This window comes from Hordeum vulgare, chromosome 6H, assembly GCF_904849725.1.
Source record: "Hordeum vulgare subsp. vulgare chromosome 6H, MorexV3_pseudomolecules_assembly, whole genome shotgun sequence".
In the NCBI taxonomy this organism is placed as follows: Eukaryota; Viridiplantae; Streptophyta; class Magnoliopsida; order Poales; family Poaceae; genus Hordeum; species Hordeum vulgare.
This window is the reverse complement of record NC_058523.1, coordinates 521,771,572-521,915,750: the sequence shown is the minus strand read 5'-3', so window position 1 is coordinate 521,915,750 and position 144,179 is coordinate 521,771,572.

The window sequence follows — 144,179 nt, the reverse complement described above, 5'->3', positions numbered from 1 at the left end:
GCGCTCCACCGACATGGACCTCGAGCGGCAGCGCACCCCCCGACCTCAACCTCGAACAACGGAGCCCACCATGACTAGCCACATCGTCCGCCACCGCCGCCGCCGAATTCAGTATCTCCATGTGCACTGCGGTCCAACATGGTCGTCGCCCTTCTGCACTTGCTCAGCGCTGGCTACATGTGCAATTCGTGTTTCCCCCTTACGCAATTTATATACTTCAGGCCAAAACACAGAAATCCCACAAGACATGGCTGCATGACATAATCACTTGTATGTTAGGAACTAGAATATCTCTGCTACGTGAGAGCTTTGACATACAGAACTCCCCGACACTAATCATAGATACAATCGACTCAATCATGCGAGTTCCATAGTATGTGTACAATTTTTTTCCTACTTGTCATAGGAATTCCAAATATACTCGCATGTCTCTTACTTTTATGTGTGATGGAATTGTATGTTGGTGATAAATTTTTAATTGATTGTTTCTCTTTTACAAAATTGAGCAGAAAGGAAAGAACAGAGATTTTGGTTTAGTTTAACAGAGAGGTTGGAACATGGAATACATCAGTTCGATCAAAGGAATGGATGCCAAGTGTTCTGTGCATTTACCTCTGTGGGGAAACCACATCAAGAAAATTCAAGAATCAGTTGTGTAAATGTTTACCAAACATCTAAGCCGTTTCTTGTATTTTCTATGTATTCATTGCCCATTTTTGTTTTCTCTCTTCATCTCTTGAAATTAGTACAAAAACCAAACATCTTTCACGATTTTTGTGCAGAAATTACATTCAAAGCTGGCATGGACAACGAAGGATAGTTATATTCTTCAAGAAGTCATCCAATACCATATTAATTCCTCAAGAATTAGTTGTCTAACAATGTTGACTAAACATCGATGCATTTATCTTATTTATTTTATGTATTAATTGCTCATTTTAATTTCTATTTTCATCTCTTGAAATTTGTACCAAAATCAAACATCTTTTCAAACTGTATTGCATAAAGTATATTCGAGCTGGCATGCACGGTAATTTACTTCTTTAAGTCATCCAACTCACATTAATTCCTTTCTTGGCAGCTTCTGATATAAGACGAATTCACAATTTCAGAAGGATGTGAGCCTCCTCATGTTTACCTAGATTCTTCAGCGGGGAATCTGCAAAATCATCTGCATTTTTTCTTTCTTTTCCCACGAGTAATTTGGTCTTAGTTTACATGCAGATTGCACAAATTCATGTTCTTAGTGATTGGGCGGGCAACTAAATACTATTATTTAGTTTCAGATAGAAATTGAATCATGCTCAGGTTTTGTCTTCCTTGCAAATTCATACCAAACTAAGCTTGCCATTTTAAAGGATGGAGTTCGAGCAATTTTTGACCATCTTATTGAGAATTTTACTACAAACCTTGCTCTGTTTTTAGAAAAGGCAAGCACACTGACTTGAATTGGTAAGCGTGGGGGAAGGTTTAAAAGATCGCAAACCTGAATGTGCTATTGTCTTATGAAATTGCTATCTTTGCCTGAATTATTTATCCTGTATTGTACCATAGATCTTCATTGTTCAACATAACCCAATTGTATGTTGGTTATAGTTTTTAATTGATTCTCTATTTTGCAAAATTGAGCAGAAAGAAAGAACATAGCTTTTGGTTCAAGCCTTTTACTTGATTTTTCTTCACTCTTTATCCATAGATTATGTTCACACTGCAGTTTAGAATGTACTTTGGACAACATGCTGACATTTTCCTTTTGGCTCTTTGTTTAACCATGGTTATGTTTTGATGAAGCGCTATATAGAGTAACCTTATATCAAGTTTTGATCGCGTATACCCATGCTATAAGAAGGTATATTCTCGTAAGTTGTAATTTGCTATCCACTATTATGATTTACATTCTACATTTTGTTCTTATATTTATTCATCGATGTGACTCCTTAAGCAATCTTTCAGTCTGCCAAGCCAATATCTGGAAAATAGTGACAAGATGCATTGTTTAGTAGTTGGGTCATGATATTTTGTTTTTGGTTGCTAACAAAGGAGCACAATATCAATTTATGGAGAGAATACTTTTTATTACGATTTTTTAATGCCCAACTGATGATGTGTTGAAGTGGTACATCTGGAAGATAAATCTCCATATGCAGTAATGTTCGTACAGAAAATAACAAAATCTTGGGTGTTGGAGGGAATTATTGTCATATAATATGACATACTCCAATTGCAGTGGTACATCTAGAATACACCATATATTTTCCACAATTTTGTGATAGTTGCTTCACCTTGGAAGGCATAGTATCCAACTGCAACATGGTTTAGCGTGTATTGAATCTCAGTGTTGTTTGGCACAAATGTTTGTGAAACAACACCTCGGTCCCAAAAAGCCGAGCAGGTGATCTCAAGCAAGAAATTCAACATAGCTGAATTATAGCTTTTTTTACAGCCTATTAGCCTTTTCTTCTACAGGAAGACCTGAATAACCACCACTTATACTCATGTATTATGATATAACAGTCTCCTATGTACTCCCACTTTGTGTTCTTGTATAATTAATTACCAGATTATCACGAAAACTATATTATGCTCTATATATCTGAGGGACATATCTCCACACAGCTGAATTGTCCAAAGTTATGGCAATGCATGTTTACGCTCACCCAGTTTTATTATGTGTATGTGATATGTCCATTTTGCATCATGCTTCCATGTTGATATTTATCGCTTTATGGGCTGTTATTACACTTCACGGTACAATACTTATGCCTTTTCTCTCTTATTTTACAAGGTTTACATGAAGAGGGAGAATGCCGGCAGCTGGAATTCTGGCCTAAAAAAGGAGCAAGTTTGAGATACCTATTATGCGCAACTCCAAAAGCCGTGAAAATCAACGAGGATTTATTTTGGAATTTATAAAAAATACTGGGCCAGAGAAGTACCAGAGGGGGGCGAGCAGGAGGACACAAGCCTGCTAGGCGCGGCCTACCCCCTGGTCGCGCCTAGGGGGCTTGTGGGCTGCCTGTTGGCCCTTTGGATCCCCTCTTTTGCTATAAGGAGAGTTTTGTTCCAGAAAATATCGAGAGGAGGCTTTCGGGAGGAATCGCCGCCGCCACGAGGCGGAACTTGAGCATAACCAATCTAGAGCTCCGGCGGGGTTGTCCTGTCGGGGAAACAACCCTCCCGGAGGGGGAAATCGTCGCCATCATCATCACAAACACTCCTCTCATCGGAGGGGACTCATCACCATCAACATCTTCATCAGCACCATCTCATCTCCAAACCCTAGTTCATCTCTTGTAATCAATCTCCGTCTCGCGACTCCGATTGGTACGTGTAAGGTTGTTAGTAGTGTTAATTACTCTTTGTAGTTGATGCTAGTTGTATTACTTGGTGGAAGATTATATGTTCAGATCCTTGATGCTATTCAATACCTCTATGGTCATGAATATTATTACACTTTCTGAGTAGTTACTTTTGTTCCTGAGGACATGGGATAAGTAATGCTATAAGTAGTCATGTGAATTTGGTATTCGTTCGATATTTTGATGCGTTGTATGTTGTTTTTCCTCTAGTGGTGTTATGTGAACGTCGACTACATAACACTTCACCATTATTTGGGCCTAGAGGAAGGCATTGGGAAGTAGTAAGTAGATGATCGGTTGCTAGAGTGACAGAAGCTTAAACCCTTGTTTATGCGTTGCTTCGTAAGGGGCTGATTTGGATCCACTAGTTTAATGCTATGGTTAGAATTTGTCTTAATTCTTCTTTTGTAGCTGCAGATGCTTGCGATAGGGGTTAATCATAAGTGGGAGGTTTGTCCAAGTAAGCGTAGCACTCAAGCTCGGTCCGCCCACATATCAAACTATCAAAGTAGCGAACGCGAATCATATGAACATGATGAAAACTAGCTTGACAGAAATTCCCATGTGTCCTCGAGAGCGCTTTACCTCCTATAAGATCTTGTACAAGCTTGTCCCTTGCTACAAAAGGGATTGGCCCACTTTGCTGCATCTTTGTTACTATTGCTACTTGTTACTTGCTACTTGCTACGAATCATCTTATCACACAATTATCTGTTATCGATAATTTGAGTGCTTGCAGAGAATACCTTGCTGAAAACCACTTGTCGGTTCCTTCTGCTCCTCGTTGGGTTCGACACTCTTACTTATCGAAAGGACTACGATAGATCTCCTACACTTGTGGGTCATCTAGACTCTTTTCTGGCGCCGTTGCCGGGGAGTGAAGCGCCTTTGGTAAGTGGAATTTGGTAAGGAAATATTTATATAGTGTGCTGAAATTTATTGTCACTTGTCAGTGTGGAAACTAATCCTTTGAGGAGCTTGTTCGGGGTATCTTCTCCTCGAACGGAAGCAAAAGGAGTTGCTCCTCAACCTTCTACACCTACTGAAAATATTTGCTATGAATTTCCTTCGGGTATGCTTGAGAAACTGCTGGCTAATCCTTTTACAGGAGATGGAACATCACATCCCGACTTGCATCTAATCTATGTAGATGAAGTTTGTGGTTTATTTAAGCTTGCAGGTTTGCCCGAGGATGAGGTCAAGAAGAAGGTGTTTCCCTTATCTTTGAGGGATACAACATTGACATGGTATAGGCTATGTGATGATACTGGATCATGGAACTACAACCGGCTGAAATTGGAATTTGATCAAAAGTTTTATCCTATGCATCTAGTACATCGTGATCGGAATTATATTTATAATTTCTGGCCTCGTGACAGAGAAAGCATCGCTCAAGCTTGGGGGAGGCTTAAATCAATGTTATATTCGTGCCCCAACCATGAGCTCTCGAGAGAAATTATCATTCAGAACTTCTATGCTCGGCTTTCTCATGATGATCGCACCATGCTTGACACTTCTTGTATCGGTTCTTTTTATGAAGAGAGATATTGACTTCAAATGGAATTCATTGGAAAGAATTAAACGCAACTCTGAATATTGGGAGTTTGATGAAGGTAAGGAGTCAGGTATGAATTTCAAGTTTGATTGCGTTAAATCCTTTGTCGAAACAAATACTTTTGGTGATTTTAGCGCTAAATATGGACTTGACTCTGAGATAGTAGCTTCATTGTGTGAATATTTGCTGTTCATATTGATCTCCCTAAAGAGAAGTGGTTTAAATATCATCCTCCCTTAGAAGTCAATGTAGTTAAACCCAATCCAGTTGAAGAGAAAGTCATTGCTTATAATGATCCTATTGTTCCCAGTGCTTACATTGAGAAACCAACTTTCCCTGTTAGGATAAAGGATCATTCTAAAGTTTCAATTGTGATACGTAGGGTTACATTAGAACACCTACGCCCCCTGAGCAAATTAGAGTTGAACCTAGCATTGCTATTATCAAAGATCTCCTGTCCGACAATGTTGATGGCCATGATATTCACTTCTGTTAGTGTTAGTGCAATACCTCAATCTCTATATGATGAAATTAAGGACGATATTGCACCTTTTGAGATAGAACCTATTGATGTCAATATTCAGCTTGCCAATAGAGATACTATCTGCCCTTTGGGAATTGTTAGGGATGTTGAAGTCTTGTGTGGTAAAAGGAAGTATCCTGCTGATTTTCCAATTCTTGCTACCACACGAGATAGCTTTTGTCCCATCATATTTGGCAGACCTTTCCTCAATACTGTCAATGCTCATATTGACTGTGAGAAGCAAACTGTCACTGTTGGCTTTGAAGGTGTGTCACATGAGTTCAATTTCTCCAAGTTTGGTAGACAACCTCAAGAAAAAGATTTGCCTAGTAAGGATGAAATTATTGCCCTAGCTTCTATTGTTGTGCCTCCTACTGGTCCTTTAGAGCAATACTTGCTTGAGCATGAAAATAATATGCATATGGATGAAAGGTATGAGATAGATAGAGTTATCTTTGAACAACATCCTATCCTTAAGAATAATTTGCCAGGTGAACTGCTTGGAGATCCACCCCCACCAAAGGGTGATCCTCTGTTCGAGCTTAAACAGTTGCCCGGTACTCTCAACTATGCTTATCTTGATGAAAAAGAGATATATCATGTTATTATTAGTGCTAGCCACTCAGAGCATGAATAAAAGTAGTTACTAAAAACTGTGAGGAAGCACCGTGCTGCTATTGGATATACTCTTGATGATCTTAAGGGCATTAGTCCCACTCTATGCCAGCACAAAATTAAAACCGATCCTGATTTCAAACCAGTTACTGATCATCAAAGGAGATTAAATCCTAAGATGAAAGAGGTAGTAAGAAAAGAAATACTAAAGCTCCTGGAAACAGGTATTATCTATCCTGTTGCTCATAGTGATTGGCTAAGTCCGGTGCATTGCGTCCTAAGAAGGGAGGTATTACCGTTGTCCCTAATGATAAGGAAGAATTGACCCCTCAGAGGATTATTACTGGCTATAGGATGGTGATCGATTTTACGAAATTGAATAAAGCCACTAGGAAAGATCATTACCATGTCCCTTTTATCGACCAAATGCTAGAAAGACTCTGAACACACACACTTCTGCTTTCTAGATGGTTATTCTGTTTTCTCCCAAATACCTGTTGCACAATCTGATAAGGAGAAAACCACTTTCACCTGCCCTTTCGGTACCTTTGCTTACAGGCGTATGCCTTTTGGCTTATGTAATGCACCGGCTACCTTTCAAAGATGTATGATGGCTATATTCTCTGACTTTTGTGAAAAGATTGTTGAGGTTTTCATGGATGACTTCTCCGTTTACGGGTCTTCTTTTGATGATTGCCTCAGCAACCTTGATCGAGTCTTGCCGAGATGTAAAGATACCAATCTTGTCTTGAATTGGGAGAAGTGCCACTTTATGGTTAATGAAGGCATCGTCTTAGGACATAAAATTTCTGAAAGAGGTACTGAAGTCGATAAGGCTAAGGTTGATGCCATCGAAAATATGCCATGCCCTACAGAGATCAAAGGTATAAGAAGTTTCCTTGGTCATGCTGGTTTCTATAGAAGGTTCATTAAGGACTTTTCTAAGATTTCTAGGCTTCTTACCAATATCTTGCAAAAGGATATTCCTTCTGTTTTTGACAATGATTGTGAGAAAGCCTTCTAAATACTTAAAAAGGCCTTGATAACTCCACCTATTGTTCAACCACCTAATTGGAACTTACCTTTTGAAATCATGTGTGGTGCTAGTGATTATGCTGTTGGCGCAGTTCTAGGACAAAGAGTTGATAAGAAGTTGAATGATATTCACTATGCTAGTAAAACTCTAGACAGTGCCCAAAGAAACTATGCTACTACTGAAAAGGAATTTTAGCAGTCGTGTTTGCATGTGAAAAGTTCATATCTTACATAGTTGATTCCAAAGTCACTATTCACACTGATCACGCTGCTATTAAGTATCTCATGGAAAAGAAAGACGCTAAGCCTAGACTTATCAAATGGGTTCTCTTGCTACAAGAATTTGATTTGCATGTTGTCGATAAGAAGGGTGCTGAGAACCCCGTAGCAGATAACTTGTCTAGGTTGGAGAATGTTCTTGATGACGCACAACCTATTGATGATTGCTTTCCTGATGAGCAATTGAATGTCATCAATACTTCACGTAGTACACCATGGTATGTTGATTATGCAAATTATATCGTTGCCAACTATATACCACCCAGTTTCACATACCAGCAGAAGAAGAAATTCTTCTTTGATTTGAGACATTACTTCTGGGATGATCCTCATCTTTATAAGGAAGGAGTAGATGGTGTTATTAGACGTTGTGTACCTGAACATGAACAGGGACAGATCCTACAGAAGTGTCACTCCGAGGCCTACGGAGGAAACCATGCGGGAGATAGAACTGCACACAAGGTATTGGAATTAGGTTCATATTGGTCCACTGTCTTCAAGGATGCCCGTAAGTTTGTCTTATCTTGTGATGAATGTCAAAGAATAGGTAATATCAGTAAACGTCAGGAAATGCCTATGAATTATTCACTTGTCATTGAACCATTTGATGTTTGGGGTTTTGATTATATGGGACCTTTTCCAAAATCCAACGGGTATACTCATATCCTAGTTGCTGTTGATTACGTTACTAAGTGGGTAGAAGCTATCCCAACTAGTAGTGCTGATCATAACACCTCTATCAGGATGCTTAAAGAAGTTATTTTCCCTATATTTGGAGTCCCTAGATATCTAATGACTGATGGTGGTTCACATTTCATTCATGGTGCTTTCCGTAAAACGCTTGCTAAGTACGATGTCAATCATAGAATTGCATCTCCCTATCATCCTCAGTCCAGCGGTCAAGTAGAGCTAAGTAATAGAGAGATTAAACTAATTCTGCAAAAGACTGTCAATAGGTCTAGAAAGAATTGGTCTAAGAAGCTCAATGATGCACTGTGGGCTTATAGAACTGCCTATAAGAATCCCATGGGCATGTCCCCGTACAAAATGGCTTATGGTAAAGCATGCCATTTACCTCTTGAGCTAGAGCATAAGGCTTATTGGCAATCAAAGAGCTCAACTTTGATTTCAAACTTGCTGGTGAGAAGAGGTTATTTGATATTATCTCACTTGATGAGTGGAGAACTCAGGCATATGAAAATGCCAAGTTGTTCAAAGAAAAGGTTAAGAGGTTGCATGATAAAAGGATACAAAAACATAAGTTCAATGTAGGTTATTATGTCTTGCTATATAATTCTCGTTTAATATTTTTTGCACGCAAGCTTCTCTCTAAATGGGAAGGTCCTTGCATTGTTGAGGAAGTATATCGTTCCGGTGCCATCAAGATCAACAACACGGAAGGTAATTTTCCGAGAGTGGTAAATGGGAAAAGAATTAAGCATTATATCTCAGGTACTCCGATAAATGTTGAAAGCAATATTATCAATACCATAACTCCGGAGGAGTACGTAAGGGATATTTATCAGCCTGTCTCACACTTTCGAAAACGAAGAGGTATGTGATTCGGTAAGTAAACCGACTCCAAAACTTTTCCAATAGGATTTTTTAGAAAATTAGAAAATTTAAAGTAGTTCGGAAAGCGCACGAGGAGGCGACAAGCCTCCCAGGCGCGGGCCACCCCCCTCGCCGCGCCTAGGGGGCTTGTGACCACCTCGTGTACCTCCCGGACTCCGTTTTCTTGCGAAGTACTCCTTCTGGTCGGAAAAAATCATTATATATTCTCCCGAAAGGTCTGACCCTCGTATCACGCAAAATTTCCTCTGTTTTCGTTTTGAGCTGTTGTGCAAACAGATCTAGATCGCTATGGCGTCCCCAAAAGCTCTGAAGGATAAGTTCTTCGAGAAGGTCATCAATCCCTACCTCATGGGAGTGCTGCAACACCCTCAATCTATCGAGATGCGTGAGGGGGTGCTGCACATCCGTGATGTTGAGGGGCCCAAGAAGACCGCAAGCATGGAGGCGAGGCTCGAAGCAATGGAGCAACAAGTCTTCAAGTGCCAAGGGATGGTGGAATGCGGACTCAACGCCAACCACATGATGATCACGGAGTTCACCAACAAGCACAAGATCGATGCCAATGACATCGGGAAACACCTCTCCAGGCTCTATGACAGAATTGATCACCTCCAAGCCCAGATCTATGACCCACAAAACCAAAACTGTCAGTATGAGTACAGATTTAAATCAATACGGTTGCCTGCATATTTGAGGATTCTGGAGACTCGATTATCTTTCCATGATGGAGCACCTATGCCTTGGAAGACGGAGGATCAAACCCAGGTTGCAACAACTCCACCACCATCAACTCCAAAGGAAGACAACTAAGCACGTGTATGGGTAACCCCTTGGCTTGTGCCAAGCTTGGGGGAATTGGCCCGGTATCGTATCACCATCACATCTTTTGCCTTTACCTTTGCTTAGTTCGATCCTTTTTGGTTTTATCTTTCTCTAGTAGAATAAAGTTCTTAGTGTTTTAGTCTTGAGTTTTGCTTTGTGTCACCCCCGATGTATTCGAGCTCATGAGTCATATAATAAAGAGTGTTTTAGTTAAGGGTCTTGCTTCATGCCATGACCTGAAAGAAAAGAATGATAAAAGAACAAAATCATGAAAGATCATGTAATGATCTTATGGGAAGTGATGACTTCACATATAAAAAGAATATTGATTGAAACTTGTTAAGGGTGGACAAACGTAGACCTTGGTCATTGTTGCAATTAATAGGAAGTGATAAAGAAGGAGAGGTTCACATATAAATATATCATCTTTGACACCATCTATGATTGTGAACACTCACTAAACTATTACATGCTTAGAAGTAGATGTTGAACAAGGAAGACAACATAATGAATTATGCTTGCTTGGTTCCGAACAATGATTATATGACTAGAGATCCCTTAGCATGTGACGATTGCTTCCACCCCATATCAGAAAAAACTCCCGCACCAAGTAGAGATACTACTTGTGCATCCATAAACCTTCAACCCAGTTTTGAGTCCACCATACCTACCTATGGATTGAATAAGATCCCTCAAGTAAGTTGTCATCGGTGCAAGCAATAAAAATTTCTCCCTAAATATGTATGATCTATTAGTGTGTGGAAAATAAGCTTTGTACGAACCTGTGACGAGGAAGACATAAAAGCGACAGACTTCATAATAAAGTTCTTTATCACACGAGGCAATATAAAGTGACGTTCCTTCACACTAAGAGGACACACATCCAAACCTCAAAAGCGCATGACAACCTTTGCTTCCCTCTGCGAAGGTCCTATCTTGTACCTTTACTTTTTGCCCTTGAAAGAGTCATGGTGATCTACTCCAATTCCTTATTCCGCCTTTTTCTTGGCTAACGTCATATGCTAGGGAAAGATCTATATTCATATGTCAACTTGGAGGTAAGTATTCATGAATTATTATTGTTGACATTACCCTTGAGGTAAATGGTTGGGAGGCGAAACTATAAGCCCCTATCTTTCTTTGTGTCCGACTGAAACTTTGATCTCATGAGTTCCACGTGAGTTGTAGCAATTGTAGAAGACAAAAGGATGATTGAGTATGTGGCTTTGCTTTACAAGCTCTTATTTGACTCTTTACGATGTTATGATAAATTGCAATTACTTCAATGACTAAAGGCTATTGGTTGTTAATTCTCAATAAGGTTCTTGATCCATACTTTACCCTGTGAAGGAATTGTCACTTTAGCATGAGAGATTATATGATGATATTGATGTTCTGACTATGATCATGATGCCTGCATGTCCATAACTTGTTTTGTTGACACTTCTCTCTCTCAACATGTGGGCATATTTATTGATCTCGGCTTTCGCTTGAGGACAAGCGAGGTCTAAACTTGGGGGAGTTGATATGTCAATTTTGCATAATGCTTTCATGTTGATATTTATCGCTTTATGGGCTATTATTAGAGTTCACCGTTCAATACTCATGTATTTTCTCTCTTATTTTGCAAGGTTTACATGAAGAGGGAGAATGCCGACAGCTGGAATTCTGGCCTGAAAAAGGAGCAAGTTTGAGATACCTATTATGCACAACTCCAAAAGCCATGAAAATCAACTAGGATTTATTTTGGAATTTATAAAAAATACTGGGCCGAAGAAGTACTAGAGGGGAGCCAAGAGGAGGCCACAAGCCTGCTAGGCGCGGCCTACCCCCTGTCCGCGCCTAGGGGGCTGGTGGGCTCCCTGTTGGCCCTCTGGCTCCCCTCTTTTGCTATAAGGAGGGTTTTGTTCCAGAAGAAATCGAGAGGAGGCTTTCGGGAGGAATCGCCGCCGCCACGAGGCGGAACTTGAGCAGAACCAATCTAGAGCTCCGGCAGGGTCGTCGTGCCGGGGAAACTTCCCTCCCGGAAGGGGAAATCGTCGCCATCGTCATCACCAACACTCCTGTCATCGGAGGGGACTCATCACCATCAACATATTCATCAGCACCATCTCATCTCCAAACCCTAGTTCATATCTTGTAACCAATCTCCGTCTCGCGACTCCGATTGGTACCTGTAAGGTTGCTAGTAGTGTTAGTTACTCTTTGTAGTTGATGCTAGTTGGATTACTTGGTGGAAGATTATATGTTCAAATCCTTGATGCTATTCAATACCTCTCTGGTCATGAATATTATTACGCTTTGTGAGTAGTTACTTTTGTTCCTAAGGACATGGGATAAGTCATGCTATAAGTAGTCATGTGAATTTGGTATTCGTTCGATATTTTGATGCGTTGTATGTTGGTTTTCCTCTAGTGGTGTTATGTGAACGTCGACTACATAACACCTCACCATTATTTAGGCCTAGAGGAAGGCATTGGTAAGTAGTAAGTAGATGATGGGTTGCTAGAGTGACAGAAGCTGAAACCCTAGTTTATGCGTTGCTTCGTAAGGGGCTGATTTGGATCCACTAGTTTAATGCTATGGTTAGACTTTGTCTTAATTCTTCTTTCGTAGTTGCGGATGCTTGCGAGAGGGGTTAGTCATAAGTGGGAGGTTTGTCCAAGTAAGGACAGCACCCAAGCACCGATCCACCCACATATCAAACTATCAAAGTAGCGAAAGTGAATCATATGAACATGATGAAAACTAGCTTGACAGAAATTCCCATGTGTCCTCGGGAGCGCTTTACCTCCTATAAGAGTTTGTCCAGGCTTGTCCCTTGCTACAAAAGGGATTGGGCCACTTTGCTGCACCCTTGTTACTATTGCTACTTGTTACTTGCTACTTGCTACGAATCATCTTATCACACAACTATCTCTTACCGATAATTTCAGTGCTTGCAGAGAATACCTTGCTCAAAACCACTTGTCAGATCCATCTGCTCCTCGTTGGGTTCGACACTCTTACTTATCGAAAGGACAACGATAGCTCCCCTACACTTGTGGGTCATCAGTATGCTTTGTGCCATCAAAAATGGAACTTCTTACAATATTAGGGGAAATCGTCTATGATGCTGCCATGATTATGAACAATTACAAAAAAAAAGAATATCCAGCAAAGTTTCAAATTCTTGATTCAAACCTCTCACGTGTAAGACCTAAAGGTGAAGAAAATTTTAGTTACGAGTTTAAAAAAGGGGTCTCTCCTACCACTGCCCTACTTGTTCATTTCTATTGCAGCCATATATATACAGTTTATACAAATGTAATGTCAATGCTTCTCTGGCACTATGTTTGCTACAACATTTTTTATCACTATTTATAAAAATCCAACCATTGAATTACAAAAATAGACGGGTGCGGCAACGCGCGCCATCAAAGTTCTATTATACCTCAAAATCTGAGCGGAAACACTCAATGGGAGTGGAGTCCCAATAAACACCAACGGCAGGTTGAGTGCAAACCGTAACCCTGAATCGTACTCTTACTCGTCGTAGAAAATATATGCAACATAAGACGTTGCAGTCGTGTAGGTCAGCATATTGAATATGCCGGCAAGTCACAAAAGAGAGGGTGAAAATATCATCTATACTATATGCATATATGGCAGGTGGGTTGTAGTTTAAGTTTTGCGTAAAGAAAGATTTTCCTACAACAAGAGAGAGGTAAAAGCAAAATTTACTACATTGCTGGTTGTTAATGACAAGGTTCCACAAACCATTTGTCATACCCGAGCTATTGATAGGTCTCCGTCGTATCTACTTTTCTGAACTCTTTTGCCCTTGTTTTGGACTCTAATTTGCATGATTTGAATGGAACTAACCCGGACTGACCCTGTTTTCAGCAGAATTGCCATGGTCTTGTTTTTGTGCAGAAATAAAAGTTCTCGAAATGTCCTGAAAATTTACGAAGATTTTGTCTGGAATAAAAGAAAAATACTTGCGCAAAGATCCACGGAAGGGGGCGTGCTAGTGGGCCACAAGCCCACAGGCCGCGGCCACCCCCTAGGCCGCGCTGTGCAGGCTTGTGGGGCCCACGTGGCACCACCGCCCCCAAACTCAGCTCTATATCTTCTGTTTCGCTTGAAAAAAAATCAGAGAGAAGGTTTCATCGCGTTTTATGATACGGAGGCGCCGCCACCTCCTGTTCTTCATCTGGAGGGCAGATCTGGAGTCCGTTCGGGGCTCCGGAGAGGGGAAATCATCGCCATCGTCATCATCATCCTTCCTCCATCGACAATTCCATGATGCTCTTCATCGTTCGTGAGTAATATCATCGTAGGCTTGCTGGACGGTGATGAGTTGGATGAGATATATCATGTAATCGAGTTAGTTCTTGACGGGGATTGATCCCTAGTATCCACTATGTTCTAGATTGATGTTGCTACTACTTGGCTATGCTTAATGCTTGTCACTAGGGCCCGAGTGCCATGATTTCAGATCTGAACCAATTATGTTGTCGCAAATATATGTGTGTTTTAGATCCTATCTTGCGAGTTGTAGTCACCTACTATGTGTTATGACCCGGCAACCCCGGAGTGACAATAGCTGGAATCACTCCCGGAGATGACCATAGTATGAGGAGTTCATGTATTCACCGCGTGTTAATGCGTTGGTCCGGTTCTTTATTAAAAGGAGAACCTTAATATCCCGTAGTTTCCATTAGGACCCCGCTGCCACGGGAGGGATGGACAATAGATGTCACGCAAGTATTTTCCCTAAGCACGTATGACACATACGGAATACATGCCTACATTAGATTGATGAACGGGAGCTAGTTACATATCTTTCCATGTCATAGCTGTTACATGATGAATCACATCCGTCCTACTCATCCATCACCGATCCACTGTCTACGAGTCTTTTACTACTGGTCCTCGCTATGTTACTTTGTCTAGGCTTGTCCCTTGCTACAAAAGGGATTGTGCCACTTTGTTGCTACTCTTGCTACTGCTGCCACTTTGCTGCTACTGTTGCTACTGTTGTTACTTTGCTGCTGCTACTACTGTTGTTCCTTTCTACTCCGCTACTTAGTGCAAGACCTTTTCTGGAGCAGTTGCTGGGGAACAATAGTCCCCCGTCAACGTGCATTTTACTGGCGCTATTGATACAACAGTTAAGAATAGTCTGCCGTCAACAGATCGTTTCTGACACCGTTGCTATCATACTACTTTGCTACTGATACTTTGCTTGCAGACACTAATCTTTCAGGTGTGGTTGAATCTAACACACTCAGCTGCTAATACTCGAGAATATTCTTTCGCTTCCCTTGTGTGAACCAACAAATTTGGGTTGAATACTCTACCCTCGAAAACTGCTGCGATCCCATACGCTTGTGGGTTGTCAAGGCTTTTTCTGGCGCCGTTGTCGGGGAGGCACAGCTATATTCCCTGAGTCACTTGGGATTGACGTCTGCTGATCACTATGAGGAATCCGAAAGATCCAAGAATGAAAATCCTGCCTTCCACTACGATGAGAGGTAAGGAACTGCCATCTAGCTCTGCACTTGATTGACCTTCAGTTATGAGTAAGTTTGCGACTTCACCTCCTGCTAGAAATCTTGATATGTCACCTGTGGTTGATGGTGCTACTTCTACTGCCCATGATGCTATGCTAGATACTATGCCTGATGATGCTATGCTAGATACTATGTCTGATGATGCTATGCTAGATACTATGCCTGATGATGCTATGCCTGATACTGCTTTGCTACTTGGTGCCCTTGATGCACAACTTGCTAGAATTGCTGCTAGATGTGATGATACTTCTGAGACTGCTGATACTATTGAAGTAGAACCTGCTACTATGCATGAATTGCCTGTTATGCCTGATACGTGCTATGTTATGGAGGGAGAGATAGTTGAGGATTTTCTTGCGTGTAAGGATAGCTATGATGTTGAGAAATTACTGCGCAAGTGGAAAGAAAAATCTCTGAACGCTAGGATTAAATACGACCCGAAGTTTGCCACTTCACCTATCTTTGTGACCGATAAGGATTATGAATTCTGTGTCGACCCTGAGTTAATCACTCTGGTCGAATCTGATCCCTTTCACGGTTACGAGTCTGAAATGGTTGTAGCCCATCTTACCAAACTGCACGATATAGCCACCCGATTCACTAGTGAGGAAAAGATCTGCCACTACTATATGCTCAAGTTGTTTCCTTTCTTGCTAAAGGATGATGCCAAGACTTGGTTCACTTCTCTTGGTACTAGTTGTGTGCATAGCCCCCAGGATATGGTCTACTACTTCTCTGAAAAATATTTCCCTGCCCATAAGAAGCAAGCTGCCTTGCAGGAAATATACAACTTTGCTCAAGCTGAAGAAGAGAGTCTCCCACAAGCTTGGGGGAGGCTTATCCATCTACTGAATGCTTTGCCTGATCACCCTCTTGAGAAGAACGAAATACTTGATATCTTCTATAATAGACTTGTCGATGCTTCCAAAGACCACCTAGATAGTTGTGTCGGTAGTGTTTTTAGGGAACGAACCGTAGAACAAGCTGAGATTCTGTTGAACAACATCTTGTGCAATGAGAATGCTTGGACTATTCCCGAACCACCTCCTAAGACAACTCCGAAGAAAAGAGGTATTCTATTCCTCAGTCCTGAAGATATGCAAGAAGCCAAAAAATCTATGCGAGAGAAATGCATTAAATCTGAAGATGTCAAAAATCTACCACCTATCGAAGAGATCCATGGTCTCGATAACCCGATACACGTAGTAGAAGTAAATTCTCTGCGTAGGTTTGATGAGAGTGATATTCGTTTTGATAAACCTGCTAGCTTATGCATGGATGAATTTGATAACTTCGTTGTCAAACAACAGAGTTTCAATGATTATGTTAGCAGACAATTGGAAAAGAATGCTCGTATACTATCACGCCCAAGATGCAACCCTATCCTCAATTTGGCACGAAGGCCTCGTTAGGGATAGAAGCGCATCTCGTCGTTTCGCAAGAATGGATTTCGTTACAAGTACATGTACTGAAAAGAAGGGATATATATACAGAGTTGCCTTACACTCGCCACAAGCTACATTAGAGTCACATGAGTACATTACATAATCATCAAGAGTAAGAGCAGGGTCCGACTACGGATGAAAACAAACGAGAAAAGAAGAACGACGTCCATCCTTGCTATCCCAGGCTGCCGGCCTAGAACCCATCCTAGATCGATGAAGAAGAAGAAGACGAAGCAACTCCAAATGAACAATCAACACGCTCGCGTCAAGTAACCTTTACATGTACCTGCAACTGGTGTTGTAGTAATCTGTGAGCCACAGGGGACTCAGCAATTTCATTCCCAAAGGTATCAAGACTAGCAAAGCTTAATGGGTGAGGCATGGCTAAGAGGTGAGGTTGCAACAGCGGCTAAGCATATATTTGGTGGCTAACTTATGAGTACAAGAAACAGGGGGAAGATCTACGCATAACGGATGTGACTACTGATGATCACATGATGATCCTGAACATCTATCTACGTCAGACATAACCCCACCGTGTCCTCGATCGGAGAAAGAACTCACGAAAGAGACAGTTATGGTTACGCACACAGTTGGCATATTTTAATTAAGTTAACGTCAAGTTATCTAGAACCAGTGTTAAACAAAGTTTCCATGTTGCCACATAACCACGGGCACGGCTTTCCGGAAAGATTTAACCCTGTAGGGGTGCTCCAACTAGTCCATCACAAATTACCAGAAGCCGCATAGAAATCCTCAATCACGAAGCTCGCAATCTCGTCGGATTCCCTAGTGGAAAACCTCAACTCTGAGATTACCCAAAGCATCACCGGAATCCCGATGCACAAGATATCTTGTCAAAGGTAAAACTAATCCAGCAAGGCCGCCCGGCGTGTCGACGATCCCGATAGAAGCCGCGTATCTCGTTCTCAGGACACGACGGATAAGCTACGCGTACGAGTGCCAAACCTCGAGTTTCCTCGCGGTGGCCCCGCACAGTGTTTTGTTTTGGACCAGCACCATCAGCACTGGCCCTACCTGTTTATGTAAAATTACTCCTCGGGTAGCGCTAACTCCCTATGCATTTCAACATTATCAAGTTATTATGTTGGGCAAATAATACCAAAGTTGGGCCTTGCCAGACCAGCTTTAATCTAAAACGAATTATCAAGGGGGTCCCCATAACAACCCAGATCGTGTTAGGAGCGCTCAATTATGGAACATAACACCGGTAGCCGAAACTAAGGCGGCAAAGGTGGAACAAAACACCAGGCTAGAAAGGTCGAGCCTTCCACCTTTTACCAACTATATAAGTGCATTAAATTAAATAGCATTAATATGGTGATATGACAAGGAACCCATGCTTTCACATGGAAGCAATGCACCTGCAACTAGCAACGCTAACACAGGGTTAAACAAGCAGTAACATAGCCAATCAGTGGTTTGCTAGGTTAAACAGGTTGAAGGTTTTCATGGCATTGTTGAGAGGCTGATATTTAACATGTGGTAGGCAACGAGACATAATTGATAGAAACGGTAAAACTAGCATGGCAATGATAGTAATGGTATCTGGGGAAATGGTCATCTTGCCTGAGATCCCGCTTGGAAGAAGAATGCCTCCGTGAAGCAGACGAACCGATGTAGTCGAACGGGTCCTCACAATCCGACACGCTTGCGGAACTCTAACGAGACGAAGCAAACCGGAAACAAGAATCAACACACGATATTCATCACACGATGCACAACACATATGATGCATGAGCAGCTGAATACATGCAAGTCACGGCATGACAATTCACACAATCAAACACTACACATTAAGTGAAGTTCAATATGCAATGAGTTGCATATTGACGAAACTCCACGATTATTTATTTAGTTCTATCCTGATTAGATACACGGCAATATTAAATGTTATTAATCATGGCAAGAGGTGAAGCGTAATTAATCTACCTAAGTAGGAATTTTTAAATGAGGTCGGAAATGACATGTAGCACCTCAGAGACCTCACATGTGAATTTACAATTCCATCCAGATCTGAACTAACACATTTAATTACTTGTTAAACAGCAAAAAAAATAGGTTCACGTGATTCTACGCGTTGAGACAAGCAATTTACACATAGAGACCATCTCCAACGGAGCTATGGATCAAAAGTTACAAGCACCGCAAGATATGATGGCATGAATGCAATATGTGTTCAACGACAGTCACGAGCACTTCAAAACATGCAACCAGTAAGATAAAATGAAACTGCATGACATTCTATGCAAGTTTCATATAGGACACGATCAAATCGGAGCTACGGTTCAACAACTACGAGCAAAACAAGAAATCACTACGATCTGCCAAAATCAGCGACATAGCATTTTCTACACCCCGCAACTACGGGCTACACAACTCAAGCAAGGCATGGCACGAAAGAGGGCAAGAAGCACTACTACAAACAACTAACAACAACTAGCATGGTATCATGGATCACTAGGGAAAGAAGACACAAAATGGCATCTCACACACAATTTCAGACTTAGTGAAAATTACACCTCATGAAAGTGCAGTTTTCGGTCTAAAACCATATTGACAGCAGCAAAACCTATAGCTACAGGACTCCAAATGGCATGAAAACTCACAGCATGCTAGAGAAACACAAGGGCTACAACTAACTCCATTGGACCAACCTTAAAAGAGCTACAAATCAAAAGATACAAGAAAGACAAAACAAACACAAAATATAACAGATTCCAGACTTAGAAATATTTCAGCACGTCCAAATCAGCACTATTTCTAGCAACTTGAGAGCAAGCAAACCACACCTAAACATGCATTTCTATTGCAACCAAAAATACCAGGGGCTAGACAAAACATCCAAGATCAACTCTCTAGTTTGCAACTTAATCGAACGGAGCACGGAATAAATCCTACAAAATAAACAAAAGGGCATCACGGCAAAATATCGCGCGAACTAACTTGCTCTAAAGCTAAAACTAATTGCACAGAAAAATCCTATGGATTTTTCTACCCCGGAAACACATAAAATATGTGGGGTTGCAACACACAAATAATGCCACACATAAATGCGAGATAATAACCTATACACGGGAAAATAAACTACCGACAAACCCTACACGCAAAAATACCAATGACCGCTCTAAAAAGCATGGAAAAATGGTTACTAAAACATGGGAATTTATACTACGGCATCCGAGCAATCCGGACTTGCGCGAGAACTAAATACGGGACGTATCCTATTAAAACAGCACGTTATTCTAGGCATCCGGCACGCTAAACGACGTCAAACAATTATGCAAGTTGGATAATCGTATTCTACGCGAAATTCTACGCCAAAACCATATACAATACATCGTGATCCGATACACGGTTAATTAACTACGGCCGTTTTAATATACGTATATCTACTAGAATTTATTATAACTCCGAAAATCCTACTAACCTATTGGGCCGAAACCTTAGGCGCAACCTAACAAAAACTAAAAAAAATGCACACGCGGGGGATAGGCTCGGGGCTTACCTTGGGCTCGGCCCAGCTTGGAGGGGAGGCAGAGGGGCCACGAGGCCTGGCTCGGGCACCACCTGGGCCGCGTGGGGAGGCAGCGCTGGGGCCGCTGCGGCACGGATGCTGGGCCGGCGCGGGGCCCACAGGGCGGCACGAGCTCGCTCGTTCCCAACCCTGATCCAGATCGGGATTGCGGGGAAGGAGCAGAGGCGGCGTGATCCGGCGGCCGGCGCGGGTACAGACCACGGTGGGACACCGACGCGCGGCGAGGGGCACAAGAGGTGGGAACTGCTCGAGGAGGAGGCGGAGCTTGGCTGCGGGGCTCCCTAGCAGTGCCCGGCGCGAGGCTCCTTCCGGCGGCGGGGCTACTCCGGCCGATGGCGGCGACCTGCACCGGCGACAGGGCACCACGATGACGGGAGCGCGAGGTGGAGCTCGGCGACAGGAGGGGTGTCGGCCTGTGGTGGTCTCCGGCGAGGCACGACTGCTACGGGGCTCGGGAGCAGGCGATGCAGGCAGCCAAGGGAGCTGGCAAGCGGCGGCGGCGCTGCTTCGGGCCCAGATGGGCTCGGGCGGGCCTCTCTCGGGCCCGAGCGGGCCTGGCTCGAGGAGGGAGGAGGAACAGGCTCAGGTGGCGGCTGTCTGTTAGGGTGGAACGGAAAACAATGCAGTGGCTAGGTTTTCCCTTAGGGGCAGTTTACCGGTGTTTAAATAGGGAAGATGGGCTAGGTTAGAGGGTATCTGGGGGTTTTTCGACCCTCCGATCGCGATCGTGCGGTCCGATCGGAGAGGCGGGCTAGGGTTAGCTGTGTAGATGGCGTTGGCTAAGATGAGAGGGAAGTGGTGCGACGCGGCAACGATTTTAAAACACCAACAAACGTCCGCTGGTAGACCGAATACGGTGCCGCTACGATCGACCGTTCGGTTACCAGACGAACTCCGATCGCGACGAAATTCGACAGGTGGCCTGGCTATAACTAATCATGACCGCATGCCAAGTTTCACCCCGATCAGAGAAAGTTTTACGCACACTTTTGAAAACAAGATTTAAACGATGCCGCGGGCGCGTGCGTTTGCGGTCGGGCTCAGAACGAACAATGAGGAGAACCGGCAACTAACAACTGATGCAAGTTTTGAAAACTGGCGGCAACGGAGATGCCAATGCAATCCAGATGATGCGCACGATGCGATGATGATGCGACAAAATAAAATAGACACACGACGAAAACGGAAAGGAAAGGTTATCTTCTGGAACGTCGGCATCGGGCTGTCACAACTCTCCTACAATACAAGAGGATCTCGCCCCGAGATCCAAGAATGAAAGGGGGAGAGGATGAGAAAGAACAAGTGGTAAAAACTTAGTCGCTTCTTTGACAAACGTGTGAAACCAACGATCCTTGAAGGTTGCAAGGCGATGAGAAATGATATGGGAAAGACGCAAGAATTCACGGAAAATTTCGGCAGCACTTCGATAGGAAAATGGGAGAAAAAAATTCGATAAGATGGAAGAAATAGACAATATTCACAACAAACAAGCAAATAGAGCAAGGGAAAACCATGATCTTGATAGAACAACAAGATTGACCCAAAGATCAACAACAGAATGCCTCCGGAACAATAGAATTGGAACTAGCTCATACGAAAGAAGACAATGAAGAAAAGAATGACAACTACTAACTCCAATGAACTTGGCAAGCATCCTTGCAAGAAGAATTGGACGAAGTTGTTGGAAAAACAACAACGAAAAGAACAAGATAGTAGTAAGCTTATGAAAATCATCTCACATTTATGAGGTGACAACCACCCACTAAAAACATAAGGATAGGTTAGGAGAAACAAGATATGAACAATTTCTTACACCAAGAGGATACAATGAGAACTTGGATTAATGACAAGCACCATGATAGCAGAATCCATAGGAAAAGCTTTAGATGAAGACCAAACCAAGATAGCTCAATGAAGAAATCATGGGTTGAAAATATCTCATGATCATAGAATTGGTGGGTTTAATTATCTCATTCTTGAAGGAAAAACTCTTCGAGGCTCCTACACTAAAAAGAATGCTATAATACCACCTCAAAGGATAAGGAAGAACAAATGCACTTGGAGATGCAAGAGAAGAAAACTTGAGGTTCTCCAATAAGAATCTTGAAGAACTCTTTGAGAATGAATTGAAACCTTGATGAACCACCATGAAGGACCACCGTATACAAAAGAATGATGCAAAGGTAAGAAGGTAGAAAAGAATAAGATTATGACCTTGCCAAGATTTAGATGAAGCAACATGAAAAGATACTTGAGAAAACTTGAAACTCCGGAAAAGAAAGATAAGCACTTGCGAAAAGAATTGATATCATGACTCACTCCGGGAGAAGAATTCAGATTACTATGAACAAGAATAAGAATTATGTTATGCTAATCCTTCATCAAGTTAGATTGATGACAAGCAACGGATTTAGGATACAACTAACTCTTCTTGAAAAGATTAAGGAGAGATATGAGCACAAACTAGAAGAAGTCTTGAAGGAGACACCGGTGAGAATTGAAATAATGAGGCAACCATGAATGAATGGAGATACATGCGAATGAAGAGATCATGAGCCACCTGAGAGAAAACTAGAACAAGGCACCGGATAATCGAGAGACGAACGAAGAGACAACAATGGAGAAGAATTAGAGAACGAAAGATGAAAGCTGAGAACGAAAAAGTCTTTTGAAATGATGGCCTTCGGAGGAACAAGAATGAAAACAACTCAGAAAACCACCGGATAGCACGAAAGGGATTACTCATGATTGACAACAAATGAGAGGATACACGAAGCTGAGATGACAGTCTTCACAAGAATGGAACAAGACTGAGAGAAACACTCCTTCGAATTTGCAAGCTGAGAATGATGACGAGGAACAACACCACGAATAACTGAGACACTCCGGAATAAAGAAGAATGCAAGGTTGAGCCAAATATGAGAATTAACTCAAATTGATTTTTGAAGAAGGAATAAGACTGATGAAATTCATACTTACGTCATAGTTGAAAGAATTAGAGATCTCCGGGAAAGAATTAAAAGAGCCAGGAAAGATCCTAGGAAAGAACCTGTGGGTTATGGGCCCACTCAAAGAAACCATCATTGAAAAGATTGCTAGAAAGAGAGATATTGCACCGGTATAAATGAAAACTAGATGAGGTTGAGCAGCTCGAAATAATTACAGAATTGAAAACGAGAAACTACTGAAATATCTTTAACACTCCGGATAGAAAAGAGAGGAATGAATAACAAGAAGACTGATAAGAATTTCCAACATGGGAAAGAATTTAATGGTTGAAAAGGATACGATGACCATGGATAACTGAACTGAATTCACCGGTAAGGATGACAAGAATGAACAAAGATGAACATGAAGCTCCTGAGAATCTTCACAACGAATCACCGGTTAGAAAAGGAAAAAGAGATAGTGGAAGAATCACTGAATATGAAGGCACTTGGATGAAAATTGAATCACTGAAGAAAAAGGGCGGGAGGGTGGGGAAAAACAAAGACAACTTGAGCTAGATGAGATGAACTCCAGAATAAAATGAGAGAATGATCTTGCAAAAATTGGAGAGGATTGAATCCACTTGGAGAGAAACACACCGGTTGAATGGAATTGATACGATGACTCCAGTTGAAAGGAATTGATCAGACAATTGATAGAGCAAAAGAATTAATACTCTCATAAAAATATGAGAGCACCACTTAGGAAAGATCTGAAATCACCACTTGACATCGAAGCAACATAAATTACCATATTCCAAGAAAACAAAGGGTGAAGCTTATGAAACAAGCCAGAACAAACTCATGAGAAAGATTTCGTCCAACATTTTCGTGGACAGGAATCCACTAGATGTCGAACCCCAACCTAACATCATGTATTTGTTGGAAGATTGTCCTATAAGTAACTACTTGAATTCCCACCTAAGAATTCCCGAAATATCTGGTCATGCAATCTGGTGCACGGATACAAGGCGTAATATCACACAACTCCTATACTAACCCGTCACCTGTATCACATCCGTCAACACACAACCAGAATCTGGGACCTTCATCTACTACAGACCCTCGTGATCACAACGATACAAAGTATGGCAGTACTCCCGAACAATATGCACCAGTACTGGGGACATCGGGGTTATCTCGCCACTACCAGTATTGAAGCAATTACGAACATCCTTCGTACTGAGATACTAAGAAATCTGAATGATAACGATGTGCTCGAGAATCCTCTGGAGCTCAACTCCCCTGAGACTTAGAGCAGATAGGAGGCACGAAGACAGAACTCCGTCACATCGGCATCATATAGATCTCAAAAATATCCGCGTGATCCTAAAAAAATTTGAGTGAGAAGAGGAGTAGAATAAATTATTACATCAAGATTCCTCACCAGAGCATATAAGAGGAGAAAAAAATCCTACTCTCCGTTATATAACTAGACTCAAAGCAATTTTTTCACTAGACTCGACTCGGCCAAGTTCGATCAATCAAGGGGGCTCCTAGGTCGGTACTGCTCTGATACCAACTTGTCACACCCAAGATGCGACCCTATCCTCAATTTGGCACGAAGGCGTCGTCAGGGATAGAAGCGCATCTCGTCGTGTCGCAGGAATGGATATCGTTACAAGTACATGTACTAAAAAGAAGGGATATATATAGAGTTGGCTTACACTCGCCACAAGCTACATCAGAGTCACATCAGTACATTACATAGTCATCAAGATTAAGAGTAGGGTCCGACTACGGATGAAAACAAACGAGAAAAGAAGAACGACGTCCATCCTTGCTATCCCAGGCTGCCGGCCTGGAACCCATCCTAGATCGATGAAGAAGAAGAAGACGAAGCAACTCCAAATGAACAATCAACGCGCTCGCGTCAAGTAACCTTTACCTGTACCTGCAACTGGTGTTGTAGTGATCTGTGAGCCACAGGGGACTCAACAATCTCATTTCCAAAGGTATCAAGACTAGCAAAGCTTAATGGGTGAGGCATGGTTAAGTGGTGAGGTTGCAGCAGCGGCTAAGCATATATTTGGTGGCTAACTTACGAGTACAGGAAATAAGAGGGGGAAGATCTACGCATAACGGAAGTGACTACTGATGATCAGATGAATGATCCTGAATACCTATCTACGTCATACATAACCCCACCGTGTCCTCGATCGGAGAAAGAACTCACGAAAGAGACAGTCACGGTTACGCACACAGTTGGCATATTTTAATTAAGTTAACTTCAAGTTATCTAGAACCAGTGTTAAACAAAGTTTCCACGTTGCCACATAACCGCGGGCACAGCTTTCTGAAAAGATTTAACCCTGCAGGGGTGCTCCAACTAGTCCATCACAAATTACCACAAGCCGCATAGAAATCCTCAATCACGAAGCTCGCGATCTCGTCGGATTCCCTAGTGGAAAACCTCAACTCTGAGATTACCCAAAGCATCACCGGACTCCCGATGCACAACATATCTCGTCAAAGGTAAAACTAATCCAGCAAGGCCGCCCAGCGTGTCGACGATCCCGATAGGAGCCTCGTAGCTCGTTCTCAGGACACGACGGATAAGCTACGCGTACGAGTGCCAAACCTCGAGTTTCCTCGCGGTGGCCCCGCACAGTGTTTTGTTTTGGACCAGCACCATCAGCACTGGCCCTACCCGTTTATGTAAAATTACTCCTCGGGTACCGCTAACTCCCTATGCATTTCAATATTATCAAGTTATTATGTTGGGCAAATAGTACCAATGTTGGGCCTTGCCAGACCAGCTTTAATCTAAAACGAATTATCAAGGGGGTCCCCATAACAACCCCGATTGTGTTAGGAGCGCTCAATTATGGAACATAACACCGGTAGCCGAAACTAAGGGGGCAAAGGTGGAACAAAACACCAGGCTAGGAAGGCCGAGCCTTCCACCTTTTACCAAGTATATAAGTGCATTAAATTAAATAGCATTAATATGGTGATATGACAAGGAACCCATGCTTTCACATGGAAGCAATGCACCTGCAACTAGCAACGCTAAAACAGGGTTAAGCAAGCAATAACATAGCCAATCAATGGTTTGCTAGGTTGAACAGGTTGAAGGTTTTCATGGCATTGTTGAGAGGCTGATATTTAACATGTGGTAGGCAACGAGACATAATCGATAGAAACGGTAAAACTAGCATGGCAATGATAGTAATGGTATCTGGGGAAATGGTCATCTTGCCTGAGATCCCGCTTGGAAGAAGAATGCCTCCGTGAAGCAGACGAACCGATGTAGTCGAACGGGTCCTCACAATCCGACACACTTGCGAAACTCTAACGAGACGAAGCAAACCGGAAACAAGAATCAACACACGATATTCATCACACGATGCACAACACATATGATTCATGAGCAGCTGAATACATGCAAGTCACGGCATGACAATTCACACAATCAAACACTACACATTAAGTGAAGTTCAATATGCAACGACTTGCATATTGACGAAACTCCACGTTTACTTATTTAGTTCTATCCCGATTAGATACACGGCAATATTAAATGTTATTAATCATGGCAAGAGGTGAAGCGTAATTAATCTGCCTAACTAGGCATTTTAAATGAGGTCGGAAATGACATGTAGCACCTCCGAAACGACCTCACATGTTAATTTACAATTCCGTCCATATCTGAACTAACACATTTAATTACTTGTTAAACAGTAAAACAAATAGGCTCACGTGATTCTACTCGTTGAGTCAAGCAATTTACACATAGAGACCATCTCCAGCGGAGCTACGGATCAAAAGTTACAAGCACCGCAAGATATGATGGCATGAATGCAATATGTGTGCAACGACGGTCACGAGCACTTCGAAACATGCACCCAGCAAGATAAAATTAAACTACACGAGATTCTAAGCAAGTTTCATATAGGACACGATCAAATCGGAGCTACGGTTCAATAACTACGAGCAAAACAAGAAATCACTAGGATCTGCCAAAATCAGCCACATAGCATTTTCTACACCCCGCAACTACGGGCTACACAACTCCGATAAACTCAAGCAAGGCATGGCGCGAAAGAGGGCAAGAAGCACTACTACAAACAACTAACAACAACTAGCATGGCAGCATGGATCACTAGGGAAAGAAGACACAAAATGGGATCTCACACACTATTTCAGACTTAGTGAAAATTACACCTCATGAAAGTGCAGTTTTCGATCTGAAGCCATATTGAAAGCGGCAAAACCTATAGCTACAGGACTCCAAATGGCATGAAAAGTCACAGCATGCTAGAGAAACACAAGGGCTACAACTAACTCCATTGGACCAACCTCAAAAGAGCTACAAATCAAAAGATACAAGCAAGACAAGACAACAACAAAATATAACAGATTCCAGACTTAAAAATATTTCAGCACGTCAAAATCTACACTATTTCTAACAACTTGAGAGCAAGCAAACCACACCTAAACATGCATTTCTATTGGAACCAAAAATACAGGGGCTAGACAAAACATCCAAGATCAAATCTCTAGTTGGCAACTTAATGGAACGGAGCACGGAATAAATCCTACAAAATAAACAAAAGGGCATCACGGCAAAATACCACGCGAACTAACTTGCATAAAGCTAAAACTAATTGCACAGAAAAATCCTACGGATTTTTCTACCCCGGAAACATATAAAATATGTGGGGTTGCAACACACAAATAATGCCAAACATAAATGCGAGATAATAACCTATACACGGGAAAATAAACTACCAGCAAACCCTACACGCAAAAATACCAATGACCGCTCTAAAAAGCATGGAAAAATGGGTCCTAAAACATGGGCATTTATACTACGGCATCCGAGCAATCCGGACTTGCGCGAGAACTAAATACGGCACGTATCCTATTAAAACAGCACGTTATTCTAGGCATCCGGCACGCTAAACGACGTCAAACAATTATGCAAGTTGGATAATCGTATTCCACGTGAAATTCTACGCCAAAACCATATACAATACATCGCGATCCGATACAGGGTTAATTAACTACGGCCGTTTTAATATACGTATATCTATTGGAATTTATTATAACTTCGAAAATCCTACTAACCTATTGGGCCGAAACGTGAGGCGCAACCTAACAAAAACTAAAAAAAATGCACAGGCGGGGGATAGGCTCGGGGCTTACCTTGGGCTCGGCCCAGCTTGGAGGGGAGGCAGATGGGCCACGAGGCCTGGCTCGGGCGCCATCTAGGCCGCGTGGGGAGGTAGCGCTGGGGCCGCTACGGCGCGGATGCTGGGCCGGCTTGGGGCCCACGAGGCGGCGCGAGCTCGCTCGTTCCCTACCCCGATCCAGATCAGGGTCGCGGGGAAGGAGCAGAGGCGTGATCCGGCGGCTGGCGCGGGCACAGACCACGGTGGGACACTGACGCGCGGCGAGGGGCACAGGAGGTGGGAACCGCTCGTGGCAGTGGCTTGGCTGTGGGGCTCCCTGGGAGTGGCCGGCGTCGAGGCTCCTTCCGACGGCGTTGCTACTCCGGCCGATGGCGGCGACCTGCACCGCCGCCACTGCACCACGGCGACGGGAGCGCGCGGTGGAGCTCAACAACAGGAGGGGCGCCGGCCTATGGTGGTCTCCGGCGAGGCACGGCTGCTGCCGGGCTCGGGAGCAGGCGAGGCAGGCAGCCATGGGAGCTGGGCAAGCGGCGGCGGCGCTGCTTCGGGCCCAGATGGGCTCGGGCGGGCCTGGCTCGAGGAGGGAGGAGGAACAGGCTCAGGTGTCGGCTGTCTGTTATGGTTGCACAAAAAACAATGCACTGGCTAGGGTTTCCCTTAGGGGTAGTTTAATAGGGAAGATGGGCTCGGTTAGAGGGTATCTGGGGGTTTTTCGACCCTCCGATCGCAATCAAGCGGTCCGATCGGAGAGGCGGCCTAGGTTTAGCTGTGTAGATGGCGTTGGCTACGATTAGAGGGAAGTGGTGCGACGCGGCAACGATTTTAAAACACCGACAGACGTCCGACGGTAGACCGAATACGGTGCCGCTACGGTCGACCGTTCGGTTACCAGACGAACTCCGATCGTGATGAAATTCGACAGGCGGCCTGACTATAACTAATCACGACCGCATGCCAAGTTTCACCCCGATCAGAGAAAGTTTTATGCACACTTTTGAAAACTAGATTTAAACGATGCCCCGGGCGCGTGCGTGTGCGGTCGGGCTCAGAACGAACAACGACGAGAACCGACAACTAACAACGGATGCAAGTTTTGAAAACTGGCGGCAACGGAGATGCCGATGCAATGCAGATGATGCGCATGATGCGATGATGATGCGACAAAATAAAATAGACACACGACGAAAACGGAACGGAAAGGGAATCTTCTGGAACGTCGGCATCGGGTTGTCACATATACTTAGTCATTTAAGTGCTTGTGTGGACAGAAACGTCAATGATCTTAAACTTCTGAGTAAACATGCCTCTATGGTTACTACTCAGGTAGAACAAGTACTTAAAGCTCAAAATGACTTGCTGAATGAGTTGAATGACAATTCCGTCAGAGTCGTCACTAGAGGCGGTAGAATGACCCAGGAACCTTTGTATCATGAGGGTCATCCAAAGAGAATTGAACAAGATTCTCAAGGAGTTAGCACAGATGCACCTAGTCATCCTAGAAAGAAGAAGAAAGATGATAGGAACCTGCACGCTAGCAACCCTATTGCTGTTACACCTGAGAGTCCAAACGACGTCTCTGTCTCTGATGCTGAAACACAATCTGGTGATGAACCTGAGCCTAATGATAATATCAATAGTGATGTTCATGAAGATGCTCAACCTAGCAATGAAAAGGATGTGGAGATTGAACCTAGTGTTGATCTTGATAACCCATAACCTAAGAATAGAAGATACGATAAGAATGACTTCACTGCTAGGAAGCACGGTAAAGAAAGGGAACCATGGGTTCAGAAACCCATTCCCTTTCCTCCCAAACCATCCAAGAAAAAGGATGATGAGGATTTTGAGCGATTCGTTGAAATGATTAGACCTGTCTTTCTGCAGATGCGTTTGACAGGTATGCTCAAGATGTCTCCGTATGCTAAGTACATGAAATATATTGTGACTAATAAGAGGAGGATACTTGATCTTGAGATCTCCGCCATGCTTGCCAATTACACTTTCAAAGGTGGAACTCCTAAGAAATAGGTGATCCCGGTGTGCCCACTATACCTTGCTCCATTAAAGGCAACTACGTTAGAACTGCGTTATGCGACCTTGGAGCCGGTGTTAGTGTTATGCCTCTCTCTCTTTATTGTAGACTTGAATTGGATAAGTTGACACCCACTGAAATCTCTTTGCAAATGGCTGACAAATCAACTGCTTTCCCTATCGACATTTGCGAGAGGATGTGCCTGTTGTGGTTGCTAACACCACTATCTTAACATACTTTGTTATCTTGGATATTCCTGAGGACGATGCCATGGCAGTCTTCCTCGGAAGACCATTTTTAAACACTACAGGGGATGTTATGGATTGCAACAAAGGCAATGTCACTTTCCATGTCAACGGTAATGAGCATACGGTGCACTTTCAGAAGAAACAGTATCGAGTACATTGCATCAATGCTATCGAAAAGACTTCATCGATTCTTATTGAGAGCATTGAATGCCCTATTCCTCGTGTCAAGATGAAGTATGATTTGCTTGTTGGGGAGATTCACATCCCCGTTGAGGTGACCTAGTGACTATTCGAAAATTCTCCGTTCTCTTTTGCAATTCGAGAAAGTTTTGTCGAGGGGATTTGATCAACCCCATTGACGGATTTGTTTCGATGACCATGAGATGGATGAATCAAGGAGTCACAAACCTCTGTTCCAAGCTTTCACTTTAGGTTGCTTAGAAGAAAAATGATAGCTTTAGTTTAGTTTTCCCTGTTTTCTCCTTTTAGCGTCCCGTCGAAAAGTACCCCGAAAATAAAAGTTCTCTGAACGCTGTGAAAATCAAGTATGATTTTTTCTGGATTTTTCGAAAAATACTGGGACAAAGAGTCTGTCTGGGGGCCACACCAGTGGGCCACAAGCCCTAGTGGCACAAGCACCCCCCTGACCACGCCACAAAGTCTTGTGGGGCCCACAGGCACCCCCTTCACTCATTCTTGCTCTCATCCGCTTCTCCTATCTCCAGAAAAAAATCGTTTCGCAGCTCAAACCCGTGTTCTTGCTCCTCTTGCTGGGATTTTCGATCTCTTCGCTCAAATCACCATTCTCCAAACTCTTTTGGGGAAATTACTCCTTGGTAAGTGAATCCTCCATTGGTCCAATTAGTTTTTGCTCTAGTGCCTTATACTTCGTTTTGCTGCCTTGGTGACCAGGTTCTTGAGCTTTGCATGCTGATTTTATCTGGTCCCAAGTAGTTTTGATGCGTAATATGGTCTCTAGGCACTGGTGGGAGTAGTTGCTACTAGTTTAGTTGAACCTTGTTGACATTTCCTATGGGTCACTGAAAATTTCAGAAAAGGAAGATGTTCACGAGAAACTTTCATGGTGGTTCCTCAAGCAAGAGAGGTCCCCATCTTGCGATTCGGGAGCCTGATCCTTACCAACCTAGGCATGCACGGGTAAAACCATGTGAATGGCCTTCTGATAGATTTATGACTGAGGCAGGCTTCAAAGATGAGTTTGATGCACTTGTTCACAATGTCGGACTCGAAGAATTCATCTCCGATAAATGTGAACAGTATGTTGCTCTCACTCCCTCTTTTGTTCGTAGATTCAAATTTTCAGCTGGCCGTGAAACATCGGTACTGTTTGATCTCTATGATAAATCTTATACCATGGATTTAGAGGATTTCAATTGAATTTGCAAAACACCTATTTGGGGTAGCCTCAATGATCCTCCTAAATCTTCGATTACGCAAGCTACCATGGGGAGTATTCATTTTCCTGCCTTGCATTATTTTGCCCTCTTCATAGGCAGATGCATTAATGGCAAGATTGAGCATTCTCACCTCTGCGCACCCGACCTTAGTATCCTTAAGAGCGCAGTGACAGGTGACAAAAGCTTCAACATGGGAGCTATTATAGCAAGGAGGCTGAATAAAATGCTATTAAAGGGGATTTCTTTGGTGGGATCTATGCCACTCGCATAGCAAATTTTCTTTGAGTACCCATCCGCAAAGGAGATCCCCCGCTCCATACAGCTTTCCTTGACCGCGCCGCTTTGACCCGCTACCAGTTCCTTGAGAGGGATGATGAATCCCTCCTGTACTATCTGATATTTAACCGGCAGCGTGTTTTCCATATTACCCTTCCTGCTCCTGCTCTCTTTGACTTTCAGGTAAAATGGAGATATTACATAACCAGAGGAGAGGTAGAGGAGTATGAGAGGGAGGCAAAGGCTGCTCATCTCCGTGAGGCAGCTATTCAGGCAGTGGCTACAGCGCTCCCGTATAACCCCCATTATAATTTTGGGTTTCGCTAGGACCATCCATGGGAGTAGACCAAGTTACGCCAAAATCCTAAGCTTGGGGGAGTACGTGTTCTCACCGACTTTACATTCTTGCTTATGCTTTCACTTTGTTAGCCGGTGTTCACACTTTGCCATTGTATCATCCATGCTACTTTATTTTCTTTTTCTCGTTTTCTTTTCATGTGTCTGTCAAGTTAGAAAAAAACCCAACAAGATTTTCTTTTTCTTCTTTTGCTTGTTTGGAGCTTTCCCGTGTAAATAGTTTTCTTTTTCTTTGGGTCAAGGTAGAAGATAATGCCTACACTGTCTAGTGGCTCTTGCATGCATACATCTTTAGCTTTCAAAGAGCCATATTACTTTGTCTTCTCCTTTGTGTTTGCCTGTAGATTCGAGGTTTAGTCCAATGCACGAGCACGTTTATTATTGTTCACATCGTTCGATCATGCAAGTCAAAGGCAATAATTACGATATATGATGAAGTGACTGAGCCTAGAAAAGCTGGTATGAACTCGATCTATTTTGTTTTTGTAAATATGACTTGCTCATCATGCCTGATTCAGCTTTGTTGTGAGAGAAATATGTTTGCAATGACAACTTAGAGATCATAGTTGCTTATGCCATGCTTATTTAGCTAGGAGCTTATAATGGTTTGTCTTGGTTGCCAACATGAATGTTGACATGACTATGATGTAGTATGATAGGATGGTATCCTCCTTTGAATGTTTCAATCAGCTTGACTTGGCGCATGTTCACGCATGTAGTTGAAACAAAATCAACATAGCCTCTATGATGTTCATGTTCATGGTGATTTATGTCCTACTCATGCTTGCACTCAATGTTATTTACTCTCAATGCATTTTGATGACTGTTGTCGCTCTCTAGTTGGTCGCTTCCCAATCTTTTGCTAGCCTTCACTTGTACTAAGCGGGAATACTGCTTGTGCATCCATCTCCATAAACCCAAAGTTGTTCCATATGAGTCCACCATACCTACTTGTTTGGGATATTATCTGTTGGATAACCCGCCCTAGTTGGGCCGGGTCACCAAAGCCGGCGACTCATCTAAATGGGGTTCGGGCCTTAGCCTGGTAAGGCCGAAAGTCGTATGGCGGTTTCAAACTTTCGGAAGGAGTCCATAGTAGAGAAGGTCTCCAAGCCTTGGGAAGATGGCGACTTAGAGATCGCGAGAGTCACAATTTGTGTAAAGGAACGGACCCTTGTAAACCCTAAGGACTCGACCTGTATATAAAGGCGAGTCCCAGGGAAGAAGATGGCAGGTTAGAAATCGTCGAGTGCTAGGTCAGGCGAGTTGCGCCCTCCTTATAATCGAAACTCCATCAATACAACGCAAAGTAGGACGTAGGCTTTTACCTCCTCACGAGGGGCCGAACCTGGGTAAATCTCTGTCTCGCTCCCGTTCAACCCCTTTGAGTCGCCACCAAGGTGCGATGGCTCCAACACTAAGTCCTTTCACGAGGACATCTGCCGTGACAAAACCACGACAGTTGGCGCCCACCGTGGGGCCTGCGCACGGTGGAGTTGAGTTCTCAAAGGGAGCCCTACCAGGGTTTGGGAGCTACGCGACGAGGCTCATGACCCGGAGCCGCCGCGGGAAGTACTACATCAACAACTTGCTATGGGGGCCCGAGGCGGATTCGATCGAATCTGGTTACAGGGTCCCCTTCGGCAAGATCAGCGTCTTCATTGGCATGATTGGATCGCCCGTGCCTGAGCCGGACACCTCCTCCGACATCGTCGAGCCGGCCAGGTACGTCCTCCCGGTCGTGACGCCAAACCTAACCCGCCCGGTCTTTGTTGGATTCACGCAAGGATCTGAGGAACTAGAACACTCGGTGACCCAGGAACCCACGCCGGTCAACACTGATGACGAATCGTCCATGGGCGATTCAGATTCAATCCAGTCTCTACACGGGGGCTGTCTTGGGGACTTGTCACTAGCCATGGACCCCAAAGTTCTTGACCGGACTCGCCGTCAGATCGCCGTTTACATGGCAGGGGCGACTCAACCCTCGCCAAACCCGGCAGGCGGAGATGGAACTGGCAAGACGTCTAGAAGCCCGGTCGCGATTTTGGTGGAGTTAGCAGCGGAAATAACAAGGCTCATGGCGACCCCCATCACACCGGAAAACCAGGAGGTGGTAAACACGGAATTGACGAAGCTAAGAGAAGGGGTGGCAAAGGCTCAGCGGGATGTCGAGGTGGAGTCCGCCAGGATCGAGACCCGGCAAGCTCAAATTACCGCTGAGATAGCTCGCTTGAATACCGACAACTCGCGGCTCAAAAGTTACCAGCGCGCATCTGACATCGTCCATCAGCGGAGGGACCAGGGTCACCTTCCCCCTGATCTCAACCCAACCCGCCTGTTCGACACTCCGCGAACTCCCGGGGCGGGAGCCGCCCTAGGGGGAGGGCCAGGCCAGCCACCGAACCCGCTGTTTCAGCCAGCTGTGGATCGCGTTCCCCGATTCCAGACACCTCAAGGTCACTTTTCCAACCCGGTGGACAACGTCCTTGCCGCAACTCGCCATTTGGAATCCCTTCCGATTCACGGCAACACACCTGCCGAGATAGAGGCGAGGAACGCCATTGAGATGTTGAAGACAGCGGTGGTTCAAAACGCCCAGTTCTCACACAGCCTAGATAGGCTGCATTCCACTCCCCAAGAAAGCCGCACCAGGAGTCGGCCAGAGGACCAGCCCTCTATAACCAGCGGACCGCGGCCCTTCCCCCAGGACAACTCACCTGATCATCGAGACCCGCCAGGTCGGGATCACCCGGACACCCAAGTCGCCCCAGCGCCTCTTGTTGGGAGCGGCAGACAAGTGGGGGTGTCGTGCTTGGCCCTCGCCCTTCGCAACGAGCGAATGCCCAAGGATTTTAAAGGGACAAGAAAGGTGCCTAACTACACTCCGGACCTTGAGCCGGCGTCGTGGGTCGAGAGTTATGAAATCTCCATGGACATGCTCGATGTAAGCAAAGCAGTTTGCGCTAGATACTTCACAATGATGCTCGAAGGGACGGCGCGTACTTGGTTAAAGAACTTGCCCCCCAACTCCATCCAGACTTGGGATGAATTGAAAGAGCGTTTTGTCAAAAACTTCCGAGGAACCTGCAAGCGTCCGATGACAATAGTTGATCTACATCACTGCATTCAACGCCCGGATGAGTCGGCCCACCACTGTTCGCGGCGGGTCGCGGAAGTCATTCACTCGTCAGACGGTATTACGGCGACTCAGGCTGTGCTGATCCTCGAGCAGAATTGCCACTACGTCCTTTCGTGCAGAAGTTGGGGCGACTCAAGCGAAAGGTCCAAGACATGGGGGAGCCAATGGACACCCTCACTAGGTACGCTGAGGCGGGCGACACCAAAGATCCCGGCGAGGATGGTGGTAAAGCTAACTCACCAAGGAAGGGCGAGTCATCCAAAAATCATACCCGGTTCCAGGGACGCGCCTGCCATAATCAGGGAGCGAATAGCAAGAGAAGGCAGCAGGAAGAATCTTCGGACTCAGTCGCCAACACCAAGACCAATAATGGCAACCAGCTCCAGAAGAAAATAGGGGTTACAGTGGCAAAAAGCCGCACAACTATAATGAGTTACTCAAGGGCCCCTGCCCACACCATGCCATGGCAGACGGACCGGCGACTCATTCCTGGAAGGACTGTTACGTGATGCGGGAGTTTCGGGCGGAGGCGATTAAAAAAGGGCAAAGCGGTGACCCCGACCAACGGCAGGAACAGTTCGGCGCACCCAATCAACGCCAGAACCCCTTCGGCGGTTTCCCCGAACCTGGGGCTCAGGGTGGCTCGCAGCCAAGCAGCGGCTAGTATCCGGTGCATCACCAGCGACGGCATAACCCGCCTGGAGTTTTTCAGCAACCACCCCCATAGGGGGCTTCGCAGGGGCAGGATGGTAATGCGGCTTCCGCAACAATCCCAAGCAGTTAAGCAATGGGCAGTACCACGTTTTCACCACCAATGCTTGCAGGCGTGATAAACAGGTGAGTCACCGAGCTACAGTGTGTCCGAGCCGGCACTCCCTAGATACCTCCACTGGTCCGAGCAGACCATATCATGGAGTAGGGAGGATCACCCGCCAAGATTTGACAATCCCGGCGACTTAGCGTTGGTCGTGGCTCCCCAAGTTGGGGGATATACCTTGTCGAAGGTACTCATGTATGGTGGCAGCAGCATCAACATTTTGTACTTCGACACTTTCCAAAGGATGAACCTGCTGGAGAAAGATTTGATGCCTTCAACCACGGTATTCCACGGGATCGTCCTAAGCAAATCAGCGTACCCCATAGGCCGAGTCAGGCTCACAGTTGCATTTGGAACAGCATCTAATTACAGGAGTGAGTCACTAATGTTTGAGGTGGTCAAGTTAAAAAGCCCCTATCATGCGCTGTTTGGGCGGCCGGCTTACGCCCGGTTCATGGCTCGCCCATGCTATGTTTACCTTAAACACAAGATGCTGGTCCTAAAGGACCCATCACGGTTGATGGGGATAGAACGATTGCAAGATAATGTGAAGAAGGGGATGCGGCTTACGTAGAAGTCGCCTGTGTTGCGGAGGAGCTCAAATATCACCAGGCCAATGTTGATCCGGCTGATATGTCACCCCTAAAAAAGCCGACGACAGACGCTGAGCCGCCCCTCAAATTCAAGCCAACAGATGACACTAAAATGGTTGATTTCATCCGTGGCGACTCAGCCAAGCAGTTCACTATTGGGACAGGTCTGCCTCCCAAATCGGAAAGCGCGCTCATCGAATTCATCCGTGAGAATTGGGACATCTTCCATGGAAACCTTCTGACTTGCCTTGTGTGCCGAGAGAATTTGCTGAGCACCACCTTAATGTTGACCCAAAGGCAAAACCTATTCAGCAATATCTTCGTAGCTTCAATCAGGAACGACGCAAGGCAATCGGGGAGGAAGTTGCCCGGCTCTTGGCCGCCGGATTCATCGTAGAGGTCTTCCACCCCAAATGGTTGGCTAACCCGGTCTTGGTGCTCAAGAAGAATGGTACCTTCCGTATGTGCATTGATTACACGGACCTTAATAGAGCTTGTCCGAAGGATCCTTTCGCTCTTCCCCGCATCGACCAAATTATTGATTCAGTGGCGGGATGTGGACGTTTGTGCTTCCTGGACGCTTATTCTGGATATCACCAAATCAAGATGGCCGTGGAAGATCAAGAGAAAACAGCTTTTATAACCCCCTTTGGGGCTTTTTGCTATGTGTCCATGCCATTCGGACTCAAGAGTGCAGGGGCGACTTATCAGCGCTGCATTCAAAATTGCCTCCGTGGCCAAATCGGACGCAACGTCCATGCCTATGTTGATGACATTGTGGTTAAAACCCACAGGAAGGAAACGCTATTGGAAGATCTCAAGGGAACTTTTGGTAATCTGCGGGTATATTAGATGAAGCTTAATCCCATCAAGTGTGTCTTTGGTGTTCCTGCAGGAAAGTTGTTGGGCTTCCTGGTGTCTGAGCGCGGCATCGAAGCTAACCCGGACAAGATCGAAGAAGTTACCTCCCTTGGGAAACTAGCGAATATTAATCAAGTCCAATGGATGGCGGGTCGTATTGCGGCCTTAAGTCGTTTCATAAGTCGTCTCGGAGAGAAAGCTACTCCCCTTTATCAATTGCTTAGAAAATCTGACCATTTTGTTTGGACAGACGAAGCCGATGAAGCTTTCGAAGCCTTAAAGCGGCAGTTGGTCAACCCGCCGGTCTTGGCCCCCCCGACTGAGAAAGAGCCCATGCTTTTATATATTGCGGCAAACTCCAAAGCGGTGAGTGTGGCGGTGGTCGTCGAAAGGAAGGAGGAAGGGAAGGAATACCCTGTGCAGCGCCCGGTGTATTTTATCAGCGAGGTGCTAACTCTTTCCAAGCAGCGATACCCACACTGGCAAAAATTAGTTTATGGGGTCTTTATGGCAAGCCGGAAGCTTAAACATTATTTTCAAGAGCATCCCATCACTGTGGTTAGCTCCGCTCCCCTCGGAGACATCATCCAGAATCGGGAGGCGACAGGGCGAATTGCCAAGTGGGCGATAGAACTTGGGTCGCACCACGTGCGATACATCCCCCGTACGGCTATCAAGTCTCAGGCCTTGGTTGATTTCGTCAATGATTGGACCGAGTTACAGATCCCGGAAGACAGGCCTGGCCTTACATACTGGACTATTTATTTTGACGGATCTAGACAGTTGGAAGGCTCGGGGGCTGGTGTGGTGCTGATATCGCCTCAAGGGGACAAATTCTGTTACGTCCTCCGACTCATGTTTCCATGTACCAACAACGCTGCGGAATACGAATCTTTGCTTCACGGCTTACGACTCGCCAAGGAGATGAACCTTACGCGGGTCAGATGTTTCGGCGACTCTGATCTCGTGGCTCAGCAAGTTTCATGCACTTGGGATTCTCGGGACCCCTTGATGGCGGCTTACAGGAGGGCTGTGTCTGATGTGGCGGGTCATTTCCATGGCTATCAGGTCGATCGCATTGACCGGCGCCTTAACGAAGCAGCTGATGCCCTTTCACGTCTCGGTTCCCAGCGTAAGCCGGTTCCCCCTAATGTTTTTCTGGACACTCTGCATAATCCTTCCGTAAGGTTGCCTTCAGAGGAGGAGTTGGCAATACCAGATCCCGAGTCCCAGTTCGTGGCGGCTCTCCATGTTACGCCGGATTGGGTTCTTCCGCATCTGGCCTATCTTGCCCGAGGCGAGTTACCTACGGATGAAGTGTTGGCTTGCCAAATCGTTCGGCGAAGCAAATCCATGGTGATCATCAATGGCAAATTATATAAGCGAAGCACTTCCGGGGTTTTTCAAAGATGTGTTTCCTCCGAAGAAGGGTGCATAATTCTAAATGACATTCATTCCGGAGATTGTGGGCATCACGCCGGGTCACGCTCCTTGGTTTCAAAGGCGTTCCGTCATGGTTTCTTCTGGTTGACGGCCCATGCAGATGTAGAGGAGATAGTTCGTCGATGTGATGGATGCCAACGTTACGGGCGACAGGCCCATGTGCCGGCTCAAGAACTAAGGATGATACCTATCACTTGGCCTTTCGCGGTTTCGGGGTTAGACATGGTTGGCCCCTTTAAGATATCGTCCAACAAGAAAAGTCATTTGCTGGTGGCGGTTGATAAGTTCACCAAGTGGGTTGAAGCAGAGCCTGTTGGAGCTTGCGATGCGGAGACAGCGGTCAAATTCTTGAAAAAATTAATCTTCTGGTTCGGATATCCGCACAGCATCATTACTGATAATGGCACTAATCTGTCTCAAGGAGCGATGCAGGAGTTTTGCCGTCGTGAGCACATCCGGCTTGAGGAGTTTCCTTCGGTAGATGCGTTTTGCCATCGTGAGCACTAATCTGTTTCTGCAGTTGCTCACCCACAATCTAATGGACAGGCGGACCGGGCGAACCAGGGAAGTTTTGTGGGGAATCAAACCCCGACTCATGGTTCCCTTGGAACGTACCCCGGGGTGTTGGGTTGAGGAGTTTCCTTCGGTACTATGGAGCATCCGGACCACCCCGAACCGTTCTATGGGTTTTACTCCTTTCTTTCTGGTTTATGGAGCAGAAGCCGTTCTTCCCACTCACATAAGGCATGACTCGCCGAGGGTCGCCACTTATGTGGAACAGGACAACGAACTGGCGCGTCAAGACTCTTTGGACGCCTTGGAGGAAGCGCGTGATTTGGCTGCAGCCCGATCGGCCATTTATCAGCAGGACTTACGGCGTTATCACAGCCACCGGGTCAAGAGCTGAACTTTTCAGGAAGGCGACTTAGTGCTTCGGCTGATACAAGATCGTACTGGCATGCATAAGTTATCACCACCATGGGAAGGACCGTTCGTCGTCAGTAGAAACCTTCGCAACGGGTCTTACTATCTGGTGGATCTACGGCCTGATCGGCCAACCACGGAGGCTGAGTCAACTCGCCCCTGGAACATAGCCCAATTGCGGCCTTATTACACTTGAGCTATTAGCTCTACGTTTTGTAAGTTTTTCATTTCTTGTAAAGCAATAAAATTAACGCCTCCCGACTTGGGGGCTTTCCTGCTAATTCATCTTATTGAAAGGTATGGATCTTTATTCTTTCATCAACAAGTCGCCCAAACATGGACGCTATCCATACCAAAGAGCTTAAGTCGCCACGACGCGCTTATTACAAAACTGGGTATCGATAAGCCAAAGAGGATCGAAGTCGCCACAAGCGCGCGATTCAAACATAGGCGCCTTATGTGATTCTGTGGATTAGGCCGGCTTACATGAGGATAGTGTGTTCTCAAGTCATTTTGTGGTAATAGCGTATACGCTTCTACAATCCTATGATGGTCTTTCCCGTAATCATAGGTCACTTGGGGGCTTCCTCTCACTGAGATCAGCCTTACTACCCATTTGGCCTGCGAAGAATTACCGCATTACAAATGGTTATATTGGACTGTGTGTTGGCCGAATCGCCATATGGACCCGTGAACTCTTGGCCATTTATTCCGCTCATGGACCCTGAACTCGCCTTGGTTAAAACATGTCTGGTACCGGCAAGCGCCTCACATGGAAAATAGAGAAACCATTGGTTCATTGAACCCGCTTCACTGAAGCTTGACTTGTGCCTGATCAGCCGGTCTAAATACTTGAAATTTTGATATAAAAGTCTCCCTTGGGTGGCGCTTGAGTTTATTTAACTCGCCCTATCCTGTTGTGACCTGATGAGCCGGCGAAATTGCTATTTTTTACCTTCCTGGCACTGCCACAAGGTTTTTCAGACTTTTTTCTGACTCGCCTCAAAATATCTTGGGGCGATTGCTATTTATTATCACCCATTACTCACTAAGATGGTTTGATATATGTTTTCAAGCTTAAAACAGGTTGATGATCAAAATCACTCTAGCCATGGCGGGTCAAGCATCATAATAACGCCTCAAACGGCAGATCAAGCATTTCAAAATGCCTTAAGGGCGACATAAGGATTTTTCGAGATATCACAGAAGCAGTTTGATTCCTAAAAAGACTTATTACATGGCTCTCATGGCCAAATCTATGAAGTTTTATTCTGCTGATGTCCTTGGATCAGCTTGCTACGAGCTTTGGCCGACTTCAATTTGCAAATCGCCCAGTACCCAGTTACACTAGGATAACGCGGCGAACTCATCTTCATCGTTCAGCATTGATGAGAGATCCGCCTCCAAGTCAAAAGGATTCTTGGGTCAACGCGGTGTTAAGTTGGTCATCACAAAGGTTGGCGGGTTAACTTTCTTGTTCTTGTTCACATAGGCGGCTTGGTATTTTGATAAATCCAAGCTTGCAGCAAGCTGAGTCGCCGCCAAACGAGAGTCTTTAACAACACGCTGGTAGTCCTCTTCAGCAAATTCTGACCTGTCATCCTTGAGCTGAGGAAAGCCCGCCGCTACTTCTTCTGGGTTTATTTCTCGAGCATACGCCAAACACCAACTCAGCGTAGTCAGTGCTCCTTTTCGGGTGGCTGACCGAGTTAGCTCGCCAATTTGAGGAGGAAGAGTAGATATGCAGCCAAGCATCTTCTTTATTGATGTAATAGGTTCCTTGGCGCCCATCACTGCTTTCACGGTCAGCACACTTCCGGTATACAGTTGCTCCGTCAACGTGTAAATCGCCTTCAGCATCAGGACGCAATCATCCTGAAGGTTGGCGGCTCTTGGACCTGTATAAGAGGTAATGATAGTCACCGATTTATACAAAGCTATTTGTTTACAAAAGTCAAGGGTTGGTTTTTACCAAAGACAGCTTGCGCCATGTTGGAGATATGTCGCTTCAAGCCGGACAGCTCTGGTTGCACAATGTCCAATTTGGCTTCATATTTTTCTGCTCGCTTTATTAAGGCATCATGATCAGCTTGAGCCCTTTTTAAGTCGGCTTTTAGCTTCTCCATCTCAGATAAGATCAGTTGATACTTCTCTTTTGATTTTGCCCGGGCATCCTGCTGATCGGTTAAACTTTTCTTCAAGTCGCCAAATGCTGATTCAGTTTGGATAAGTGATTCCTGTTGAAAGATATAGTCAAGGGGCAAGTCTTAGAATTATTGCAAGCAACATCCCTGACACTTGGGGGCTAATGTATAATTTTTTAGACAAAATTATAGAGTATCAAGACCCGGCTCATCTTTTTACAGATGACCCGACCCTTGGGGGTTACAGGTCAAAAGTTTTTTCTTCAATTAATCAAGACCCGGTTCATCTTTTTACAGATGACCCGACCCTTGGGGGATACAGGTCGAAAGTTTTTTCTTCAATTAATCAAGACCCGGTTCATCTTTTTACAGATGACCCGGGCCTTGGGGGATACAGGTCGAAAGTTTTTTTCAATTAATCAAGACCCGGTTCATCTTTTTACAGATGACCCGGCCCTTGGGAGATACAGGTCAAAACAGATTTTTCAAAGTATCAAGATCCGGTTCATCTTTTTACAGATGACCCAGCCCTTGGGGTTACAGGTTGACAGATTCATTTTTATTATCAAGACCCGGTTCATCTTTTTACACATGACCCGACCCTTGGGGTTACAGGTTGACACATTCATTTTTATTATCAAGACCCGTCTCATCTTTTTACTGATAACCCGGCCCTTGGGGGTTAATGAAGATAATACAGTGAGCAATAAGACGTACCTCATGTTTGTTCTTCAGCAATCGAAGCAAACTTTTCTCCATCTCATAACTCGCCTCCAGGCGACTTGCAAAGCCAGAGCAAAGTTCTTTGAATTCAAGATTCTCATACTGGGAGAGCTTAGCCTTGGATAGTTCATGCTCAAAAACAGGTTGAGCTGATGATGATACATGCTTCGATAAAACCGCTGTGGCCGGCTTAGAGAAGTGAGTACCGGTGATAACTACAGCGTCTGGGTCTTCTGCTGTTTTCAATGGACTTGGCGGGTTAGGCGTTTCCATGGTTTCCTTGGGCGAGCTGGGGAGATCCATTTGATTTTCAGGCTTGTCTTGGTCTGGGTTATCCTGGGTCGGCGCCGATTTTTCAATAGGCTCCGAAGTTGTAAGGGGAGTTGATCCCCGAGTTTTCCATTTCTTTGCCTGTGCCCTAAAAAGAGAAGGGGGTGCGTTTAAAGGAGTTGATGTTACCACCATCAGAACAAAGGTAAATGTTGTCAAAGGCTTACCCGGGGACACGGATCATTGGTGGAAGTGCCGACATCACTGAGTCGCCAGATGTGGGAGGAGAACTCTGCAAAAATAATACTTCGAAGATATGAGCGAGTTACAAACGCGATCCAAAAGGACCTGAAGAAGTGTTGTTAAAAGATACCTCATTTTGCCCTTTCTTGTTTCTTGTTGGTAACCCGGACACCAGGTCTCCAGAATGACTTCGAGTTTTCCGATTTGAGGCATGTTGTGCTTTCTTCAGAAGGAAATTTGGATCCAAACAAGCATTAGGGTGTGAGAAGGGAACTTTCCCAGAAATTCGCCTGGCCGGCTTAGGTGGAGAAGAAGATGAGTCAGAGGAAACAGAAATTACCTCTACGGAGTCTTCCTGGCTTTCATTGTCCTCATTCTACACAAAAGATAGAGGTATAAACACAAAAATATCCGTAAATGGATGGCGAGTTAAAGAGGATGGATTTTTTACCTCTGAAAGTACGTCGCCGACTTGGGATTCATCGGCTTCAGATGGCTCAGTAACGGCGGCTTTGCCCTTGCCCTTGGACTTCTTCTTTGGAGGCGGCCTAGCTTGCTTCATGGCCGACTTTTTTGGCCTCTTGGACCAGAATTTATCACCTTTCTGAAATGGCATATTTTATAAGAGGTCATGGTTCAAGTAAGACAAAAGGAATAAAAACAAGAGGCGGGTTAAGTTATTTACCTTTGGTGCCGGGTTGATCTTACAGAACGGCTTAAGACCTATTTGGCCGCATTTTGCTGCGGGTTCGCCAGTCAACTTCTTGATGATGGTTACAATATCACTCTCTGTCAGAGCCGTGTGGAAGTAGCACTGAGGGTGATCCAGGGTGTTGTCAAAATCACACATTAATCCGTCCCGGCGACTTAAAGGGAGGATACGCCATTCGACCCAGCAGCGGATCAGGGCAACCCCAGTAAGGCCGTTGTTTGTCAAAGATCTTAACTCGGAGAATACTGGGATAAAGTCTGACTCCTCTTCTTCGGTGAGCTTCTCTGGGAGTTTAAAATTTTTTGGAAGGCGATCTTTCCTATAACAGAGAAGCTTGTTCTCGCCCTCAGGCGAAGTCTCCCGGTAGTAAAACCAACACTCGCCCCAGCCTTTGGGATGGCTTGGCATGGCGAGTGATAGGAATGAACTTTCCCTACGACGCTGAACATTGAGACCTCCAAGCTCCAGACTAGGGCCATTGTGAAATTCTGTTTGGCGATTCAAGTGGAAGAAGTACCAGAATAAAGGAACTAAGGGTTCCATCCGCAAGTAAGACTCACAAAACACTCGGAACTGGCATAGATTGCTTATCGAGTTGGGCCCTAAATCCTGGAGGCGGACATTCATAAAGGTCATGGCGTCTCTGAGGAATTTCGATTCGGGCGTCTTAAAGCCCCGTTCAAGGTGTTCAACAAAAACAACTATCTCCCCTTCCTTCGGATTGGGGACTTCTTCTCCTAACCCAGTGCGCCAACCGATAACCTCTTGAGGGTCCAGATTCCCCATTTTTACATAGTCATTAAGTATGGCATCATTGACCTTGGTTGGGAGCCAGTCACTTTTGAAAACAGTGCCCATGCTACAAAGGGATAAAGTTACGGGTAAATCAACAACCAAGCATCTACTGAAAATGGTGAAACTAAGTTCATTTGACTCGCCAAACAATTTTCCTGATGGCTGAGGGAGTTTTTTGACCCGCCAACGAAGGTCCGGGTCAGGCTGCCAGGGCGACTTATGAAACTCTTACTACTTAAAGGAGAGGCGTTTCAGAGAATCAGTAGTATTTGTCAAGATGGTGAAGCATGAGATTATAAACAGATTTCACTTGACAAGCGATAGATTATGGATCTACCGGACGGACAGAAATGAATGCGAAAAAGGTCTGATAAAACGGCCTGCGACTAAGATGGGAGCGATACTGTTGATCTGGTGAAACCTTTTCTAAGTATGCAAGTCAAGGCTGAACAAATAAAGGTATGAAAAACATTGTTGTGCTCGCTATCATCACCGCCAACTAATCAGGAATTACGAAGCCGTTTGGGAGGTACCAAGAACACAGTAGGTATGAACCTCGAAAAAACTTGGATCTGCTTTCAATGGCGGAAAGCTGACCCGATGGATACGGATGGAGACGTCCGAGGAGGGGTTCGCCGCGAGCGTTGCGCGGACGGCGACGAAGATCTCGGGTGGACGCAAAGATCTTGGGCAGCGACGAGGTTCTCGACGGCGACAAGGTGCTCGACGGCGGCGAGGCATTCGACAGTGACGAAATGCTCGGCCTCAACGAAGTGTTCGGCGGCGACGAAGTCTTCGGGCAGCGCCGAAGCTTTCGGACGACGACGAAGTCTTCGGGTGGTGGCGGAGCTCTCGGGTGGCGATAAGGTTTAACTGTGACAGCGAGGAAGAGAAGGGCGACAAGACGGGTAGGTGAAATGCGCCCAGTCCCTTCCTCCCGCCTATTTATCAGGTCGGGCGCTAGGATCGAGGCGACACGAGCGGGAACTGCCAAAAGATAAAGATTCGCCATGATGGCGCCCCGAAATTTTTGGGATAACGATATCGAAGGATCCGTTGGGCATTATGTCATCATCCTTTCCGGGATTCAAGGGATAAGGAGGTGCCAACAAGAAGTGGTTTGGCGACTTGAGTTTTTCCGCAACAGATGGCGGTTTAAGTGCATGGTGCATAAGAGGAGTGAAGATGAATCGCCCCTAACTGAGTAAGGATATTGGCGTGAAGGAAATTCAAGTCAATCTGGGGCATAATGTTGGGGATATTATCTGTTGGATAACCCGCTGTAGTTGGGCCGGGTCACCAAAGCTGGCGACTCATCTAAATGTGGTTCGGGCCTTGGCCTGGTAAGGCCGAAAGTCGTATGGCGGTTTCAGACTTTCGGAAGGAGTCCATAGTAGAGAAGGTCTCCAAGCCTTGGAAAGATGGCGACTTAGAGATCGCGAGAGTCACAATTTGTGTAAAGGAAAGGACCCTTGTAAACCCTAAGAACTCGACCTGTATATAAAGGCGAGTCCCGGGGAAGAAGAGGGCAGGTTAGAAATCATCGAGTGCTAGGTCAGGCGAGTTACGCCCTCCTTGTAATCAAAACTCCATCAATACAACGCAAAGTAGGACGTACGCTTTTACCTCCTCACGGGGGGGCGAACCTGGGTAAATCTCTGTCTCGCTCCCGTTCAACCCCTTTGAGTCGCCACCAAGGTGCGATGGCTCCAACACTAAGTCCTTTCACGAGGACATCTGCCGTGACAAAACCACGACACTACCTATGTGCGGTATCTACCTGCTGTTCCAAGTAAATTTACATGTGCCACTCTCTAAATCTTCAAGAAATAATCTGTTTTGCATGCATGAACCGCTCATGTGGTGACAGGGGGCTATTGGTATCTTCTATGCTAGGCGTGTTATCCTCGATATGTGGTTATTCACTATCATTCACGAGAAAGGGGCTGGTAATTGGAATTCCGAGTTCCATGCTCAAATCGAAAAGATAATTGCAAACAAAACTCCCCCGGGATTGTTGTTGGTATGGACGGTACCCGAGGATTCGGTTAGCCGTGGAGTGTGTTTGATTGGTGGTGGGGGAGTCAAAACTTTACTTTTCTGTTTGGGAACCGCCTATAGCATGTGTAGCGTGGAAGATGTTGAGAACTCTTAGTCATTGCGTTGACAATGAAAGCATGCCACCCAAAATTATTATCTCTGTTTCCAAAGATTGAGCTCTGGCACCTCTGCAAATCAATGCTTCCCTCTGCAAAGGGCATGTCTATTTATGTTCCTGTTGAGTCATCCTCCTCTTACAAAAGCACCAATTACACATCACCTCTGTCATTTTTATGCTTTGGTTTTAACTGTGTTGAGTATGACTATGACTGGATCTTCATTGCCATGAATTACAATGTTTAGTCAGCCCTTGGTATTTGAAGGTGCTCTGCATTTATGTTTTGCGGTCTCAGAAAGAGCTAGTGAGATACCATCTATTTGTACTGCTTCATGTTGTTTTGATTGAAGTGTTGACATTTGAGGCTTATTATTATTTTCTCACTAGTTGATTATGCCATTGATATGAGTTTACACCGTGAGACCTAGATGTGATTTGCTTGTGATCTTGCTGAAATTCTGGTTATGAGTTAGACATAGTTGCAACAACAAGATCAAACACAGTTCATCAAAGTTTTTTTTTGTCTCTTTCAGTTTGTCAACTGAATTGCTTGAGGACAAGGAAGGCTTTAAGCTTGGGGGAGTTGATACGTCTCCATCGTATCTACTTGTTTGAACTTTTTTGCCCTTGTTTTGGACTCTAATTTGCATGATTTGAATGGAACTAACCTGGACTGGCGCTGTTTTCAGCAGACTTGCCATGGTGTTGTTTTTGTGCAGAAATAAAAGTTCTCAGAATGTCCTGAAAACTTATGGAGATTTTTTCTGGAATGAAAGAAAAATACATGCGCAAAGATCCACCGGAGGGGGCGTGCGAGTGGGCCACAAGCTCAAAGGCCGTGGCCACCCCCCTAGGCCGCGCCGTGCAGGCTTGTGGGGCCCACGTGGCACCACCGCCCCCAAACTCAGCACTATATCATCCGTTTCGCTTCGAAAAAAATCAGAGAGAAGGTTTCATCGCGTTTTACGATATGGAGGCGCCGCCAGCTCCTATTCTTCATCTGGAGGGCAGATCTGGAGTCCGTTCGGGGCTCCGGAGAGGGGAAATCATCGCCATCATCATCATCAACCTTCCTCCATCAACAATTCCATGATGCTCATCATCGTTCGTGAGTAATCTCATCGTAGGCTTGCTCGACGGTGATGAGTTGGATGAGATCTATCATGTAATCGAGTTAGTTCTTGACGGGGATTGATCCCTAGTATCCACTATGTTCTAGATTGATGTTGCTACTACTTGGCTATGCTTAATGCTTGTCACTAGGGCCCGAGTGCCATGATGTAAAATCTGAACCTATTATGTTGTCGCCAATATATGTGTGTTTTAGGTCCTATCTTGCAAGTTGTAGTCACCTACTATGTGTTATGACCCGGCAACCCCGGAGTGACAATAGCCGGAACCACTCCCGGAGATGACCATAGTATAAGGAGTTCATGTATTCAACGCGTGATAATGTGTTGGTCCGGTTCTTTATTAAAAGGAGAACCTTAATATCTCGTAGTTTCCATTAGGACCCCGCTGCCACGGGAGGGATGGACAATAGATGTCATGCAAGTTCTTTTACCTAAGCACGTATGACTACATACGGAATACATGCCTACATTAGATTGATGAACGGGAGCTAGTTACATATCTCTCCGTGTTATAGCTATTACATGATGAATCACATCCGTCATACTCATCCATCACCGATCCACTGCCTATGAGTCTTTTACTACTGGTCCTCGCTACGGTACTTTGTCTAGGCTTGTCCCTTGCTACAAAAGGGATTGGGCCACTTTGCTGCTACTCTTGCTACCGCTGTCACTTTGCTGCTACTGCTCTATTGTTGTTACTTTGCTGCTGCTGCTACTGTTGTTCCTTGCTACTCCGCTACTTAGTGCAAGACCTTTTCTGGAGCAGTTGCCGGGGAAGAATAGTCCCCCGTCAACGTGCTTTTTACTGGCGCCATTGATAAAACAGTTAGGAATAGCGTGCCGTCAACAGATCGTTTCTGGCACCGTTGCTATCATACTACTTTGCTACTGATACTTTGCTTGCAGACACTAATCTTTCACGTGTGGTTGAATCTGACACACTCAACTGCTAATACTCGAGAATATTCTTTCGCTTCCCTTGTGTGAACCAACAAATTTGGGTTGAATACTCTACCCTCGAAAACTGTTGCGATCCCATACGCTTGTGGGTTGTCAGTTATCAATATTACCCACATCAATAAGTTATTGGTGTTGAGAATTCCGGATAGTTTCAGTTCCTTTGGCTCAAGTTTGTCGGGACCCCGATCCTAAGCCATAGGAATCCAGCCTGTAACACATCGCATCCCTTTGTGGTCTCACGCACGGTTAACTCCATGGCTGCAGCCTTACCTTAGCCGGGACCGTTTGCGTCTTTTGACTCACGTATGCGATAGTGTCGCTAGCATTCCAATGTCAAAGAACCCGGATCGACATGTCTAGTCATAAACCAAAGTGGCAGTTCCGCACAAGGACAGGCATACATGACCCAACAAAGCAGGTGTCGGTCATCAACGAACGTAGACGAGTCGTAGCAAGCTACAAGGACTCCATTACGTCGCGTGACATTTCCCCAAAGGGGACAGACACAGCAGCTAAGAAGGACACATGCCGGTCAACCAATGTGTCCGGAGCAGTAGCGAACTACCAAGGCTCGTTGGATCACAAAAGGGGCATTTCCTTGTAAGGAGTGCTACTAAAGTTCACGACTAGGTATTCGAACCCCATACATATCAAGTACGACACACGTACGCATGGCATACCGATATGTATAGATACATCGATGGCATCACAACATAACCATAAACATACAAGCTTTATTTAAGAGGCTCGGAAGAGCCACACACATATTATTACACATTAAGGGTCTCACGACCCATAATAGCAGTCATACAATACAAGCCAGCGGAAGAGTTATAAACTGTCTGGGTACAGACAGAGCAACTAGAAGGCACATGGCCTGACTATACTACAGAGCCGACGTAGGGCCAGATCGTAGCTGGGACACCAGCTACTCGTCGTCGTCGATGTCTACGAAGAACCCTCCATTAGGGTCATTAGCAACCTCTGCAACATTTATTAAGCAAACATGAGTACGAAGGTACTCAGCAAGACTTTAGGATGGCTAACTACTCATGCAAGGTATCAAGAAGGTATTGTGGGGTTTCATGCGGAAAGCCAGCATTTGACTCGTGGCTAGACAACTTGCCTTTTGAAATTAGTTTTGACAACTTGATTTCTCGCACACGAGTCCACTAACACCACAACAATACACTATCGTGGAATCAATCCGTCTCCATACGGAAATGCCGTCCACGACACTCACACTTATCTTGACAATTTTATGAGTAGCCATTGAAGTTATCTATGAACAACATATGTCTCCAAGTAGTCCATATCCGCGGACGCGGCTATTCGAATAGATCATAACCCTGCAGGGGTGTACTTCGTCACACACGCTTCCGCCACTTATCGCCATGTGCACGTCATGCACCTCGGCAACCTTCAAGCGGAAGCCCAGCGAGGGAGTCGGCCACGACCGTTAACCACACTAGTACCTAGTCCAGGTTTATCGCCTATCTGAGAGTAACCCGTACGGAAGTCCGGCCGAGGTTTCCGCCACGGCCTCAAACGATGTGCGCAGGGTTCCCAAGCCCACCATCCGGGTGCCACTTGGTACACCGTGCCACTGCCTACCGCATCACGGTCCACCTCTCAGGTCAGCACCATGCACGGCCTCCAGCATTACTATAAACACCAGAAACTACTTGCAACTCCTGGACCGAGTACTACGCGATTAATAGGCCGAGCGGGGTCATATTTCAGGGCCCAGCATGTGGTAGTATCTAGTCTTGGATTACATACGCGGAACTCAGTTCCTAAGGACGGTTCCAATGAAACAACCCGCCATGTACTCCTACACAGCCTTTCACCGGTACCTTTACCAAATCAAGTTCAACACACGACCTTTGCTCACCGAACACATTCCACATTTCTGTTCATCTCCCAGATGACAGACCATACACAACTCTAAGCATAGCATGCATAGTAGGATAAGGCACATCATAGCTCAAGCAACTACCAGGTATGCTAGGTTGCAAGGTTCGGTTATTTACTGTGACAAGGTTAAGTCATGCAGAGGAAGTGGGTCCAACTATCGTGGCAAAAGCAGTTGAAGCATTTGATCCTAATGCATTAAATAGGTGCAGGAGCAAGAACATAGGTGTTATCGGGATGATCAAAAGGGTTGCTTGGCTTGTTGCTCAGAGGAGGAACGATATCCGTCGGACGGATATTCGGTGGAATCCGGGGGTGCGGAGCCTACCGAAAGGAATGGCAACATTCAATAACAATCATATGCAATCAAAATGATGCATGAGCATGGCATGAGAATGCAGGTGATAAGTTATTATAATCAAGATGTTTTAGGTTTAGAGTTGATTTGAATCACATTCGAATAGCAATTCAAACGGGTATTCCCGGATACCGGTTTAATTGATTCGACCTGATGCTCAGATCAACCTAATGTTAACATGCATGAAATGTCATGTTATGGTACTGATTTACATCTAGGGCAGTGTGTGATTATTGCATTTATAATGAAATTTGGATATCTTTGCAAATTCCATTTTTAAAGTGATTAAAGAATTGAATTATTCCTTATTTCACAATTTAGGGTTCTGTAACTTTTTCAAACATAGCTGAAAATAGCATAATCAGAATCCTTGAATTTTTCTGATACTTTTTCATATATAAATTATTTTCATTGGAGTTACAGATTAATTTCTATGATTTTTGCAATTTTTAGCAATTTCCTGAATTATTTTTATACTGGAAATTCCATTTATTGCATCAGGCTGACGTCAGCAGGTCAGCCGACCTGTGCAGGTCAAACCTGACAGGGGGCCCCCACTGGTCAGCCTCTCTGGGACTAATCCCGCGCTGACCAGCCCCTAATTGGGGTTTGACCAGGCGTGGGGCCCTCTGTCAGCGACTCAGAGGAGGGCGATTAGGCCCTAATGGCCGGCCACGTCGACGGCCACCGGAGGGTGGTCGCCGGCGACCAAACCCGCGGCGGAGGGCTCGCCGGAGGCGACCTAGACGGCGCTGCACCGCACGAAAACGCACGCGGTTGGCAGCTAAAGCAAGCTCGCGAAGTGGCCGATCTGGCAGGACCAACTGGGACGCTAGGGTCGCCGGAAGAGGCGTCGGCGACGAGCCGGAGCGGCGGCCGAAGCTCGGGCGTCGTCGGGGCTTTGAATCAGAGGGATCCACGCTTAGATCTTAGCTGCTACGGCATCTACGCGTCGTCCTGGAGCTTCTAGTGCTCACGGGAGGACGAGATGGACATCGGAGGGCTACCGGCGACGAGCGGCAGCGGCGGTGCTCGTCGGGCTCCGGTGAAACTAGGGCTAGAGGAGGGGATCGACGGGGAAAGCTTAGGGAAAACCACCGCATGCTCACAGGGAGTGCAGAGAAGAGCTCAGACGGCTCGGGGAAGGCCTGGGGGCGACGAATCGACGGGAGAGGTCCGGCGGCCGGAGGAAGAAGACGACGGCGTTGCGGGCGTTGCAGGGCTCGAGGGGACTTCGGCTTCTGCAGAGACGACCAGGGCGACGAGGCGGAGCTAATGGCGTGCTCGCGGAGGAGATCCTATGGCCAGGGGCACGGCCAGCTCGAGCTCGAGCTCGGCTCTAATGGCGGCAGCAGGGAGGGGCAGGAGATCCGGGCGGAGGGGAAGAACCGAGGCGGGGAATGGATAGGGGAGGCTCTGGGGAGCTTATCCCCGTCGTCGCCAGCGCGAACCGGCGGCCAGGCAGGCACGCAGGTGCGTGTCCGCGCCGGAGGAGGCAGCGGCCACCTCCTGCTGCCTACTGGCGCGGGGAAGGGGACGAGCGGCGAGATGGGCTGGGCCTGGCTTGGGCGTCAGGTAAGTCTTTTCCTTTTTCTTCTGCTTTTGTTTTTCTGTTTTGCTATTTATTGCTTTGCTAATTATTTCAGCTCCAAAACAAAAAGTAAAAACTAATTTTGACCTCCTGAAATATTTGTTATAATATCCCCACTCATTTCCAAGACTTTCAACATTTTTGGAAAATTATAGTTTCTGATTTCAAATTTTTAAATTTGAAACCAGTGGCTTTTGCATTTATTTAAAATGCTTAAAGTGTCAAGAAAATAGTTTTCTCTAATGCTCATTTACTTTCATGATTTATCAGAAAGTTTGAACATTTCTTGAGGCCATTTTGGGTTCATTGATTTTGAACTAGTTGAATTTTCCTTTAATTGAAATGGTGGCTAGGGTTTAGAGTTTTTCCTTTGCCACTTTGTTGTTTTTGTTGGAACTTCTTGGATGCAAATGCAAAGAAGACATGAGCACAATGCTATCTAGCTTAAGGTTTAGGGATGTGACAAAGTTGTCCATGACCGTGGACACGGCTAATCGATTAGGTTTGAGTACTCTCCAGAGTTTTGCACACGTTCCCCACAAGATTTGATCACTACTATTGAATTCCTCGCACTTCACGGTGTTTGAGAAACGGATGATCAAAACATGGTCTTCTAAAGGGTTCCTCTGAGCCACAATCGGTGCCCATCCAATCCTACCATTCTTCTACACCTCGTAGAACTGCATGTCCAGAGTCACCACGATGTCCAACCAAGTCAGAGCCCATAATGGCTTGCACTACAAGAAATATGTCAACTAACGACCTTTTGTCAATGACGCTCGAAGGAATAGTCATAAATCTATGACCATTTGACATCATTTGGCCGTAAGCTGTCTGGAGGGGTCCTAGCCCCAAAAACCAACGACCATTTTCATCAGAAAGGTCATCACTTGCTTACTGGAAAAGGTCATAAAGCGGACATCAACTGGCACTGCCTTATTTCTAGGTGATAATGACCAATATGAATGGTCGTTACTAAATAGTTCGAATGCACTAGGCTGGTTACGCAGCCACCTCAGCAGCCTCGCTTACTTGTCACTGAGGTAGGACCCATTTGACAGGCAGGTGAGGGGCCGACGACCAAGCGGGGACATGCGCGAACCTCGCTTAATTCCCGAAAAAAACATGCGCGAGCGGGGACTCGAACCCATGACTGAGCGCTTCCGCGAAGTGTTTGCAACCGCTCGGCTAGAGAGGGACTGTTGCTCAGGTATCGGTATTTGGGGGTATGTTATATTAAATCGCGGGTCTCTATTATCATTAACAAGTGCGACCGACGGGGACGGTCAACACTTGCCAATTTCTGACAGGGGCCAACACTTAGCCAATTTCCGACAGGGGTCGAGCAAATCTAGATCTCGGGGGCGGCGGCGATCAACGGGGACGGGGCGGCGGTGATCGACGAGGATGGGGCGGCGACGACCGACGGGGATGGGGACGGTGACCAGCAGTGGTGGTGCTGACGCCACGGCCACCTCACCCATCGGCAGTGGTTGTGGTGTCGACGCCACGGCCACCTCGGCCACGCCTCGGCCACGACGACCTCGCCCGACCAGTGGAGGTAGCGGTGGTGGTCCCGCTCGCCTTAGCCACCTCGCCCAGTGGTAGAGGTGGTGGTGACGCTCACCTCGGACAGCGACCTCGCCCACACATGGGGGACTCGCCGCCGCCGAGCATGAGGGACTCACCGCCGAGCATGGGGGACTCGCTGCTGCCACCGGTATGTTCTCTTCCCCCTATCCTCTCTTCCCCTCCTCCTGTCCCCCTCTCCTCTCTGTTGATGAAGTTGGTAGAAATTGTGAAGAGAATTCTCGTTGATGAGATTGAGTAGTTGATGTAGTTGATGTAGTTGATGAAGAGAATTTCAGCACCTTATTTTCACCACGGTAGTTGATGTAGTACACAGTAGTTGAGATTTTTCAGCACCTATGAAATTTGGTGTTACACCTCTGCCTCAAATATATTTAAGAACATCAATATTGATGTAGATTTGATGTAAACTAGGAAAAATCTCATTGATGTAGATTTGATGCAATCTTTGAAATGTCATTCATGTAAATTTACAGTGTTGTTATTGTTGGTAGTTTAACCAAAATAGTTCTTTGTGGCAGCATATGTTGTTATTGTTGGTGGTTTAACCACAGTACTTGTTTGTAAACCACCTATGTTTTTTGTGAAGCACCATGTTTTTGTTAGCTTTTCTTTTCTCCCATGTTCACCAAAACATCTGTATTTCTATTTGAACTGCTTTTTATTGCTCCCATGTGAAATCAGTAAACCATGTGAACTGGACTAAAGTAGTGAGAAATTGGAAATAGCTGAATGTTGTGGTTAGGCAGTTAGCATATAAATTTTGGTGCCTACCTTATTTTCTAGATTTTTAACTGCCATTACTGCCATCCATTCTCATTAATTAATGTTGATGCACTTAGATAGATTTGCTAACTTGCAACCATTGCTTTCTTTGGCAGATGGACATAAGCTGGATTAGAAAAGGAGTTAGAAGGTTTTTGAAAGAACATATGAAAGGAGTTGATGAATTCATGCAATTTGTTCGGGCAATTTTTTCCAAGGATGGTGTCATTGTTTGCCCATGTTGTAATTTCCTCAACCGTTCGAGAAAAACTCAAGGAGTAGTGGAAGATCATCTTCTTCTTAATGGGATGGGCGGCACATATGATAGATGGATATATCATGGAGAACCTTTAGCCGGACAACCTCAACATATTGAAGCTGATACCCAGGCCCCTCATATGATGGGTGGTGGTGATACTGGCATTAATTTTATGGAAAATATTTTGCGAGAGAATGCTGGTTTGGATGAAGAGGATGGGCATGAAGATGATAGGATTCCTGACCTATTGAAGGATCTGTACGATGCTCAAGATTGTGTTGATGGGAAAAAGTCGATGTTTGCTGAGGTGTTGGAGAAGGCTAAGCGTGCAGCTCATGAAGGGGGTAAATTTTCAAGATTTACCTTCACCGTGAAGTTACTCCACATCAAGTCTTTCTACCGGATTAGCAATGTTGCATTCAACATAATACTCCACATTTTGACCTTGCAATTCCCTGATAGTTGTGTTCCCAAGTCTTATGATGAAGCATTGAGCATAATCCGCATGTTGGGGCTAGGTTATATTTCAATACATGTGTGCCCAAATAACTGTGTCTTGTTTCGGAAGGATTTTGCGAAGCATGACAACTGTCCAAAATGCAATGCATCTAGGTGGAAAGATGCTGATTGGAAGAAGTCAATACCAGAGAAGGTACTGAGGCACTTTCCGTTGATACTAAGGCTGCAGCGGATGTTTATCTCGAAGAAATCATCGTTGGAGGTACAATGGAACAAGCTTCAACGGCAACATGTGGACAATGAGCTGAGCCATCCAGCGGACGAAGAGGCATGGAAAGAATTTGACAGTGAACATGGAGATTTTGCTGCAGATCCAAGGAATATAAAACTCGACATTGCCACAGATGGCTTTAATCCGTTTGGGAACATGAACACGTCTTATAGCATGTGGCCCGTTTTTGTGGTGCCGTACAACCTGCCACCATGGGCATGCATGGATCAGTCCAACTTCATGATGTCACTGCTTATCCCGGGTCTAGAGTCTCCAGGAAAGGATTTTGATGTCTTTATGGAGCCCCTCGTAGAAGAACTCCTCCAGCTCTGGACTAGTGTACCTACATACGATGCCTCTAGTCCGGAAGAGAAGTTCAATCTACGTGTTGAAGTCATATGGTCCATCCATGATTTCCCGGCACTACACACTCTGTCTGGGAGGGTCACAGCGGGTTATCAGGCATGTGTCCATTGTGACAAAGACCCTTGCTCAAAGAGAATAAGGAGCAAGATCTGCTATATTGGGCACCGCCTCTTTCTTCCCTGAAACCATCGCTGGAGAAGAAGCAAAGATTTTAATGGTGAGAATGAAACCCGTGACAAGCCAGCTAAATTCACTAAGGAAAAGCTGGAGCAGCAACTTGAGAAGGTGAAGGATGTGAGACGAGGAAAGCTTGCAAAGAAAAGAAAGCGCGTGGAAGGTCAATGTTGGGACCTGAGGTCTTTTTTTGGCACCTGCCATACTGGGCTGTACTGAATTAAGGCATAATCTCGATGTAATGCACACTGAGAAAAACATATGTGAGAATCTGCTAGGGACGTTTCTAAACATTGAAGGGAAGACAAAGGACACGGTTAGTTCTAGGCTTGATTTGGAGGACATGGGCATAAGAGAATATTTGCATCCACAACATGATGAAGCTGAAGATACATTTGAAATGCCACGAGCATGGTATACAATGAGTAAAGAACAAAAGCTAGCATTCTGTGAATTCATAAGAGCGGTGAGATTTCTAGATGGTTATGTTTCTAACCTAGAAAAGTGTGTTACTTCTGATGGATTCAAGCTTTCAGTACTGAAAACCCATGATTGTCACATCCTCCTCCAAAGGATTTTACTGGCTCACTGATACGTCTCCAACGTATCTATAATTTTTGATGGTTTCATGCTATTATCTTGTCAAACTTTGGATGTTTTGCATGCCATTTATATATTTTTTGGGACTAACTTATTAACTCGGTGCCAAGTGCCAATTCCTGTTTTTTCCATGTTTTTGACCCCTTTCAGAGGAGGATTTTGAACGGAGCCCAAACGGAATGAAACTGCCAAAAAGATTTTTTCTGAAACAGAAAAAGATCGGGAAGCCGGAGATTCAGGGCAGGGGGCCTGCAGGGACCCCACAAGCCCTCATGGCGCGGCCAGGGGGCCCGTGCCTCCATGGCTTGTGGGCTCCTTGGGCCACCTCTGCCCTAGGTTTTGCGCCTATATATTCTCTAAAATCCCAGAAAAAACCAGGAGATCATAAAAAGTACTTTTCCACCGTCGCAAGCTTCTATCTCCGAAAGATCCCATCTGGGGCACGTTCTGGTGCCCTGCCGGAGGGGGATTCGGACACGGAGGGCTTCTTCATCAACACCATGACCTCTCCGATGATGCGTGAGTAGTTCACCATAGACCTACGGGTCCATAGCTAGTAGCTAGATGGCTTCTTCTCTCTCTTGGATCTTCAATACAAAGTTCTCCATGTTCTTCATGGAGATCTATCCGATGTAATCTTCTTTTGCGGTGTGTTTGTCAATTACTTGGCCAATACCGGGGTTGTGCATGATTTACATTCTTTGTGTGAGGATGATGGAGCATAGCCACACTATATGATTTTGTTGGGATAACTTTCATTGGCCTTGTTATTTTGAAAGTTCATGATTACCTTGCTAGTTTTCTTGAAGTATTATTGTTTCATGTCAATAGCAAACTATTGTTTTGAATCTCACGGATCTGAACACTCATGCCACATGAAAGAAGTTGCAAAGGACAACTATGCTAGGTAGCATTCCACATCAAAAATTCGTTCTTTATCACTTCCCTACTCGAGGACGAGCAGGAGTTAAGCTTGGGGATGCTTGATACGTCTCCAATGTATCTATAATTTTTTATGGTTTCATGCTATTATCTTGTCAAACTTTGGATGTTTTGCATGCCTTTTATATATTTTTTGGGACTAACTTATTAACTGAGTGCCAAGTGCCAGTTCCTGTTTTTTCCATGTTTTTGACCCCTTTGAGAGGAAGATTTTTAACGGAGTCCAAACGGAATGAAACTGCCAAAAAGATTTTTTCCGAAACAGAAAAAGATCGGGAAGCCGGAGAATCAGGGCAGGGAGCCTGTAGGGACCCCACAAGCCCTCATGGCGCGGCCAGGGGGCCCGCGCCTCCCAGGCTTGTGGGCTTCCTGGGCCACCTCTGCCCTAGGTTTTGCACCTATATATTCCCTAAAATCCCAGAAAAAACCAGGAGATCATAAAACGTACTTTTCCGCCGCAGCAAGCTTCTGTCTCCGCAAGATCCCATCTGGGGCATGTTCTGGTGCCCCGTCGGGCGGGGATTCGGACACGGAGGGCTTCTTCATCAACACCATGACCTCTCCGATGATGCGTGAGCAGTTCACCATAGACCTACGGGTCCATAGCTAGTAGCTAGATGGCTTCTTCTCTCTCTTGGATCTTCAATACAAAGTTCTGCATGATCTTCATGGAGATCTATCCGATGTAATCTTCTTTTGCGGTGTGTTTGTCGAGATCCGATGAATTGTGGATTTATGATCAGATTATCTATGAATCTTATTTGATTTTCTTCTAATCTCTCTTATGCATGATTTGATATCCTTGTAATTCTCTTCGAGTTGTGGGTTTTGTTTGGCCAACTAGATCTATGACTCTTGCAATGGGAGAAGTGCTTGGTTTTGGGTTCATACCGTGCGGTGACCTCACCCAGTGACAGAAGGGGTAGCGAGGCACGCATCGTGTTGTTGCCATTAAGGGTAAAAAGATGGGGTTTTCATCATTGGTTTGACATTATCCCTCTACGTCATGTCATCTTGCTTGAGGCGTTACTCTGTTCGTCATGAACTGAATACACTATATGCATGCTGGATAGCGGTCGATGTGTGGAGTAATAGTAGTAGATGCAAAAAGTATCGGTCTACTTGTCTCGGACATGATGCCTATATGTATGATCATTGCCTTAGATATCGTCATGACTTTGCGCGGTTCTATCAATTGCTCGACAGTAATTTGTTCACCCACCGTAATATTTGCTATTTTGAGAGAAGCCTCTAGTGAACACTATGGCCCCCGGGTCTACTCCACACCATATTTTTAGCCTTACACTTTTTCTTCGTTGCACTTTCTGTCTTCAGATCTCACTTTGCAATCAATCTTGAAGGGATTAACAACCCCTTTATAGCGTTGGGTGCAAGCTCTTTGTGTTTGTGCAGGTACTCTGGACTTGACAAGATTCTCCTACTGGATTGATACCTTGGTTCTCTAACTAAGGGAAATACTTACTGCTCCTGTGCTGCATCACCCTTTTGTCTTCAAGGGAAAAACCGACGCAACCAAGAGAAGTAGCAAGAAGAATTCCTGGCGTTGTTGGGGAAGAAATTTTGTTGCCATAGCACTGGCCTGCGTGGAATCATGGAAAATGATATATATGAAGCAGTTGCTGAGCTGGGAAATTTCTTTAGAGAACTGTGCTGCAAAACACTCAAGTTAACTGTTCTGGAAAGACTTGAAAAAGAAATCTCAATTATTCTTTGCAAGCTTGAGAAGATTTTCCCTCCAGCTTTCTTCACCGTGATGGTCCATTTGGCGATGCACTTACCAAAAGAGGCAATGCTTAGAGGCCCTGTGCAATACGGTTGGATGTACACAATCGAAAGAAGGCTGCTTACTTGTAAGCGTTATGTGGGAAACACGGCAAGACATGAAGATTCGATTGCTGAAGCATATGTCGTTGACGAGTGCTTGACTTTTTGCTCTAGATACTTTGGCGTAGTGGAAACAAGATGGAACCGGCCGGGCAGAAATAGAGAGTGGTCTGATTCGCATAGTGGTGATGTCTCGGTTTTCAACCATGGTGTGAACTTTCTTGGAGCCTCGCGATACTTGGAGGCTGGTGAAGAGTATGACAAGATGGATTGGTATGTGCTCAGCAATTGCACCGAGGTTATACCATATATCCAGTACGTTATATCTTGTGCACTCGTTATTTTTTTACTTTTGCTTGGGTTGTTGGCACCGGCCTAATATTTTAATTCACATGTTTTGTTGGCATTGCAGGAAATGCAAGGAAGAGTTAAATCAGGAAGAAAGCCAGATCAATGTTGATACAAGGGTTGCCAAGGGATTTGCTAAATGGTTTAAGAATCATGTTGGAAAGTTGCATGAGGAGAAGAAGGTCAGTGATGATCTATTTTCTTTGGCATGCTTACCGGATAAGCGAGTGCGAGTGTATTCACCATGCATTGCTGATGGTGTCTGGTACCACACGTTGATCGCGAGGAAAAAAGGGAGACACAAAATAGTGGAATCGTCACCGAGGGGTCACATGATCGTGAGAAAATTGACTTATATAGTCAGCTGAGAAGCATCATAGAGTTGCAGTACAACTCTGGTGGAGGCATCCATCGCTCGGTTGTCTTATTTCGCTATGACTGGTTTAATGTTGGTAGCAAGAAGAAGAGACGCTCTTGTGTCAAATATGATGGCCACTTCAAAAGCATCAACACTTCAAGGTGCTGGTATAAGAGTGAACCCTTTATTCTAACAGCACAAGCAACAATGGTGTTTTACCTGCCAGACGCTCTTTTGCACGGAAAATGGCGAGTTGTGCAAAACTTTGAGCACAGACACTTGTGGAGTGTGACTGAAACTGAAACTGAAGTGGACAAGGGCCCCGGTGCTGGTGGCCTAACATATCAGGATGATGATTGTACGGAAGTTCCGGTGCAAGGTGGTGATTACTCTATGGAAGTTCCGGTGCAAAGCAGAGTGCGTAGGGACCGGGAACGTGTGCTCATTGATGCTGCAACACTTGAAGGCATCAAGAAAATAAGAAAGGTGGTAGCGGATGGACATGATAGCGAGGATGAGGAAAACATGACTGATCATACTATGCTGCAATATTGTAGTGATGATGAGGAAAATAGAAGTGGCCATAGAGTTCCTCGTTTTGGTATCGACGACGATGAGTAGCGAATAGACATGAAGGTAAATATTGTCTCCTTGGTGATCTAAAACTATTACTGCATGTTCCTTGTTTTGATTGGTGATCAACCTTCTCTATAGTTTTTGTTGTTGTGATCCAAATGTAGTTTTTGTACTACAATTCTCTCCAGATAGCAAAATGCATGAGACTGATGGTTGTAGTGATGGAGTGGCAGATGGTGAAGATCATGATGGCTGGAGAGGCAAAATGGTGTAGTTTTGGTGATCCTGATTCAAACTGTTGTCTTGTAATGAAAAATATTGCAAAATGATGTTCCTGAAGTTTTCAGAGCTATTTTCATGGCTTAATTGATGATGTTCTATTCTGATGTTGAATTGATGATGTTGCAAAATGATGTAGTTTTGTTTCAGATGGCTGAATTGATGATGTTGTATTCTTATGTTGTTTTCAGAGCTATTTTCAGAACTGTTGTTTTCATAGCTAAACTATTTTCAGAGCTCCTGATGTTGTTTTTAGAACTGTTGTTTTCAACAAAAAAGTTGTTGCGCGATCGGGGGATCAAACCCACGACCTGGCGCTTATTTCACTAGGTTTCTACCACTGGGCTAGGAAGAGGATGTTTGTTCTATACGCTATGCCCACCCTTTTGAACGTATCAAACCACTCTTTTCCCCACTCCTTCTCTCCACTCGACGTGCTCCTCCTCCCCACTCTTTTCCCCATTCCACTTCTCCACTCCTCCTCTCCCACCACCGGAGACTCCTTCCTCTCTCTTTGTCGGCGACTCCTCCTCTCTCTCCGTCGGTGACTCCTTCCTCCCTCGTCCAATCCTGCCAAGATCCATCCAAGCCGCCAGCTCCTGCCAAGATCCATCCAAGCCGCCCGCTCCTGCCAAGATCCATCACAATTATGCCCCTCGTCCGATCGGCGAGCCATCGCCGCCGACCTCCGGCTCCCCTTCCGCCAAAGCACGACAGCTCCAAGGTATTCTTCTCTCATAGCCCCCTCCCTCTCTACTCGAATGGATTCTCTAGGATTCAATTTCTTTTGCGGGCGACGAACCCTAGCTCGCTTGAATCGTCATGGGTGACCTAATCCGAGAAATTTCCTCTAGGATTCGATTTCTCCTGGTGGATTACTAGTTGGAGTTTAGATTCGATTTCTCCTGGTAGATTAATAGGGGGATGAAATCGGGCTGGAGAATTGGATAGCGTGTGTGGTAATGTCTGCTAATCTAGGTTCTGGTAGGCGTGCAGATCAGTGAAGCCGGCCGTTAGATTGCTCATCTCACCTAGCAGAGTAATCTCAAGCACATCCAAGCTGCTGGGAACACTTTGAGGGGATGCATCCATAGATGGCTCTGTTTTTGCATACTGTGTCTGAACCAGTAAAATCTCCTACTTTGGGCCTCAAACATGAATGTAACCCAAGATTTGTATCAGAACTGAGTTATGAATGGGCACAAAGATGTGTAAACCCAATTTGTGTCTTGATTTTCAATTGTCATCTTCTGCCTGCATTTTTACATGTCAGCTTGTCAAACTGTAGTATGTCATTGTTAATCCTTACTCGATTTGCTTGCCTATCACCATTTTCAGCATGTCTCACATTTCTACTAAGCTACTTGGTTATTTGTTATCCTAACTAACATGACTCTTGGTGAATGTGTTTGTTATTTAATTTTGAACCAAACTGCTGGTGTTGACCTGGGTGTGCTAGTTTATCTAGTTATGTTGTTCTGTTCCACCCGGTGTCAATTGTATACAAGTAGTCTGCAACTGAATCAAATCTGAATACTGGGGTCTGGGGGTTTGAACTAACCAGAGCATACAACCATTTAGTATTGAACTACATAGTTTACTTGCCGAGTTAATTCCTGCCTTGTGTGGCATTGATATTAGTTGGCTAATTGCGATGTTGCCCTATTGTACAGCTTGTAGTTGTACACATGCTGTACCAATACACTTGATATTTTTGCAACTGTGATGAGGACGTGTGTAGGCTAGTAGTAGTAGGGAAAAATAATGGAGTTTGTAGTAGTAGTAGTACCATATATAAATCACAGTTGTCTTTGACTGTCTGTATGTGGTCCCTGATCTGGATATAACTCTGCTCACTATGCTACTCAAATCTCACTGTAATAGGCTAGCAAATGACTGAGGATACTCATAATCTTTATGTTTGAGCTCTTCACAATTACAATATCAGTCAGGGATATGATAATGCAAGTTTTTTACAATCTTTAAGTTGTGTTTACTGTTTTCAGTATTTTTAGGACAGTTTCAGTATTTTTATGATAACTTGTTGCTTAATTACAATGCTGCTTTACTTACTACAGATTGGGGGGGCGACACCGTCGGCTGCGCTCTGCCACACCAAGTGAGATGCCTGACTTCGAAGGTATCGAGTTCTTCACGATTATACTTGAGAAATCCTCCAGCAGGTAGGTGCTGCCTCACAATTTTGTGAAGATGTTGGACGGCCATCGGCCACAGAACATGAAGTTGCGGCAGGCCGGCAATGGGCTTCGCAGGCTGTGGGACGTGGAGGTGGTGTTCGACACCGATGGAAGCATGTACCTAGATCGTGGCTGGAAGCAGTTTGTCCGTGCCTACGACCTGTGGCACGGGTACTTCCTTGTCTTCAGGTACGACGGCAACTATGTGTTCACCGTGAAGGTGTTCGACACGAATATGTGTCGCAGGCGCTACCAGGACGATGACGATGCCAATACGCTCTGTCTCTTCTTCCTCTCCATTAGGCTATGTCTCACACACATTGTTAAAAAAACTTTTTTGCATTTGGCAAGGCAATGGGAGCAGGAGCAGCGACTCTGGCTACAGCAACAGGTGCTCTAGCAAAAGCAGCAACGACTCTAGCTATAGCAAAAGCAGCAGCGACTCTGGCTACAGCAACAGCAGCAGCAAGGATGAGGAGGAACAGAGTGGGGAAGAAGAGGAGCAGAGTAGGGTTGATGAGGTGGTGGCTGACGATGGCCTCGTGATGGTGGTGGTGCCTAATGATGACCTCGCGACGGTGGTGGTGCCTGACGATGGCCTCGCGATGGTGGTGGTGCCTGACGATGGCTTCGCGATGGTGATCCCACAGCTGGGCGACACGACCATGCCAATTGTGGTAGATGAGTACATCCCACAGCCTGGCCTGGGGCTTCGCCGCTCTAAGCGCATCAGGATGATGAAGGAGAAGGGGAAGAAGCAGTAGCGAAGATCTTAAGAACCTGATGGTCTTGAACTACTACTTCACTTTTAAGTATGATGGTGTTGAACTACTACTTTGCCACTTTAATCTTTTAAGTACGATAGTGTTGAACTACTACTTCACTTTTAAGTATGATGGTGGTGTGTCTGATGAAATTTTGTGCATGCTCATGGATTCTCATGGATGAAAGATAAAATTATTTGTTTTTGTGCTTGCTCATGGATGCTCCTTGGTTGAATAGTTTTTGTGTATTGTCTTCATGCAGTTTTTACAAGGAAGTCTCATGTGGCATTAATTTCGCTATGGCAATCATGAAAACTCTACATGAAGAAAATGTGACATGACAACAGCTTCGAAAACTCTATCATGGCAACAATTTTTCGGAAGAAAAGGTTGTTAGTGGCAGCACTTCTACTGTCATGACAAAACTTCTCTATCGTGGCGTGTTTCTTTAATTTTTCTTCGTCCAAGAACCACTTCTTCATGATGGTTTTACGTCGAGTTCCATTGAAACAAATCTTATCACCATCATGCTTGGAACCATAACTATTGTCATCTCTATAGCTAAGAAAATAAATGAATGGCATAGTTTGACACACGTATCAATTTAATTAATGACATCATATGGCTCAGGCATCGTACCATATTCACGACATACAGGTCATAAAACAAAATTACAACCACTTTGCATCTCATACGACGAAGGTTATACCACATCATATATCATAGACATGTCGTGTAAAAATAAGTTAGACGCATCTAATCAGTCTTACCAATTATCATGGTCGATGGGGCTTACGTCTCATATCATAAACTACATAGGTAACTATGAGAATGATTACTCCTTGTTGTTAGTTTAATCATAGGGATGTGTGAAACACCAGACTTGAATAAAATTCTCGAGTCTCATACCAAACTTCGTTAAATGCGTGACTCTCATGTAGATCCAATCTACAATTCCTTTTTTCTCATAAAGTTGTTATTTCTCAACTAAAGTGAGACCCAAAGTATGTGCAGCATGACTTCGGTCAGGTAATCAACATACTCCATAGCATCACAAAAGGACCGTGAAAAGCCAGACCATAGAATCACAAAAGGACCCAAGATTCAACCACTATCTTGGAACGGTCATACCCGTCGTTCTGACCACATTTTCAAACGGGCATGAAAAATTCAAAAAAAATCAAAAAATTCGAAAACCTTCGCATTGTGTCATCATATGTGATAAATTTACCAGGAAAAATAATAGCCTTGTAATACGACAATTATTTTTAAAAAGTGTTCAGAGAAATGAGTTGTCATGTCTGAAGATTCATGGCTTTCAAGCCACATGATCAATCTCATGGCCACATTCATGGCATAGTTTGTTGAAATGGTCTCATATTTTGCAAAAGGGTGCATGTTGGAATGACAAACAATGTTGATTAAGGAAGTTTTCATCTTCCTTGTATGAAAAAATCATTTTTCAAGTGCCCAAAATGAGTTTTTTTGTGAAGGACCTACACTATATTTGTTTCAAAATTGGTCCAAATCATTTTTATAACATACTAGGCCATATTTAATGTAAAATTGACAAAATCGTTGGGTGTCAAAAGCTTTTATCCATCTCTCGTGAAAAAGACAAATCTATGTTGAATCAGCTAGAAGCGGGTCAAATTTGAACTTCGGCTGCCTTATAGTTTGCTCTTTATTTTTTCCAAAAATCATTTTTAGATACAAAAGTATCTATTTCATCATAGAAACACCAAAAGTTTCCTAAGATTCAACCACTATCTAGGAACGGTCATACTCGTCGTTCTGACCGCATTTTCAAACGGTCATGCCCGTCGTTTTGATCATCCTCTCTTTCTCTTCGGTCGCTTCACTTATTTATTTTGAAGGGGAATGCTAGCTTGTGATCGAAAGGACGGACAAAGCTACTCTACTGATGTTACTAAGCTCCCTCCAGCCAATTGTCGTTAGCTAATGAGAGATATCATCTTTTCGGGCTCATCGAGATGCATCAATTTTTCTCATGTTGTCTCTCTCACTGAATTCCCTAAACTGTTTTTCTTCTCCCTATTGATTGTTAATTTGCTAATGTGTCCTCTGCTTCTCTCTTAGTGGGATGAGCACTATTATTTCTTTTGGCGTGAGCAAAGTATAGTGATTTCCACAAGAAAGACACATGGTCATCGGAATTTAGTAAGACATTATTTGGTATTTTACAACATTTATTCATGTAAACAAGAAAGACACATTTATTCCCTAAATTGTTTTTCTTCTCCCTATTGATTTATTATTTAGACAATTTTGAAATCTAAGTCTAAAACAAAACAAATAGTCTGCTTCCAAACCCTAAAAAACTAGTGAAAAATTTCCCGCACACCCCACCAAAATTTCCCTCTCACCCACCAAAATTTCCCTCCACTCCCTCTCCCACAACCACGTGGGACCCACCACTCCCCTCTCCATTCCAATCCCCACTACCCACGCAGGATCCATTCCACTCCCCACTCCGCCGTCCCTCCCGTGCTCCTAACCCTAGCTCCGCGCTGCCTCTCCCGTGCTCCGCACCGCCCCGTAGCCCCGCCCGTGCTCCGCGCCGCCCCGCCACCCTCTCCCCTCTCCCCGACGACGACTACATCAACGACGTCGACGGCTACATCTACATCGACGTCGACGGCTACTACTACATCGACGGCGGCTATGACTACATCGACGACGGCTACGACTACATCGACGACGACGACAATGGGTACATCTACATAATCAACAGTCGACGATGACAGGTACCCCTCATGTGTTCCCCTCGACCCATCTCCTCGACCCATATCCCGTCGATGTTCATGGGTTCCCCCTCATGTGTTCTTCTAGGGTTCATGGTGGGCTAGATCCCCCTCATGTGTTCTTCTAGGGTTCATGGGGCTAGGGTTAGGGTTCATGCTACAGCACAATATGTCTGTTGTAGTGGGGTTAGGGTTCATGGGGTATGTAAGGGTTTAGGGTGGGCGGTTTTAATTTACCGTGGTTTTGATCTGCGTAGAGAAGCTAGTTGTATGCTTCTTCTGCTTGTGATGGTATTTCCCTGCAAGGCCAGATACCCATCTATTTATTACAACTATTATGTTGTCTTCAAAGTTAATACTACTAAGAGCTTGAGCTTGTGTTTTTCTTTGGAAACAGTCAGCTTGAGCTTCTTCTCGTGTTTGGCTTGGCTTGGCTTGACTTGACTTGAGTAGTAGTGATGAGTCTGGATATAGGTGGCTTGTTTTAATTTTTTTCTGAACATAATTTGTTGTTCATTTGAAATAACATGGCATAATATATTCTGTATGCTGTTTCGATGATGGGAAGAACATTTATCTTGCTGAAGCATGCAATTAATTCTGCTGTGCTTTGCTATACTTGTATGTGCATTTCTTATTAGTGTGTCTTACTGGAGCAGTGCTTTAAGTGAATGATGTTGGGCAACCAGTTGCTATGAATGCATATGTTTGCCTCCATTAGGGAATACATTGGAGTAATTACTTTGCTTATAGATGATTGCAGGTACATGGATAAAATTGCAAGTTAAAACATAAAAGTAATTGTTGTAAATAGTTAACGCATTGCTTCACATATATAGTTTTCTTCAACTATCAGTTTAGTACATTACTACCTCCTGTTTCACATGTATTAATACTGATGCATTGCTACACTTGTATGTGCATTGCTTGCTTGCTGCTAATCTTCAATTTAGTTGCTTGCTAGCATACATAAGGTTAGGAATTGCATCAGCAGTACTACTAGCAGTTTGCTTGCTTGCTTGTGTACTTTATGCATGGGTTTCATGGGGTTAGGGTTTCATGGGGTTCGTGGGGTTAGGGTTCATGGGATCCTGCCTTTGTGATGGGTAACAAATGAGGGTACATCCCCCACCTGGTCGATCTAGGTTTATGATTCAGTTAATCTAGGAGCTCCTGGAGGTTCTTCTTCATGTTCATGGGATTTATTCCTGGTGGTTCGTTCTATCCCCCTCTGGTAGTCTGCTTCATGTGGTTAGGGTTCATGTTCATGTTGCTTCACTACTATGGCTTGCTTGCTTGCTAGCATACATGGTTAATTACAGTTTCCATCAGCAATACTTGCTTGTATCAGTAGCACTTGGAGAAGAAGCTACTATTGTTTGTATCAAAAGTACTTGCTTGCTTGCTCCTCTTCAATTTTCTTCCTTGCTTGCTTGTTTCTATCAGTAGCATTATGCTTATTTCTATCAGTAGCACTTCTTTTGCTTGCTTGCTTGTATTACTAGCACTTATGCACTTTGCTTGCTTGCTTGCACACTACTTGCTTCTTCATTCACCAAATGTTGGGCAACCAGTTGCTATGAATGCATATGTTTGCCTCCATTAGGGAATACAGTTGAGTAATTAATTTGCTTATAGGTGATTGGAGGTACATGGATAAAATTGCAAGTTAAAACATAAAAGTAATTGTTGTAAATAGTTAATGCATTGCTTCACATATATAGTTTTCTTCAACTATCAGTTTAGTACATTACTACCTCCCATTTCACATGTATTAATACTCATGCATTGCTACACTTGTATGTGCATGCTGGTCCAAGTGCTTCAATTTAGTTGCTTGCTTCGACTGTCAGTTTAGTACTGATGCATTAACTGTATGTGCATTGCTGCACGTGTATGTGCATGCTGGTCCAAGTGTTTTACATGTATTAGTACTGATGCATTAACTACATCACTATATTGTTGATCCAACAAGTTTGCTTCACATGTATTACATGTATGTGCGTGCTCGTCTAAATGCTTTCCTTCATTGATATAAGTGCATCATTTTACTTTATCCATGTTGTATCTGATTGTTGTTTATTCTATTTTGCAAGCACCACCTCAAGATCATACATGGCAAGGATGACAAGGTCAAACCCGAGGCCAACCATTGGTATGCAAATTACTCCTTGTGGTTATACTGTCAGATTTATAAAATGTGTCTTAATATGCTAAGTGAAATGTAATATGCTAAGTAAAATATCTTGGAGGCTCGTGATGTAAAATACTGTCAGATTTTATTATGCAAATGTATTGCTGTAATCTGAATTAGCTGGCTTAGCTGTGCGTGTGTGCTGCTACTCTTCCTTAGATGAATAAGTAGGATTAAATGATAATAAAATATCATAAGATATGTTTGGCTGTCTGTCCATGCATTTGAAAAATTAACCTAATAATTATGTTTCCTTTGCCTTGCAAAGATGAGCATCCTCTCACCGAGTACGAGAAGGTTAGGGCTAGAAATATGATGAGGAACAATCGAATATTCCAGTCCTTTGGCATTGGTGCAATAGCGTCAATGATTAGGAAAACAAATGATGTACAATAAGGTAGAACTAATGAGGTTCAAGAAGGTAGTGGAGTTATCAATGATGACCCAAAGTACAATCCTAAGGAGGATGAAGTTGTAGTGCACAAGACTGTTAAGGTGCAAACTCTATCTTGCTTGGAGGGTTCGGGTTCTTGTATGCTCTCTGTTTCCTTGTGCTCACATATTTACCTTGTGATCTAATTTTTTCTGTGCTATTTATACAAGGCACTGAAGGAATCTAGAACGAAGAGGCATGGTGTTAAGAAGACAGCCAGCAAGAAGAGGAAGAGCTCAGAAGCATGTGCTGCAATGCCTCCGGGAAGGGTGATGGCTCCACCTCTAGGACAAACAAAGAGGATCCTCGAACCTGATGAACCTGATAGAGTCACAAGGCAGAAAGCAACTATGGCGGCTGCGACGGACCATCAGGAGAGTCCACTGGGCATGGACTTTGAGAGCTCGGTGGAAATGCGTGATGAGTTTCCGCCCATGGATGAAGAAACCACTCTCTACATGGATGAAAGCGGCATTGTCTACCTACGCCTCAGGCGTGGTGCATCTTCTATTGACAGGAATGATGTCGTTAGTGAATAAGAACAGCAGCTTGTGCTTCAATGAGGCAAGTTCACCTTCTCTTTTACTAGTGCATTTTGCAAATGGAAGTGATCATGTATGATTACCTGTTTAGCAGAACCATTCCTACATTTGTCGATTTCTCTTCTAATTTACGAGTTCAATTTCATTTTCAGATGCAATGACTAACAACCATAGACTTAGAAAGGGCAAAGGGCTAGAGATAATCACCAAGTCGCTTGGCACAAAGGTGCCTATCCAAATTGCCCAAGGGATGAAGCGTCCAGATAAGCCTCTACACGCAGCAAAGTTTGCTTCTGAGTGTGGACTCGTTGCAAGAAGCCATGTGTCGGTTCTTCCTCACTTCAAGGAATACAAAAATAATGCTACTCTAGTGGAGGACTACATTGGGAAAGTTGTTGTAAGCTACTTGTTTTATATTTAATGTGCTACTCTATTTTCTGTTTTGTAGTTAATGATCACTAATGTTGTTCCTTCCTTGTTTGTTGTCTTGGTAGGCAAATTTTGAGATGAACACAGACTCGGAGACCATCAAGTACGCGTGCAAAGATGTTCTGCAGAAAAGTTCAAAGAATTGACGCCATAAGATCAAGAAAAAGTATTTTGATACCGTAGCAGCAAACAAAGTGAGCACCAAGTCTCCGGTGCCAGATCTGACGGATGGTGAATGGCAAGCTTTGGTGCAGATGTGGTCTTCCCCAAGACACAAGGTTTGTATATGCTCTGTTTGCTGATTTATGTTCTGCACATCAGGATGGGAATGGGCCATGGTCCCCTTCTTCCTCTTCCATGTTTCTGATCAGAGTAGGAACAATAGAGAGCATCAACTTTCAAAATCAACACCATATGTAATACACCGACTCTTAGATATACTAGTTGTTCATGTACTTGTGCTAGTGCAGGATAACTGAAATATTTCCAAATCAAATATGCTCAGACTCGTATTGTCCTACTATACTACTGCCTATTCCACTTTCTTTCAACTTGGCAAATAACATTATGCTTTTTTGTAGGAAACCTGTGTGTCGAACAAGATTAATCGAGAAAAGGTCGTGTACCAACAGAGAACTGGTTCCAGGCACTACACAACACACATTTTTGCCACTGTGAGTACCTTTTTCTAAAGACCTTACCGTTTGATCCTCGTTGAATATCATTTCTTATTCTTGCTGAATAACATTTTGATTATTGTTAAAAAAATATTTCAGAAAGAAGAGCGTAAGGGTGAGGAGCCAGTCAAGATTGCTATAGTAAGTCAGTCCATGCTTTGTCCAGCTAGTTCAAACTTTTGTCTATAGACCTCAGCCCTGTTTGATTCACAGCCAACAAGAACACACCCTAGATTTGATGTTGTCTGCTAGAGCCTATGATAGGTTTGGTATCTCAACAAAGATATCAGAATTTGTTGTACAGTTATCAACAAAGATATCAGAATTTGCTGTAGCTATTTGTTGCATTTTTATGATATGATGAAAATTGATCTGAATGTTAGTTCTCAACAAAGAAGCCATATTATATAGAACCACCATATTGTTCCGATTGCATGTCTCTAGATCACATAAGTGTGTACACTTGTTGTAGCCAGATTCAAATAATGCTTTAAGTTTAGTAGTTATCATCTACTTCTTTTTGAGTTTGAGTAAAATATCTACATATAGATTTTGTGTGCTGGTTTGATTACTTCAAATAATCCATTTCTTGGTCTGGTTTGGTGGCATTCTGGTTTGGTTTCTCTTGCAGAATGTGAAATAGATCTGCCTCTAATGTCAATCATTTTCCTCCATATGCTAGCTTGAGATGGAAAAAATGAAGGACACGCCAGTACCAGAAGGTGAAGAACCAAAGTCTGATGTTGAGATTGTTGAAGAAGTGCTCAAGACCAAAGTCAAGCAAAGCACATTCCTCACGAATGTTGGGCTCAAGTCATCTAGTAACAACTCTGGCAAAGGAACTGCTGATGTGGCTGCTCATGTTCGTGATCTTGAGCAGAAACTGGAGAGGTCGGCGCTTCAAGCTGAAGTGATGCAAGAAGAAATGCCAGCAATCAAGCTAAAGGCGGAAGAATATGAAGCTGCACGCGACAAGGAACTTGAGTTGTTGCGCAAGAAGTCTCAAGAACAGGAAGAGAAGTTAGCCCACTTGATGGCTCTCTTCGGCGCTAAAGCATCGTAGAAGTTGAACCTCTCGTAGAAACTGTCCTAGAAACAGTGAAGTGGGCTAACTTCTCAAGAACCTGATGAAGTTAGCCCACTTGATTGGTCATTCAGGTGAGGAAGTGATGACATAGTGAAGTGCTCTATTTGAACCTGTGAAGTATTTTGAACCTGTGAAACAGTGAAGTATTCTGGTGATGAAGTATTTTGGTGATGAAGTATTTTGTGAAACAATGTCTTGCTCTATCTGAACGTGATGAAGTATTTTGTGAACCTGATGAAGTTGTCAATTATTTGAGTTTTGTTTGGACCATTTTGTTTGGGCACAAAAGTTAGTTTGGACTGCAAAAAGGCTGATGCCCAAATAAGAAATAGACTAAAAAGGCTTGGGCCTAAAAAAAGAGTAGGCTAAGGCCCAAATTAGAATTTGTCTAAAAGGGTTGGGGCCTAAAAAAAGAGTAGGCCAAGGCCCAAACAAGAACTGGACTAAAAAGAGTGGGCCAAGGCCAAAACGAAAAGTGGACTAATAAAAAACCTGCTCAGTAAAAGATTCTAGCCCACAAAATAAAAGGCCAAATTATTGGGCCCGACCCATGTAGACGACCGGAATGGATCGGGCTGAATCTAATTTACGACCTTTTCATTTGGTCGTAATTCTGCCACGTCAGCCTGCTACGGTGGATCTGACATGGTGTGGGCGGATTGCTAGTGACCAAATCAGTTGGTCGTTAAACCTACGACCTTCTGTTTGGTCGTAAAATCCTACGACCAATCCAGGAAAATGGTGGTTATAGTTCATTAGAGACCCTCAACTTTTGACCGTCTGTTTTTGGTCTAAAAAGGTCACAAATGTAAATCAATCACCATTCAGTGACCAATATTGAAGGTCGTTAGTTGACATATTTCTTGTAGTGTTGTGGCTGTGCACGTAAGCCTTGGGTCTTAAAGTATCCATTCATCTCTTCGTGTGTGGGTGAAGCTTTCCGCAAGATGTCATGACGCTTCCCCATGCATCCCGGGTCATCCACTGGCTTTCCCAGGGTGCCCATCTGAATCATCCTTCACCCAGAGGTATATTGCATCATGAGGTCTTGAAAGCCTTGAAGTCTTCATGTCTTGATTATTAAGTTCTCACAACACTCATGATAAACACTCAACCAAACCCCGTCTACTAGAAGCATAGCAAAGTAACGTCCCGACCAAAGTAATAAGGGTTTATGAGTGCCTACCACATGATACTACATCAAGAACCAAATTTACAAGTACCTACTTTGCATGCACTGGGTGGAGGAGGTTGAACTAATGCAATAAAACCATAGGTAAAAACAATAAGGGTATTACTTGATGAAGATGGTCGCTCTCATAATCCTGATAATTCTACTCGTCACACTTCGACCAATCAATCAGAAACGAATAGCATTTAATAAAAATTCATGTCAAAAGGAAGAACCAAAAGAACATAAGAACAAAACATGTCTTGGTACAAAATAACAACATACTAAGGTTTAATAAAAAAAGTTTCTAGGGGTGTTGTAAAGTGAAGGTCCAGGAATGACATCAAAAGAGTTAATGGACGATGAACCATTTCTATATACTCTTAGGGTGGAGATACTATGAAAGATGATCCCAAGTATGCGGAGAACAACTTCAGTTAAAAATAGCATAGGGCATAAGTATTCAGTTGCAAAAAAGAATTAAGTAAAATGGATCACTACAACGCAAGTTATAGCGAATTGAAGTATGAATAGAATTTGAATTCCATAAAGGTAAAAAGTATATGAATTGGAGCATGGTTGTTATGAATAGAAAGTACATAATACAAGTGTTTAGGGGCAAAAGAAATCCATGGAAAATGTGCTACGGTTTGCTAGGTATGATCAAATGAAGGTTCGAATTCAAATTTGGATGACTCAAATTTGAATGGTTCAAAGGTTGAAACTAATGAAACTACTACAAATGGGAGGTCAATATGAACATGTAGAAAAAAAGAATTACTAGATTTTGAATAACGGATCAAAAGATATAAGTAATTCAATATGGCAATGAATCTAGTTAGAACGCGGTGTGGCAACACTATTCTGGACTAGTGGAGTAATGACTATGATCGAAATTATGTGTTGAAAAGATAACACTAATTAATACAAACAAAAAGATTACTTTGATACAAATCCGTTGCAATTGGATTCATCTAAATGGAGTTACGGATAAAAAGATATGATCAAAAGAAGTTTGAATATGAATTTGAACAAATTTCGAAATTTGAAATTTTTGAAAAGTTGGTTTTATAGGTTCACTTGATAGGTGAGGTCAATACTAAAATCTAGGCGCTTGTTTCATCTAATTTGACTGAACGAGTAAAAAGTTATGGATATTTGAAAAATCAAGGCCAAAGTGTTTTACGGAAGAAAAAAGTGTTATGTTTAAAAGAATTCTAATGCTAATGTGTAAATACGAAGACTAATTAATAATCCAGTTACTCTACGTATAGTAGTCTAAGAACAATAAACTACGGGAGTATGAAAAGAAATTACCAAGAGAATACCTTTAGAATGCACACAAGAGATAATTCCAAAAAGGAGACGACTTCGAGAAACCCCGCCGAAAGGAAAAGAATATTTTTATTTAATAAATCTAAGTAAACCAAAAGATTGATTTAACCCGGAGTAGATGATTTTTGAATGCTTCTATGGATCTATATTTATGGGTGAAAGAAAGGTCTAAAGATCAATAGATAGGCAATGTGGGATTAAACATATACGTAATATGGAAAAAAGAGGGACCAAGCGTCCCATGGGCCAAGTAGGATTCGGCCGGCCGCATGAGGCAAATCGGCCAGCCTTGCTTCTTTCTTTTTTTTGGATGAACAGTGTCCGTCATGAACAGTGTTTATAATATTGTTTTTTTAAAACAAAACAGCGAAGAAAAATATATAAATGAAATTAAGAGAACATTTTATATAAGCATGTTATATATCAAAACTTTCACAATAAAATTTCGTATAACATGAACATATTTTCAAGACCAAGTAAAATACTTTTTACAAAAATATTTTTTGCAATAACTTTAAAATGAAAAGGAATTTGAATTTTAAATAAATTGCAAATACTTAAAATTTGAATCAAGACATTGTCTCTGATTTTGGAGTGTCATTTTCCTCCTCTCATTAATTTTTTTTATGAGAGGTTTTTGAAAATATTTGAACTCAAAATTGAATAGGGATTCAAAATAGAATTTTTTTTGGGAAGTCATTTTATTCCCTCCCATTAAATTTTCAAAAAATTCGAATTCTACTCAATTTCAAACAATCAATCACACATCATTCAAGCAAAAAAATCCTAATTATTTGTTTGTTATAACATTCCAAAATTTATAAATTTTGGGATGTTACAGTAGCGGTAGGTATAGCTTTACCAAATCCCCGTGATGCAACCTTCCATTGTGATCCGATTTGAGCTAGCTATGCTTGTGTTGGGGTGGATGAAGTGATGTCGGGATATAAGTCACTAGAGCTCGACTATCCTGAAGGTCAAGGGCAGCACATACTGCGAGAAGTCTTACGTGAACTCTGCTTATGGAGAAAGGACTACATCGTCTTTCCAAGGCCACCGACTCCTCCGCCATGTCTGCCACGTTAGTCGATTCCACCCACCCCGACATGGAGTGCAGCACTAGTCCACCACCACGTCAGCCGACTCCATCCCACCCCAAAACGAAGCCCAGTGTGAGTCTGCCATCGCGTGAGCCAACTCCACCCCGCCACCCCGAGACGGAGCCCAGCGCGAGGCCGCCGCCATTTCGACTTCTGGAGCGTTAGTGAAGTCCAAAGCGGAAGAGAGCACCAAGGAAGAAACTCCCCTCCTACCAAAAAGAACTTGGCTTAACAAATGACCATGGAGGAAACGAACGCCCAAGTGGCTTTCGAATTGAATGCCCGCTTTGGACCGAAACCGCCCCCGCCGCCAAAGGAGATAGTATCTCTGAAAACCATACAACATGTTCTAGAGAATCTTCCTAAACCGCCTCCGGAGAAAAGGCGGTCAGACTATGAACGCTCTATTAGCAAGTCTTATCATGCAAATCAAAAGAACGAGTCGAGCGGTAGTATGAAAAGCGGGAAAACTATTCCTAAGCTGGGAGAACAGGTAGTGCAATCGATCCCGCCGCTCAAGGTGGGTACCGAGGTAACCAACACTGTTAGAGAGATGGCTAGAGAGGTTGGTGTCACTGTTGAACAACTCGTAGGCACCGAGGAAATGCTCACTGTGGAAGAGGAGTCACTAGCATGGAAATATGTCGTCGGGGAACCTCTGGTCAGGCCTGAGGAGGTCCCGCTTCCATCAACGCAAATGTACAAATTGCATAACTCGTACCTAAGGGAAATAAAAGCCGGGTGACAGAGCCACATGGTGAAAGTCAAGCCAGAGCATTTCTTCCATGAAAAATATTTTTGGATTGAGTTTCCAGAATTGTTTTAGTTATTCAATCAAGACGCGCTCGACAAATCTCTCGTCGGTTGCTATTGTCTGTAAATGATTTCTTTCTGTATTTTAAGTCTCTAGCTCATCAACTCATTCATTGCCTGTAATTGTCCTCACTATATTCTTTTGTGTGGTGTTATGCAGAATGAATATGTTTGAAATGAAAAGAGATGGAGTCTTTGGCATTGGCTTCATTGACCCGAATACCATTAATGATAAGATGTTAATAGAGTACAAAGATGAAATAGAGGAGAACTTGTATACGTTTTTGAAGGTACTAAATACCCCAACCAGAAATAGTATTTCCTTACAACTTCAGGTGAGTGTTAGTCTCTTGTACTGTAAATTCTATTTTGCTTACTCGATGTTAAGTGTACATAGTACTTGATGATTTATGCATGCCCTCTTGTACAACACAGGTTCCACTTGATCCTGCTAATCATTAGTGTTGACGAGGGAAAGTTGAAGTACTGGACTCACTAACTAAAGACCCTCAAGAGTACAGGAACCTGAAGTTGATGCTCAACAGATAGTTTCAATCATTATTGCACTATGTCGGCCTCTTTAGTTCATTTTCTAATATCAAGTAAACAATGAATCCTTTATTGTTTTCTTTGTCGGGCAGGGTTTGTACATGGTTCATCCACGAGATTATTGGTAAATGGAAAGAGGAACTGACATGGAACCGGCCCCGGGTAAATAAGTAGTACTAGCTACGTCCATGCATCTCTTAAGTTCTAGTTCCAATACCATTATCATGCTTGATTATTATCTCACCGAATTCTATTCTCATAAAGTGGTGCAAGAAGCAGGAAAACATGACTAATATATGTGCATACTATGTTTGCGAGAACATTCGCTTTATGACCGAACGGCGCAGAGATAAAGGACATCGTTGGGTACGTAAACTCTATTCACATTTTTTTATCATGCACTACAGGAACCGGGGACTTTGCCGTCTGCCATGGCCGACGGCAAAGGGGAGGACCCCGGACGGCAAAGGCCTTTGTCGTCCTTCTGCAGACGGCAAACTCTACGGCAAAGAAAAATCCAGTAAAGAGGTTCTTTGCCATCGGCCTTGGACCTGCGGACGGCAAAGAAACTTTGTCGTGTGGGGGGGGGGGCAGACGACAAAGAACATGGACGGCAGATCCGCGGGGTAGGGTCGTCAAGTGGTAACGACAGCATTTGCCGTCTGCTGGGCCCACCATCCCTTTGTTGTCTGCCATGGCCCCCTTTGTTGTCTGTCATGGCCCCCTTTGCCATCTGTGGGTGGACGACAAAGATGGCAAATAGTCCAGGCCTTTAGGTCCTTTGCCATCTGCAGCCACCCCTTTGTCGTCGGTGGGCGGACGACAAAGAAACTAAAATGCCCCTGTTTATTTTATTTTTTATTATAACCAACAATTTTCATAGTAATATATGATATATATGATATATATATATATATATATATATATATATATTTCACAGAAATAATGTTGTTGCCATACTGATAACCATACTAAAATAAGTTTCATCTATACATGCATACATATTATGCAAGTTTTATCCGTACCAAACCATATATTACAATAGTTTCATCCATACATACAAAGTTTCATATCCATATATTGCAATAGTTTCATACATACATATTATCCAAAAAAATACAAGTAATCCAAGCTTCCGTGAAGTGAATGTAATCTGCAAAACGGGAAATAAGAAAGTTAGAAGAAGAAGAGTAGATGAAGAAGAGTAGATGAAGAAGATAAGTAAGCTAAGTATAGGTCATTTTTGATTAAATATGCCATTTTGGAGCTAATCTGCTTACTACATAATTTAGGAGGAAACTAAGCTAAGTATATGTCATTTTGGACCTACTTAGGTAAAAAAAAATAGGTCATTTAGGAGCTAACTATGCTTATTAAGCCATTTTGGAGGTAACTAAGATAATTATAGGCCATTTAATAGCTAAGTTAGGTACAATAGGTCATTTTGTAGCTACATAAGCTTATTATGTCATTTAGGAGAGAACTTAACTAAGTATAGGTCATTTTTTATTAAATAGGCCATTTTGGAGCTAATTTAGCTTACTACATCATCTAGGAGGAAACTAGGCTAACTTTATGCATTTAAAGCTACTTAGGTAAAAACAATAGGTCATTTAGGAGCTAACTATGTTTATTATGCCATTTTGGAGCAAACTAAGCTAATTATATGCCATTTAATAGCTAAGTTAGGTAAAATAGGTCATTTTGGAGCTAGGTTAGCTTATTATGTCATTTAGGAGAGAACTTAGCTAAGTATTGGGCATTTTTTGTTTAAATATGCTATTTTAGAGCTAATTTAGCTTACTACGTCATCTAGGAGGAAACTAAGCTAACTATATGTCATTTTAGAGCTACTTAGGTAAAAAAAAATAGGTCATTTAGGAGCTAAATATGCTTATTAAGCCATTTTTGAGCTAACTAAGCTAATTATAGGCCATTTAGTAGCTAAGTTAGGTACAATAGGTCATTTTGTAGCTAAGTAAGCTAATTATGTCATTTAGGAGAGAACTTAGCTAAGTATAGGTCATTTTTTTATTAAATAGGCCATTTTGGAGCTAATTTAGCTTACTACGTCATCTAGGAGGAAATTAAGCTAACTATATGTCATTTTAGAGCTACTTAGGTAAAAATAGGTCATTTAGGAGCTAACAATGCTTATTATGCCATTTTGGAGCCAACTAAGCTAATTATATGATTTAGGAGGAAACTAAGCTAAGTATAGGTCATTCTAGAGCTAACTTGGGTAAAATATGTCATTTTGGAGCTAAGGTAAGTAAACATCATTATGCGGTTGTTAAGCAGAACACTAGAAAAAACATACCATTCTCGTCAGCACGGCGGTGAAGCATGGTGGCTTGATACGTCTCCAACGTATCTATAATTTTTTCTGGTTCCATGCTATTATCTTGTCGACTTTGGATGTTTTGTTTGCATGATCATGCTATTTTATATCTTTTTTGGGACTAACCTATTAACTCAGTGCCAAGTGCCAGTTCCAGTTTTTTCTGTGTTTTTGACCCTTTTGAGAGAAGAATATTAAACGCAGTCCAAACGGAATTAAACCTTCGGAAAGAGTTTTGTCGTAACAGAAGATACGCAGGGAGCTTGAGAACCAAGGCAAAGGACCCCAGGGGAGGCCACAAGCCCCCTAGCCGCGGCCTGGGGGGCGCAGCTAGCAGGCTTGTGCCCCCCCCCCCCCCCCCGGTGGCTCCTTTGCCCTACTTCTTCCGCCTATAAATCCCCGAAAAATCCAAAACTGTCAGAGAGAGCCACGAAAATACTTTTCCGCCGTCGCAAGCTTCTGTCTCCGCAAGATCCCATCAGGGGACCGTTCTGGTGCCCTGCCGGAGGGGGGATTCGGACACGGAGGTCTTCTTCATCAACACCATTGCCTCTCCGATGATGCGTGAGTAGTTCACCATAGACCTTCGGGTCTATATCTAGTAGCTAGATGGCTTGTTCTCTCTCTTGGATCTTCAATACAAAGTTCTCCATGATCTTCATGGAGATCTATCCGTTGTAATCTTCTTTTGCGGTGTGTTTGTCGAGATCCAATGAATTCTGGATTTATGATCAGATTATCTATGAATATTATTTGAGTCTCCTCTCATCTCTTATATGCATGATTTCGTATCCTTGTAATTCTCTTCGAGTTGTGGGTTTCGTTTGGCCAACTTGATCTATAATTCTTGCAATGGGAGAAGTGCTTGGTTTTGGGTTCATACCGTGCGGTGTCCTCACCCAGTGACAGAAGGGGTAGCGAGGCACGCATCGTGTTGTTGCCATCAAGGGTAAAAAGATGGGTTTTATATCTATTACATGAATTTACCCCTCTACATCATGTCATCTTGCTTAAGGCGTGACTCTGTTTGTTGTGAACTCAATACACTAGATGCATGCTCGATAGCGGTCGATGTGTGGAGTAATAGTAGTAGATGCAGACAGTATCGGTCTACTTGTCTCGGACGTGATGCCTATATGTATGATCATTGCCTTAGATATCGTCATGACTTTGTGCGGTTCAATCATTTGCTCGACAGTAATTCGTTCACCCACCGTAATATTTGCTATCATGAGAGAAGCCTCTAGTGAACACTATGGCCCCCGGGTCTACTTCACATCATATTTTCAGCTCTACACTTTTACTTTGTTGCAATTTCCACCTTGAGATCTCACCTTGCAACTAATCGTGAAGGGATTGACAACCCCTTTATAGCGTTGGGTGCAAGTTTGTTTGTTTTTGCGCAGGTACATTGGTGACTTGTCTTGGTACTCCTACTGGATTGATACCTTGGTTCTCAAACTGAGGGAAATACTTACTGCTGCTGTGCTGCATCACACTTTCCTCTTCAAGGGAAAAACCAACGCAAGCTCAAGAGGTAGCAAGAAGAATTTCTGGCGCCGTTGCACGGGATTATCAAGTCAAGAATAGTCTCCCTTCGACGTGTCAATTTCTGGCACCGGCGACTATTCTGAGTGAAGCTTATCCAAGTTACCTTCGCAGACTCATCTCTTGCATTTACTTTTTTTGCCTTTTGCCTCTCGTTTTCCTCTCCCCCACTTCTGAAAAACAAAAATTTACAAAAATATTTGCTTTTTTCGTTCGCCCTTTTCTTTCGCTTGCTTTCTATTTGCTTTTGTTGCCATGTGCCTTCAATATGCTTGCATCTTCGCTTGCTGAAAATCTATTGATATGGATCCTCATCCACTTGCTAATCAATTTAATAGATCCAATTATGTTGAACCATTTGCTAGTGAGTTGAGTGCACTTGACTATCTTCATGAAGTTTTGCTTGAGATGCGTGAATCTGAAAATTGTGATGAAGAAATTCATGAAGTGATTCGCGAGGGCTCCTTGAATGAAAAGCATGATTGCCATGGTTTCACTATGAATTCTATTAATGTCAATCATGCTAAAAATATGCAAAACCCTAAGCTTGGGGATGTTAGTTTTGCTATGTCCACTACTTGTTGCAATGATCATGAGTGGGGTAATGATTTTTCATATGATCTTGACAATTTGTTTAAGCCTCATGATGAATATGATATTTGCAATAATATTGAAAGTGGGTTTGAAGAAGTCATGACTTTAGTTGATGACAATCCCACTATTTTTGAAGAGCGTCGACTTTACATGCATGTGGATCATGAAAAGAATATCCTATGTGATAGCTATATTGTTGAAATTGAATATCTTCCCACATGTAATTGTTATGAGAGAGAAAAATATTGTTGTATAAACTTTGATGTTACTAAATTACCTCTCGTTTGGTTGAGATTGATATTGTCTCTTTCTTCTTCCTTGGATATGGTAACTATTGGTTGTCTTGACAATCTATTTTCCTATAAAATTCCTATGCATAGGAAGTATGTTAGACTTAGATGTGATTTTCACATGCTTTATGATGCTCTCGTTGTGCTTCAATTCTTGTCTTTTGTGTGAGCATCATTGAATTATCAATGCCTAGCTAAAGGGCGCTAAACAATAGCGCTTGTTGGGAGGCAACCCAATGAATTTATCTTTGCTTTTTGCTTTCTGTTTTGTTGTGTCCACACCATCATAATTCTGTTATGATTGTGTTTATGTTTCTTTTTGTGTTTGTGCCAAGTAGAACCTTTACAATCAGTTTTGGTGATGGTTGTTTGATCGTGCTCAAAAATACCGAAACTTTGCGCTCATGAAATTATTTTTCATTCCTATCTAGAAAGAGCTTTTCAGTTGATTATTTTTGCTTCTAGTTGATATTCCAATTCCCCAAATTTTCGTAATTTTTCAGAATTGTTTCGATACCAGAAGTATACGAAGTATACAGATTGCTACAGACTGGTCTGTTTTTGACACATCATGTTTTTGTTGTGTTGATTGCCTATTTTGATGAAACTATGGATAGTATCGGGGGGTACTAGCTATGGAAAAATGAGAATACAATAATATAACACCAATATAAATAGAAATCAAGTTTTCTACAGTACCTAAAGAGGTGGTGGTTTGTTTTCTTATGCTAATGTTATCACGAGTTTCTGTTTAAGTTTTGTGTTGTGAAGTTTTCAAGTTTTGGGTGATGTTCTCATGGACAATGGGATAAAGAGTGGAAAGAGCTCAAGCTTGGGGATGTCCAAGGCATCCCAAACCAATTCAAGGACACCAAAAAGGCTAAGCTTGGGGATGCCCCGGGAAGGCATCCCCTCTTTCGTCTTCAATCCATCGGTAACATTACTTGGAGCTACATTTTTATTCACCACATGATATGTGTTTTGCTTGGAGCGTCGTGTATTATAGGAGTCTTTTCTTTTTGTTTTGTCACAATCATCCTTGCTGCACACCCTTTTGAGAGAGACATGCACTCATCGTGAATTAGCTAGAATACTCTTTGAGCTTCACTTTTATCTTTTGAGTTAGGCAATTTAGCTCGCATGTGCTTCACTTATATCTTTTGAGCTAGATAACTTTGCTCTAGTGCTTCACTTAGATCTTTTTAGAGCACGGTAGTGTCATATTTTGGAGAAATAAGAACTCTCGATCTTCACTTATATCTTTTAGAGAGTGCTCCCTCTGAGTAACTTGGTAATTGGCGTGTGCCATGAAAGAGTCCTAAAGATGATAGGCATCCAAAGAGGATATAATAGAAACTTCCATATTCATCTGCATTGATTAGTACAGAGAAGTTTGATTCCTCTCAGTTAGTTTTGAGATATGGATTTGGTAATATTAGAGTTATATTAGTAGTGTGTTGTGAATCTAAAAATACTTGTGTTGAAGTTAGTGATTCCCGTAGCATGCACGTATGGTGAACCGCTATGTTAGGAAGTCGGAGCATAATTGATTTATTGATTGTCATCCTTTGTGTGGCAGTCAGGATTGCGCGATGGTTAAATACCTACCAAGCCTTCCCCTAGGAGTATGCGTTTAGCACTTTGTTTCGATTACTAATAAAACTTTTGCAATAAGTATATGAGTTCTTCATGACTAATGTGAGTCCATGGTATAGATGCACTTTCACCATGCACCATTGCTAGCTTCTGTAGTGCCGCGCAACTTTCGCCGGTGCACAAACCAACCATATACCTTCCTCAAAACAGCCACCATACCTACCTACTGTGGCATTTTCATAGCCATTCCGAGATATATTGCCATGCAACTCCCACCGGTCTGTCTCATGACTTGTGCCGTCACTTAAATATTGCCATTGCATGATCGTAAGATAGCTAGCGAGATGTTTCAACGCCATACGCTAAGCTGGATCGTTGCACATCCCGGTACACTGCCGGAGGCATTTCCTATAGAGTCATCATTGCTCTAAGTGTTGAGTTGTAAGTAAATAAAAGTGTGATGATCATCATTATTAGAGCATTGTCCCATGTGAGGAAATAAAAAAAAAGGCCAAAGATGCCCACCAAAAAAATGAAAAGAGGCCAAAGAGCCCAAACAAAAAAAGAGAGAAAAAGAGAGAAGGGACAATGCTACTATCTTTTTCCACACTTGTGCTTCCAAATAGCACCATGTTCTTCATAATTGAGAGTCTCTTGTTTGGACACTTTCTTATACTAGTGGGAATTTTCATAATATAACTTGGCTTGTATATTCCAATGATGGGCTTCCTCAAAATTGCCATAGGTCTTCGTGAGGAAGCAAGTTGGGAGCACACCCACTAGTTTTCCTTTCGAGATTTCACACACTTATAGCTCTCGTGCATCCATCGCATGGTAATCCCTACTCATTCACATTGATACCTATTGATGGGAATCTCCATAGCCCGTGGATACGCCGAGTCAATGTGACCATCTCCACCTTTTTGCCTCACAACCTCCACCACACTCTATTCCACCTATAGTGCTATATCCATGGCTCACGCTCATGTATTGCGTGAGAGTTGAAAAAGTTTGAGAAAGTAAGAGTGCGAAAACAAATACTTGGCCAATACCGGGGTTGTGCATGATTTAAATTCGTTGTGTGGGGATGATGGAGCATAGCCAGACTATATGATTTTGTAGGGATAACTTTCTTTTGCCTTGTTATTTCAAAAGTTCATGATTACTTTGCTAGCATGCTTAAGGTATTATTGTTTCATGTCAATAGCAAACTATTGTTTTGAATCGTACGGATCTGAACATTCATGTCACAAGAAAGAAGTTACAAAGGACAAATATGTTAGGTAGCATTCCACATCAAAAATTCAGTCTTTATCAATTCCCTACTCGAGGACGAGCAGGAGTTAAGCTTGGGGATGCTTTGTTTGCATGATCATGTCAACTTTGATGGCTCCATGCTATTATCTTGTCAACTTTGGATGTTTTGTTTGCATGATCATGTTAATTTATATCTTTTTTGGGACTAACCTATTTACTCAGTGCCAGTTCCTGTTTTTTCCGTGTTTTTGACCCTTTTGAGAAAAGAATATTAAACGGAGTCCAAACGGAATAAAACCATCGGAAAGATTTTTTTCTGTAACAGAAGATACGCAGGGAGCTTGAGAACCAAGGCAAAGGACCCCAGGAAAGGCCACAAGCCCCCTAGCCGCGGCCTGGGGGGTGCGCCTAGAAGGCTTGTGCCCCCCCCCCCCCGTGGCTCCTTTGCCCTAATTCTTCCGCCTATAAATCCCTGAAAAATCCAAAACTGGACGAGATAGCTACGAAAATACTTTTCCGCCGCCGCAAGCTTCTGTCTTCGCAAGATCCCATATAGGGACCGTTTTGGTGCCCTGCCGGAGGGGGATTCGGTCACGGAGGGCTTCTTCAACAACACCATTGCCTCTCCGATGATGCGTGAGTAGTTCACCACAGACCTTCGGGTCCATAGCTAGTAGCTAGATGGCTTCTTCTCTCTCTTGGATCTTCAATACAAAGTTCTCCATGATCTTCATGGAGATCTATCCGATGTAATCTTCTTTTGCTGTGTGTTTGTCGAGATCCGATGAATTGTGGATTTATGATCAGATTATCTATGAATATTATTTGAGTCTCCTCTGATCTCTTATATGCATGATTTCGTATCCTTGTAATTCTCTTCGAGTTGTGGGTTTCGTTTGGCCAACTTGATCTATAATTCTTTCGATGGGAGAAGTGCTTGGTTTTGGGTTCATACCGTGCAGTGTCCTCACCAGTGATAGAAGGGGTAGCGAGGCACGCATCGTGTTGTTGCCATCAAGGGTAAAAAGATGGGGTTTATATCTATTGCATGAATTTATCCCTCTATATCATGTCATCTTGCTTAAGGCGTTACTCTGTTTGTTATGAACTCAATACACTAGATGCATGCTGGATAGCGTTCGATGTGTGGAGTAATAGTAGTAGATGCAGACAGTATTGGTCTACTTGTCTCGGACGTGATGCCTATATGTATGATCATTGCCTTAGATATCGTCATGACTTTGCGCGGTTCTATCAATTGCTCGACAGTAATTCGTTCGCCCACCGTAATATTTGCTATCATGAGAGAAGCCTCTAGTGAACACTATGGCCCCCAGGTCTACTTCACATCGTTTGCTTTTGCTTTGTTGCACTTTCCACCTTCAGATCTCACCTTGCAACTAATCGTGAAGGGATTGACAACCCCTTTATAGCGTTGGGTGCAAGTTTGTTTGTTTTTGCGCAGGTACATTGGTGACTTGTTTTGGTACTCCTACTGGATTGATATCTTGGTTCTCAAACTGAGGGAAATACTTACTGCTGCTGTGCTGCATCACCCTTTCCTCTTCAAGGGAAAAACTAACGCAAGCTCAAGAGGTAGCATGGCTCTCGCTTGTTTCACCTGGAGAAGGCTGCCCTGGAGAAGGTTCCACTATAAAAGGGTCGTGCGATGCGTTTCGGCTACACCAAACATCGTTTGCAATGTGTCGTTAGCTTGATGACACTCAAAAGATCAGTGCATTGAAATGAAACTTACCGTCTCCGCCATGTTAAATACTGGCATCGCCGGAGGGACGTGGCCGGTCTTCTCGCACATAGACTGTCCATTTAGTTTTGACAAGTCAACCTTTTTAGTTATTAATGAAACGAACATTAAAATGCAAGATTTGACAAATATGAGAAGAAACTTATCACGAAGAGCTCGTACATGGCCCTGTTAGACGCATCATTCTGTGCCCTCTCCGCCTTCAACAAAACAGTCGTTCTCTCCTCCATCTCCTTCATCTCCATATCCTTCGCCACCAAAAGCACCTGCATTGCCTCTCTCTCTCTTTCAGAAAAGCAGCCTGCAACACAACTCATTGTTAGCACTGTAATCATATCGGTTCGCACACATAACGTAATGCGGAAATATAGTTGAGTCCATTAAACTAACCTCGATGGCGAGCTTGACTGGCCATGGAAGAGGTGTTATCTCAGGACAGGAGCTCGTTTGGCGTGCCTTTATCTTCTGGGGAGTGCTAGGACAACGTATAAGGTCGTCTCCAATGGCGATCGAGCCATGGGGCCTCCCATTGCCAGCTATCATCACCAGCTCTGGATCAATAAGCCCCTCGCTTGGGTTAAAGTCCTCCCCTTTCTTGCCTTCCCGTGATCTCTGTACTTCACGAGCTTGTGGTGGGAGGAGATGTTGGTGAAATTTTCAGGATGATCGAGGTCAGACTCGGAGAATGCCTTGACCTTCTTGTACGAGGCAGTATGGGCCATCGCATAGAGGTCGTACATCTGTGGCACCTCCGTCTTATTGTGACGCGCATAAAAGAGAGAGAGAGAGAGAGAGGGAAAATGTATTAGTAAAGGGCTCAAGCTAGCATTAAGAATGAATTGCATGAGTCATGAAGCAAACCACATATCCAGTTCTCACCAAACCCATTTAAATTGACACTCCCTTGATGGTGTGGCACATTGATTGTTGCTGTGTATCCCTTGCAATGGCGCCAGAAATAGTTGTGTCAACGGCAACATGAATCCTTCAGCTACGGCTACGCCTTAAGGGACTTCCTAGGCAAGTATGCAAAGGATTTCCCCCGTGGCCTTGGAGCCTTGCGTTGGTGTTCCCTCGAAGCGGAAAGGGTGATATAGCAAAGTGACGGTAAGTATTTCCCTCAGTTTGAGAACCAAGGTATCAATCCGGCGGAAGAGTATCTCAAGATCCTGCACAAACACAAAAGCTTGAACCCAACGCTATGAAGGGGTTGTCAATCCCTTATATATTGTTTGCCAAGTGAGAACTGAAAGCAACAAAGTAACAAAGCAAAGTAAAAGCGAAGATGTAAACGATGGATGTGAATAGACCTGGGGGGCGTAGTGTTTACTAGTGGCTTCTCTCATGAAAGCAAGTAGACGGTGGGTGAACAAATTACTGTCGAGCAATTGATAGAACTGTGCAGAGTCGTGACGATATCTATGCAATGATTATTTCTATAGGCATCACGTCTGAAACAAGTAGACCGGTAATTTCTGCATCTACTACTATTACTCCACACGCCGACCGCTATCCAGCATGCATCTAGTGTATTAAGTCCATAAGAACAGAGTAACGCCTTAAGCAAGATAACATGATGTAGAGGGATAATCTCAAACCAATGATAAAAACCCCATCTTTTTACCCTTGATGGCAACTGCTTGATGTGTGCCTTGCTACCCCTACTGTCACTAAGAAAGGTCACCACATGGCACAACCCAAAACCAAGCACTTCTCCCATTGCAAGAATCATAGATCTAGTTGGCCAAACAAAGCCCAAGACTCGGAGAGACTTACAAGGATATCAAATCATGCATATAAGAAATCAGCAAAGACTCAAATATATATCATAGATAATCTGATCACAAGTCCACAATTCATCGTATCTCGACAAACACACCGCCAAAGAAGATTACATCGGATAGATCTCCGTGAAGATCATGGAGAACTTTGTATTGAAGATCCAAGAGAGAGAAGAAGCCATCTAGCTACTAACTACGGACCCGTAGGTCTGAAGTGAACTACTCACGAGTCATTGGAGGGGCGATGATGATGATGAAGAAGCCCTCCAACTCCAAAGACCCCTCCGGCAGGGCGCCGGGAAGGGTCTCTAGATGAGATCTCGCGGAAACGGAAGCTTGTGGCGGCGGAAAAGTATTTTTGAGGCTCCCTTGATTTTTTGCGGAATATTTGGGAATTTATAGGCCAAAGACCTAGGTCAGGGGGCGGCCAGGGAGGCCACAAGCCTACCCACCGCTGCCTCCCCCCTGGTGGCGGAGTGGGGACTTGTGGGCTCCCTGGAGCCCACCTGGCTTGGCCCAAAAGCCCCCTAGACTTCTTTTGTTCGGGAAAAAATCATTTCGGGGGTTTTCTTCCGTTTGGACTCCGTTCCAAAATCAGATCCGAAAAGAGTCAAAAACACGGAAAAAACAGGAACTGGCACTTGGCACTGAATTAATAAGTTAGTCCCAAAAAGATATAAAAAGGTACATAAATCATACAAAGAAGACAAGATAACAGCGTGAAACCATCAAAAATTATAGATACGTTTGAGACGTATCACACACCAACCATTTTTCCACGCCTCTCCTTGGCATTGTTGTGGTTGGCCTCCCACTTTTCGGAGCACCACTGATCCACCAAGGCCTCCCAACAATCAATGTTATCCACACACCATCTTGGGGGACCTAAGTTAATAAAGAGAAATTTGGGTGCTATGCGTAAGAATCAAATAAAGGAAACTAACTACAAGGCCTTAATAATATGTAATTACCTTCATGTAATGCTCCTTCTCCATCTTAGAATCGCGGCACTTCGCCTTTTCCTTCCTAATACGCCGCGAGGCATAGGAGTCTTGAACAGCCTGCACCCGAGCCTCATGCCGAAAGTTTTGAAGTAGGCGGCGACATTCGGTTTCGATAACCTTTGTCGCATCCTCCTCATATCCCTCCTCACACCTGTAGAAGGTCTGCAAATGAGACAATAGTGATTAGTACAATAACTAGCTATTGTTGGTTTTTAATTATGTAAAGGAGAAATTACCCAGAACTGTCTGATCACCATGTCGGCCCTCGTGTGGCACAAAACACCATCGATCTCCTCCTCCGGCGGGGCCGGGGCACCCAAGTAGTACTTCAGGTCATTCCTACCTCTCGACCCCGACCGGGCAACGTAACAAACCTCGGGAAGTTTTGCCGGAAAAGCACACCAAGGACGTTGTTGGGCTTGCTTGTCCCTATTTGGCTTAATCGACCACCTCTGCTCGAGGGTCACCGGCACGAGTGGGAGCCCCATACTACCATGCTGGTAGACGGTGGCCCCCTCACCCAGCTCCTCGTCGCTATCAACATGGACACTTGGCTCCGGCTGACCCAGATTAGTCCAGGTATCTCACTGGGTCTCTTGGGACGTACCCTCATCCCTGCTTTGCTCCGGAGTCTCCTGGAACGAAGCCTCTGGGACACAAGTCTCATGGGTCGAAGGCTCGTCGACCTCAGGCTCGTGAACAGGAGACCGTGTAGCCTCCACCTCAGACGGGTCCACCCTAGCAGTCATGTGCTCAGGTGAATCAGTTTGGGGGTGGCGGCGAGGAAGGTGTTGCAGCCATCCTACCTCTCCCGCGGCCACGTGTACCTTTAGTAGCTCTCGGCTTCACGGGGGGTCGATCTCCTCTCACGGGGGCCGCCGGAGTCGAAGAAGCGGCCACTCCATGCAGAGTAGAGAGCAACGCTCTCCAGAGAGGCGAGGTAGGAATGAAAGTACACATCCCACCACCCGCCAACGAAGAAGGAGCCGCAGAGTGCTTTCGACCCTTTCCCACAATCTTTCAACACCTGCCATGACAAAGAGTAAATTAAATTAGTACAACATAAATACCAACATGTGTAATAAAATGTATATAATTTAAGTGTATCATCATCATATATACCAACATGACTAATAAAAATTGAATACCTAACATAAAATAAAAATTTATATATGTATATAATAATAGTTGAATACCTGACATGAACTAATAACAATCTTGATCGTCTATATATGCTTGGGGTCTATAAATGCATCGTGATCATCACTATCATCAATAAATGCATTATCATCATCACTATTAGGAAGAACATGTGCAAGGCCTCCATTATGTAATCGGTCAAGAAGTGAAAGGTCATCCGCAGTAGTAACCTCTTCTTCTTCCGGCTCTTCCTGTTCCGGCTCAGGGGTTAAGACGGATTCACTGTCGCTGTCTACTTCAATGTTCTAGGGTGAAGTAGAGCGATTCTTGAAACATTTTTTGGACATACATGTTTCTTGGAAGAATTCTCCTTCATATGTGTCTAGGTTAATGTGAGGTTCGTAATCCTCTTCATTGAGGGTAGGTGGTCTAAAACGTGGCGGCACTTCATAAACGACATCCCAACCTTTCAGATTTAGATCAGTTTGGCAAGCCCACGGTAGATATAAAACTTGTGTCACCTGTTGAGCCGTAATATAGACAGCGGGAACATCTAAATGGGTGTTTTGGTGGATTTCGACTAGTCCTATATGTTCATGAGTCCTTCTAGTCTCCTTCGGCTCAAACCAATAACATTTGAAGACTACGACGGTCGGTGGGTTTTCACCATAGAATAGAAGTTCATAAATTGCTTCAACTCTTCCATAATACTCGGTACCTCCTTCGCCGATAGCAGAGACAGAACAATTTGTAGTCTTTAGGTTGGGCATAGATAGCTCTTTGCCAAAGGTACGAAAGTGATACCCGTTGATGTTGTATTTGTCAAATGAACGAACCTTATAGTCAAAACCATTAGCGACTTGTCTCAACTCGGCGTCCATAGACTCTGCATCAGCCTACAAGTTTAATACAAAATAATGGACGCATTAGCCACAAATTATACCAAGAAATCAAATGGCCCATTAATGGTAATTAATTACCATTTGTTTGAACCAAGAGATGAAACCGGAGTAGTCGCCTCGATGCTTTGCCAGAAGCTCATACTCTTCAACGGAATCCTTTTCGATGACCGCTCCATCCAAGAATTCGGCGACGTATCGACTATATCAAATATCCGGGAACAAGAGCAGTTCAAAGGAATTAGAAGTTGCGTAACAATAATTTACCGAGAACTTACTCGATGTACGATCGCACTTCTATTAAGTTGTTCAAGATACACAATGAAATGGTCCGCCATTCTTCGACATCCAACGATTTCCCTTTCCAAGCACCAGCTGGTGCGAGCTTCCCTTTGAATAGGCTGAGGTTGGATTGACCTTTTTTAGGATCGCCATCATTGTACCTAGGCTCCGGATTATGCAAATGATGATTTTTGGCTTTGTAGTGTGCTGTCACGAAGTTTGCCGCCTCCTCAGTAATGAATGCCTCGACCATCGATGCTTCAATTCTATGTTTATTTTTACATTTAGATCAAAGCGTCTTCTGCATCCTCTCAGTTGAGAAGCACCATCGATTTTGAATGGGCCCCCCAATATTGCCTCAGTCGAGAGATGCAAAATCAAATGCTGCATTGGATTAAAGAAGCCCAGTGGAAAGATCCCTTCTAATTTGCAGATCAACTCCTCTGCCAACTCTTCCATTTCATCAAGCACGCGAGGTGATAGTTCTTTCACACAAAGAGAAACAGAAGAAATAGCTCAGCTCTGCCAGTACTAGCCATTCATCCTCAGGGATAAAGCCACGCAACATCACCGGCATTACCCGCTCAAGCCATATGTGCCAATCAAGACTCTCGAGACCAAATATTTTCAATTTTTGAAGACTCGCTCCTCTCTTTAGATTCGCAGCATACCCATCGAGGAACATCAACCGCATTTTCACCCACAATAGCATTTCCCTCATTGCTGGCCTTTCAAGATTGAACCATGCCTTTGGCTTTGCTACGCTTTGCTTTCCTTTCCGTTGTCCCAAGTTTTGTAACGGTCTATCACAGGGAGGCACTAACGAAATTTCGCATCGGATCCGGAGCAGAGCATACGGGAAAACGAACCCAATCTACACATACTCGGGCTGTCCATGGATAATGTTGGACAATTCGAAAGGATGGCGGTTATAAATATGCAAAGACATGCATATTTATAGATGCCGCCCTTTCGAACAGGAGACACATATTGGTCACACATAACGATGATTGAAGAAACCTATAGCTAGCAAGTTTCATCGGCACGAAGACCGAAACAGAGCAAATTAAGGGGGTAGGAGGAGAAGTCATTTGTGCTCACCCACAAACGCAGGGGCAGAGCTCGTCCAACGCACGGGGAGGTCGTCGAACAACTGCACATTGAAATTCACCCGATCAACACAAATATGATGATTTATAACATAATCTGAAAATATGTGACCTAACTCATAATTTACAAAACTATGACTCCGTCGGCCTTTAGAAGGCCGAAAAGCACCTTCTCGTTCAACAGGAGGCAGAAGAGGTGTCCGGGGTCGGGGGTCGGGGGTTGGGGGTCGGTGGCGTCGGGGGTCGGGGGTTAGTGGCGTCGGTGGTCCAGGGTCAGTGTCGTCGGGGGTCGAGGATCAGTGGCGTCGGGGGTCGGGGGTCAGTGACGTCGGGGGTCGGGGGTCAGTGGCGTCATGTCTAGGTGTCGGGGTGTCGTGTCTGGGCATCGCGTCGGGGTATACTGTCGGGGTGTCGTGTCGGGGCGTCTTGTCGGGTTGTCGTGTCGGGGCATCGTGTCAGGGTGTCGGGTCGGGGCGTCGTGTCAGGGTGCCGGGGGGTCGTGTCAGGGTTTTTTCTTCTAGGTTTTTTCTAATCTAACCTAAAAAATCAAAAACTAAAACAAAAACTAACCTAAAACTAAAACTAAAACTAAAACTAAACCTAAACTAACCTAAAACTAAAACTAAAACTAAACCTAAACCTAAACCTAAACTAAACCTAAACCTAAAACTAAACCTAAACCTAAACTAACCTAAAACTAAAACTAAACCTAAACCTAAACTAACAATGACATAGTAGTTTAAATGGGCCTAAACTATCAATTTATCATATTGTTGCAAGTCAGTTTGTTAAAATGAGAGAGAGAGAGAGAGAGAGAGTCTCACCTGAGAGGATCATGGGGCCGCTGCTGCTGGTCTTCTCCTTGGCGGACGAGGGCGAGCTGGGGTCGAGGCGGACGGGGGTGAGCTGGGGTCCAGGCGCAGCTAGGAGATGGTGGTGGAGGAGGGGGTCGGTGGTGGAGGATGGGGTCGCAGGGGGGAGGAGGCAGTGGTGGAGGAGGGGGTCGCAGGGAGGAGGAGGGCCCGAGGAGAGGAGGAGGGTGATGGTGGAGGAGGGGGCGATGATGAAGGGGAGGGCGAGCTCCGGCAGCGGGTCGCGGGAGAGGAGCGGAGGGCGAACTCCGGCGGCGGCGGCGGGTTTCGGGGTGAGAGAGAGAGATCTGACCGTTATGGGGGCAAGAGGGGGTGTGGGGGTGGGGGTGACGGCCGTTAGGGCGCCACCCTCTTTGCCATCTGCCCCTCGACGGCAAAAAGGTACAAGGCAAACGACAAAGAGGGGCATCCGTTAGGGCCGGTTGGCCAGCGGACCAATGGGCCATCCCATGCCCTATGTCGTGGGCCTGTTGCCTCTTTGCCGTCTGCTCACAGATGGCAAACAATATCTTTGCGGTCTGCTGGCACACGACAAAGAGCAGGCTAATGGCAAACAATGTCTTTGCCATCAGTCTGCTCTTTGCCATCCGGTGTTTGCGAGCTGACGGTAAAGAGGCTCTTTGCCATGTGTGAGCAGACGGCAAAGGCATGGCAGACGGAAAATTACTGAATTCCAGTAGTGACACACAACTAATATATTTAAATTGGTCTCCTTCTTTAAAGATGTCGGAGATGCCATATATGCTCTTAGTAAAGGACCGCTTATGAGCACTTCAAAAGGAAATGGCGGGATTCTTGCTTGAGCGGGCCATAGCTCTCGACAGAGAATACCACTACACTTAATGCATGCATGTAATGATCTGCAAATTATAGAAGAAATTGTATATACCAAATTGTGTGTGTGTGTGTGTGTGTGTGTGTGTAAATGTGTGTGTGTATGCATATGGTCGTATGAGAAATTCTATGATATATGATTGGTCCCACGAGAAATTCTATGATATATGAATAACATGTATAGTATGTAGTAGCATAAAATATATTTAAAATGAAAAAGAATTAAATGAAAAACACAAAATGAAAAGCAAAAATAAACAATAAACCCCTAAATCCCCAAACCCCAAAGCCTTTAGTCCCGGTTGGTGTCACCAACCGGAACTAAAGGTCCCCGCCCCGGACGCGCGCTGCCAGCCACGTGAAAGGTCATTAGTCCTACGTTGTGGCCAACCGGGACTAAGGGGGGGAAGCTTTAGTCCCGAGTTATTAGTCCCGGTTCGTGATCCAGAACTAAAGGCCATTACCAACCGAAACTAATGCTCGTTTCTTCACTAGTGGACTCCGACAAGGAAGAGTAATACATGCGACACTGCCATGGCTTGGGTCTCAGAAAGGCCACTCCTATTCTTCCCCTCCCTTAGCTTCACTTCTTGGGACTCATGACCGGTGAGCTTGCTGGACATGAAAAAGACATACCGTGGAACAGGAACTTCTTCATTGTTGGCTAACATTCAGACTCGGTTTAAAAAGTCTCGTCTATTTTTGTTCATTGAAGTATGTCAAAAATGAAATGACTTTGGTCCGCTTTAAATAAAAATCATCCGATTTGCATGAAATGCGTCCGATTGTTCAAATTTACTTTGTATGTGGAAATTGTTAGATGGCCGGCTCCATAGAACTGTTCGTGAAGAGTCCATGAACATATACCGTGTCCGTTTCAGGGATCCTTGTTGGAGGTGTTCTTAGCCCCCCTCGTATTATATAAGCCAAAATTTGATCATCCATTTCGTGTAATAAAATATGATTTACATGTACAAAAAGTTGTGTTATCGTAAACTTCATTCAAGTACGAGTACAACAATATCGTTTTTATGACATATCAATTATATTTTGCAAATCAAACCCGTGTCTAGTGTTTAAAGCCTTGTTTGGATTACCGTTTTTATCTGAAATACCCTTGTAAAAAATACATGCCTTCGCTCGTCGTATTGGATCCACCTGAAAATCTGTTTATGGCCGGTAAGATACAGTATAATAAATACATCTGTATTAGAATACCCCCATCCAAGCACGGCCTAAGGGTCTAATAAATCCGGACCGAGATAGTAAAACCGGGCGTCTGTAAATTCTCCAAGCAGTCTTAATACAGATAGACTGAAAGTATGCTTGTTCTACATGGTGCAGTGAAAACTGAACGATCTTGCCAGTCAAAAATTGAACGATGTAGCTTGCGAGCGGCATGTAGCTGAATAGTTAGCTGCTAGCATTGCATTCAGCGATCGATAGGACGAGTGTAGCTGCCCCTATCATTACGGAAGAAAGAAATCTAGCGGTCTTGAAATCTGTGACACAAACCACGGCATAACGTACGCTCGCAAACCACAACGGAAAACCGGGCACAGGCTAAACAAGCTTCCAACCGGTAGCACAACTGTCCACTACAGTCTACAATACTTCTGGCTGGCTACCTCTTATACGGCCACGCAGCGAGGCGACACTGACATAGTCTTGGGTCTTGACAACCCTTACAATTTCTTTACAGATTAACTGCGAGCGCCGAGGCATCATTTTGTACCTTTGGGGCGCCACTGCCCACTGGTGCATGCAGTGCACGGACAACACGTAACCACCCGTATTCTCTGGACCCCGTTCTTTCAGCTGGTCAAGCCGTCACACCAGGGTAAAACGTGCAAGCAACGTACAACTACCACTACGCTACTCCCCGGATACCGCGAGATATATATATGTACACGGCGGGTAACGCACTGCACTGCAGGAGATGTTGGGAAAAAGCCTGTGAAGACACGTACGTCCACAGTCCACTGCGTTGAACAAACATTGCAATTAGATGACCTTCGCTCCTTTGCAGTTCCCCATTGAATGCACGTAGTATGATCTGGTCGAGGAGCTGGGTCATGAGGGTTGAATGAATGGACGAGTTAAATACGTACGTACGTACGTGCGTGCGTGGTGCAGTATCGGTAGTGTGTGCACCTGCAGCACTGCACACAGCTAGCCCGGCCGGGCTGGCGACATGTCCCCATGTCGTGCTCCATCACAGCCACAGGTGGCTGCCCCACGCCTCAGGCAGTGCGCAATGCAATGCCATTAATGCCACGCAGGGCGGAGGTAGTACGTAGCTAGCTAGCTCGCTCCCGAAAGCCCCTTTCTCTCTGCCTCCCTACCCTGCTCCTCCCTCGACCCAACAGGGCTCAAAACGCTACCATACCACCGGCCTCAACCCAACCATGGCGAGCTCCCGCAGAGCCGGAGAAAGTTGACGGTGCACAGGGCCACACGGTCTGTTGCGCTAGTGAAACGGGGCACGGGAGCGGGCGACACGCGTGCGTGAATCCTCCACACCCATCCATGCACGTGTGTACATGCAGCTACAACTACACAGCTACACCACGCAGCATGTAGACGTACAAATGAAAGTCGAGCGACGGAACAAAGGCTAGGCCATCTCATCTCACCCGAGCGCCGAGCCCTGCCTGCCCCGAGTGTGTGTGAGCTAGTTAGCATTTAAGGAGGGCAGGCAGGGCCATGCATGTCCGGGCGTCTCCTCTTTTCTCTGCTGTCACACTCCAACAACAAGGACCTGTCCTGGATGACCAGCGGGGGCACTGTGGTCGCAAAGGACACGAGGAAAAGAAATTTGTCACCGCGTGCGATGCCGATGCACCTGCACACTGCAATGCCCGCCTTCCCCGGGCGGGCTGCAAGCAATTATGGCCGCATCATTCCGTTCGACCCATCCAGCCGCCCGCTCGATCGGCATGATTGCCTAATCATTCCATCCTAATGCCAAGTCGCAAACTGCTCGATCCACCTTGTCCTCACGAGCACGCCGCCGGCGAAAGCCACGTACGTAACCGTGGAGGCACGAAACGAATGGAAGGAAGTAATCATACGTACTACTTACATCTCGAAATCGAATGAAGAGTTCTATAATTATAAGTTACAATGCATGATTGCGGCGCGCGTGCTGTATATACGTACGTTCTTCCATGGAGCAAAAGAAGAAGATCACATGCTGCAGATCGATGAGGCATGCATGACGATGCATGTCTCTCCAAGTAAAAAGGCTAAAAGAATGCAGGCCGTAACTAGCTAGCTAGACTAGAGCACGAGAAGGGACGACGGAGAGAGCGGCAAAAGAAATGGCATCTGCTGCATTACAAGTGGTTCAACTCACTCAAACTACCAACCCTGCAGTTTACAAGTGGAGTTACAAGCAGGTGTACGTAAACAGTTGAAGCCTTGCAGTTAACAGGTAGCGTGTACGCTGTCTTAGCTTGCTCTCCCAGCTGGTTAGCTCGCCAATTACCGCGTCGCCGGCGAGGCTGTCGTCGGCTTGAAGAAGGTGCCGGCCGAGAAGCAGTGGATGCCGCATGGTTGAAGGGAGTGAAATCTGGACCGAGAGCCCCGGCCGGTCGATCAAGGATCAACGTGCGTACCTCTCTGGGTGAGGCGAGTGTCGACGACGAGATCGATCTCCGCCGCCGCCGGGGGCCTCGAGCCAGATAACAACAAGCCCCCTAACCTAGTCCCTAGCCCAAAAATGCCGCACGGTTAAAGGGAATGAAGCCTGGTCCGACGTCCCCGATCAATCGACGCGCACGTACGTACCGACGTACGTCGCCTATCTCCCGGCGAAGGGAGAGTCGACGACTGTCGATCCCGACCGGGGGCACCGAGCCAGACAACATACCCCTTAACCTAATCCAGGCATGGCACGCCACACGTTCCCACAACCTAGCTAGGCAGCTACTACAACTGTGCATATGTATGTGGACGCCATGGATGCATGGACGTGGCGGTTTGAAAGGAATGAAGCCTGGTCCGACGCCTCAACCCGCGCCGTCGGCAAGGATGCCTCGAGCCAGCCAACGTTCCCCACAAACCGCCATGGCCACAAGCTCGCTCGCTCGCTCGCTCTGGAAACCACGAGATGGAGGGAGAGGCTAGCTAAGTAGGTCGCCGGAGAGAGCAGCAGGACATGGACATGGGCATGGGAAGAAGAAGGGTGCGAGGAAGAGAGTTTTGGAAGAAGGGCAGGGTGGAGGACGATGGGAATGCTGATGGCAATTTATGGAGGAAATGGCAGCCCCATTCGGCGCCCCTATTAACTGCGCTGCTGGCCACGGCCCCGGCCGGGCCGGCCTAGCTTTATGTTTCTCAGCTCCGGCCAGTTGGGCTTCTACTCCACTGCGTACTGCCCTCTGCTGGCGTCTGCTCTCACTTTCGTGGCTCAGAGCTGTGGGGAAGGTGGGTGCGTGGAGTATGCAAGTGACTCCTGTCCGGTCCAGTGCTTTGAATTCTCACAGAATGCATCGTGGACTGCGCACGTACACCGCCCCGCCCCGCCTCTTGTTCTGCCTCCGTCTCCCATGCTGTGGAATGTCTTTGACAACCTGCTTGTGGAGAGAAAGGAATCGATCGATTCAAAATGCTAATCTAAATCTTCAAATTGGCTGGGCATTTTCAAGGGAATGTTTGCTTCATCTTCTCTCACATTCTACCTTGTCAACTTGAGAGCTTGGAATACCTGTGGAAAGCATGTAAGCAGAGGGAGGCCTCGTAATTACATCACCAAAAATATACAGCCCGGCCCATCTCTGAATCTCAGAACCCACGGCTAGGTGTTTACTGTCCCCGCATTACTGCATAGTTTATTCTGCCCCAAAACTAAAGCTCTTGTACACATACTTGTACCTGTACCAAAATGACAAGTACGAGTGGATCTTCAACAGACATAACATTTACTAATAGATAAAAAAAAAGTGTTAGTAGCACGGGGCTGAAGATACCTATTAGTGAAACTCTACAATAATCCTAGACTTAGAGCACGAAATTTGCAAATCCAGTCCCTCAAAAGCCTTCTATTTGTCCGTCCGTGCATCCATACTCCTTATTTTTTCTTCATATGTTCGGTCATTTCCATGTGATTGGTGGGGAGTAGGAGAAAAAAAAGAAAAGAATGAATAAAAAAAAGATTAAGGTCGTCTGGGGTGGGGTCGCGTCCTATGTGGCGGACTGATCGGTCGCGCGTGGGCGTGTCTGCGAACCCTCATATTTGAAATGGATAAGAGGGTTCGCAGACAGCCCAGGCGTAAAAGAATGATATGAGGGGTCTGATTGGATCACTTTTTTCCTTCTCTCTCCTATCCGGTCACTAACCGGACGCATCCGCGGGCTCATGAGGGATCATTTGAGGGGTCCGGCTGTAGATGCTCTTATGGATGTTAATTGGCGTTTTACGGATCCTTAGCACCACCGCCTCCCTCAATTGCAGTGTGGCCCCTTATTGAGTGCTTTGGGGCGGTCACATGCCTCATGACAAATCTCGGGAAAACCATGGTGGCTCCAATTCGCTGCACCAGAATCAACTTGGACGATGTACTTCTGTGCTTTCCAGCTGCTCGTTGCACCTTCCCCATGTGCTACCTCGTCTACCCCTCCCGGTCTACCGGCCGGTTGAGGAAGATTGATCTTCAACATCTTGTGGAAAGGCGGCTGGAAAGATGTTGCCTTGGCAAGGCCGGCTCATCATGACGGTGGGAAGATCTGAGTTGGTCAAGTTAGTGTTTATCCTCCCTTGCCATCTACCATGCCATGACTTTTAAGATGTTGAAGGGAATAGTTTCCGCCTTTGTGGGCATCGAGGGAGCTTTCCTTTGGTCGGGTCCGGACATAGTCTCCGGAGGTCAATGCAAGGTCAGCTGGCGGTTGGTTTGCAGGCCAAAATGGTATGCTCGGTCCCTGCGTCTGCATTGGCTTTAGTTCGAGTGGATGGCGCCACAAATGGCAATGGGTGGGATACGGAAATCTTTGTGACTCCATCGATAGAGACCTCTTTTACGCTGGGGACTGGACGGAAATCCCGATTTTGGCACTCCCCATGGCTAGACGGAAAGAAGCCCAAAGGTTTTGCACCTTTGCTTTTTGAGATCTTCGCCAGCAAAAACAAACCCGTGAAGGAGGCCTTGCTTGAAAACAATTGGATCCGTTGGATCAACTTATTGGGAGGCCTCTCAGTGGAGCACATTGAGCAATTCTGCAGCCTTTGGGAGAAGATTCAAGCCATGCACCTTCATGTTGACCATGCCGACGACATCAAGTGGAACCTTACAACCAATGAACTCTACTCCCCGGCCTCGGCTTACAAGGCCCAATTCGAGGGCTCTATCACCTCGTCCATGCCCTAGATTGCGTTGATTAACGAGGCATCATCCATGCAATTTTCTTGCTTGGCTCGTCATCAAGGATAGGGTCTGGACTGCCGATCGGCTACAACAAAGAGGTTGGCCAACTGCAACTTATGTCAGCTATGTAAGAGGGAGCCAGAGACCGCGACACATGTCCTCTTCAAATGGAGGTTCTCCATTCACATTTGGAATGCGGTCAAAACTTGGATGGACGGGCCGGAGTTAGATGTAGCAACTTGGGCATGGATACCCTCGGCTAAGGATGGTGGACATCGGTGGTTCTCAATCCTCGTCATAGGTAGAAAACGATGTCTTCTCTTGTCATGTTTGTTTCTTGGGAGGTGTGGAAAGAGAGAAACGCAAGAGTATTTCAGCGTACATGTAAGTTGCCAAGTGTGGTGGTCGGAGGCAAAAAATTGGATTATTGCCGGGCTAGGCACTTGGGTTCTTTGATGCCGCGAGAGTAGGCTTTCATTTACATTTGTGGACGAGTAATGACTCTCATAAGACCTTGTCACTTCCCTTCTTTTAATGAGACGAGGCAAAACTTTCGCCTCATTTAAAAACAAAGTATAAAAATACAACCTAACTACAATCTGTAGAGTCCATAAAAACTTCTCGATGACTCTCGCTCCTTCCCATAGAAAAGTTTGAAGATTTCGATGCAGATTAAAAGTGAAGATTATAAGATACCCCCTCAGATTACTTTTCTCTCTCTTGTTTGACGCATTGAGACAATAGAGATTTGAATTAGTTGATGCAGAATGTAGGAGAGTAGCTTTATAAGATTCTTGGACTTGGCATCTACGTCAATTATTCGCAGCATATCATATTCAAACTTTTTGATAGTATTTGGTAAATCTGTTCACAATCTAATCATTTTTCTACTTCTTTTACCAAGGTAAACTACTCGTGAAACTTTCATCAAATCTAATCCTGCACTCATGACGATAATAGAGTTGGCTAGCTCAGCTACACAAAGCATAGTGCCGCCGACCCTTGGGATACAACTAGGTGCCAGCGACAAAATCCCAAGTCAATGTCAAAGGTCAGTGCCATGGCCATTGTCGCCGAGCTAGACATCCTTGCTGCCTCGTGTTTGGTCCCGGTAGAAAAGGGCCAATATTTTGTTGTAGCTGCCAAACAAAGTCATGGTATTTTTAGAGAACATGTTCGGCGTCTCACCTATTTGCTCGTGCCCATTGATGCTAGAAGATCGTATTAATCTACTAGTAGTTCTCATTCAATACGGAGGAACGTCCTCGTGCGTCCTTGCACACTTCTTTGTACACCTATTATATATAACAAAGGCCGCTACCATCAACTGGATACAATGATACGATGAGTGCACGGCCAACCTATATCTTCTCGAGATACCACACTCGATCAAACATTTCTTTTGTTTGCGCGGCTAGAAAAGCTACGAGTCTTTACATAGGCTGGGTTGGAATCAATGTTGAGAATGAGTGGCATCAGAAAATAGTTACTCCTGATCTGCCGAGAATTGTGAGCTAGGTCGTTTGGAGTTCCTTTCGCCGTGATGAACTATTGGTACCTCCTACATTTCTCTTTCTCCATGGGTCAGGGATTAACAACTAGTCCAATTAGCAGATCGGCAGCACTCACATCAACTGCATTCAGACTTTTGCAATCTTCTCCAGGGTAATTTGATATCGCTAAACAAGTGGTATTCTCGGTAATAATTTCCTCTAGAATTTGTCCACTTTGAGGTGGTGCGAACGAAACAGCAAGCGTTTCAGGGGCAGTGAATCAGTTGTGAGGCGGATGAAACCTAGGGTGTCCTTGTTAAACAGATGTTCCAAAGCAGAGCACCCAGCGAGCTTGCTCTGATAAAAAATGGGATGTTTGCCACCTATTATGTCTCCCTACTGAAAATCAGTAAGGAAGAGACCCATCGGAGCCTGATTAGCTTGTTTTTACTTTTGTTTCCTTTGGGATCACGGGCAACGAAACCCTGCTCTAAGTAAATAACTTGTTAAGTCTTCTCCTGTGAAATGCAAATATAGTAAGACTGTTGTTTCCTATAAAAAAATTCCTTTTGTGTGATCAGTTTGACATCAGCACCATGATCTGTCCAAAGGTAAGCTGTATGCCTGCATATTTTTCGTTCTTTTATATATTAAAGTAAAAAATAACTGTGGCTTAAAGTAAAGGTAATCTGTGTTTCCAGAAAATTGAGGAACATGGTTAGACACTCAGACTATTGAACACAATCACTCGGTACTTCTTTTTGAAACATTAATTTATTTTTGAAACATCACTCAATACTTATAATTTGTCATTTGATTATTCACTTAATTAAAATGCTAAATCACTTGTAGAGTGATAGTTTTCGGTTGTTATATATGACTTGTAGTGTATCACGCAATTGCGTGTACTCATTGATTCTACAAAGACCGTATTCACCTACTGCTCATTCAAGCCATAGGGAAAACAACACACGGAATCGTGTTTGCACGAAAGCATCTGTTGTACTCCTACATAACTATGGCATACGCGTCCCTCGAATGGATACAATGACATTTTGAGAGCACTTTGCAAATTATATATATCAGGGATATCGCGGTCGAGGAGACACTTCACTTGTCTATGGAGCTAGAAAAACTAAAACTTTTTAATATAGGCTGGGGGTTGGAACAAATCTTTAGAATGGGTGGCATCCAAAGTAATTTATATCGGCGTACCGAGAATTGTGGATAACTGTGCATTTTGAGCATTTTGTGTGATGACGTCGACATCAACCCTATTTGGTGTGATGATACCGACATCAACACCATTTTTACCAGTCATGCAATCCTTTGATCAACTAATATGAAGGAAAAGACATTTGATGCATATTGTGTGATGATATCGACATCAACACCATGATCATTTCGAATGTACGGTGTGTCTAGTGTTTCCAGCGAAGCATGGCACATTAACAACTTGTCAAAGCTTACAATGTGAGTATAAATACATAATCCTAATAGCATATTACCGCAGACATGGAGCCTTGTTCTGGTGCCTTTTCAGATGGGGATCAATCAAGGAGGGCCTCTACGTCAACCTTGTTGCTCTCATGATAATGTGTGAACTATTCACTTCAAACCTACAGGTCCGTAGTTAGTGCCTAGATGACTATCTCTCTCCACGTTCTTCATTGTCAAGATCACCACGATGGCCCCGCCCTGGGCGACTCGGGGGCTTCCAACCCTAGGCGCCGTCGCCGCCCTTTCTTCCTCCCCTCCTCGTCGCCGCCGGGTGACGCCGCCGGGTGAAACCCGCGTGGCAGACGGACATGGTGTTACTTGTCCTCGACCCCGATCTACTCCGATTTGCAGCGGATCCGGCCCCTAATGGCTTGTTGCTGGTCTTGGGTGTTGGCCTTGCAGATCCGGTGGTTGGAAGGGTTCCGGGTGAGTCCCTTGGACGATGCGGCGGCACTCCGAAGGCAGCGCCTTTGGGTGTTGTTCCCTTTGTTGGAGGCTTCGGAGAAGATCCCCTTCCTTCCACCCCTCCCAGGAGCTCAGGTGAAAACCTAAGATACCCTTGTTCCAAGCAACGACGACACCGCGGTGGCGTTTTCCTTCTTGAAGGTGTTGCTCGGGGGCGGCTCAAGTGGCGGTGGAGGTGGCGGCGGTTCGATGTCGGCGCATTTTGGCCAGCTTCATCTTGGAGGCTGTGACGTGAGCGACGCTTGTCTGGTGGAGCAACGGCATTGCTGTTTGCGTCATCAGGCTCGGGATGCTCCGGGGGAAACCCTAGATCTGGGTCTTCCTGGATCGGACGATGATAGCGTTTTATCGCCTTCCCTCCTAGGGGCATCGTTTTGGAGCAAGTGCTGGTTGGAGGAATGGTGGAGCGGTGCTTTATCTCACATATTGATGGCGGCGGATATCTAGAAAAATTGAAGACAAGAATTTATCTACCTGACAAAGGAGTAGTAGTAGAGGTAGTGCTTGATGCCTTGGTCACTGGAAATTCTGAAGAATGTGTTACTATCTCTACTACTGCTTTATCAGGTGCTGCCCATCCTAAAACAATTCAGTTGAGAGCCTTGGTGGGAAATCAAGTGGTGCTCATACTTATTGACTATGGAAGTACACACACTTTTCTGGATCAAGCCTTGTTGAACAGACTAGCAGTGAAAACTGAGAAATTGCCAATGCCCTTGCAAGTTAGGGTGGCAAATGGAGACCTGTTATGCTGCACTCACATGGTACCTTAGTTGACTTGGTGGATTCAGGGACACAATTTCAGTAATGCTATGCAAGTTTTTCCTTTGGGTGGACATGCCATTATCCTTGGTATGGAGTGGTTGAAACAGGGGGAATGATGAAATGCCATTGGGATGAAAGATGGATACAATTTCAACATGAAGGTCAAGAAATCAGACCACAAGGAGTCATGCTAGTGCAACAAGACCAACTCAAAGAGATATCTGCTGAACAGCTCATCAAGTGGGAAAAAGGCAATGATGTGTGGGCCACAGCTATCGTGAATCACATTGTTATGGCACCATCTGTGGAAGTACCTCCTGCAGTGCAACATTTGTTGGAAAAGAATCAAACAGTGTTTCAAGAGCCTAAAACACCGCCTCCTCATAGAGCTCTGGATCACTCTATTCATCTGGTACGTGATGTTGTACCACTAAACTGCAGGCCATACAGATACTCTCCACTGCAAAAAGATGAAATTGAAAGAAAAGTGGGAGAGATGTTGAAAGCTGGTCTAATCACACCCAACATCAGTCATTTTGTTTCTCCTGTTCTCTTGGTCAATAAAAAGGATGGTACGTGGAGGTTTTGTGTGGACTGCAGAAGGTTAAATTCCTTAACCATTAAAAATAAATTTCCTCTGCCAGTGACTGATGAATTACTGGATGAATTGGGGGGCACTAAATGGTTCTCCAAGTTGGACCTTAGAGCTGGGTACCATCAGATTAGGATGAAAGAGGAAAATGAGTACAAAACTGCTTTTAAAACACATCATGGGCAATTTCAATTCAGAGTGGTTCCTTTTGGCATGGCCACAGCTCCAGGAATATTTGAGTGTGTGATGAATTTTGTGTTTGTTGATCCAAACAAAAAATATGTTTTAGTATTCACGGATGACATACTGGTTTTCAGTGGAACTTTTGAGGAACATCTGGATCATCTGCAATATGTGTTTGATATTCTCAAAGAGCACCAGTTGTATGTAAAGGACAACAAATGTGCTTTTTCCCAACAATCCATGCAATACCTGGGTCACATTATATCTAGCAAAGGGGTAGCAACTGATCCTGCCAAAACTGAAGCTATGCTGAAATGGCTTGTACCAATAACAATTACTGAACTGAGAGGCTTCCTAGGACTCACTAGGTATTATAGGAAGTTTGTTCGAAACTATGGACTGCTAACCAAACCTCTTACTGCTTTGCTCAAGAAACAAGCTTTTAAATGGTGTGAAAATGCACAACAGGATTTTCAAAGTCTCAAACAGGCTATGGCAAACACTCATGTACTAATTTTGCCCAATTTTGAAATGACTTTCGTGGTGGAAACTGATGCATGCAACACTGGAGTAGGAGCTATGCTATCTCAGGAAGGACACCTTATTGCTTACTACAACAAAACTTTGGGAGTGGCTAGTCAGAAAAATTCCATCTGTGAGAAGGAATTCTTAGCTATTATGATGGTAGTGAACATATGGAGATCTTATTTGTCTAGGGCACCTTTTATCATCAAAACAGATCATCAAAGCTTGTGTCATCTAGGACACTAGCACTTAACTTCAGATCTTCACAGAAAAGCAATGACAAAACTGGTGGGACTGTAGTTTACTATTCAGTATAAGAAAGGGGTGGAGAATACAGTAGCATATGCTTTGTCTAGAGTGGCTCCCCTTTATGTTTCTCAGTCCATAACAACAAGTAGACCACTCTGGCCGCGGGAGATTTTGAATTCCTATACAATGGATCCTGTGGCTCAGAACATGTTACAGAAATTGGCCTTGGATGCCAATGCTTGCCCTGGGTTCCAACTCCACGAGGGACTCATTAAACAGGAGGACAAGATATGGGTCGGAGCAAATATTGGACTTCAAACCAAGATCATTCAAGCTATTCATACCAGCCCCATAGGTGGACATTTAGGCATCTTATCCACATATCACAGAGTGAAGCAACTGTTTAGTTAGCCAGGTTTAAAGGCAGCAGTAGAAAATTTTGTAAAACAATCTGGTATCTAGCAACAAGCTAAACATAAACTGTGCAAAAAAATCAGGTATGCTACAACCATTTCCCATACCAGACAGTCCTTGGCAGGAGACCGGTATGCATATTATTGAAGGCTTGCCTAAGTCTGATGGATACTCAGCCATTCTGGTAGTGGTGGATCATTTCATCAAAGTGAGTCATTTTTTGACATTGAAACATCCATTCACTTTTACATCAGTAGCCAAAGTTTTCCTCAACAAGATTGTCAAGTTGAATGGGCTACCTCTAGTCATTGTGTGTGACAGAGGCAAGATTTTCACCAGTGCCTTTTGGAAAGAATTATTCAGGGTATGGGGTACAGAACTGCACATGAGCACATCTTATCATCCACAAATAGATGGACAAACTGAGAGGCTATATCACTGTTTGGAGATGTACTTAAGGTGTGTTGTGCATGATTTCCCCAAAAAATGGGCATTATGGATACCTCAAGCAGAGTTTTGGTATAATACCACCTATCACTCTTCATTGGGTTGCACTCCTTACAAAGCATTCTATGGACATGATCCAAATGTAGGCCAGCTGGTGGGTCATCGCAGCTCTAGTAATGCAGATGTGCAGACCTGGTTAGGAGAGCATACTCAGCACACAACAGCAATGAAAGAACATGAAAGGATCGATATGGTTGACTAGAGGGGGGTGAATAGGCAACGATCACTTTTTAATTAATCTTAGCAAGTTAGGGTAAACAACATACGGGTTCACAAATATGACAACAATGGGGTGAACCGTAATGAAGCTAGCAACGATAGCTACTAAGACAAGTAAGGGAAAGACAACAACATAAGCATACACAAAGTAAAGGTTAGAGATAACCACAAGTGGAACCAATGAAGACGAGGATGTGTTACCGAAGTTCCTTCCCTTTGACAGGAAGTACGTCTCCGTTGGAGCGGTGTGGAGGCACAATGCTCCCCAATAAGCCACTAAGGCCACTGTATTCTCCTCACGCCCTCGCACGATGCAAGGTACCGTGATTCCACTATAGGTGCCCTTGAAGGCGGAGACTGAACCTTTACAAACAAGGTTGGGGCAAACTCCACACAAAGCTTGGAGGCTCCCAACAAGACCACGAAGCTTCACCACAATGGAATGTGGCTCCGAGGTGACCTCAACCGTCTAGGATGCTCAAACACCCAAGAGTAACAAGATTCGCAAGGGATTGGTGGGGGAATCAACTTTTCTCTTGGTGGAAGTGTGGATCTAGGCTTCTCAACCAATCCCTAAAGAATCAACAAGTTTGATTGGCTAGGGAGAGAGATCGGGCACTTTTGAGCTTAGGGAGCAACAATGGAGCTTGGGAGGGTAAGAGATAGGGTTCCACAGCTAGAAGAACCCTTTATATAGCGGGGGGGGGGGGGGAATCCAACCGTTTTCCCACTCACAGCCCGTGCCTAGCGGTACTACCGCTGGATGCAACGGTACTACCGCTGGTTGCAGTGGTACTATTGCTGGGCCCCTGGTAGTGCGTAAGCACTACCACCGCCAAGAAAGTCTTCGCAAAAAGGTCCGTCCACGTACAACCGCTAGGCAGGCGGTACTAAGCTCCTGGAGCGATACTACCGCTGAATAGGGGCGGTACTACCGCCAGCTAGCGGTACTACCGCTGGCTTCAGCGATACTACCGCTAGGGCCAGCGGTACTACCGCTATGCCCAGCGGTACTACCGCTGGGGACCCTTTGCAAAGATGAAGGAAACACTACGGCGGGAGCCACTCCAAAGTTGCCGGCAAGGGGGAAAATATGTGAAGTGTGCTCGTGCAAGATTGATTCCACCCAAACCTTTCCACTACGGTTCCCCTCTTAATAGTACGACTTTCCTATGACTCAAATAAAGAGAATCGTAGAGAACACCGTGCTTCTGTTCCACGAAAGAGGGGGCGAGTCGTCTTGTGCCGTTGACGTGTGTTATCTGAAATCTTAATACACACGGTTAGTCCTTTGCGGTACTGTCATCAATCACCAAAATTACTTAGGCATAAACTATGCCCCAACAATCTCCCCCTTTTTGGTGGATTGATGACAATACCGGATTTGCAGAGAGAATAATATGTGAACAAAAAGATAGAGATATATGAAAATAAAGAGCATATGACTCACAACATATGATGGAAATAAATCTCACATCAGTTCATGTCTCACGAAAGATAGCAAAATAGAAGCAAACCAAGTTCGAAGCAAAACACGAAAGATAAGCAAAGCTAAGCAAAGTTCAACTCTCAAAGCAAATCCAGCTCCTAGACTCTCTCCCCCTTTGGCACAAGACACCAAAAAGGGGCACACCTAACGCCACAGGTGGTTACTCCTCATCCTCAGCATCGCCAGACTCATCCGTACCCTCCGTATCGTCCTGCTCCTCTTCATTGTCCTCTTCCTCCTCAGCGCCAGACCACTGGTAACCTTGAGCCCGCATCCAAGCAGCCTCTGGAGTGATGTCGTCCTCTGATCCGCGAGATGTCCACATCAAGTGTCCTCAGGACACGCTTGTGCCTCTGGCGGTTCTCCTTCTGAGCCACGTGTTTCTGATACTGGCCCTTAGCCTGCATACAGAAGAGAGTCTTCATCTTATCCTGCAGCTTCATGGCCCAAGATGGCATGGCAGAAGAGCGGGACTGAGAGACGGTCCCTCTATCAGCAGCAGTCTCTGTGTCAGTGTCCATGTGCTGAGATGAAGTTGATGGGTTGGCCCATTTGTCCTTGACGCGAAGCTTGACAGGATCGTGCACAATGTAGTCAGCCTGAATGTATAACTCCTCCTGCGGATAGGTGTCTTGCCACTTCTGACGGATATAAGCAAACAAGTAGGGCACGTAGATGGGAACCTTGCGCATCATGATGCAGTTCCAGAGCTCAATGAACATCACATCAGAAATATCAAGAGGGGCAGACTCCTTAGTCATAGCCTCCTCACAGAGCAGTAGCATCTCAGCCAGAGAGCCATGTACCTCGTCGAAGTTGCCAATGCGAGGAAAGAGGGTGTTGCGGAAGATTCGATGCATGATGTCCAGATGCCTGGGGAGCACACCCTTCTTCACATAGAGTAGCTGCAATCTGTCCTTGGCGGAGGCCCTATTAGTGGGAGCTACAGCATGAGGACGCGACCCAAGTGGAGTGTCAGCTCCCTGGAAATCAACCTTGAGGAATGCCATGAATTCACGCCAGGAACCAGTCATCTTCTGAGTCCCAGTCATCCACACCATGGAGCGCTCGTCATCAGGAGAGAAGTGAACCGTGACATAGAACTGGGCAACAACATTGGGGTCAAAGTCTGTCTTGAAAGAGATGATCTCCTTGATGCCCAGTTTGTCAATCAGAGAGAGAGCATCACCAAAGTAGTCCATGTTCCGCTAAAGGTGAGCCAGGTCAATCCACTAAACGGGGACAAAGTTCTTCTTGAAATGGTTGATGATATCACGATAGATCCTGCAGTGATCCCTTGTCCACACATGCTCGACATTCTTGATCACAGCCCGCTCTTGGAGATAGTGGTTTTGGGTGCGGAACCGCAGAAAATCCTTAGGGGGCATGGTGCGAACGTTGAGCCCCTTGTCCTTGTGAGCGGTCTTCTTGAAGGCCTGCTTCTTGGGTTGCAGACCTGAAGTGGCGGAGCCCTCTCGAGCCTCTGGGTTGCGATAATGCTTTGACTGCATGTCCCGTTGAGGGTTCGAGCGGCGAGCACCACCTGTGACACAAAACACACACCGAAAAAGAGCGACAAAAGGAGTCAAGGCAATGAACAAGAGAAGGCAGAAAAGTAAACACACATTGCCAAGCACATGAAAAGAATACACAGAGAATCCTCCTAGCGGTAGTACCGCTACCCCTGGCGGTAGTGTTGGGTAACGTAGCATAAATTCAAAATTTTCCTACGCATATTCAGATCTTCCTATGGAGACACCAGCAACGAGAGAGGGGTAAGAGAATATTCATACCTTTGAAGATTGCTAAGCGGAAGCGTTACTAGAACGCGGTTGATGGAGTCGTACTCGCAGCGATTCAGATCGCGGTGTGATTCCGGTCTAGTGCCGAACTACGGCACCTCCGTGTTCAACACACGTGCAGCCCAGTGACGTCTCCCGCACCTTGATCCAGCAAGGAGGAGGGAGAGGTTGGGGAAGAACTCCAGCAGCACGACGGCGTGGTGTCGATGGAGAGACGAGGTCTCCCGGCAGGGCTTCGCCAAGCACCGGCAGAGAGGAGGAGGAAGAAGGGCAGGGCTGCGCCGAGAGAGAGAGAAAACCGTGTGCAAAACAGCCCTGAAACCTCAACTATATATAGGGGGAGGGGGAGGGGGCGCAACCTTAGGGTTCCCACCCCCAAGGGGTGCGGCATCCCTAGATGGGAGAGGGGGCGGCGGCCAGGGCAGGGAGGAGGGGTGGTGCGCACCCCTGGTGGGCCTTAGGCCCACCTTGCTTAGGGTTTGCCCCCTTCCCTCTCCCCTGCGCATTGGACTGAGTGGGGAGGCGCACCAGCCCACCTAGGGGCTGGTTCCCTTCCCCACTTGGCCCATATTACCTCCCTGGGTCGTTGCCCCCCTTCGGTGGACCCCCGGGGCCACCTCCGGTGGTCCCGGTACGTTACCGGTGATGCCCGAAACACTTGCGGTGTCCGAAACCATCCGTCCTATATATCAATCTTTACCTCCGGACCATTCTGGAGCTCCTCGTGACGTCCGGGATCTCATCCGGGACTCCGAACAACTTTTGGTAACCTTGTATAACAAGTCCCTATAACCCTAGCATCACCGAACCTTAAGTGTGTAGACCCTACGGGTTCGGGAGACAGGCAGACATGACCGAGACACCTCTCCGGCCAATAACCATCAGCGGGGTCTGGATACCCATGGTGGCTCCCACTTGCTCCACGATGATCTCATCGGATGAACTACGATGTCAAGGATTCAATCAATCTCGTATACGATTCCCTTTGTCTGTCGGTATAGAACGTGCCCGAGATTCGATCGTCGGTATACCTATACCTTGTTCAATCTCGTTACCGGTAAGTCTCTTTACTCGTTCCGTAGCACGTCATCGTGTGACTAACTCCTTAGTAACATTGAGCTCATGATGATGTTCTACCGAGTGGGCCCAGAGATACATCTCCGTCACACGGAGTGGCAAATCCCGATCTCGATTCGTACCAACCCAACAGACACTTTCGAAGGTACCTGTAGTGCACCTTTATAGTCACCTAGTTACGTTGTGACGTTTGATACACCCAAAGCACTCCTACGGTATCTGGGAGTTGCACAATCTCATTGTCGAAGGAAAAGATACATGACATTAGAAAAGCTTTAGCATACAAACAATACGATCTAGTGCTATGCTTAGGATTGGGTCTCGTCCATCACATCATTCTCCCAATGATGTGATCCCGTTATCAATGACATCTAATGCCCATGATCAGGAAACCATGATCATCTATTGACTAACGAGCTAGCCAACTAGAGGCTTGCTAGGGAGACATTGTGATCTATTTATTCACACATGTATTACTGTTTCCTGTTAATACAATTATAGCATGAACAATAGACGATTATCATGAACAAGGAAATATGATAATAACTATTTTATTATTGCCTCTAGGGCATATTTCCAACAGGTAGTGCCGCTGGGGTCCTAATGGTAGTACCGCTACCCCTGGCGGTAGTACCGCCGGGGTCCTAATGGTAGTACCGCTACCCCTGGCGGTAGTACCGCCGGGGTCCTGGCGGTAGTACCGCTACCCCTGGCGGTAGTACCGCCGGGGTCCTGGCGGTAGTACCGCTACCCTAGCGGTAGTACCGCTGGGGTTTGATTTTTGAGATCTGAAATATGAATAGAACCCATAGAGATGGATACATGGATTTGACGAGGGCCATGGGCTGTGTATGAACACTAAGAACTCCACCATAGCCCTAATCACATGAGGATCACAAGTACCATCTAAATAAGCACATGCCTAGTCAAAAGAGAGCAAGTTTTAGATCTAATCCAAACATAGTCCAAGTGCTCGATCTAAAACATGTAAATCCTAGGGCATGGCAAAATAAAAGCACAGATTCATAGGACCTACACTCCCCTTGAACATCTCCTTCATGCCATCCAAGAACAAGGCACAATATCAAAGACATGGATCCAAACCACCAATGCTCCTAACCCTAGAACAAGAACAACAATCAAGAGAAGAAGGGGAGGAGCTTTACCGGGATCCATGGCACTTGGAGGAGGAAGGAGAAGTGGAGCAAACCCTCCAACTCAACGGAGAGAAGGGGCTCCACGAATAGAGATCGAAATCAGGGGAGTTCGAGGTTGGGGAGGGAGGAGCCGCGAGGAAGAAGAAGGAGGCAGAAAAAGGGCTTCCCCTCCTTTATATAGCCCAAGGGGTACGGGCCAGCGGTAGTACCGCTGTGGTCCTGGCGGTAGTACCGCTACCTGGTGGTAGTACCGCTGGCTGCAGCGGTAGTACCGCTGGGGTCCTAGCAGTAGTACCGCTCACCCTGGCGGTAGTACCGCTCCCCCTGAGACAGCCCTAAAAATGTCCTAGTTAGGCCGTGGTAGATTGGGACCCTGGCGGTAGTACCGCTATCCCTAGCGGTAGTACCGCTGGAGTCCTGGCGGTAGTACCGCTGCAAATGTCACCACGGGGCCTAGGATAAGAGAAGAACGTGGGCAAATGACAAGTGAGTGAAAAAAGAAGATATCACCAGCAAGATATACTCACTTGTCATTTTATATCCTTCCTTCTATATGAGAGAAAGGTGGGGGGGGGGGGGCAGTGGCCGAGGCCACCTATGTTTGAGACACATGTATGACACCGCGAAGAATTATCCTTGGGTTCATGACCAATGCTCGTCTTTGAAGCACAAGTGCCATTTGACAATGGCTAAATTGAAAGACTAGATCGATTTATGCATAATGGGGGGAGGAAAAGTTCATTGAGAGAACAACACTCCCCCTATGTCCATGCCTACATCTAGAACAAGATAGAATGCATAGTGAGGTGCAATGTGCCTAGCTTCCATCCACATTACTTGAATCAATGATATTTAGCTCATGCCTTAACTCCCGGAACCTTGCTTCATCTAGGGGCTTAGTGAAAATATCTGCAAGTTGCTCTTCAGTGTGGATGAAATGAACCTCAATATCACCTAGCTTGATATGTTCACGAATGAAGTGATGGCGAATATCAATATGCTTGGTTTTGCTATGTTGCACTGGGTTGAGGGAAATCTTGATAGCACTTTGATTGTCACATAGAAGAGGCACTTTGTCACAAGTGACACTGTAATCCTTTAAAGTTTGCCTCATCCATAGCAATTGTGTACAACAACTTGCAGCTGCCACATACTCACCTTCGGTGGATGATAGAGAGACGCAATTCTGCTTCTTTGAAGACCAACTTACCAATGAGTGACCAAGGAATTGGCATCCTCCAGAAGTTGACTTCCTCTCCACACAATCTCCTGCCCAATCTGAGTCAGAATAGCCAACTAGATTGAAGTTTGCTCCTTTGGGATACCAAAGGCCAAAGTTTGGGGTATGAGCCAAATATCGAAAGATTTGCTTAACAGCCATATAATGACTTTATTTTGGTGCGGATTGAAACCGTGCACATATCCCTACACTCAACATAATATCCGGTCTAGATGCACAAAGGTAAAGGAGGGATCCAATCATGGAGCGATATACCTTTTGATCCACTACTTTACCATTGGGATCACTGTCAAGCTTGCATCTTGTTGGCATGGGGAACTTGACCGGTTTGACATCTTCAAGATCGAACCATTTGAGCATGTCTTGAGTGTACTTGGCTTGTTTGATGAAGGTCCCTTCTAGGCCTTGTTTAATCTCGAACCCGAGGAAGAACTTCAACTCTCCCATCATAGACATCTCAAATTTCTCAGTCATTAGTGCAACAAATTCTTCATTGAAGGAAATGTTAGGAGAGCCAAAGATAATATCATCAACATATAGTTGGCATATGAACAAATTCCCTTTAACCCTCTTAGTAAAAAGAGTGGGATCTATCTTCCCAATTTCAAACCCACGATCTTGTAACAACTCAGTAAGATACTCATACCACGCACGTGGGGCTTGTTTAAGGCCATAGAGTGCCTTATTAAGTTTGTACACATGATTGGGGAGCTTGGGATGTTCGAATCCCGGGGGTTGTTTGACATAGACCAACTCATTTAAAGGACCATTAAGAAAGGCACTTTTCACATCCATTTGTTGTAATTTGAACTTATGATGAGAAACAAATGCAAGCAACATGCGAATAGATTCTAGACGAGCAACATGGGCAAAGGTTTCACCGTAGTCGATACCCTCGACTTGGGAGTAGCCTTGAGCCACCAATCTTGCCTTGTTTCGAATCACAATCCCATTGGCATCTTGCTTGTTCTTGAATATCCACTTGGTCCCGATGACATTATGTTCCTCCGTTGGCCTTGGCACTAAATCCCAGACTTGGTTGCGCTCGAAGTTGTTAAGTTCTTCATGCATGGTCATAAGCCAATCCTCATCATCGAGAGCTTCCTGTACCTGTTGAGGTTCACAATACGAAACAAACGTGTGATGCTCACAATAATTCCAAATCTGTTGACGGGTGGATACTCCCCTTTTTAAACTGCCAAGTACATTCTTCATAAGATGTGACTTGACTCTCAGCTTGTTCGCAATCTTGGCTGCTCGACGCTCCAAGAGTTCTTCATTGGATAGCGGGGGAGCATCGACTTGTTTACTTTGCTTGCCCTTGCGTCTTGAGCCTCCCTTGGCACCGGCTGTTGGTGCTGCAGAAGGGAATTGTGAGACAGTATCCTGATCATCTTGACTTTCGACTTGAGCAGGTTCACTAGTTTGATCTTGTATTTGTGGTTGCTCTTGATCTGGATCTTGTGCTTCTACTTGGTCTGGATCTCGTGGTTGCACTTGATCTTGATCATGAGCCGGTTCGGAGTCTTGGGTGAGTGCTTGAATATCATGAGACACATCATCGTTGTTGAGCAATTTATCTTGACCTTGAGCTTGTTCATTTTGTTGAGAGTCTTCTCTTTGTTCATCGGAAGCGTGTGGGGCTTGTGGAGGTGATGGCTCCACTTGAGTAGACCATTGTCCTTCTCCTTCGGCCACAAGGGGTTCCTCAATGAGGAGTATTTGACCAATCCCCAATCTTATTATGGCTTGGGGAGGAATTTCATAACCTATATCAAAAAGACCGCTTTGCTCCACTTGGGAGCCATTATTTTCATCAAACTCCACGTTACACGTCTCCTCAATGAGTCTAGTGGACTTGTTGAGGACACGGTAAGCATGAGAGTTTGTAGCATAACCAACAAAGATGGCCTCATGAGCTCTAGAATCAAATTTAGCTAAACGTGCACCTTTCTTGAGAATGAAACACTTACAACCGAATACCCGGAAGTACTTGAGATTGGGTTTGTTTCCAGTTATAATCTCATAAGGAATCTTGTTCAAGCCTTTGCGGATATAGAGCCGATTGGAGGCATGACATGCTGTGTTGATGGCCTCTGCCCAAAAGTTATATGGAGATTTGAATTCCGCCATCATTGTTCTTGTAGCGTCTATCAAGGTCCGGTTCTTCCTTTCCGCCACGCCGTTTTGTTGAGGGGTATATGGTGCTGAATATTGATGTTTTATTCCCTCATCACCTAGAAACTCATCCAAGGTGTAGTTCTTGAACTCGGTGTTGTTGTCACTTCTAATCATCAAGATCTTTGCTTCATGTTGACGTTGAGCTTCATTAGCAAAGTTGATGACAGTTTGTTGAGTTTCACTCTTCCATTTGAAGAAATATACCCAGGTGTATCTTGAGTAGTCGTCAACAATCACCAAGCAGTACTTTCTGCCTCCAAGACTATCAAATGATGGAGGGCCAAACAGATCCATATGGAGGAGCTCCAATGGCCTCTTAGTGTAGATGAGAGTCGTTGGACGATGGGCAGTTTCATGAATCTTTCCTTCAATGCAGGCACTGCAAACACGATCTTTAGCAAAACTCACATTTGTTAGTCCACGGATATGGTCCCCTGTTAGAAGGCTTTGCAAAGATCTCATATTGACATGAGCTAAACGGCGATGCCAAAGCCAGCCCACATCAACTTTAGCCATTAAACAGGTCGCGGTCTTAGTGGGTCGCTTTGAGAAGTTCACCACATAAAGACCATTTTCGACATATCCAACATAGGCTACTTTAAGAGTCTTGCTCCACAGGAGGACCACAGTATCAAGATTAAAGAATGTGGAAAAACCCATAATTGCAAGTTGATGAACCGAAAGTAAATTGTAGGCAAGTGACTCAACAAGCATGACCTTCTCAATAGATAAATCTTGAGAGACGACCACCTTACCAAATCCCAATACCTTTGACGAGGATGCATCGGCGAATTGGACATGGGTGGGCATAGATGGAGAAGGATGCACATCCACCACTAAGTCCTTGCTTCCGGTCATATGATTTGTTGCTCCACTATCGAGCAACCATGACACCCCACCGGAAGCAAACTCCTGCAATAGATCAAGGCTTGGCTTTAGGTACCCATTTTTTAATGGGTCCTTTCATGTTAGAGACAAGGGTCTTAGGAACCCAGACCATTCACATGCCCATCGTAGGAACCAACAAATCTGGCATAAACATGCTCATCACTAGCACGACATAAGACATAAGAAGAATTGAGTTTGTCGGCTGTGTTAGTAGGAATGGTTTTGCCCTTCTTGAGGTTTCCATAGTCCACCTTGTTCCTGTTCACCTTCTGAGTCCCCTCACCCTCTTTGACAAAGATGTCCATGAGGGTAGGAGATCGTTTGTTCCTGTTCCTCCTTTTACCTTTTGACTTGGAGGTAAGTTCAAGTCCCTCCTTTCCTACAACACCTTTTTGAGTGCTCAAGAGATCGTTCAGGCTCTTCTCACCTTGTATGCATGCCACAAGGCCCTTCTCAATTTTCTCCTTTAACTTGGCATTTTCCTCCACAAGATGTACATGCTCACAACAGGGATTAGTTGCACAAGCATTATCAATTAACACAAAGGGAGGACAAGTAGAGATCTCCTTGGTAAGCTTTGCTTGGAGTTGATCATGAGACTCTTTCAGAGAGAAATGAACACCTTTCAAGACCTTGTGGGCCTTGTCAAGTGTGTCAAACTCCACTTTGAGTCTGTCATGGACAACCCCAAGAGCATACTTTTCAGACTTAAGCATACGAGTAAGAATGACATCATGATCAAGTTTCTTTTGCATTTTAGCGCAGTCATCGTTATATGACTCCTCAAGGGCCAAACGAAGAGTGCGCTCCTTTTCTAGAGCAATAGATAATTCAGCAATTTCATCGGCATAGTCACGACTGTGTCCCTGAAGCTCAGAGATGGACTCCTCATGAGATTCAATGAGATCAGTGGCCTCACCCAGTTGTTCCAAGAGAGCAACAAAGTGCTTCTTGGATTCTCCCTTAATAGTGCACAGAAACTTGTCAAGATCATGCTCATTAAGTTCCCCAACATCACTATCATCAACACAATTTAACAATGAAGGAGCAGTAGCGATGTTGGTCTTAATGATGGGAGTTACCTGATTGATACCTTTTGCCATGAGGCACTTGGTGATGTGGTTCTCGTTGGGGGCGTTGAAGAGAGACACCTTCTGGGGAGAGGTAGTGGCAATAGCAACAGTTGCCGTTGCCACTGCATCATCATCATCATCATCATCGAAAGGGTACTCTTCAAGGGTCACCATACCTTTTGGGTGGGGTTTCTTCACAAAGTTGTTCTTGATTGGAAATGATTTGGTTTTGTCTTTGCGAATGAGCTTGCCCCCGTTGTCTTCCCTTTTCTCATAGGGACATTCGGCTACGAAGTGGCTCACGTTACCACAGTTATAACATGTCCTCACTCGTTGCTTGGGTTTGAAACCACTCGAGTTGTTCTTGGTGAAGGTGGGTCTTGAGTTCCTCTTGTTGCCCCAGAATTACCTTGACGCAAGAGCCATGTGCTCATGATAGGCATACTTTGTGTCTTCAGGGCAACTCTCCTCTTCCTCATCCTCTTCTTCTTCTGCAAAGATTGCTTTTGCTTTTAGTGCAAGGTTGGGTGAAGTTGTCTTTGAGCGAACACGAGCAAGTGCATTATCGGTTGTTTCGTTCATGATTGACATTGCAATGAATTCATCCAACACTTCACTGGAAGACAAGGAGTGGAAGTCTGGCCGCTGACGAATGACAGATGACATGGCTTTGTTGAAAGGCATGATGGCTTTGAGAAGCTTGGGCTTGACCCATGTATCATCCACATCCTTGCTCCCATGATCCTTGAGTGCCACAGCAATAGCAGTCACCCTCCGATAGAGATCACGAGGGTCCTCGTCTTCCTTCATCACAAACTCATCGACCTTATCAAGGATCACTTCATAGTTGGATCGTTGAATACTTGAGCTTCCCTTGTACAACACCATAATATGCTCCCAACAATCTTTGGCCAAAGTGAAGGGGCGCAAGTGAGGAAGATCTTCACGTGGCACTGCAGACTGGAGAATAAACAAGGTGGAGTGATTGTATTGATTGTCTGCATCTGCTCTTGGAGTGAGGTTTCTTGGATCATGGGGATAATATCCTTGCTCGATGATTCTCCACAAGTTGGTTGAGCTGTGATTCAAATGAGACTTAATAGAAAATACCCAGTTAGCAAAGTCACCTTTCACAAGCTTAGGAGGAGGACCAACATGATTAAGACGCGGTGCGGGAACGGATCCTCCATAGACCATGGGGGGTGGAACTGAGGCATATGTTCCAGTCCCATCCTTTTCGTGAGATGAGGAAGGTCGCATACCTTTAGCCGCTTCCTTAGAGGAATTGGCCTCCGAATCGGTGTTGGTGGGTTTAACCACTAACACCGGTTCGGGTGGACTTTTAAATCCCTCAATTAACTCTGTAAGCATGGTCTTGACTTCGTTCGTCAAGGACGTCTTGAGGGCGGCCATAGCCGTATTCAAGTCGTCCCTTGTGACCGAAGTCAAGTCCATGGCCTCGGGTTGCCCATGGTTAATTCCCTCTTCGCCTTCCATACTCTTCGGGTGGTGAAACCCTTAATAAAGAGACGTGGCTCTGATACCAATTGAAAGGATCGATATGGTTGACTAGAGGGGGGTGAATAGTCAACAACCACCTTTTAATTAATCTTAGCAAGTTAGGGTAAACAACATACGGGTTCACAAATATGACAACAATGGGGTGAACCGTAATGAAGCTAGCAACGATAGCTACTAAGACAAGTAAGGGAAAGACAACAACATAAGCATACACAAAGTAAAGGTTAGAGATAACCACAAGTGGAACCAATGAAGACGAGGATGTGTTACCGAAGTTCCTTCCTTTGACAGGAAGTACGTCTCTGTTGTAGCGGTTTGGAGGCACAATGCTCCCCAATAAGCCACTAAGGCCACCGTATTCTCCTCACGCCCTCACACGATGCAAGGTACCGTGATTCCACTATAGGTGCCCTTGAAGGCGGCGACCGAACCTTTATAAACAAGGTTGGGTCAAACTCCACACAAAGCTTGGAGGCTCCCAACAAGACCACGAAGCTTCACCACAATGGAATGTGGCTCCGAGGTGACCTCAACCGTCTAGGATGCTCAAACACCCAAGACTAACAAGATCCGCAAGGGATTGGTGGGGGAATCAACTTTTCTCTTGGTGGAAGTGTGGATCTAGGCCTTCTCAACCAATCCCTAAAGAATCAACAAGTTTGATTGGCTAGGGAGAGAGATCGGGCACTTTTGAGCTTAGGGAGCAACAATGGAGCTTGGGAGGGTAAGAGATAGGGTTCCACAGCTAGAAGAACCCTTTATATTGTGTGTGGGGGGGGGGGAATCCAACCGTTTTCCCACTCACAGCCCGTGGCTAGCGGTACTACCGCTGGCTGCAGCGGTACTACCGTTGGGCCCCTGGTAGTGCATAAGCACTACCACCACCAAGAAAGTCTTTGCAAAAAGGTCCGTCCACGTACAACCGCTAGGCAGGTAGTACTAAGCTCCTAGAGCGGTACTACCGCTGACCAGGGGCGGTACTACCGCTGGCTGCAGTGGTACTACCGCTAGGCCCAACGGTACTACCGCTGGGGGACCCTTTGCAAATATGAAGGAAACACTACGGCGGGAGCCACTCCAAAGTTGCCGGCAAGGGGGAAAATATGTGAAGTGTGCGCGTGCAAGATTGATTCCACCCAAACCTTTCCACTACGGTTCCCCTCTTAATAGTACGGCTTTCCTATGACTCAAATAAAGAGAATCGTAGAGAACACTGTGCTTCTGTTCCACGAAAGAGGGGGCGAGTCGTCTTGTGCCGTTGACGTGTGTTATCTAAAATCTTAATACACACGGTTAGTCCTTTGCGGTACTGTCATCAATCACCAAAATTACTTAGGCATAAACTATGCCCCAACAGAACATGTGACAAAAGCTCAGTGAAAATACAAAAAAATTGCTGACAAGAATCACTCAGAAAGGGTGTTTGCTGCTGGAGAAATGGTGTACTTGCGACTACAGCCATATGCACAGTCTTCAGTGGTGAACATGCCCCGTCCTAAATTAGCTATGAAATACTTTCGGCCATACAAGATACTGGACAAGATTGGGGAAACGACATACACATTGGACCTACCGAGAGGAAGCTTGGTGCATCCTGTGTTTCATGTATCTCATCTCAAGGGCCATGTGCCTGATCATACACCAGTGTTCACTACATTACCAAAACCGATGGATCTGTCAGTTCCAGGGTTGCTGCCTGAAGAAGTTCTCGATCGTCGTTTAGTGAAGAAGGAGAATGCTCCTTACCTCCAAGTTCTGGTCAAATGGTCAGGAATTCCTACTACTTCATCAACTTGGGAAGACTACGAGGTGATCAAAGCAAAGTTTCTAGATGCTCCATCTTTGGGACAAGCTGATTCTTTAGGGACGGGAACTGTAAGCACCATGGGGCTTACGATGGGCTCCCTCTCTACTAAGAGACACGAGGTGGGCGAAGGTTAGCAACTTGGGCTGGCGGGAGTAGATGATTTGAAATAGAATTGGGTCGTCGTGCCATGTGTGGGCCTTGAGCCATGTAATCGCAACCTTGACGCTGTTATAAGTGGGCGAGCCGCGCTGTGATTGGTATCGAGACAGAAAATAGAATATTCGCTACCTTTCTCTGGCTGTCTCCTTCTTCCTATCTCGCTCTTGTCCCTCTCTTCATCTTTGGCTGCCGATTTCAAATTTTGCCCCAAATTCCGATCCTCTAGCTCGAGCTCGTCAACAGTGAGCTAGCCGCCGCCAGGTCATAACAGTTTAAGTCTTGTCTTATTGGTCGAAATATTTCAAATTTTTTAGGGTGAAGTACAATTGGTTCCTTTAGACAAGAAAAGTGAAGATCAAAATAAATTAAACATATATGCTAGCATTTAAGCACTGTTTTTATTTCTCGCAGTTTTCTACTTCCAAATTAGATTGCCTCCTTAAAATAATGTTCTATTCAGCAGAGATAGGTGAAGCGCACAAGTGAAAGGAAAGTTTTACCCTTTTAAAGACAAAAAGTCTGCATCAAAGTATGATTTAAATTCCATTCTTATTAGTTTCCATGCTTGGTAGGTGGACAATTTGGAAAAAAAATTAGAAACACAAGGGCATTCCACAATAAATCTGCGCCATCGACAGTCTTGCTTGATACCATAAAGGAACAAGCAAATCTTTGGGGCATCGTGGGTACTAAGCACGTACATACCTCTTCTTCCAAGTGCACTCGCACCTCGCATAACCCCTCGCGTCTCCTCCCCTGGGCGACGCTAGGGCCCCGTGAACCCTAGCGCCGCAGGCCGCCTCTCGCGCCTCCTCCTGCCGCCGCTGCCGCCGGCGTGGGCCGCGGTGGCGGCAGACCCGATGCCGAAGGCACCAGGGTGGGTGGTTGCTGCGGGATCCCATCTGAGGCGGTAGGGGCACCTCACGTGGGAGTCTGAGGGCGGCGGCTAGGGCGGTGACCATATGCTACGCGACTGTGGCCGAAGCTCCATGTCCGGCGAGGCGGCGGCCCTGAATGACGACGGTGGTGGCAGTGCCCCTTTCAGCGGGGTTGGCTGATCTGTGTGGAGATGGTGGCCGTGGTGGTCGCGGATCCAACGCTCCGATCTGATCCGTCGCGGGGTGGCCTTGCACCGACCGGTGGTGCATGGAGGGACCGGTGAGGGGATGAAGGATCTCTGCCGGAGTACCGACGACGGCGTACATCTTCATGGCGAGGCTCCGCGCGGTTCCAGCCAGCCGCGAGATCAGGACGACGTGGCTTCCGGTGAAAATCATGCCTGACTGCGGTGTTGGCGGACGACAGCGGCGTCTCGGACGTCGTTCCCTTCTCGAGGCATCGTCGTTGCAGATCACGTCAACTTGATCGACATGTTCCGAGGGAAACCCTAGATCTGGGTCTACCGGATCGGACGATGACGACACTTTTGGTGTCGTTCTCCCTTTTGGGGGCATCATTTTGGAGCAAGTGCTGGCTGGAGGGGACAAGAGGAAGAGCGGTGTTACATTCACAACAAGGCCGATGGCGGATCCCGGCGGCATGGTGCTGCGGAGTTTCGCCGACGGGCGCGTGTGGATGAATACGCGCAGGATGGTGGAGTTGTCTCGCATCGTGGTGGCGTCGACGACACGCCTGGCAAGGTTGCTGCATCATTACCAGCTCTGGAGATGGGTTGGTGGAAGACGGCGGCGACGGCCTGTGCGCCGGACCGGTTTGGACCCAGTCCCGGTATATGGTTGCGTTGGGGCATCCGGCTTTAGATGTTAGGTTTGGTCCGATGTCTGTTTGGTATTAGGCTCGGACATTCGACACACCTTCATCATGAGGATAGGAGTAGAGGCATGTGTTGCCAAGATGGTGGCTTCAGACTTACTGATGTATTAATTTGTAAGGTTTAAAAGAATAATTAATAAAATGGATGGATGCATCGTCCAGATGCAGAGAGGCCGGGGGTATATCCTATTTTTCTAAAAAAAATCATGGGTACTAAACGCTTAGGCAATTTCATTTTGGAATAATAATAGCCTTTGTAACTCTTAGTCTTTGTGTGTAAAAAACATCTATAGCTCCGTTCTTAATTAATCGATGAGGCAAAACTTATGCCTCGGTTTTGAAAAGTAAAGTGATACCTAGTACGTATCCAAGTTTTGTGATGTAGTGCTTTGAACTCGTTTTAAACAGCTCCATGTTGAAGTCAATCACATGGTTCTTTTGGTATGAAGTATGAATTATGACAAAAAAGAAGAAGGTAACGAGTTCCAAATATATAGAGTTAGATTAGTTTATACTACTCCTATAGCTTCAAAACAGAAGTAGATTAACTTATACTACATCCAAATAAAAGAAGAAGGTCCGTCGAAATTGTTTTTAGATGTCAGTCATTCTCCTATAGTATGGAATACTCCTTACAATGGAGTACTCCTATAGATTAGTTTATACTACATCCAAATATATAGAGGTAGGAAAACATCGTGGAATATAGCTTCAAAACAATGGAGTACTCCTATGCTCTAGCACTTGAAATTGGTTGAGCACATTCAAGAGAATGTTTGATTGATCTTTTTTCCTCTCTTCAATGGTAATCTGATTCCAGTCCATTTTGCCTCGTGAAGTGCGCCAGCTCAGCGCAATTAAGCCCTCTGCGGAGCATCTGCCGAAAGCATGTAAGCAGAGAGACCTCATAACTACTGAACAAAATATACAGCCCGGCCCATCTCCCTGAATCTCTGATCCACAGCTATAGGTGTTTACTGCCTCTGCAATGCACTGCATAACCCTGCCCCCAAAACTGAAGGTCTTCTGGACTTGTACACATACTTGTACAAGTGTGTAGTAGCTAGCCAGCTCAAACTTCCATACAGCGTCTCCGTCTCGATCGGAAAGAACGGAGGACAGGAATGGGACTTGGGTGACTTGACACAAGCTGGAGCAGTGGAGCTACAAGAATCAGAGTGTCCCTAGGGACGGCAAGCTAGCTAGCCTCGGCAGCAAAAGCGGTTTGTAACTTCATCTCCGAAGTGTCAACCACTTTTCAAAAGCAGCTCACCAATGGTCACTAGAATGCTTGAAACCTCTTGCGCCCCCGGCACCTGCTTTTATTTGTGGACGAGTCTGCACATGCGCTACGGCCCTAGACGAGAGAGGAGGCATGGGTGAAGCATAGCTCACACAGACAGACATGCACATGCCCGGGATGTTCTGATGAAGAATTCAAAACTTAAAATATGCTGCTACACAGTTTTTATTTTTCGCTGTGCCAGATGAACGGTCCGGTAGAGCGTCAATGCATGCCCCCGGTCAAGCATACAGGATCGGCCACACGTAGCTTTGGGACAGTCCGTTTGGCCCCCCTGCATTGGTAGCCCGACAGAGCTTGTGATGATCACCATCATTACCTGTTGATTTGGCCAGGCCCCGTACGTTAGCTATAGCTGGCCTGCCCCTCTCTTGTACGTGCCACATGAGAGCTATCTATGCTCATCACCTTTTTGCCCGATCGACTGCCTCCTTTAAATTAAGCGGCCCATGAGTATTTCCGACGCTAGCAATCTTGCGTGAGCGCATGCTGCTCTCCATAATCAGAGGAAGAGAACTTGATGGTTTCGACCAAAATAATTTCATTGGGAATGAGTGGCATCATGAAATGATTTGTTTCGGACTGCATTGCTTTCCGAGCAACTTCAGTGAGTCATAGGGTCTAGTGGCGGAGGACGGATTTTTTTGAAGGCAGGGCGGACTCTTGAGTTCTCCCTATTTGTTGCCGTTATCTGGCTGGCTGCCTGCCGCCGCCAACCACTGTCCGCTTATCCACCGTCGCCGCCACAGTGGTCTAACTAGCTAACAGCTAGGGTTAATCACTTGCTCGCATGGTGTCACGATGTGCGCTCGATGCTTCGTAGCTTGATCGTTAGCTTAGGGATTATCAGTATGTTGCAATTAGGGCATGATGCCTAGGGCAGCAGCAAGAACAAGCCCAAATTGAAGGGTTTTGACGACTTATGAAGGAAGCACGTTGAATCCTTGTAAAAAAAAAGTAGCGTTGAAATTAAGGTTAGTAATGGACGTTATTTTCAAATGCATATAGATTTACGGGAGGGGACCCAATGCCCCCTATCCTATTCAATATAGTTGCGGATATGTTGTCAATTATGATAGATAGAGCTAAAGAAGAAGGCCAAGAGGAAGGCCTAGTAGAAGGACTAGTACCACATCTAGTGGATGGTGGAGTGTCCATACTATAATACGGAGATGATACTATTCTATTCATGGAACATGATATAGCAAAGGCTAGAAATATGAAACTGATACTTTGCTTGTTCGAACAGTTGTCGGGCACGAAAATTAATTTTCAAAAGCGAATTGTTCTGCTTTATGAAAGCCAAAGAAGAGCAAGATACGTATAAAGACAATTGTTCGGATGTGAAGTAGGTAGCCTACCGTTCAGTTATCTAGGCATATCAATTGATCGTCGGAAGTTATCTAACAAGGAGTGGAAGTGTATCGAGAATCATTTTGAGAAAAAACTAAGCTGCTGGAAGGGCAAGTTATGTCCTACGGAGGATGGCTAATACTAATTAATTCGGTACTCACGAGCATGCCGATGTTTCTTCTGTCCTTCTTTGAGATGCCTGTAGGGGTACGCAAAAGGCTGGACTTTTATAGACCCCGCTTCTTCTCGCAGAGTGATGAGATTAAAAGAAAGTATAGACTTTCTAGATGCGATGTTATTTGTAGGACCAATGACCATGGGGAATTGGGGATTGAGAATTTAGAGGTAAAGAACATATGTGTGCTCGGTAAATGGTTGTTTAGACTGTCTGTAGAGACTAAAGGCATGTGGGTACAAATTTTACGAAATAAGTACCTACAAGCTAAGACGTTGGCCCAGGTCACTGTCAGACCCAACGATTCATCTTTTCGGAAAGTCTTGATGAGAACGAAAACAACTTTCTTCAATAGGTCTAAGTTTATCATTGGAAATGGTGGGTCGACGAGATTCTAGGAGGATACGTGGTTGGGAAAGACGCCGCTAGTCACATAATACCCTTCTCTCTATAATATTGGGCAGCGTAAGGAGGCTTATGTTGCTACAGTATTACAGTCTATTCCTCTAAATATACAATTCCGAAGGGCTATAGTGGGTGATCGATGGGTGGCTTGGCTTCATCTAGTTACAAGGTTGATGGATGTTCATCCATCGGATGAATCTAATAGACTTCATTGGAAGTTATCTACGAATGGCATATTTTTGATGAAATCGATGTATTTGAACCTTATTGACTGTAGACCGATTTTCAAGTCCATTCATATTTGAAAGATCAAAGTGCCCTTAAGAATCAAAGTCTTCATGTGGTTCTTTCACAAGGAGGTGATTCTCACTGAGGATAATTTGGTGAAACGTAATTGGGAGGGCAACACAACATGTAGCTTCTCTGATCACCATGAGACCATCAAACACCTCTTTCTATATTGTCCGTTAGCAAAAACTTTATGAAGATCCATTCATATAGCCTTTAATATCACACATCCGGATAGTATTCACAGATTATTTGGGACGTGGCTAAATGAGATATATATTGCGAGACATATTCGGATAGGAGTATAAGCTTTCCTATGGGCTATATGGAATTGCATAAATGACATGCTTTTTAACAAACAAAGGCATACAATTTTTTTGCAGGTATTACACAAGGCAATTTTTTTATACATACATGGTCGTTACTCACTCCCGCAGAAACCAGGGAGCCTTTGGTTACTGGGTTTATCCGATGAAAGATGGTAGCTCGGGATATCTATAACTAATTTGGATGGTGATCCACTAGTAGGACAGGTGGTTAGGCATCTGGTCCTATTCTCGGCCAGTTGTAGCATTTTTTCATTTCAAGATTATTTCGCAGCTTCTTTACAAGATTGTATTTAGATCATAGACTTTTTCACGGCTTTATCTAATAAAGACGTCGCATGCGTCTCTTTGATGCAGAGATGGGAAGTATTCCTTCTTTTCTAAAAAAATGAACAAACCCAAATCTCACGAGCGACCAGGCATCACCTTATCTTATTTTTGCTTTTCCAGCGACGAGTGACTTGGTGGTTGGCGCGAGGCCTTTTTCTCCTTGACAATGTTTTTTCAGGACAGGGCATAATAACTGGTTTCCAAGATATCCATAATAGAGTATTTGTCCGCTGTCGAATTCAAGAAAATTTTGAATTTAATTTTCTGTGTCAAAAATTATAAATCAGCACCCATAACTATGCATATTTGCTTGTAACTGAGTTTTGATTAATACTCTATAGTCTATATGCCAGTACAAGCCTTCCCTATTGTCTTTGAGCTTCAAAAAATACTATGCAAATCTGCTCATGTCCGTGCAGCAGGATTAGATCTTCCCCCCCTATTATTAGGGAAAAGGCCCATGGTGAGAGCGCAGCAAAAAAATGTTCAAATATCACAGAGCACTGCTTAAAAATAAATATATGGCAAAAGAATTAGATCCTCCAACTGATGGTAAATCAAGGTAGGGTGGCCGCCCTACCTTGCCCTACGGAGCTCCGCGAGTGGTAGGGGTCTCTATTGGATTTGTTTCCGTACAAAACGCATTCGTTGTATTTTGCGTGGTATCTATTTGTACCATTTTAGTCTGACAAACATCAATGCTTATTTCAGGTAGCGGCGGTAAACACCTCAAACGATGTATTTCTGGTATCATCAAAAGATTTCTTCGTCGGATACTCGACATATTTGAATGCTACAAACCAAGTCCATGGACTGGACCTTCGTATTTTGTCATTTGGCATATGTAAGTCTACATTTATTGTATAACTTTTTTCTAACGTTTCATATATTATACAACTCATGACATAATTTTTGACCAAATTTGTCGGCAAAACTATCAACAACTACAATACAAAATTAGTATCACTCAGTAGAGAATAAAATATACTTTATATTATATCTTTTTAATATTGTACTTGTTTATAGTTTTACTGGAAACTTAGCACCATTTTAGTTGGAGCAAAATTTATATGCCTCCTTTCGGGAGATGGTGGAGTAAAATATTAAACAGTTTTGAAATTTCATTAAAAAAACGTAAATTATATATGTACACATAAGCCAGATGTTTTTATACTTCATAAATTGAGCTAACTTATTTTATGAATGTGGTGCTTCTACCTGCATCTTGTAGTGAGAATGCTTACATCTCATGCAAGAAAATAACAAAATATACTTTGATTGGATGAGAAACAAAAGAACTACTTCCCACTGGGTGTCGCCAAATGTGCACACTGATTGGTTGCAATACCATCCCTTAGAAGTTAGATTTTAGAGCAAGAAGATCTGCTTCACAGTAGCATAATGTTAGGGCTATTTCCTGGCATAGTGACAATGACTGTATGGATTACCTCGCTCAGACCATAATAAATATACTCTATTGTGTCTCAAGTATGTCATCCTGCTAAGAGGTTTTGCATCACCGCTGATGACACGAGATCAATGACGTTCCCAATGGTTGTCGCAGCCATCAATGTTGCTTTTAAGGCCCTAACCAGGTGTACCTTTTTTATTTCTGTAACTGCCCATTTCTAGATATTTGAGATTTATTTTGGATTCTATATAAACAAGGTTCCACCATCCACTCCACCCATTGTGTATTGATCAATCAATGCACCATTGTCGACCATGACACATGGTCGCTTCATTAGGACTATTCTCTTCATTAGTATCACGCACCAAAGAACTGTCATTAAGGTCATCTCCAACAATTTTTACCTCATCACTGGTAAAATAGTCCATGTAGGATTTTTTACGAGGTAGCAAGTAATTGAGGAAGAGAGAAAACAATCTTGTATGAACATAAACCAACAATCCATGCACAAGCTCTAATGTAAATAAGAAAGAGAGAAAGATCTGATTTCTCTCACCTCTCATTGATGCTATTATATATTGTTGTTTAATGACATGTATGTACTCTAACCAACTAATTATTGGAGATGCTCTAAGGCAATAAATTTTAATGCCTCTCTAGAAATATAACTGATCAATAAGGGATGAAAATTTTGGATGGAATAGATCTAAAGAGAGTATGGGAGAAAGTTTATTGGTGATTCACTCCACTCGATCCTATATGCTGGTGAGTCTTGAATCTTGGCAATCATTATAACTAGATTGATTCCATAAAATATTTGCAGTTACTATGATGGCTAAATCGATGTGAGAGGAAAGATAATATTGAATTTCCTTCATACCTTGAGAAAGGATTGTTGAGAGGGTGCACTTGATAAATTGAAAATTAGAATAATCTCTTCCAATTGTTCCGACGTCCTTTTTCTTATTATTTTTTATGTTTTCCTATGGATGAACTCATTTTCAAAGAAACGATGGTCAGGTATATCATCAACCAGGTAAATAATACCATTTACTATTTTTATGTACTTAGGTAAAATCTATAAGTATAGTTGAATACTCAACTTTACTGAATTTCTAGCATATTCATTTTTATGCCTTTTCGGACTTACCCATGAGAATAATCATACCCCCTTGCTGATTCAACTTCTACTGAGGTATTTCTATCTTTTGGTGTGTGAACCATATGAGTACTTGGTTTTTTTGATTAGAAGCTATATTATAAAGTTGAATTGTATTTATCCTCATTAAAGGTACACATTCAAATACACAAGCTTATTTCACACTCTATTACTAGCTAAGATTGAAATAGTTCAGTTAATTAAGATTTTTTGTACAAAAGGGGTTACACGCGACCTCTGCCTCATAAGAAGCACACATTTATTTTATTTTACAAAATTAAATCTAATGTCACAAAGTACCAAATGGTTCATAAAACCATACGGCCAAACTAGTCGGAAACAAAGATTACATAGCGCATCCACATAATCTGCTACATGCACGCCAACTAAACTTGTTGAACACACCCCGTGCAAATGTTTCCACCTAGATGCACCCAAAGACCATATGCCCCGGACCATCCACACGTTGCAGTGATGAACACATATGGGTTGACATCGTAGCTCTCAAGATAACCTCCAGAATTTTTGAAATATATGATTTGTTAAAAAAAATCATTTCAACAATTCCAAATTCCCTAAAGACTGGCACAAACTCCCACACGGATTTGACAGTTAATATTGTGGTAAATACCACCCATACTATTATTAAACAAATTTGGTATACCTTTTGGTCGTGATAAGTTGTAAGTAACATGAATTGTATGCCAAACCATTGTAGTGGACAAACATGACATAAATAAATGATGTATTGTTTCCTCGTGATCACAAAATCAACATTTTTTGCTATCCTGCCAATTATGTTTTGCAAATTATCTTTGGTAAGAACTACTTCCTTCAGCAAGAGTCACATGAAAACTTTGATTTAGAAGGAACTTTTGTTTTCCACAGACACATTCTGCAAAACATAGACCCGGAATTCCTAAAATCTGCATACATAGATTTTACGGTGACGCCAACATTGTGTAAAGAGTCAGGTATTGAAGAGCTAATGAGGTGTCACGCAACCAGGTATCTTCCCGGAAACTTGTCGATTGGCCATTAGAAACCGTAAAGGAACCTGTCCTAAAGAATGAAGACTTGAGCTTTACCAAAAAAATCAGAATGGGAATCAGTAGGCTTCACATCGAGTTGGGATATGGTTTTGCGATATAACAGTTTTTTGTGCAACAATTCTTGCGAAACACCCTCTTCACTAAGCAACTTATGCAATCATTTACTGAATAAGCACTTGTTTTTTTGTTTCTATGTTTCTAGTTCACATTTCACCTTGATCCTTAGGCCTACACAAGATATCTCATTTAGCAGGATTTTACTTTCATTTTTGCTCGTCACATTACTAAAAGAACCTGGAACGGTAAAATTCTAGTATTTTTAACACCCCATTAGGTATCTCAAAAAAGGAGAGCATGAACAATCGTTAGACTAGTAATAACAGTGTTGATGAGAGTAAGTGGTCCTCAATATGAAAAAAACACAACCATCCAACTGTTGAGCTTATTCTTGGAGGAGCCTTCAATTACTTTCGATGCCTTGTTGGTGATCTTACGGTGATGAACGAGAATTTTGGGATACGTAAACAGAAGGGATCTCACCTCACCTCACAGCCAAACAATCGTGTGAGTAATTTTCCCTTAAGGGGACCAAAAAAGTACGCTGGTGTGCATGCTCTCCTCTCTAGATCATAACTCTCATATGTATTATGGTACTTACAAGGAGTGCCTTATTTTCCACTAATTGCTTAAGTTTTTAGAGTCAAGCTCTTCCAAGCTTCTGGCCTTTACAAGGAGTGCCTTATTTTTCAGATATACATGAAATTAAGTTAAGCCCTTCCCGGCTTGCTAGTGGTGATATGCTTTGTTTATATGATTGACCATCTGTTGGACTCATCACCGACGGGTTCTGCGTACTGGTAAGTAGTACCAGACAAGCTCCCACGCGCGCCAATGGTGAATGGTCAAGAAAGTGTTTTTCTATTAGTTGGTGAAGAACGACCGAGGCTCTCCTGAAAATTCATCAAAGGTTGGCTCTTAACTGATGGTAACGTCGATGCTAGTGTGAATGTTTTTCAGTCCTATTTGTTCAAAGATCACTCGTCACCTGCGTTCTCGTGCTCACTGATATATTGGAAATTGTGTTGACCTGCTCATTCAAAGACATAGAAAATATAAGCATGTCTTCTCGTGTGCATGCTCACCATATGTTCCGTTATATAGTTGTGGTTAGCCACTACTTGCCTTCATGAACAATAAGCTGGATACTTACAGGTTGAGCTTAACTATTTCTCTTCTGTTTCGGTTGTGATGTTGTTCACGTATGGTTGTGCGGCATCCTGTCCTCGCAAGTTCGTTTTTTAACATTCTATATTGCAGGCTGCTATTTTTTAAATGGAGGCAAAAGTTTTATAGAGAAACACAGTTGATTCAACCGAACCGAACAGAATTGAACCGAATTGCAAGCACTATCACTGCTATGCTGGTGTGCCTAGTGGTTCTGTTGATTTATAAAAGTAGGGTTGTAAAAGCCTTAAAAATATGTTGTACTAGTTAGAGCATCTCCAACAGTTCATATGTTCAATCGTTGGTATAAATGTCCACGTCAACAACCAACAGCACATCATACAAGCTCTTCAATAGAGTGTATGTTAATCGTATGTAAAATAACTAAGGGGTCCACTAAATATTGAAGAAATAACCATGTTTGCCTCGGAGCTTGTGCGTGAACCGTTGCTTCAAGTTCATACGATGTCATTCTCTCTCTTCTTTTATTATACGTCATGTCATCAAAATCATCTATGTGGCAATTTTACCAACGATGATCATACGATCATTGGAGATGCCCTTAGTGTGAAGGAAGACACAAGCTCTCCTAGAAATTCATCAACAGTTTGCTCTTAAATGGTGGAACCATTAATGTCGTATGAATGTTTGTGAGTCCTATATATTCAAAGAGCACTCATAGTGCCTCACGTCTCACCTGCTTGCTCGTGATCACTGATATCATAAGATTGTATTGGCCCACTAATTTGTTTTCCCTTTTTGACAAAAGGTGAATTTTATGGACTCATAGTGAAGCATTGAGGCGATACGAACACAATGAACACACGGCCGGTCTCCCCCCCCCCCTTGTGAGTCCTATATATTCAAAGAGCACTCATAGTGCCTCACGTCTCACCTCTTGCTCGTGATCACTGATATCATAAGATTGTATTGGCCCACTAATTTGTTTTCCCTTTTTGACAAAAGGTGAATTTTATGGACTCATAGTGAACCATTGAGGCGATACGAACACAATGAACACACGGCCGGTCCCCCCCCCCCCCCCCCCGCACACACACACAAAGAGAAATGTCATACAAGGACGCAATGCATTGGCGGAGGAAAAAGGAAAGGAAAGAAACTCCAAAGCGATAGACAAACTACAACAACTAATATCCATAGTAAATATCTTGACATTACAAGGACAATGAGAAAGTAAGGCCTTCAGGAATTGAATGACCCTCAAGCGTCACCGATCGAACCACCAATAGTCAGGTCTTGGGATTTCACTATGAAGATAAAGTCCTAGAAAATCTAAGCAACGCCTTAACAACGTAACCACAATAACACCGTCATTGCTCGGTATAACCACCAAGGGTCAGACCTAGGGTTTTTACCACCAACTCGAGACCGGGTACTCGATAAGCATCACCAAATCGAAGTCATTACTGTTGGCACATGCCCGATCATAAGTTCCACGTCGGCTCCTTGACGAATATTTTTCGTCAACCGAACACGTACGATGCAATACCACGCTGATCAAATACACACGTAGTAGTACTAAGCAAGCATGCAAGCAGCTGGATGGATACGCAGAAGCTAGCTAGCTAGGATGTACGTGGTGACTCGATGGATCGATCTCGGATTTGCACAACTGGGCGAAACACCAGAGATACGATGGCTAATAGGCGCGTGTCGCACCTATGATTCAATTGCTTTAATCTGATATACAATATTACAGGGGTACTTGTACGTATATATAGTAGCTAACCAAGACAACTACTAATCCTATACCGACACGGTGACGGTTCCAAGTCCAAGCCGGACTAAGACTCGTGGTTAATTCCAACAATCATCCCCCTAAACACGATGTCCTCACTTCACAGCTTGGACGCCGATCCTTCTCCGCATCTCTGTAAACTTCTGTCGTTCCAAAGACTTGGTCAGGATATCTGCAAGCTGGTCGTCGGTGCAAATGTAGTTGACGTCAATCTTGCTTTCTTTCACGCACTCCCGTAGGTACTGATACCTTGTATCGATGTTTGTGCGTCTATCATGACGCACTGGATTCTTCCACAGAGAGATTGTAGACTTGTCGTCAACGTTGTGCACCACTCGTTCCTTACCTGTGAGGTCACCGAGTAGCCTTCCCAGGCACACACCTTGAAATACCACGGTTGCAGCTGCAATATACTCTTCTTCACGTGAGGATAATGCGACCACTTTCAACTTTTGTAATAGCCAACTCACTATATTTCCTTCCAAGAAATATACCACGTCCGAGGTACTTTTACGGTCGTCCACATCTTTTGACATGTCGCTATCACTCTAGCCCAGTAGCTCTAGCATCTCCTTCTTCTCTTTCAAATAGACACAACCAAAGTTTGTTGTTCCTTTGATCTTTGATGTACCCGAGTATATTTTTCACAGCTACACAATATTTCGTCGTGGGTGCTTCCATGAAGCGACTCACTATGCCAACAGAATAAGCCAAGTCTGGTATTTTATTTGTGAGATACCTCAACTTTCGGACCACACTTCTATACTCCATTGCATCAACCGCATGTGCTTCAATGTCCTTGCTTAGTATAAATTGAGGCTTCATCAAAACATGACTTCGATTGCAATCTTTAATGCCACAACTTTCAAGTAACTTCTTTGCATATGCCTCCTGGCATAATGTGGTCTCCTTCAGCTTTTGTTGTACCTCGATCCCAAGGTAGTAACACAAAAGCCCTAGATCAGTCATCTTGAATAGCTCCTTCATTTGTAGCTTGAAGTTTGCAATCACCTCTTCGTCAGCTCCAGTTATCAAGAGATCATCCACATAGATGCCCACTAAGAGACGATCCTTGCCTTTACCTCACTTATACATCGTATGCTCCATTAGATTCTTCTCAAATCCAAGAAAAATCAATGTATTGTCAAGCTTGATGTTCCATGCCCAAAGAGCTTGTCGTAGCGTGTACAATGCCTTGTATAGCTTCAATACCTTGTGTTCCTCTCCTTGTTTGATGTATCCCGGTGGTTGATTCACATACAATTCTTCTTCTAACTCCCCAGTCAAAAACGCGGAGTTCACATCCATGTGATGTATCCTCCAAGATTCTTGAGTCGCGAGAGCAATAAGTAGCCTCATCGAATACATCCTTGCAACTGGAGAAAACACTTCTTTGATTTCCACACCTTGCTCTTGCATGTTTTCTTTAGCCACGAGTCTTGCTTTATGCTTCACCAAGTTCCCTTCGACATCCTTCTTGACTTTGTACACCCACTTGAGATCTATGGCACTATGTTCGTTGGGAAGATCCACGAGCTCCCATACTTTGTTGTCTCGGATCGACCTCAACTCTTCATCCATAGCATAACTCCAACACTCTTCCATATTTGCGTCTTCAAAAATTTCTGGTTCCTCGATGTGCAAACATAGTTGCCCTTTACTTTTCATCTTCACCGAATTTATTTGAAATGCTTTCACTGGTTCATGCGGCCTTTCTTCTGTGTCCAGTGCTTTTGAAAGAAACGACACATCTTCTGAAGTTGCCAAACTTCTTGTTTCTGGCATTTCAGACTCTCTCGAGCTGGTTGCATTTTGACCAGATGAACCAGCCACGTAGTCATGCATTTCTTCACGTGCATGTACTTCTCCAGATGTCCCACCAGCGCCTTTCAAAGCAGCACAAGGCCATGCAAAGGCTGAGCCGTTGCTGCTTCCATCAATTGTGGTGGCTGCCACTACTGTCGGCCTTGCTTGCGTTATTTTCAGGACGCCTTCCTCTAGCTGGTTTGCTGCATGGCACTCGAACTTTGTGATATCCACCTGCATGCATGAACTCGTTGACGTGTCGGCCGCCTCCTTGCTCGCAAGGTCACTTGTAGAGACTGGTGGCACGTCTTGCATAGCGCCTCGTTCACTCGACTCAGTGCGCGTGGCTGACACATCAAGCATTGCCCGACGTTCTTCTGTCGTGTCGTCCGATCCGAGTCTAGCTCGACGAGTGTGGTGGTCATCTGGTCTGAGTGCAGCTCGCCGCATGATGCGATCTTCTCGCGACACATCTTCGTCGTCTTTTAACGCGACCACACCATCACGTATTGTGTTATGGACTTCTGGCACCATAACTTTCCTCGTTTCTTGCGCGACCACACCATCACGCCTTGTGTCATGGGCTTCTAGCGTCATGACATCACCTGCTTCTAGTGCGTTCACACCGTCACGCCTTGTGTCATGGTTCTCTGACGTCATGACATCACCTGCTTTTAGCGTGATCACGCTGTCACGCCTTGTGTCATGGTTCTCTAGCGTCATGACTTCGCCTGGTTCTAGCATGACCACGCCATCACGCCTTGCATCATGGTCTTCTGGCGCCATGACCTCGCCTGGAATTACTGGTACAGATGCATTCACCGGATCCATGTCCAGCTGATCATGATCATGTGGATCCTCTTCATCCACCAGCTCGCACATCAGCATCATATCCCCATCGTCTCCTTCCTCGGCAAGAGTGCGTGTTGCTTCAGTGCTTCCTCGCGGTCAGCCTTGAAGTGATCGAAGAGGCCACACTTATGACACCTCACTTTCCTGATGTCAAACTTCCTCCTCGGTGGTGCAGGCGCATCCTCGTCGTTCGAGTCGGCGAAGTTCTTTCTCGCCGAGCACTGCTTCCCCTTCCCCTTCTTCTTGCTGCTGCTCGTGGATCCGCCCTGCTGTTCTTTTGATAGGGCAATTCATTGCGCCTTTGTCAGCATCAGGTGCTCACTCGCCTCTGCATCGCCGGAACTGAGACGAATTCTCTCGTCGTGGGCTTTGAACCTTCCGACGAGATCCTCGACCGTGAGAGTCTTTAGGTCGAGACATTGCTTGATCGACGTGACGATCTGGATGTAGCGTGCCGGCGCGGCGCGCAAAAATCGTCGGATGATCGCAACTTCTTCTATGGTTGAACCATAGCCCCGTATGCCATTGACGAGGGTCTTGAGACGGGAGGCAAATTGATCATCCGTCTCACTTTCCTCCATCTTCAGGCATTCGTAGCTTCTCATCAAGGACTGAATGTGTGCTTCCTTGACACGTTCATGATCCTGGTGCAGGATCTTGATGGCCTCCCATGCCTCCTTCGTCGATTTCTTTCCAACGAGGTGTTGAAGCACATCCTTTGGCATGGCGGAGTAGATCGCCGTTAACGCCTGACGATCCGTCCTGTATTTCGCCGCGCCCTTCGCGTACTCGGCGCTACCGGGGTCGACAGCTTCCTAGAACTCCACTCCCTCCATCGCGACCTCCATGTTCATCGCCCATAGTGTGTAGTCCTCTCGATCCAGCCGGGGAAACTGCGACACCCCCACCATCGGCATCGGTGCTCCCGCACCTACCACAACGATCTCCTTGCCCGGGTTCGACATGATCTTTCGATTGCTTTTCGAAAATCACGTCAATAACCAAGCTCTAGATACCAATTGTTGGCACTGGCCCGATCAGAAGTTGCACGTCGGCTCCTTGACGAATATTTTTCGTCAACCGGACACTTTCGTATAATGCAATACCACGCTGATCAAATACACATGTAGTAGTACTAAGCAAGCATGCAAGCAGCTGGATGGATACGCGGAAGCTAGCTAGCTAGGATGTACGTGGTGACTCAATGGATCGATCTCGGATTTGCATGACTCGGCGAAACACCAGAGATACGATGGCTAATAGGCGTGTGTTGCACCTATGATTCAATTGCTTTGATCTGATACAATATTACAGGGGTACTTGTACATATATATAGTAGCTAACCAAGACAACTACTAATCCTATACCTACACGGTGACGATTCCAAGTTCAAGCCGAACTAGGACTCGTGCGGACCACCACTTCGTGCGAACCAAGTAACTACATGCACAACCGATCTTGACGTGAGATGCAACATAAGTGAAGACTACGCCCGCACAAGCACACAGTCAAGCCGCAACAAGTTCCAGTCATCACCAAAGGTTTGGAACTGAAAAGATCGTCGGCGTACATGTGATGGAGATTGGAGAGAGAGGAAGGTCATCATCATATCCAAAATCCCAATTCGGGACATCCGAAAGTCTCGCATTGTCCTAAGGCTCCTCCATCCTCACTTGGGTTGCCTAATTAGTCGATAAAATATACTCATCATTGCTGCATGATCTGAAGGTCCAAGCCCACTGTGACAGCCGCCTAGCAGCTCAGAACCATGATGTCGTTTGTGCCCTCGAGCGGAGGACAACCTTTGTTCGGACGGAAAAGGTCATTGTTGCCTCCCGCGTAGCTACATATGGGATCACAAGAACTGGTGCCTCAGAGACAGTCAATGCAACCATAAAAATCACTGTCACAATTGACAACCATACCCTCTATCTCAAGGGATCCGCCGTAGATCACGTCTCACTGCCGAAGACTACCAGAGCAGAGACCTCCATGTCTCCACCTTCATTGAGAACAATAAAAAGTGCCAGGACTTAGCCCAGTCACTGGTGTCAAGCAAGGGTGAGAGGAAGGGTGGACATGGAGGTAGGAGGCGACCATTGGTCTATGCCGTTCTTCTTCTTCACCCCATGCCTATTGACAGCCATTAGATTCAAGTGGAACCCTGGGATTCGTTTGTAGCCCGTGGAAGCAACACCAGGGGCACCGAATATGGTAGCTCCAGGCTATCTGCGAACTCCTCCCTGAGAGGAAACCTGCTCACAAAAGGTGAATTTACGCCGACAAAAAACAAAATCAAACTACACCCAACCTCATGGACAACAAAATAGAGGAATTTGTGAGCGACAACGAGAGGTAGAGCTCACATGTCCACCGGATCAGGTAAGAACTCCATTATGTTCAACTCCATCTCACGCCACCGAGGGAATCACGTGCCCCCGCACCCAACTCATGAATAAGCCTTTCACCAAAAGAGTATGAATCTCGCTACTCGTGAACCACCGCCATTCTCAGTTGATCTTCTTTACGCTATCCTATCTCGATTTGTCACCAAAAGAGTATTAATACTCCATGCACTCACTTTTCATCTCCAATCCTATCTCGATGGCTCGGGTTAGTGGTAACATCCATGAGAAACGAGCAAGTCTATGTCTTGCCTTTAGCGAGATAGAAGCTAAGATCACCTACATGGAGCCGGTAGTGGGCCAGCCCAGTAGCTATGTCGATTTGTCACGCTGCTATCACACATGTTTTTGTTCTATTTTTAAATACTAAATTCATATATTATGAAAAAGGCATTTTAGTTATTTCTTTTAGAAGCGTTCATGGCAAATTATAAAAAAATGTTCATGTAGTGTAAAAAAAAGCTCTGCTCAACTTTTAGAAAATATTTGCACCATTCAAAAAAGACCGTAATATCAGGCAAACGTCCGCTCGGGAGAGGGGGGGGGGGTGCCATTAGAAAATGTTTTACATGACAAGTTTAGTTATATGAGGTTGGCAGTTTCTTTAGAAACGCATATCAATTTCAAGAAAGATGGTAAATTTTCAGAAAAAGACAGTGTTGGCCATCTCCTAGCAGGTAAATTGCGACATAAAAACATTAGCTTGACATCCCACTCCCAACTGACGTTCGGCGGTTATCGTTCTTGTTCAACAAAATGCACGTGACATTTCAAAAGTGTTCACACATTTATAAAGTGCAAGCGACGCTTTTGAAATATGTTATACAATGTAAAAGAAATGTCTGTGTAATTCAGAAAAAATGTTTTGTTTCATTCAAAAAATGTTTCACGTGTTTGAAAAAATATGTTTATGAACTTTAAAAGCAATGGCAATACAATGTAAATAAAAAATGTTCGCATGGTTAACTTTTTTATCATTCAAAAAATGGTTCACGTGTATTTGAATTTTTTTCAATCGTATTGGATTCATTACCCAAAGGAAATATCTTAAATATGTTAATAAAACATTTAAAAAGTATTAAATGTTTGTATAATATGTTTCAGATATATAAAGGAAAAGTAAAACATGTATGCAAAAACAAGACATAAAACATGTATTAGAAAATATTAATCATGTGTTTAAAAATGTTAAACATGCATAAAAAATATTAGTTGTGTATAAAAATGTACAATGCGCATTTAAAACCTAAGCATCTATTGGAAAAAATAAGAAACAAAAAAAGGAAAAAAGAGGAAAAAGGACAAACCAATGAAACCAAAGGAAAACTGATGTAAAACAGTAGAAAAACTGATTAAAAACCTAGGAAAGTAAACCCGTGCGTAGCTATAGTCGGCTCAATAGCGCGCTATAGGTGGGACCATACGACTCATAAGAGGGAGCAACTAATTGAGGAGCGTTCCTTTAGAGCCTTTTAAGGGTCACTCACAGGCGCTATTACTTAGCGCATACTTAGCCGCCGCTTCGTGTCGTGTTCTGGACGCTTTCTTCGCTTTTTATTTTTCTGCATGCTTTTTCGATATTTTTAGATTTTTTTTTTGCTTTTTGGTTTTCTACCGGTCTTCCTTAGACTTTGGACGAAAAAATATAAAAAACATTGCCTGAAAAAACTTGTTTTCTTTTTTTTCTTTGAAAGGTACCTTTTGCTTCCATGAAAATCACGGCCGTTTCTTTTGAAAACAAAAAAATTGTTTGGTTTTTCCCTTCCTTGAGTGTTATGATTTTGTTTTTGCGAGGGGCATGAATTTGCTTTTGCGAGAGGCATGACTGTGCATCTTGTAAACAAAATAATTGTTTTTCCTTTCTTGAAATGCACGTTTTTGCTTCTGTAAGAGGCACGATAGTGCCTCTCAGAAAAAAAAAATTTCAGTAAAGGTTTTGCTTTCACGAGAGGAACAGATTTAGTTCTGTGAGAGGCATGATCATTCTTTTATTTTATTTTTCTTTTCTCAAGAGACACGGTTTTTCTTCTTTGAGGGGCATGGATTTGCTTCTGCGAGAAGCACAACTGTGCCTTTCGGAAACGAAAATTATATTTTTTTTCGTGAAAAAAAAGTTCATCAAGATCTATCAACATGGTATCTTGTTTTGAAGATCTCTACCCAAGTAATCTAACTATAAAAACGGTTCAACATTTGGACATACGGTTCAAAAGATAAAACATTTTAAATAAACATATCTAGAAAAAAAGAAAAAAAATTAAGGTTGCGACAAGTGAGACATATGCAGTATGTCACTTTTCGAAATATGAGAAGGTGAAAATATTTATTTGAAAGATGCACACCTTAAATAATAATTCACATAACAAGCGAGAAATAATGTTTGTCATGACAAACACCCTAAATCGCGGTCATTCCTTTTTGACGCACACTCCTAGAGCTGCCCTATCCAGTGTATAGGCTGGCCCCTCTAGGGTATATTCGTACCAGGATTTTTGTTTTATATTTTACATTTCTTTTTTATTATATGTTTCTTTTTCGTATTATTTTTATATTACTTTTTCTTTATTTTTATTTCTCTTTTTTTCCTTTCTTTTCATAATATCTCGTTCTTTGTACTTCTTTTTTGGTTCTATGAGTATCTTTCCACTTTTGGAACATTATTGAAAAATACGAACTTTTTTGAATCCGTGCACATTTTATAATATCATGAACAATTTCAAGTTTGTGATAAAATTCACCAATATTGTTTAAAATCACAAACATTGTTTGAATCGCCAACATTGGTGAACTTTTTCGAAATTATGAACATATCTGAAACTCTTTAACATTTTTTAATCTACAAACATTTTCTGAAATTTGGAACAATTTTTTTGATTGAATATTTTTTAGTTCTGACATACACATTTTTGGAAATGTAAGAACTTTTTTAGAAATTATGAATATTTTTAAAATTAACGGACAATTTTTTAACTGATGAAGATTTTTTTAATATTGGGGAACAATGTTTTAAATATTCTAACATTTTTTATTAATATTTTATTAAAGTTTATGAACATGATTTGAATTCATGGAATTTTGTTCAAATTCATGAACATGTTTTTGATAAAGGTAAACAAC